The following is a 144,179-nucleotide window of genomic DNA, read 5'->3' on the forward strand; positions in this document are numbered from 1 at the left end:
AAAGATCGTTTTGCTATTTTACAGGACTTAAATGAAACAAGAAAAGACCTGAGCATTGTAAAGCTAAAACAGCAGCCAACAGCCACTGAAGAGAAACCACCTGTCCCAGCAAGGCCTGTCTGGATTCCAAAGATTGGGGATCTGGTCAGAGAGAAGATCGCGGTGAAGAAGGAATTTGGGCCTTCTTACAGGAAAGCAGTACCTGTCTTAGCTGGCAACGGAACAAGATCATTTGTACTACCGCCCCTTGCTGGTAAAAAGGAGAACCGAGTTGTATCCATCGACCTGGTAAAACCACAATCATGTGGCCGATAATAAGTAGTAGGCCCAGTGGACTCCCAAAAAATAGCAGAACACCAAAGTTTGCTAAAATACAAGAGGTTCAAACTGAGAGACTAATCACATTTGATAAACCTGCAGTGATTAAAAAAGGACTATGCAATAAAGCCATGGAACTTGTGCCTCTTGAAACCCAAATTGAAACAGTTCATCAAGAAACACCTGTCTACAACGATGTAGCCACAGACTATGCTAATGAAACAAAGAAAATTGCAAAAGCAAATAAAAATCCGGAAGCGATTCCAACAATTGACAGAACTGCATCTGGCTACTTAATCAATTTCGATGACTTTTCTGAAAATCCAAGCGAGCTTGAGGAACAGCCAACAACTAAATCTTTTAAAAACAAAGTAACAGAACTCTTTCATCAACTGAAAGAAACCTACCTGATTTCTCCATGGATTGAATTTTGGATTGTGTTAGGTGTACTTTTTCTCCTGCTTTGGCTCATCATGGTTCTTTGTTTGGGAAAATTCATTGAGGGAAAATATAGTACAATGGACACAGCAAGTCAGAACATCAACTTGGTCCTAAAGCCACACAATTCATCTCACATCGAGAAAAGAGAACTATCATCCGTGAATGTCACAGCCAATCCAATACCCGGCGGGGTAGCTTGGGACAAAACAGATTACGAGATCTATGGCCCGGTCGAGCTCTTGAAGTATCCACAACAGTTTAAGATTTCATTGAGTGACTTTGTAAAACCGAGCACATTCTCTGATGATTGGGACTTTGAAAGTATTAATGATATGATGTCAGATTTAGTAATGTCAGCAAAATTTACAGAACATGATTACTTGCAGGGTTCATCTAATTATGAAGAATTGTACTGCTACAACCACTTTGCACATCACTATTTGCATAAATCTGCTCAACCTAGAAATGTTTTAAATTATAATCAATGGGAACATTGTGCAACCCCACCAAAAGGCAGTTCTAAAACATTTTATGAGAAATTGCCATACTTCTCAGGGTTTAACACAAGTGAAGCAGAAGCCTTTTACTTCAAAATGTTAAATAAGACAGGAATGAAAACAATGCTGACAAACACTAAATTAATCTATTCAGAAGCATTTTATGAACAAATGACTACATTTGGTTTTGATTTTTGGAAAAACAATATTGAAACAAAAACCATCTGGGATACCAAAGATGGGCAGGTCCAAGGTATAGAATCATTATTTAGAGCCTGCATGATCCCAGAACAAATTATATTCTTGAATGATACCATTCAACAGACAACCTGTCTTGGCCTAGCCAAAATTAAAGACTTGAACAAACCGTCTATTCCAAAGCCAACACCTGACAGTAATAGCACTACAGATGTTGAGATAGACGTATCCCATATTTTTAAACAAAACAGAACACATCCTGATTGGAAAAAATGGTTGATCTGGCCCGCAGACACAAATAACTGTCAAGATAGATTCCTGAACAAAATACAGGGGTTCAAATTGACCAGGCCAGACCCTAGATACTCCCAGAGACAACATCCAGGGATAGTTACAACATACAGTGTAGGAAAACTCTGCCTCGAATGGCTACAGAAATCCACACTAGCAGAAATTAAGCAACACTTGACTTTACTTAAAGACGGTGCTGACTTGCGTGATTTCATAATGGGACCACGCAAACAGCGTCAAAAACGTTTCATAGCGGCCGGTATATATGCAGCTTACAACGAAGCTTGAAAAGAAACGCAAATTGAAACAGCAGAAAAAATACGGGAAATTGACCGTATTAATTTGGAAAAATCACTTTCTGTTGTAGACAATGGGTTAATGACTCTGTCTTCCAGAATATATTCACTGGACAGTATTGTATCATCTGCTATAGATATAATAGAGCAGGACTTGCTTATGTTACAACACGGTCAGTCCCAATTACGTTCTATTTGTACAGCTTGGCTGGACGTTACAAAATCTGCGTTCAGGTTACGTGCCTTGGCGTTTAATCAACACAACGTCATTATTCTCTATCTTTAACCTTACTGATACACAAATCAGCTTGGCACAGAAAGGAGCAGAATATACAATTCTGAGCATTGAAAAACTTGAGAGATTACCATTGACAATGTCAGAACGACCTATCATTGAATGGATAATACACGGAATAATAACTATTCCGATAACAACTTTCCAATTTAAATTCTGTCAAGAGTATATACCAGCAGGCCAGTATGAAAGGTTGGGTAAAGGGTACATTAAGTCATCATGGAAATTACCTCACACACACACGTTATAGTGAAAAGGAACTGAATGTATTTCTTAGTGGTAATAATTGTAAAAGGTCACTGAGTGGTATACTTCTGTGTCAAGGTATTAACCTGCATGGGGCCTGTGAGGGGACTTCAAATAACCTTTCATGTCACCAGCATGGCACACCTGCAACTCGGATAGAGCCATTCTTTAGACGGCTTTCTAACGGGAGCTATATTCTAATAGTCGACCACAGATGTTGTGGCATGGTGCCAGGAAAAGATTATCTCGTGAGCGTTAGTTCCATGGTCACTTGCTGTATGCAGGTATTGTTTCCAAACAGCACTCCAGACAGGGAGGCAAAAATTTGGCCATTTTTGAATATCCCTTCTATTCGAATTCATACTTTAAGTAGAATGAAGTCTGTTCTTTTACAGACAACTGTGCCCTTGACGTCATAAAAAAAAAACGTATGATCTGCAAGTCGCAAAGACAACGGCAGAGATACATAGCCTTTTATCAACAAATTGCCCCCTACATTTCGCAGAAATATTAAGCCAAATCCTAAATATGTCTGATACCAGCGGATTCCCACATGTATTTAAGACAATTTTTTCGGGACTGTTAACACCCTTCACAATAGTTCTGGGCATTTTTCCTAATTTTGTCCATTCTGTCTTTGGCGGCCTACCACTCCTGTTGGGACTCGTAGCAGTCATTTTATTTTTGATACTTCTGCTTCGTTATGGCAAGCCAAAACGCAGACAAAACTCCAGCCACGATGGAAGAAACGATCCTAGCTATACGCTATCGGGACCGCATAACTAAAGTCCTTGGATTAGCCCGGATAAGAGATCTGAATATGACTTGGTTTCTTTCATTCAGACCAATCTGGCAGAATTGTATCTTACCTGTGCTTCGATGTATGCTATGCGGAGAAGAATGCGTGTTGGACGTCTGTCTTACACTACAATCAGCAGTACCATTGGATACAGATACTTTGCTAAGTCCTGTAACTGCTCATGCATCGTGTTGTCCCCAGCGGTTACAAATCCTGATGACGGCATTCTTTGAGACTTCACCACTACGATTAAAGGGTAGTGAAGTACGAGATGAGAGCAACATCACCCAGGTACGACCTTCTGTGAGCATTGCTGATCCTGACATCGATGATAGCAATCATTCTCACGACTGCACAGTTGCAGCATTTTCCAACTTGGTCGAACTTTCACCTGAAGCGGTAAACCACTTTTTTGAAAGTCTGTCTGAAATGATGTTTTCCCCCGAACAAAAAGAATAACTTTTAAGCAAACCAGTACACAGCGTTCCCTGAACTCTGAATTCCGCCTTCGGCTTTGATAAACAAAAGCTACTGAACATATTTGGAACTATATTTTTTCTCTCTCCCCTGAAAGCGAAAATTTTTTTTTTCCCGATTCGAAAATATTTACCTTTTTCTGGCACATGTACTCTGCTTGAAGTAGAACTATTCTTAGAGAACAGAGCTTCTATTTTAGGAACTCTAAAGACAATATATCACGTCAGCCTCTAGCACATTTACAGCAACTGTATTTATATGTGATGGAATGGTCTCGACCCTTTTATCTGTATTAAGAGCCATTTCATGAGTAAATTTCGCAAATCATTCATGCTGATATATATATGCATCCTTTTTAATGAATGATTGCACTGCTTGAAAAGCGTACAGTACCTATAATAATTTTTCATGTATTTCGCATACACCATTTCAAATGCAAAAATGTATTTTGGGGTGGGTTGGTATGCACATGCACCTTTTATGTTTACTATTGCTTAAGTTTTAGTAATGATGGACATTAATTCGTGGAGTGGGTGTAGTGTTTTATCTAGGAACCTGAATCGATATTCCTATTTTATGCCCTTGTCCGGTTATAATGAATAATGTCCATACAACGGCATAATAATCATATCCATAATTCAGTCGTAGCACATGCTGTCACATTAAGCAAGGCTACTTCTCCGGCCCCCTAGTAAGCACACCGAGTTCTCTAAACAAAACCAAGCCTCCAGCAACCTGGGAAATCCCCCTTGCTTTTGTTTTGATTTCGTCCTAGAACTCCTGTAAAGCACTGTAAGAACGGCCAGTTCTTAGTGACATCTTTATTGACGTCTTATGTCCAACCTTACGTCAAACCCAGGCACCTTTCAGGTATAAATATACCAACGTTGCCTTAAGCAAACACACGGTGGTGATTCTGGAGCAGAGCAGGTATCTACTTGCCCGAGAGCCCAGCTGATGCGAGAGCCCACGGATGCTGCCCCTCCTCTTTGACGCACTGAGAGAGACGCTGTCTTTTCTCCAGCCGAGAAATCCAGCTCAGGTGTTTCCAGATACCTTCGCGGGTTACTGGGATATCGAGTCCTGAGAATGAGATACAAGACCTCCTGCTTTCTATTACCCAGGTACGGAACTGACTAAACCCTTACAGAGAATTCTTGAGTCAGAATCTTGGCAAAACAAACTTAACCTAAACTGCTACTTACTTACTCCTTCCCACGTATTAGGCTTAGGTCAGGTACACCGGGGTAGGCGTATTTAGAAGCACCAGTTGAGTACGATTAGTAAATGTATATATGTATGTATATATTCTATCTATTTTAAAGTATCATATGGCTAAGAAACCATATCAATGCTTTTACAGTATTATTTTATAATCCTCCTTTTACTGTACGCACTTTACTATAAGTATTGCAATTGTAGCAATTCATTTCTCTTGTATGAAGAAGAAGACTGCTCAACAAATAACACCTTTTATTGAAAACGCCCGTCTCTCTTTTCTCTGCATTCTGGTGAAACTAAGTACGCACATTTGACTGAGTGAAATGTAAATGTAGTATACTTGTAAAGCGCACAGCTGCCCCAGCAACGGGGGGTCCCGGCGCTGTATAACTCTGGGGAACCCGTCCTGGCTTTCCCTGTGGGATGGTCCCTTGCTGGGAGTCCCCAAGGTGGAGCCAGGCATCCCCGGAATTGGTGGGGCCGTTGTGGAGATTAGGCAAGCTAATGCCCAGAGTTGCCGAGTGGAACCCCTGATTAGAGTAAGCACCGAAGCGAGAATTATCGAGTCCGCTGACCAAGGTCCACGACCCTGCCGCGTCGGGAATTGAACCCTGGTCCCAGGCTGACTTCTGCTCTCAGGCCTGCCGCCTCTAACCAGTGAGCCACACCACTCCACTGTCTACTCTGCTGTCTATTGTTTTCACACGACTCTAGAGATACACTCTTATTCAGGGAGAGCAAAGTTGTCATGTTTTATGGTTGTCAGAAGCTAATCCCTTCTTGTCTATCCAGGGAGGTTAAACTCCTCCTCGTTTATTCGAGAAAGTTTCTAGTGACCTCTGAGCTAGCTGGCAAACCTTAAGTCTAATATAGTCAGTAGAGACCTAGATAACTTCAGTCCTACGTCTACACTGCTGAATATATTATTCCAATGCGCAGAGCCTATTGGGAATATAGGAACTACACTACACCGGCTGCAGGTCTTTTAGGTGGTTATTTTCCTTATAACCTTTTAAATAAGGTGCCTATTGATAAAATATGTATCTGATCCTAATGTTCTAAACAACCAGATGACGGGGTTCAATTGCTAAATAATATTTTTGACATTATAACACATTATTGGAGGCAGGTTACTGATATGCCCTCTCTTGAGTGAAGTGACTAAATCTATTTATTCCTTTTGGAATTCATACCAAATTTAATGTATTTATTGTTGCTACCAATATAAGATTTCGCACTTTTATTGCTAAATTTGTCAAGAAAGTTACAGCTTAAGAAAATAACTGCTAATTCTTGTGTTATGGGGCTCGACAATATCTCTTGCACTGTGCATGTTTATTTTGATTTATTATCAAATAAACTTCTTTAAACTGTATTTTTTCCTCCACGTATTCATAAAGTTAACTTTCTTTAGAATTCGGCTTTGGTGAGGCATATTAGTGACTGGTCAGTAATTTTCTGAGTTTTTAGCATTAGCCCGATGTTTCTTATAGACAGTGGTAGGTACAGCTTGTTTCATTGAGACAGATTATTGAATGTTGCGGCCACAAGCACCACATGGTGCTTGACTGAGCACTGCAGTCTGGTGTAATTAAATCACGGATGCTAGGGCCAAAGTGCCCAGAGTATAGGATCACTGATTGGTTGGTTGAAGCTCAATGTGCCTAGGTTGGCAGTAACATCCAAAGCTCGTTTTGATTCAGAGCAGTCTATAACCAGCTAAAAAGCGCTTATTAATAGCATTATTTAATAGTAAGTTTAATGCTTAGTCAATCAATCAACCAGGATTTTATATAGCGCAGCTACTCGCCCGTAAGGGTCTCAAGTTGCAAATCAAACATCTATAAAATGGCAATATTTTGTTTAGAATGGTCTGATTTGACTAAAATATTATTAGATTCATGGAAGATAGAGTGGCGTTATGAGTGTTGTTTGATAATGCAACTATTATACAAAACATTTAGAGGTTATTCATAGTTAGTCAAATATAAGTAGTACAAACATTCAGAACCCACCTCTAAAAAAATGGAAACCTCGAGTTATACCTTGTCCTTCGCAAGTAGTTCAAGTTTAATTTGTAACTTTTCTTTGTTATTGTTCAGCCTTTCCATTGCCAAAAGCGACTCAAACTTCTGAATGCACATAAACAGAACTGCATTGTGTGACCTTTTCCGACCTGAACATGCAGAAAATTAAAATCTCAAACTGCATTTTTATGTTGTAAATTGGAAATGGAGGAAGCTGGCTCTGTATATGGTATACCACTAGGTGGTTATACCTTGCACAGAGTCCAGAGATTCCCCCTGAATTGTGCAGGGCTCAATGAAAACCCATGATGCTCTATTAGTGGTAGTGTGGTTGAGAAAGGCTTGGACCTAGCACAGAGGAGTGTAAGACATTTATTGCACACACATGACCAGTAACTGACACACAACTCTAAAAGGAGATTCACACCAATTTGATAGAAATAAGATTTGTTTGTGTTTTAAGACCAAGATCTTCGCAATAAGGTAAATATGTTTTTAAATAAAAGTACTTTGCACTTTCAAAAGTCGACACAGTACAATTTCTGAGCAGTTCAACGTTACCCTACGGAGGAAAACAATAATGCGGTTATACAAATAAGTATGCAACTTATAGTTCCAGTCTTCAAGACCAAAATTCAGCAAGGGGCAAGGGTCAGATGAGTACCAAAACTGCACCACAAGCGGCACAGAGGCGGCCAGAGCAGAGGTCAAAATCAGAGTTCGGCCTAATGCTTTCAATGGGGACTGGGGGTGCTTTGGGGGTTAGCGCAAGCACAGGTGGGGCAACAAAGCAGTACCCAAAATAAACCACTAGAGGCACAGGGAAGGCCGGGTGCAGGGTGCAAATTCAGCGTTGGGCACCCAATACTTTTCATTGGAGAACTTGCTTCGCACAAACAGACAACAGGCATCGCACCGGAGGTTGCAGGAGGGAGATCAACAACAGCAGAGTTAAGTAGAGATGTAGGGGGTGATAGAGTCACCGTCCATTCAGCTCACCAAGGCCCAGGGTCTCCGGGTGCAGGGGTGCCTTTAGACATAGTCTTCTTACCGGAGCAGGTTGCAGCCTGGGGGAGCCTCTAGATTCAGACTGCAGGCATCGTGGTGAAGTCCAGGAGGGGTTAGCCAGCGCTGGATTTGAGGTCAGGATCACTGGGGAGCCTATTCTGGGTCAGTAGGCCACCTGGACACTGGGCGTACGTGTTGGGTGCAGAGTGGTCAGGACTCACGGTTCCAGCTGGCACTGGGGTCCTTGGTGTTGGGTTCTTGGGGACAGAACCGCTGTCCTCTGGAGTACTGGTATTAGTCAAAGTTCAGGTAGTCTTCCTTGGGTTTCTGGAAGTTTCTGGCTGCAGGACAGTCGTTGTCTTCTCGAAGGGTCTTTGAAGCTGAAGACAGGCCGGTAGGGCTGGGCTTCACTACACGGCGTCTTCTTCGTACTTATTCTTAGTTTGCAGGTAATTATGTTCAAGGTCTGAGGGAGCTCATAAATACTAGATTTATGGGAAGTTTTAAGGGAGTAGCAGGTAGGGCCAAAGGCCTCCTCCACTTGGGGTAACTACACCCTCTTTCATGCCACCCTCCTGTGGGAGGGGGCTTAGTCCTAGCCCTAATTGGAAGAGTCACCTCATCTTCAAGATGGAGGTGGCTGAAAAGTGTGCTGAACCTTGCTTCCTCCACCTGAGGGGTGGAGTTGGTAAATGTGGGCACACCTCACAGTCTTTCTAAGTTATCCCAACGGTTTTTCCACCGAACATGGGGTTAAAACCGGAGGCTGCCATCTACTGCTAGCAGTAGAGGCTGGGGGTTGCATTACAAAGGTGGCAGGCCTTTGAAGCTTCCCTTTCGAGCACTGTGCCCATACTGGGGAGGATGTGTGACACCTCCACCCAGGGTGTGCATTGTTTCTGGTCCTAGAGAGCAAAGGCTCTCCACCCAGGGGTCCAGAAACATCTGTGTGTGTGGCAGACTGCCTAAAGCCAGTCAGTGACGACACCAGGGTGGATACGTTTTCAGGGGGCACCTCTGAGGTGCCCTCCATGGTTCAATAAATCTCACACTGGCATCTGTGGAGATTTATCACAAATAGTCGTTTGGTCCCAAACACTCCGGGTTTCAGTGAAGCCATCATGGTGCTGGGGAACTTAAGTTATTGAATGTTCAGCCCATGTACTCTCTCTTTTTTTTTTTATTAAGTTTTTTTGGCATAAGCAGAGAGAGAGAAAAAAATAAGCATCCAGTCAACAAAAGGAACAATAGTATGATTCCAATCCATAATAGGCAGAGTTGCCGAAACTATAAATCAGTTACTATACACCATAAATCAAAAAGAGTACAAAATACAGAAGCAATGAAAAAACTTCTCAATTTCCTATCCAGTTAGTAACTGGAGACCATAGATTACGACCAAATGTCTTCTTTCTTATACCTTTCAGTTTGTATAATGCCGCTTCAAGATAATACATAGATAAAAGCTTATTTCGCCACAAAATAATATTTGGTGGTTCTTCATCAAGCCAGCCAGACGTTATACAAAAACGAAAAACAGACATGCATATGAACACAAATCCAATAACTGGATCTGAAATCGAATTAGTTGCATTTTCTTCACAGCCAAACAAAACTAAAGATGCGGTTAATTTAACTGGAATAAACAATTCGGTTGTAAGAAAATGCTCTACATCAGCAATAAATCTTGTCAATTTCGGACATTCAAAAAACATGTGTAGTGCATCAGCTCCATGTAGATTGCAGCGACTGCAGCTCGTCCCACGCCCTACACTCCATTTAGCTATCTTCCCTGGTGTATAATAAAGTCCGAATATAGACATATAATGCTGGCTGATGAGTGATCCATTCATTAAAGCATTTCTAGCGATTACTAAACTTCTCTCTATGTTTACACAAGAAATATTCAATTTATTCTGCCATTTAATCGCTACCGCGTCTAGATCATCCTCCCTCTTTTCCAGAATTAATTGAAACAAAGATCCAATTCTTTGTCGCTGTTTGATCGCTTCTAAAATTTCAATATTCCCCAAAAAAATTAAAGACTGTGACAACTTCTGCAGGCAAAAACTTCGTACCTGAAGATATTTATAGAAATCAGACCGAGGTATATGATAAGTGTGCATCAAATAGTCAAATGAAACAAAATCCTTCTCTGTAAATAGATCTCCTAATTTCTTGATGCCTAAATTATTCCACCTATACATTACCCCGTCCTGAAATATCGCCGGCAAAAAAGAACAATCCTGCAAAGATGTGTATTTCGTTAGATTTATACTAAGTCGAAATTTCCTTTTGACAGATCGCCAAATAAAATAGGCTGTATTAAATATCTTAAATTTAGTCTTTTTGTAATAGCTGGGCTCTATGATCCGATTTAGACATTGTTTCGCCTCTGTCCCCAGAAGCATTTCATAGATCGATGGGGTCAAAAAATCCTCCAAATAATCTTCCGGTAATAAAAGTACGCCCATATATTGCATTATTGCCATCCAATGATAAAGTTGAAAGTTTGGCATGCCCCACCCCCCTCTATCTCGAGATAATTCACAGCTTTTTAGCGCTCTCCTTGGCCGGCGATACCCCCATAGAAATCTGGAGCTCATTCTCTCTAACCGAACAAAATAGGCAGATGGTATTAGCAATGGTATGGCTCGAAAAATGTATAAGAATTTTGGAAAGATAAGCATTTTTATCAAATTACTGCGACCTAGAAGAGAAAGTTTCAAATTATTAACCCTTTCTAAAATACTATTTGAAGATGCTATTACTGGATCTAAATTAATAGGAATAATGTCCTCAATGTTAGCAGAAATTATAATTCCAAGATATATGGCCTCTTTGTCTATCTTCATATTCTCTGGACATCCAACCACAGAATGTATGAGCTGAGTTTTATCGATATTCAATTTATAGCCAGAGACACGGCCAAATTCCTCCGCTGACTTTATAATGTTGGGTAGTGCCGTGTTGAGTTCTGCCCATGTACTCTCTATGGCTTCCTTGGCACTTACAATATTTAAGACTTGACTTAAGTATTGTAGAGGCAAGTCTACTCATGCTGCTATGCCCTCCCTTGTGGTATAGTGCACCCCACCTTAGGGCTCTAAACCTGCTAGAGGGCTGACTTACCTATACCTTCAGGCAGTGTATGCTGGCGTGGCACGCATGCAGATGTCATGTCAACTTTGTTGTTTTTCTCCTCAGAGGGGCCATGCAGCTGCAATGGCAGTGGCATAGGCCTAGTGAGGGGGTCCCATAGGACCCTCTTCATCTTCCAGGCCCTAGGTGCGCAGGACACCACTTACTAGGGACTTGCAGAAGTACAAATTGTGGATATATTTTAGGGAAAGAGCATTGGTACTGTGAACCTCGACAGCAGGGACCCAGACCTCTACAGTCAGTGTTGCCTCAAAAGCCAGGCAAAAAGTGTGTGTGTGTGGGGGGGGGGGGCGGGGGTACTGCAACAGTACCCCATGTTCTCACTGGAAACATATATTTTTTCCCTCAAGACATTTTTATTCATTTTACAAGTGATCATCGTGCGGTAAAGCGACACCATGCCTTTTTAGGGAGTAATAAGCACTTCATATGGATGCATAGGCTTTAAGTGAGAAATAAAAACTTGGGGGGGGGGGGGTCTCTAAAAGGGGTGTGGCAAACTGCTAAAGGGGCAGGCCAAAATTGAACTGTGTGCTGTACATAAACCACTCGTGTTTATTTTAATAGCCTGTAATATTACTCTATGTGTAATAAATGAGGCCAACAATAGAGGGTACACTGATTTGGGTTCACTAATAAAATTGTCATCAGAGAGCGGTAAGAATGTTTGTCAGTGTGTGTTTAAAAACTCTTTTAATAAATTTCTCTCAATACAGTGATATAATGTGATGCACTAAAGTAAAACGCTACTCTGTGTTTAGAAAAACACACTTTTTTAATTTTTTGAAGACACTTTACATGATATTTGTTGCACAATTTACATTAACATTCTAATCCTGACCACATCAGGCACAGAGTACACATCGTGCCTGTAGGGCACAAATATATACAGGCACAAGGCAAGGGTGGTCCCAGTGGAAGCTTATCCAGCTGTAGTGCTTTAAATCATATTTGCTTAACATCTTGTGTATTTGCTATAAATAGCCAGGAGCAGCTGGTGACCTTTCAAGAGCGAAGTGCCCCACCACTTACATAAACACATTCTCCCTCTCTACAAAAGCCATAGTAAAAAATAAAAAAATAAAAACTCTTCCTCAAAGCCTAAATAAAGACAGCCACTCTCTCCGAAGTAAAACATTACACCTTATATTAATTAAAAATAAATTGTACTTACTCCGGGCTCAGCGTCCTGGCTGTCTTCCTGAAGCCTGTGGAAAGAAGAACCCCCTAACCAATCCAGTCGCTGTTCTTATGTTGCATGAGAGCAGCACCAGGATTGGATGGAGCAGGTTGGCCTAGAGCTCCTTCAGGCACTAGAAGCTTGTGCTTGGTCTTCAGCCGCTGGCCAAAGTGACATGGACACTTTGAAATGCGTGGCCACCACTACTCCAGTCCTCCTGCTGCCAATATACAGCAGAGGACAGTCAGGACACACCCTCCTGGCTCGGAGGCAGGATGGCGTATGCAGCGCACCTTGGTTAAAAATAAAATGGAAATGAAATCATTTCATTGCCGTTTTATTTTTAACACAAGTCTCGCAGCGGACGGTGACGGCGATGCTTCCTCAACCCCATAAAGAACTTGCTGCTGTAAATAGCACCGGTGCATCAGTGTGCTGTGTTGAAGGCAAGCCTCAATCTCATTGAATAGTGTGGGGTGCGGCACGTGACACACTCCAAGCTTACCTGTCCACCTTAGAGGAGTGGCAGAACCAGTCAATGAATGAACGAATGAACAGGACACACTGACAATGAATGCCTACAGGCATTTCTCACCTCAATGCCACATAAATTAATATATGACATAAGCTAAACTTACCGAATCCAGGCTCATGCCTTACAGAAGTTGTTTTCTTTAATATAAAACTGGCGCAGTTTGACATTCACATTAGCACGACTCTTGCGGGCCCTGCATCAGACTGGAGGCTAACCTGCTGCCACATTTATTTACTGACTTGTTTGACCCCGGAATTGATCTCATGCAGTACCTAGACAGATAAATGCATCCACCCCCAGCGTTGAATTGGTAGTGTGGGCACTCAGGCAATGCCCGTGGGGCCGGTACCGAGTTCCAAGTGTGGGCTGCTTTTTGGAACAGTCTGGGGGGCAGATTTGGGTGGTGTCGCTGCTGTTCGGATACAGCCAGCGGCCCAGTAGGTGTCTGAGTGGCCTTTCTGAAAGGCAGATGGGCGTTCATTACCTAACGTTTAGCAACAGGCAGAGGTGTCACTTTCTTTCTCTCGCAGGGCCGGTCCATTCATTAATGTACGCATACCTAGCAGGGCAGGAGGCCTGAGCAGAAGTGGCCTCACTTGTTTTTAGTCACCAGTGTAAATGAATATGTGCATTTTATTTTTTACCCCCCCCCCCCCCTTTTTTTTAAAATAAAATTTCGCCGAAGCAGTGGTTTGAGGAAAGGCATTATGCAACAGTGGACCACTTTTTTTTAGCGTGCCTGGGCGAATTTTTAATCCCAATCCAACCCTGTCCCAGAACCCTGCATCTGAACCTCTAAAGGTGATCCAGCTATATCAGGCGGCGAGGAGGACAAGGTGCAACAATACGGGAAAATGCCTGGTCTTGAAATTATTATTTAGAAATAAGTCTGTCCCCATCAAGTTCCACCCGTCACAGGGATGATTACTTTTTGCCAACACCTCATCCAGCAGCAAAGATAAGGTAGGTATGTAGCAAGGAACGTCGGATCCACAAGACATCGAGCTGAGCAGCTGAAGTAGGCTCCAAAGTGACTAGCCACATGGCTCCAATCGAGCAGAGAGGGGAGTGATGGCGAGCTCAAGGTGCCATTGTAAATGTAAATGTACATGTATTTATATAGCGCAAATCACCGACACGGTATCTAAGCGCTTGCTTAGGGAACCCGACCTGGTATTCCCCTGTGAGATAACCCCGGCAGGGTATCCACAAGGTGAAAGCCAGGCATCCCGCAGTGAGGGGCCGTAGTGGAGATTAAGCAAGCTATTGCCCAGAGTCGCAGAGTGTGAACCCGTGAGTCGAGTAGGCACCGGAGCGTGAATTATCGAGTCCGTGGAATTTTGAGTCCAAGACCCGCCGAGGCGGGGAATTGAACCCTGGTCCAGGACCGATCTCAGCTTCCGGGTCTGCTGCCTCTAACCCCTGAGCCACACATCCCGGGCACCCCTTTTCCAGTTGCATTTCATTTGCCCTTTTTGTGATGGGGTGGATGTGCGGCTGGCAGAAGTGTTACTACGTGTGACTCGCATAGCATGAGTCACGTTTGCTGATCTGCACACCAGTTGGCAATGCCAGGGCATAAAAAGGCAGGGCATAACAATCAGAGCCCGATGGGGGACCAATTTCAATGCCCCCTTTTTAGGTCTCGCCTAGCTATCGCGTAAGCGATGCTTTGCAAGATATTTAGTGGGGCTTCTGAAAGTGCTCCCAAAGTCTGCAGGCGGATCGGGTACAGTGCATGTGCTCCGGGCGCGCGCACCATTTGTCAGCCTGCGTGACCACTTTCGCGGCCGCTTTGATGTTCTCAGTGAGCCGCGCGGCCACTGAGAACATCAAAGCGGCCGCGAAAGTGATCACCATTTGCCATCCGAAGGATTAGCACAATTAATTGCCTTGTTGCATGCCAGGACTTAAATTCCTGGCTCTTCGATCACAGTAGAGGTGTTTATAATCTGCAATATTAATAGTGGCTTTACCGTCCCTCCTGCCAGCACTTGTTTTTTTTTAATACTAATTGCCACCTTAGTGGCTGCATTTTTCAGTGATAGAAAGCCTCGGCAACAACTGCCTGGAGAGAGTTTGATGTTCCATCTTTCCTCCTATTCAGTCAGCGACATCAATGTTAAAATCTTCCAACTGCAGTTGCATAATTTACTAGCTAAAACACTGCTCTCTCTTCACTTTCAGCACAATCGTACAATCTCAGCGTATGAATCTATATTTGGTTCCCTTACCATCCAATGTTTTTTCGAAAGATTTGACATCTCCAGCTGTACCTCCCTGAATGCAGTATACCCATAATACATGTGTCGCTTGTTTTTATTTCACATCATGCAACTCACTCTTAAGATCAATAAATAAGGTTGATGGACCGTGGCCTGCCAAAGTAGAGGTTCCGCAGGATGCCCGCGAGCTTCCAGGCTGCCAGTGAACATTCTATAGCATTCGAGCCGCAGAGCAGTCCCACTGCAACTTGAATCGAGCCCATCTGCCCCTTCCCACTCTGTTGGGGCTTGCTCCAGCGCCAATGGTCGTCTGCTGCTGATCAGCCATGACACTCTGCTCCCGTGGCATCCCACCTGGTGCTGGGCCGCAAGTCAGAGAGGTTGTATGGAGCAGGCCGCATAGGTCACTTCCGTGAGGGGGCCCATCACTGCTTTTCATGATAGATTAAGGCTAACTTCACGGGCAGCTTGTTTGGGTTGAACTGCTGTGTGGGCTCCTTACTAGAAAAGTGCGCGGAGCAATCACTGATAAACCACCCGGTCACCTCCCTCACTGATGTACGACCGCACAAGATGCAGTGTCTTGCAAGCCATGTGGTGCATTCTTCCCGCCATTCGTTGTGACGTTGTGCTGCGTGATGTTTGCCTTTCAGTGCTCACAGTATTTATGGAGGTTCTTACGTACCCCAGGGCCACCTCTGGACAACCGCTCCTGATTGCTTTGATGGATTACGTGTGGAGCTATAGCCATTTTTAAAAACTCTTGCTGATGCACTGAGAATCTTCATCGTGGCGGGCTGTGGTGCCGAAGAAGTTATCAGTAAATAAGTTCAGGAAGGAGGGCCTCAACGCGCAAGTGCGGGCTCGCTCCCAGGTACTTCTCTGTGGCCGTTCTGTGCCTTGCCACATGGCCACTGGCCCGGCCTCCAGGAGTGCCTCACTCTGAGGATCTCTGCGCATGCGCAGGCTTGCTCCCAGGTACTCCAGTGTGCCCATTCTGTGCCTTGCCACATGGTCACTGGCCGGGCTCTACGATTGTCTCAATACGAAGTGCTCTGCGCATGTGCAGGCATGCTCCCAGGTACTTCGGTGTGCCTTTTCTGTGACTTTCTGCACACTGGCTCAGCTTCCACTAGAACCCCACCCAAGAGTCTTCCTAGATATTCCAACATCCATCCATTCATTCATTATTTCCTGTGAGTCCTTGTTCAATATTTTGGACCCATGGGCTGTACTGGTGACAGGCGTGTTTTGCCAAATCAGAGTAACAGAAAGGCCCTTGTTACAGTACTTAATTTGCAAAAAACAAGGGCGGGAGCTGAAAGTTTTTCTTCGAGCCAAAGTGCTACTGAATGCAGTGCTTCTGTGGTTCTTGTCTCTTTATAAATCACCCCTTATCTGGTGCGTGATAAGCAGTGCATCCTTCAATAAAGAAATAATGTAATGACCCGTCCGTACCACTGACATTCTAGTTCGTGTAATATGGCCTTGTATTGCCTTCTCTGGGTTATGGTGACAGCAGAACTCTTAAATGGCAATACTGGACCATATTACACAGTTGCTCATTAAGTGTACTCTCCATTGATATTATTAAGCATTGTTCCAGCATGTAACACCAACGCCCAAGTTTTGATTTCCTGATTATGTTTCTTATGTAGAGCCAGGCTTGTAGGCCCTCACTGTCCTGCACTTCACATCTGTAGTTGTCACACTAAACACAAAGTATTTCCACATTATTCTTATTTATTGCGTTAATGTTGCCCGTTTATCTGCCAAGTTGCAGACAGAAGAGGTACATATAGAGCCCCACAACGCTCTAGTTGCTAAAGTGGGGGGGTTCACAATGTCAATGCAATAGATCTATGATCTGTGGCTCGGAAGTTGGGGCGTGGCCTTTGGGGATGCTGCCCACCGGTTATTCGCAGCTGTCGCTCCCTTCTCCTTGCAACCCTGCCCCTCCTTTCACCAGAGGCTCTCTCTTTCTAACCCGGTCACTTATTTCATCTCAGCCTTTCAGTCTATCCTTGTGGCACTCCCCACCACCACTCTAGGCTGCCTCTGCCCTCTCCTAGTCACCCTCCCCCTTCCGTCACTAGAATCTCTGCTTCTTACCGGTCTCCTCCATTCACTTCACCCCTTCAGTCTCTCCTAATTGCCCTCCCATGGGCTGTCTCTCCCTCTCCGAGTCACTACGTTCCTCCTTTCACCAGAAGCTCTTGGCTTCTTAGTGGGCCCCTCCTGCCACTGTCGTCTAGTGGTACTGCCCTCCTGTACTACACTGGCTATCTCTCCCCTCATCATTCTGTCCCTTCTTTCAGCAGAGGCTGTCCTTTTCTCAACAAGTCACTCATTTCATCTCAGTCTTTCAGTCTCTCATGGTGAGGATGGGGATGGAAGAAAGACTTGAGGGGACACCAGGGAGGAATAAAGTGATAACATGTGTGAACCTACATCATTCTAGTGCAGAGAAGCAAGGTGACTGGCCACCTTCACCAGCTGGCATCTCATTGTGCCAGTGCAACCAGGCAGGGTGACTGGCTGCTTTCATCAAATAGCATCTCAGTGTGGCAGTGCAGTGAAGCAGAGTGACTAGCTGCCTTCAGCAGCTGGTGCAGGGTGGCTGGCTGCCTCACACACACAACCACAAGCAAGCACACACATAACCACACACACACACATCCAACCACACACACACAACCACACTCACACCCAACCTCACCCACACCCAACCTCACACACAACCACACACACACACCACACATGACACAGAACCAAACACACACACCCAATCTCACACACACAACCACAAACACAACCACACACAAACAACCAACCACACACATACACAACCACACATGACGCACACAACCACACCCAAAAAACCACACACAACCACAATCAGACACACAACCACATAACCAACCACACACACTCAACCACACCCAAGCGCACACACAACCACAACCAGACACACAACCACACATACAACCACACACACAACTACAACCACACATACAACCACACTGTCAGTGTACACTTTCACCAGGCACAGACACCATCAGTCGTCAGTGCACGCTTCCAACGGGCACAAACACCACCAGCAGTCAGTGCACGCTTTCACCGGGCACAAACACCACCAGCCGTTGGTGCTCGCTTCCACCAGGCACACACCACCAGACATCAGTGCACGCTTGCACCAAGCACACACACCACCAGCGCACGCTTTCACCAGGTACACACACACACACCACCAGCCGCCAGTGCACACTTTCACCAGGCACACACACACCACCAGCCATCAGTGCATGCTTTCACCAGGCACACACCACCAGCCGTCAGTGCACGCTTTCACCAGGCACACACACCACCAGCCGGCAGTCCACACTTCCACCAGGCACACACACCACCAGCGCACAATTTCTACAGGCACACACACCACCAGCCATCAGTGCTCACATTAATAGTTAACGCATCCACAATTAACTATTTTAGCAATCACAGTATGGCGCACTTTACTTTTAAACATATTCATCTAAAGCGCAGCATGCCACCATTGCTAAAAAAAAAAAAAGACATTTTTTTGGCCTACAATTTATAGACTTTTGTTGCAATTGGTGTTGCAATATTTAGCAATGCCAATAGCTCAAACGTAATTAATGCGAGACCTATTGCATTGCAAATGCTTGTTAAAACTGCCAGTGCTGGGAGATTCGTTAATCAGTGTCATCATCTCTGCGATACCCACCAGGAACTCTTCCTCACCACCCCGATGGGAAATACATTTAGTTTCCAACTTCCAGACATCTACGTATTAAAATATTTTTGAAGGGTGGCGGTGCTGCCTTCATCCGCATCCCAATATCCCAGTATTGTTGTGGCTCGGTGACGTACAACTCAATATAGCATTTTCTTAAGGGGTGTAATCGGGTTAGGTGCTTCAGGCTACCTACCTGGATCAGTGAACAAGCAAGTAACTGAAAAGCCAACAAGAAACATATTTCTTAGAGGCTAAATTTACAGCAGAAGATAAAGTATTTTAAGCTCGTCCAACTCAAACAGTACGTTTACGGCGACATAGTGAGGTCGACACGACCCGCTGGCCTCGGCTCGCGCTGCACTCGAATCATCATCATAGGTCGGGCAAGGGTGAGATTTAACGACAGTCGTTACCTCTCGTTTTCCGGCAGTGTGGCAGTTTACAGCATTCGTCCGACTCTGCCTGTCTTCCGGCAGCGTGACAGTCCAGGCAGGCTCAGCTGACGCACTGGAGGTTTCAGTGTCCCGGTGGCCTGAAACCATACTCTTTTCAGTTCCAGAGGGGCGCTGCTTTCACCATGAGTGTCTATGACCTGTTTAGGGGCTTCTTCGGATTTCCGGGTAGGAGGTAAGAGGCTATACACCCCCCATGCAACACTACTAATGGCGAGTGACCCCAACGCTCCTGCTTTTAACGTTCACACCTGACCTTCCCACTTACAAAAGGGTGTGTGGACCGGTTAACTTGTAACCAACTACATACACCTTTGGAAGGAACACTGCTGGCCACACCAGAGCCACATGTAAGGGGTTCCACCCCCAAACACACCAACAATAGAGGCAGCAACAGCCCACGCACAGACTGCATCGTCTCACAGGTGTGAACGTGCAAAGGGTGTCTTCCGAAGTGAGGGGTAACTGCTCCACCCGAGGGTGGGACAAGCCAGTGTTCACCCACCTACACTTGCTGGAACGACCTCCTCTTCTCGCATAGAGGGGGTCGTTAACTGCCACTCTACAAGTAGTTGTGCTGGGGGCGGTGGTAACTGATAGAAGGTCCGACTTCCCTGCACCTCGACTAAAGGTGACTATGATTTTTCTCAAACTACAAACGTATATGTTTTTAGACAACACATATTTTTAAAATCAAGTCACATTTGGTTGTTGGTTTAAATCATACTGTATAAAAAGTCAGCATATTGTAAATGTATTTATATGGCGCCTACCCTGACGAGACGTTGACGCGCTTTTCGGTGGGTAGCAGGAGACTCCGGAACCCAAAGTAATAGTGGTGGATTAGTATAGGAAAATATAAGATGTTATTTTTAGACGGTGGACATGTGAGTCTGTTAGGTTGAATAAGATAGATGAGGGAAGAGTTTAGATCAGAGATACTCCGCCTGACCTTTAATTTTGACCCTCTGGTAAACAGCAGCACTGGGCTGCTGTTCACTTGACAGAGCAGGATCATCCAGAAAGCTGTGAAATGGGCATATATTATTTACAACGGTGAAGAAGCAACTAAGGTGTCCTAGGCACCTTAACGTTAGGAATACCTTTAGTTTTAAAGACATCTTGCACTAAGCATGTTAAAACATGATAAACTCTTTGCAAACTTTAAAAAAAGTGTTATATTAACCTGCATTAGCGTTTTACCTTAGTAGATCACATTAAATCAGTGCATTGAGAGACCTTCATTAGCAGTGATAGTTTTAAACATGATCTTGGGGACATTCATTCCACCCCCATTCTGAAAACATTACCATTAGTGAACCAAGAGGCAAGCCATTAGTCAGGTGCACCTTGTGTGTATCCTTTGAATAAAACACAAGAGACTGTTTCTATACAGCATACCTCCCGAACTCGTGTATTTCAAGGGGCTCTCATATGTGGTAATGAAGAAAAAGGATATAAAAAGTGAAATTAACAAATTGCATAGGATCACACAGTTTGGTCAAGTGGAGAAGCCAGGACTGATGCCAGGTTTTTTGGTTTCACGTTTTGCAAGACAGAAGTCCACAGCATACACCTGCTTCATGTCCCCCTGCGCCCTCCTTTCATCACTCTGACCCGTGCCTTGCTAGCATAGGTGCGGCCCTCAGGCATGCCACTGACAGTACTGTGTGACCCCCAAGGAAATGTTTGTGAGTACCAATGGTCTATATAGTGTTATTTGGGAGATCGTATTAGTTAGATGAGGTTTGGGATGAGTCAAATGAGGGATAGAGGAGAGAAGAATCTAGAAAGGGTTATTAGAAAGATCATAATAGTAAAATAAAGTTTGGGGCGAGTCAAGGAGGAATACAGAAGGGAAGAGTCAAGAAAGGATCTTTGGGAGATCATAGTAGTAAAATGAGGTTTGGGATGAGTTTGAGAGTGGAGATAGAGGCTATATTGAGAGAGGTATAGGATGAGACATAGAGTAGTGCATTGAAGGGAGCTGGACGTTCCTTCTTTTTTAGGAGTAAATTAAAACAATATGTAGATACAGAACTTTATAGAAAGGGTATGCATTTATAAAGGAAAATAATAAAAAGATATAAGATTGTATTGAATAAATTCCATATGTGCAAGTATGAATAGTAAGTGAGAAATTCAGACTTTTAGGCATTCTACGCATGTCAATTAATATATATATATATATATATATATATATATATATATATATATATATATATTCCACAACAGTGATCTCGTAGTGACCACAAACAATGAGGTGCACACCAGGAATATCCTTGTTAGATTTTTATTGCCAACATGTTAAAAAACACAGGACAGACGCGTTTCTGCATGTACGCCTTTCTCAAACTTGGTGTGGCTCAATTTTATTATGCCATTTAAATTTTTGCCATTTAAAATAAACGAAACAGAAAAAGGAAGCTATTCATTGTCAGTGAAATCAACAAAGGGCAGAACTCACAATGGTATATTCTTGAGTCGGCCATCTTTGAATGCTTATTGTTTCTTCACAATATAACCTCATATTCAACTGCAGGTCCAACCGTCATAAATGTCAGTTAATAGTCCAACCGTCTCTTCATTGGGATCCCCAATTATAGCAATGATATAAATCAATTCATTGTTAAAACTAGCTTATTCATGCAAAAATAAAGTATATGTTCCTCAACATTTTTCTATTAAGCCCTGGATGGGCAATCATGATTTTATAAATGTAATTCATATTTATTTCTATGATTTGAATATATTTCCTCGGGGTACATGTCCATCGGTTGAATAGGACCATCCTTGATTATTGTTATCAAGCCCTAATGAGAAAGGGTATACATTTATAAAGGAAAATAATAACAAGATATAAGATTGTATTGAATAAAGTTCCATTTGTGCAAGTATAGGCAGTAATTTAGAAATTCAGACTTTCAGGCGTTGCACGTAAAAGCAAATTATATATATATATAATTTTGTTTTCCTCAATATATCAATAGTGAATCACTTACAGATACAGTTGTTAAAATCATAGTTACATTTAGTGATAGGTAAGTAAAAGATAGACACAAAACACTACAAGGGCGGGGGCGGGGGTGGGGGTGGGGGGGGGGAGCGCTTTAGAAAAAAGATAGGTCCAGTACCGTTGCTCCTAAGAACTCACTTGTAATCACTGGTTGGTAACTGTTCCTAAACAAAGAAGCATAACCAACTTGGTTACGTAGAAGAGAAAAAGAGAAGGAAAATGGTCTCTATATGTGGTTCCCAATTGCTGCAGGTGGGGGGAATTTCTCCTTTAGAAAATAGTTCCCTCACACACTCTTGCGAGTGTCCTGCTTCATCATCGGGAGTTGCTCCTCGTGGGGGTGGCGCTGCTGTCCTCCACGGGCCCCGTGAGAGAGCTCTTTGTCGGAAATCTTTTTAGGAGACGCCGCACTTGTGCATGTGGGTGTGTGGGCCTAAAAGGGGTTAGTGCAAGTGTATTAAAATTACCCCAACGGTACCCTGAGGTCAACTTTTATTCGTTAGTCCGGGAGGTAAGAGTAAAAGAATTATACAGAAGAGGTGGAGCACCTCATAACAAATATCGTAGAGGTCAGAGTATTACTCTGCTGCTCTCAGTTCCCATGTGTGTTTGTGAGTGTGAAAGTTTGTCAACATGTTTCGCTCTAGGATATAGGTCCCTAATGGATCCTTGTGCGCTTCGTCAGGACCATGCGGTGTGAAATCGTGAATAAAAATAGGAGCAGGGAAAAGACACCCTATCTTCCTATGATATCTCTATTAAGGTGCAAGTGCGTCATTGTGCTCATGGGAACATCTCAATCGTGTTCCTCTTATTACATGGTGAAGAAAAACAACAACAGGAATAGAATACAAAAATATAGAGACAAACATAAGTCATAGTGAATAAGAATCCACATTTAACTTAATTTCAGCAGCTGCGTTTGAACTATACCATGCATCTTGTTGCGGCAATTGTGGGGAAAAGTGTCCTTGACATTATCATACTGACACATGCGCGTTTGACAGCATCTTCTGTCTTTATGATTTTGTGGAGTTCTCATTCACTGGCCTCGTGTTGCCTGTGCACGTCGTGTTTTTAATGAGCGATTGATTCAAAACAGACTTGTTTGCATCGTGGTCACCTCCAGTGTTAATATATGCAAAGCGCACTCCACTGGTGTGACCGAAAAAGAGCATAGCTGCCACGGAGTTCTTGGCAAACTTTTACCGTTATAGACCATCATTGTTGCTTAGTGGTTTTTGGCACTATTTTTCATTAAAATGTAAAAAAATCATATCTCCATGTACCCATAAAGAATTTTTGTCATTTTGGTATGGTTTTGCTTATTGGACTTTTACTCTATTTTGTCTGATTAGGTTTGGGGTTGTTAATGCTTGGTGTTTTGACTTTATTACTGTTTTAATACGTCATGCATACTTTCCACTTTGCCCTGCGTTACGCCTGCCTACTCTCTACCGCAGCTACTAGGGGGTTTATCTCAGGTTAATTTAGTGACTGTACGTTTCTCACTGACAAGTTAGTTTTATTCTTCCTTGAGGTGGACAACCGCCCACCCCAAATAATCTCTTTCCTAACTGTATCCTTTCCCTCGTTTCTTGGAGGCGTAAATATAAACAGTCAAGATGAACGTTCTAGCATCTTCGTGGTCTTGGTTTGGCCCATTCTGCTGTGCTCTAGATATTTATTTCTAGTTAGTCAATTTCATGGACATTTTCTGGCTTGGGTTGTAGTCGTTGTAGTTGAAACCATTCTGACCTGCATTGGTAGGAGTAGTAGATTTTTTGCAGTATTAATGATAGCCAAGTCCAGTGTTGATTGCTTGGAGCTCTTTGATTGTACAGTAATGGGCTCCTGGACCAGGGCATGTATATTTTTGTAGTTCGGTGTGGTAGGGCCCACTGCTTTTTTAGGTCTCGCACCTGCCAAAGCAGCGCCAAGCGCTGTGGCCTGCGAGACCTATAGTCGTCGACTATGCTTTCAAGGGCGACAGGAGATGGGCACGCGCAGGATGCAGGTCGGACTGGATCGGTAAACGTACACTCACGCGCTGTGCCCATCTCCTGTCTCCCTTGCAAGCCTCGTGGAGTAACTTTCACTTTCCTTCCCCCTTCTGCCATGGGCTCCACGGCCCGTCACCGCGCACCGTACACGCGCCTCTAAGACCGGCTCCCCGGCACGACCAAGCCCCCCCCCCCCCCCAAGAGGAAACGTGCAAACTCACCCGGAGTGGCGCATCGTACACGCGTCTCTAACACCGGCTACCCGGCAGGACCAAGCCCCGCCCCCGCCAAGAGGAAACGTGCAAACTCACCCGATGTGGCGGCTGGCTGCGGCGCGGTACTGGAGCACTCCAGCTCCTACGAATATCTGCCAGCACAATGCGGGGCTTCCTCCTTAGACATGGGAGCTCCGCACTGCTATTTTCTGCTCTCCCGAACTTCAGCTCCCGCACTTCACTTCCTCTTTGGTGCCGGGGCGCCCTCTTCATCACGGTAGCCCCGGAAGGTGACAGGCGCTGCCTACACACCGGACGCACGCGCGAGCCTCAGGGCATGCGAAAGTAACCTGTAACGTGCATGCGTGGGCAGTGTGAAGTTTTGTACAAGTGCATCCCTCCTCCCCCACCTCGTCTAGTCTGTCGTTGAGGTTTAAAATGACAGCGCATCCCAACACAAGTAAGTGCATGTCTGAGATGGAGGCGACTCTTAGACTGGAGGTCAGGAGGGGGCGGATCAGGAGTAACAAAAAATATAATTTCTAGTATTTTCTAGTATTCCGTTGTTTGAGGCGACAGCCCAGCGAGCGCACCCTACAACGTGTGGTGCAGGCTGCATGTCAGTTACTGGCTCTGCAGTTCATGACGTAGACTGCACCCGCACTCTGCCAGACTACACCCCAGTGACTGCGTTGGGACTGTACTCCATCACTCTCTTGGCCTCTCTGCTGGGGGCTGCTGGTGAGGACGTGCCTCTCCGCCAGGGCCTCTCCCTGAAAAATGCGAGATATGCCAGGCACTGACTCCAGCCTCCAGTGGCGCCCGAGTGAAGCCAGGCCCGGGAAGATGAGGAATGAAGACTTTCCACTTCTGAAAGCCCCGGAGGTGCCCCGAGAGGCGACGGCCTCTGACGGCTTCCGTAAGAACAGTCTCGAAGCCGGCGACAGTCACTGTCTTCATGCTGGTGCAACAAAGAGGGAAGGGGCCTCTCAGCTGGGAGTAGTGATGGAAAGGGCTATGAGGCGTGCAGGGCCCACCGACGACTTAAAAAAAAGCTTTTGGAAGCTAGAAGTAGAGTTTATGGTCTCTTAGGTAGAGTTCAAACGGGAGGTGATGGAGGCCCTCAAAGGTACAAGTAGATTTGGAAATGGGGTCAGGGCGAGGCAGGGCCTCACATTGAAGCGGATTTGGAACAAGGGAGGGGAGGCAGGTAGGGTCTCTTAGCTGGAGGTAGAGCTTGAACTGGTGGTCACACGTGGTTGCTAGAGGTCGGGCAGGAGGCTACACATGGTCTCTCAGCTAGAGTTAAAGTTTATTTATTTATTTCATATTTTAATTTTCGCGTTTTTATTTAGCGCCAACTTGGTCCGTGACCATTAGAGAGCTCTGCATAAGCGCCAGATTACACAGAAGTGGACACGGACTTCAGCGCCTCGTCAGGGGCAGTAAGCACTGTCAAAATACAGTTATAATACTCGAAGCTAGAAGTAAAGTTCACACAGAGGTGAGGTGTGGGAATAGGACCGGAACATCGGTTGAAACATGGCGCCTCGGCTGGGAGTGCGTGGCATTCATTGCCTGTGCACTCAGTTGTGCTCACTGCTTGGGAGTCTATCCTTCAAGGCTCAGTGTCCGCATGGAAGGAAGGTTAAGGGGCGGGAGGTGTCTCCAATGGGCACCTGTCCCCCTCCGGGGCCTATAAACAGATCAAGGTCTTGCCTCACCCTGTGGGGTCCATAAACAATAACATTACAGAGGATAAGTTAGAGGAAAAAGACAGTTAGAGACATCAGTGCTCTGCCCCTCCATGCCCCCCACACGTCGAACAAAGCCAGGGCCAGGAGAACAAACATCTCAGGGTAAACCTTTTATATACCACGCGGTATACAACCTTTACAACGCAACTTTTACAACGACCTACCATTACCACGCATTTTTTACAACGTAGGATCCATTACAACGCATACCATTACCACGCATGTATTTACAACGCATGTACCTTTACAACGCATACAATTACAACGTAAGTATTGGTAAGTATATCATTTTATTAAAAATATTATAAGTTTGCGTTTTTGGGTAAAGGGGTATTTTTAGGGTTCAGGGTCAGTTTTGGGTTTTTGGGTAAAGGGGTATTTTTAGGGTTTAGGGTCAGTTTTCAGTTTTTGGGTAAAGGGGTATTTTTAGGGTTCAGGGTCAGTTTTGGGTTTTTGGGTAAAGGGGTATTTTTAGGGTTTAGGGTCAGTTTTCAGTTTTTGGGTAAAGGGGTATTTTTAGGGTTCAGGGTCAGTTTTCAGTTTTTGGGTAAAGGGGTATTTTTAGGGTTCAGGGTCAGTTTTCAGTTTTTGGGTAAAGGGGTATTTTTAGGGTTCAGGGTCAGTTTTGGGTTTTTGGGTAAAGGGGTATTTTTAGGGTTCAGGGTCAGTTTTGGGTTTTTGGGTAAAGGGGTATTTTTAGGGTTCAGGGTCAGTTTGGGGTTTTTGGGTTAAGGGGTATTTTTAGGGTTTAGGGTCAGTTTTCAGTTTTTGGGTAAAGGGGTATTTTTAGGGTTCAGGGTCAGTTTTCAGTTTTTGGGTAAAAGGGTATTTTTAGGGTTCAGGGTCAGTTTTCAGTTTTTGGGTAAAAGGGTATTTTTAGGGTTCAGGGTCAGTTTTCAGTTTTTGGGTAAAAGGGTATTTTTAGGGTTCAGGGTCAGTTTTGGGTTTTTGGGTAAAGGGGTATTTTTAGGGTTCAGGGTCAGTTTTGGGTTTTTGGGTAAAGGGGTATTTTTAGGGTTTAGGGTCAGTTTTCAGTTTTTGGGTAAAGGGGTATTTTTAGGGTTCAGGGTCAGTTTTGGGTTTTTGGGTAAAGGGGTATTTTTAGGGTTCAGGGTCAGTTTTGGGTTTTTGGGTAAAAGGGTACAGGGTAAAAATTAAATATAATTAAATTTAAATTACATTAAATTAAATTGATTAAATTAATTAAATTAAATTAATCAAATTAAATTAAATTAAATTACATTATATTAATTTTAATTAAATGACATTAAAAAAAATATTATATACTTACCAATACTTACGTTGTAATTGTATGCGTTGTAAAGGTATATGCGTTGTAAATACATGCGTGGTAATGGTACTTCGTTGTAATGGATCCTGCGTTGTAAAAATTGCGTGGTAATGGTAGGCGTGGTAAAAGTATGCGTTGTAACGTCATACATCCATACCACGCCAGCATCTTCTGTGCAGAGAGGCTTTGATCCGCCGCACCCATGTTGCTTGTTTTTCCTAAAAGCAGTTCACGACAATCTCCTATATCTGAACCCCCTGCGAGTCACCGGCAAGTGGAAGTCTGTAAGCACATTAGACGACAATGAACTGAAGAAAGGATGCCATTTTGGTAATGGACTTCTCTGAGGACTGGATGTCTCCTGAGTGTGGCTTTCTGCCCTGGAAGCCGCCTGCTTCAAGGAGAGTATCAGGTTTCAAGAACCAGGGATGGGAGGTATGAGGGTTGTCTTATCAATGTTACGCTGATCTACTCTCTAAAAGTGAGAACTGGGTTCAGACTTATTACAAATGTCACAAAAAGATGTTAATATTTCACTTCTGTTCTTGGATTTTCATCACAATAAAATACACTGAACATAATCTACACAAAAGTTATTTACAAAAGTTTAAGCTATTGCCATTATATATTGCAGTAACTTTTATTTAAGTATTAATTATTTAAAAAAATTAAAAGCCATTGTTATTTGTAATAGCAATACATCTAATTCACGTAAATACAACACATTTTGCATTACAAATGCTATAGGTGTCACGTTTGCGAAAGTTAAAACTATTGGCATTGTAAATGACAAAGCTATTAATTTCGCTATTTTCAAAACCAACACATAAATAAAAAATGTGTCATTTACAATACCAATATCTCAAACTTTCCTAATGCGAAACCTATTGCATTGCAAATGCTTGTTAAGAGCTTGGTGTCATTTTGTTCTGAATGCTTAGTGATGGAGACTGATTAGTTTTAGAAACTGAACTATTTGTTTCCATATCAATTTTGTGCCTAATTATATTTTGATAACTGACGAGGTGTCCCATTGTGGACTCTCGTGTGTTGTTAGTTTCTGAAAATAACTTGAAGATATTTGGGTTTTTAACCTTTCTTTATTGTTTCAATGAGTAAGCAACATTCACTTACAGGCATATACTGAATAAACAATACTGTACAACTTCTATTATTGTTTAATTAACTTTTTTCTACTTGTTTAAGGTCCTTCTTCCAGTTGCTTTACATGAAAGTAAAAAGGACATAATTTCAAAACTCCCAACTCCCCCTCCCATACATGCTTCCTCCATGCAAATTTCTCTTCCCGTATACTTTAGGTGTGCCGTTGATTATCACTGATTCGCACTTCCTGACTGTGAATATTCTCCAATTCCTGTTATTCCCCCTTAGGTGGGTCTTGCTGTCTGGGTGGGGTTTGATCTACTGCCTCTTGGATCATCATCCCCCATACCTGTAGCCCCTCCGGCAACCCCTCGTCCCTTCTAGTTTTCCTCATGTGGTCCTCTTGCGCCATTGCCCATTCCTTAAGGTCTGTCCTCCACTTATCTATAGTTGGGCCCTGCGGGGTTAACCAGTGTATAGCTATACGTCTCTTGGCTATCGCAAGTCCAAGTATCAGAAACCGTCTGCTAGTCTTTTGTTTGGGATTTCTAGGTATCAGGCTCTGATGACAGGTCCGTATTTCAAAGGCTACCTTCCATCCCTTCACCCTGTTAAGTTGATTTAGAATTAGGCCATACACTGGCTCAGACCCTTGGGCCTCCCTACAGCAAACCATACATCAGAGATCTGTAACAACGACGGTACGCTACTCACGACTCCCACAGATATCAGAGATGAAGTCTTATCCTACTACACTACGTTATACACATCGAGACACAGCTCTGACGAGTCCGCAAAAGAGTATTATCTCTCAGAAATTGCCTTAGTCTACCTAGAAAAAATTATGCAGGAATTCATGGCAGAGCCAATCACAGTGACTGAGGTGCGTGGGGCGATTAAAGTACTGCGTGGCTCCTCCGCCCCAGGACTAGATGAATTTACTGGAGAGTTCTATAAGGCCTTTTCTGATCTCTAGCACTGAAATTGATCGAGGTGTATGCTGAGGCCCTGGAAAAGCAAATTCTGCCACCTACGTTAAGCAAAGCAGTTATTATTCTTTTGCCGAAGCCCGGTAAAGACCCCTCCCTTTGCGGATCATATAGGCCCCTCTCGCTCTTAAATATGGAAGATAAAATATTAGCTAAAATTGTAGCCAACAGGCTGTCGCAATTAATGGAGTTCATTATCTCCCCAGCGCAATCAGGCTTCGTCCCAAATCGTTTGACCGCATTAAATTTGCGGACCTTGTTCGCAGTATTGCATAGGATTAATCCCGAAACTCATAATGCGTGGTATGGGTATGCCAGTGGGTTTCATATCTACTGTAGGCTTACTTTATGGTCGGCCTACTGCAAGGTTTCACATAAACTGCACTATTTCTGGCCCATTCACACTATCTCGAGGTACGCGTCAGGGACGTCCTCTGTCACCCCTTCTGTTCATTCTTTCCATGGACCCTCTGATACGGCATTTTCAGGAACGTCCTCTTCATAATGGACTACAATTTCGAACGGGCCCTCTTTTGGCTTCATTATACGCTGATGATACTATTCTTTATGTTAGAGAACCACAACTGAACCTAGCCCCCCCTGATCTGGGAAATCCTTAACTTTGGGCAACATTCTGGGTTGGGTATTATTTCGCACAAATCGACTAGCAGTACGATCCCTTGGGAATGCGAATTCCCATTGGGATGGTGCTCGGATTCTGTCAAATATCTGGGTATTCATGTACACTTGGATCAGGACCAGATTATGCACCTTAATTACGGTGCAGCGTTGTGAAACTGGAGACTCAGGTGGAGAAATGGTTATGACTCCCTTTGTCCATGGCAGGCATTATTGCCATAATTGAGATGATGGTCCTACCCAAATTTTCATATCTTTTAAAAAATATCCCTGTACCCCTCACACACAGTTTCTTCAGAACACTGCGATCTCACCTTATCTGACTGGTATGGGGAGGCGGGAGACCACGCGTACGATGGAAGATACTCACCGTACCGTATGATAGAGGAGGATTTGGAGTGCCGGCCTTTTGTTTATACTATCTAGTGGCGCAATGCAGACATGCCTTTGCCTGGTACCACCCATATGCAAGGATCCTATTTCTGCGCCCAGAGGCTGACTTCGTCCTCCCTGAGAGATTAGCTGCCGTTTTGCCCAGGGTCAAACCTAGGAGACCAGTAGACCTACAAACGGTTTTGACCACCAGCTGGGCTTGGAACAGGCTTATCCGCTACACTGGCACTGCAGTTTTATATTCCTCTGCCCTTCCGCTGCCGAATGCCCGTTGGCTTCCCATAACAGGAGAGAGACTGGTGCAACGCACGCTAACTAAATTTGACATTAGCACGGTAGGTGATTTGTGCCCGGGCGGGCACGTCTTCTTGGCTACTAAGGCAGCTCGCTTCCAGGAGGCCACGGTCATGGACAAATTTGTTCTTAAGAGACTATATTCTGTATTAAGAGCCACAATCATTGGCTTCCTCCTGGAGCCCATCTCCTTCAAACCACTGTCTCTCCTGATTGAGAATAAGAGTGGAACACACATAATTTCCAAACTATATAAGTTATGCATAGCACAGGTCCCTATCGTGGATGATAAACTCAGAGCGGATTGGGACACCAATTTGGGGCGTCCGATTTTAGACGACCAGTGGCCTGACTCCTGCAAAGTCACAAAGTATGTCTCATTAAATAGTCATCCTAAATGATTACACTTTAAATTTCTCCGAAAAATCTACATGACACCGGCCAAATTTCATAAAATTGACACCGATAGGCCACACACATACCAGAAATGTGGCGCCCAGTACGCAGATTTTGCTCACCTAATCTGGACATGCCCACACATACACTCCTATTAGGTACAGGTGCACAAAACACTGGGGGACATTCATGGGCTCACACTTGTTCTTATACCGGAACTGGCTCTGATGGGTTACACGATTAATTTTTCTGAAACAGTCAAAGTTTGGTTCACTTGGCCATCTCTTAGCAAAACAGGTGATAGCGTTAAACTGTGGCAGCAAAGTTTCTCCCACGTTGCAAGGCTGGTTGTATAGCCTAGCACATTGTAGTATACATAGCGAAATCTACTCTAGCCTATTGCCCAGCACTGCCAGCCCCAAGAATATCTGGGGCCCATATAAGGCATATTTTGATAATTTGCGCAACTCCTCTGCCTCCCAGTCTAGTTCGGGGATAGTACCCGCGAGTATAGGATAGATTATATGGAATACACCTTGATAAGCAAGAGGAGGATTTATATAACACTGCTGGTTTTCGCTCCGTCGTATTCTTATCATAACAGCACTTTCTGTTGTGGGAGGTTGTAGATGATTGCAAATAGCAGACCAGACTCGGGATGTATTCAAATACGAGAGTGGCATTTAAACACGGGACAAGTTGGTTGACGAGCATATGTCATATACCGTATTGTATTTTATATCCATTGCTGACATTTCGAGGTAACTGTATACTTTACAATGTGAACTATACAAGATAAAACAATATCTATGATGTACTTACTAAAGATAACTATATTGGATCGTACATGTGCTTTTGTTTTATGATCGATGAAAATAAAGTTTAAAAAAAAGTTGATCTAGAATTTCAGTCCAATATTCTTGTATTTTGGGGCAGTGCCAAACCAGGTGCACAAAATCGACCTGCATGTGCTGACACATGGGACATTGCGGGTCTAGCGTTGTATTTATGGTGTATAGTCGCTTAGGTGAAAGATGCGTCATGTGAACAATATTATATTGTATATGTGTAAACCTGGCATATATTGATACTCTACTGACTCCATCATGTATTTGTTTCCAATTTGTCGGCATCAGCGGTTGGTCGCTGGCCTCATCCCACCTCTCCTCAATCTTAAGGTTCTTGCCCCGATTATCTTACCTCAATGCTCTATAAAGGTGGGTTACAAACCTCTGCCCTCCCGCCATTGTGATCATGGTAATCAATGTTTGTGAATGATCTGGGGCTTCAGGAAATGTCGGCCATAGCTGTCGGCCGTGGCTGCCATCTTTAGGAATTGTCCATCTCCCAATTTAAATGTTTCTACCGCATCCTGGTATGTTATGAACCTGCTCTCTGGATATAGATCTGAGAGCATCAGGCAGCCCTCCTCCTTCCACTTCTCAACTGTCATTGCCTGCGCTATCTGGGCGAACTGTGGTATGAGCCAGATGTCTGCGTCTGATGCATAGGGCCCTCTTTTAATAATCGTTTTTACTGCCCTATCCCATATTCTGCCCATTAATCTTATCACAGGACGATATGTTCCCTGTATTCCCCTTCCTTTCAGGAGTAGGGCTCCTAGTTGCTGTCTGCCATAGGAACCTGTGCGCAGGGTCATCTCCCAAGAGGGGTCTGTATCTAGCCATGATATTGCATGTTGTAGATATGAGGCCAGATAGTATAGTTCCAAGTCTGGGATTTCCAACCGTCTTCTTTCCCACTGTCTTTTTATTCCCTCCAGTCCTACCCTGCACCGTTTCCCATTCCACAACAGCTGTGTTAGTAGAACATCCAGTTCCTTGAATACTTTATGCAGAATTTCATAGAAGGACCACTGCATAACATAGAGGCACCTAGGCAATACCACCATTTTAATCAGTGCAGCCTTTCCCATCAGTGACAATTTCAGTGTATTCCAAAAGTGTACACTACCTTGCAATCCCTTGAATATCCTTCCCATATTTTGTTCGTAGAAACGGGCTTTCTCTCTGCCGATGTCTATACCTAGGTATCGAACAGATTCTAATTCTCAGGGGAGCTCCAACCACGCTGAGACACTTCTCCATCCTGCACTCTCCCTATTGGGTATAGCTGCAACTTATATTTATTAATTCGCAGGCCAGAGACTTCCGCACATTTTTCTAGGGCCTGAATTAAAATTGAGGTGGAATGCGTCGGGTGGCTCAGACACACTTATGTATCGTCTGCATATAATGACACTATGTTCTGTCTGTCCAATTGTTATGCCATGTCCCTTCAGTACTGATCTCTGATGGCATGCTAGAGGTTCCATTGCTATGGAAAATATTAATGGTGAGAGTAGCCAATCTTGCCGCGTCCCGCTGTGTAACCTTATACTGTCACACATAACGTCCCGTACGGAACCTTGCCATTGGTTTTGTGTACAGTAGTTTAACCCAGTGGATGAATCGAGGGCCCAGGCTCATTTTGTGAAGAATTTACCAACTATATCGGATAGTGTTCAAGTTTTGTGGTGGATACAGGAATTTCCCATTCAGCTAATAAATGCCAGTTTTTTTATTTAAAGTGCATTGAATAATAAAAGGGTGCTATAAGAATGTAAATTTAAAGATGCTAGAATTTCCAAACTCTAAAAACAGGCAAATAAGTGCCTATAGACTAATATGCATTGAAGCTTTTCTTGTTTACATACCATTAACTTGCTAGTTTGAGTACTTTCATGTACCTTGCTGGGCTATGGCTTTAAAAAGGCCATGTTAATTATTGATGAGTTGGAAAAGGTATGATGTTGGGATAGTGCTTTTATAATTTAAAAATAGTAGCTAGATGTAAAAAAAATCATGTTCTTTGGGTATTTATTTGGATGTTAGTCCTACAATAGGATGGGTATGCCCTACGTTTGCTAGTTCCACTAGTCGGCCACATGACTGTCTGAAATTTGGAGAGTTATTAATTACCTTTTTTCAGTCGTAAAATTGTTAGAAGAGCTTTGCTTTGCCTTACCTTGCAGACTTGAGGCCTGATTACGATCTTGGTGGATGAGTACTCTGCCACAAACGTGATGGATATCCCGTCCGCTGTATTGCAATTCCATTATATCCTATGGAACGTGTATTATGGCGGACGGGACATCCTTCACGCCAAGATCGAAATCTGGTCCTTGGTTCTTGTGTGCCATGTTCTTATACTTCTTCTAGGGGTTCAGTGTTTTAGTGGCTGAGGCTTAGAATGATTTATTTTTCGCAGCTTGTTAGTTAACCTACCGAGCTATATGAACTTCGAGTCTTACTTATCAGTATAGTTTGTAAGTTGGAAAACTGGATCCTGGGGGTGCTGTGGTAAGTGTCTTGAGCTGTGCCATTAAATCATACTGTAACACAAAAAGATGATGGACGGAATGTTGAACATTGTCAAACATTCTCCCCCAGTCACAGATCTTTTTTTTAATCCATTATTATTTTGCTCACCACGCCACCCCAGTTCAGACATGGCCATATGCAAATCAGTCTTGACCCTGTGCCTCATGGGAACAGTCCAGCCCGAACTGCCAAGCCATGTCTTCCCTGGACCTGAATCAAGCATCCCAGGACCGGTTTCTGGCTATCAGCCGTCATCAGCCAGGATAGCTTGACTCCAGTGGTGTAGTGAGCACGGGACCCACGTCTGGGCATACCCTTCCCACATAGGGCGAACAGCAAAACACACAAGATGATGGACGGAATGTTTGTATATGGCTGGGTTCAAACCGGAATGGCATGGTGAGCAAAAAAACGATGGATTTAGGCCCAGATCTCTGTACTGGGTTGAATGTATGACATTGTTCTGCATTCAGTCCATCAATTGTTGTTTTTGTATTCGTCACCCCGAGTGGCACGGGTATGCTCAGACGTGAGTCCCGTGCTCTCCATGCCACTGGAATCAAGCAATCCTGGCTGATTAGGGCTGAAAGCCCGAAACCGGTCATAGGATGCTTGTTTCCAGTCCAGAGAGAACCTGGCTTGGCAGTTCGGGTTGGACTGTTCCCATGGGGCACAGGGTCAGGACTGATTTGCATATGGCTGGGTTCAAACTGGAATGGCATGGTGAACAAAAAAACTATGGATTTAGGCCTAGATCTATTGCATTAGGGTAATGGTATGACATATTGCCTAGATGTGTTTATGCTCTGTGTTATACGCAATTGTGTGGTTAAAGATGGTGGAGACATTCAAAGGGTGTGAGGCTGCCTGTTGTCCAGTAGTGGATTTGTAGAAGCTGTGTGAGATGGATGTGTGCCAGTGGAGCTGTATGGTGTGAAATAGGGAGCTTACTTAACTTTTCACAGACTCAACACCTCCTGTATAACAGACTCTTTATTAAAGAAGACAATATTATCCACCAACAGTAGTCCATGCATGAATTATTACCTAGGGACTTAACACTTACTGCTAAGATACCTTGTTAATTTAAAAACAAAGATCAGCCTGGATCAGGTGGATGATCTTTCGGTCAAGATGGGAAAGGTTGATTTATAGACCTGATATATCAAAGTCTTTTACCCATTCTGCTTCTGTGATTGATTGGTTGATGCACAAGGGCCTAGGTCACTTGACTTACTGTACCTGAACTGAGCTCAGCGCCAGGAACGCTGGAATGCTGGTTCTCCTCCACCCACCGCTACCCTGCCACGCCCCTCCTTGCTCTCCAGCACAGTTGTCGCTTACTGCATGGCCGCCACACCTCACCACATAATACGGATGAGTGTTCACATGCTCCTCCTGCAAGTGCATGTCACTAACAGCACCCACTCGCTCACGCATGCCAGCCACCTGCTCACTCAGACCAAACACCACCCACACAACTCGCCACACTTTCATGCATGCTGTTCAACACCCCCTCGCTCAACAAAACTGCTAGGGCCTCCGCAGTGTCTAAGTCTCCCCTTGGCACCCTCAAGATGAAGTGTCTGGCAGCCCCTTGGGTCACTGAGTTGCACAACAAGAAGGGAGTAAAGGAGGGTGGGGGGATGAAAAGGAGGAATAAGGTCAGGTGTATTCTCATCTTTTCAAAGCCACTTGAGGGCCAGTCGATCCCGCAGTGTTCTCTGTAATGCGTTCATTTCTGTTCCGGTTAATTTATTAAATAGTCCCCCTTACCGTGGGATTTCCCAATGCACTGGAAATGGTAAATGTTAAACATCACTGTGCCACAGCTAAAAAAAAGCAAAAATAGCTCAATCGCTTATGATTCTTTGCACCGTTCTCTGGAGTTTTCCAATGTCAGGTAAGCGAGGATTCAGTTCGGTGTGCTGATCTTGAATTAGGCACCCAGTCCTTTTCTTTGTACACTTTTGTGCTGTATAGTAGTTGGTGATGGGGCGGAATAATTAAAAACATCTACGAGATTGCCTTCCTGTGCTCGAGAAGAGAACTCTGCTTGGCAGACAGTGAGTGGGGTGGAGATGTATATATATCCTTTGCTGATCAGACTTAAAAGATTGCTTGAAAGCATCAGTGCCTGCTGTTGCGGTTTGCCACTATAGAAACCCTCTCTCTCTTGGCTGTTTAACACAGAGATCCCTTCTTCGGGGGCATCGCTCATGATGAGGATGAAGAAGAGGAGGATGGTGACGAAGGCCGTGCTTACCCTTTTGGTGGTAGAGCGCCCGAAGGTTTCGGATTCAGCTTTGGCCCCGGAGGGTCCTTTTTTCACGGCAGTTTCGGCTTTGAGGAAGTTTTCCAGGATTTCAACAAACTCTTTACCGATATCGACAAATGGGCAGCCAGCCCAATAGGTATGTTGTCACAGCACCCATCAAGCTCTTCTTCAGTGTAGATGCTATTCTGTTAAAAATAGGGTATACCCTATCACGATTTCAAACCTGTTGAGTGTTCATCATGAGGTCTTTTCTAGAGAACACACTGTGCCACAGTGCGAAGACCTGTGTATGTAACCAGGTGGGACTGGCATTGGGGCAATAGAACAAAACTAAGTGGTAATCATATATTGGATGAAGTACCATCTACCATACACTATGGCAAGTCTTTAAGATGTGCCATGACCACACAGAAGAGCGATAATGAGGGCAAAGTTCCTTTTATAACGTCACAGAACTCAAAGATGTCTTACAATATCCTTGTAATGTACAGCAGATTGTATTTTATTAATTGTCACTAATGGTCACACCCCAACCCTTTCCGGAAAAAACATCAAATCATGGTCTCCTGATCTTTCACAGGACACAGTTGGTATGGTTCCAAAACTTGCAGCCATAGATGTCTCCTTTCGGCTAGCCACTGTTTAATTTCTGGGGAAATTGTTCAGAAGGAATAAAACCCGATTTTTCTCTTTCATAGTTTAAATAGTAGGCGCAATCCGGCTTTTCGCCCTGCGTTTTACAACGCTGCTTGTTCTGACAGGCATTGTGACCTCGCAACTCACCTGTAGTAAGTTTTTACGGTATAGTAGCTACGCCACTTTCTTATTACAGATGACTAGTGATATCACTAGACTTTAAAAAAATTTGAGGCAGATATTTATGCAAATATAGAGCAGTATAACATTACATAAGAACAAACATGAAAACTCAAACGTAAATCTCAGTAAAACAGAGGTCTGTATCGCCTGAGTGAGGCAGAGTGTTTTTGTAGCCCAGAACATTTCCCTTAAGAATCTAGAAGAAAGGCCACATAAACTACTGGCTCTAGTAACACCCAGTAAAGCAAAGCACACACGTCTAGGGCCCGTTGAGTACACTAATCTAACCAACTACAGAAAAGGACTTCAAGATACGTTTTTCTGTGATTTACTTTTTCAGAACTGTGTTTTCATGTTTGTTTGTACTTGGGTGATGTGTATATCTTGACAGTCAGTTAAATAACAGCTTTTTTTATTTTTTTATTTATATTTGTTGTTTATGACTTTCAATATGTGCGCCATATAACTTGCTTTTAGTATGTTTTTGAAATAAGTTCATGTTTAAGGTTTTATGTGGAGCTCTTATAACCATTTAATCCTTAAACAATATTCAAAGATATACATGTATGAACATTGATTCAATGCCTTGTATGTGTTAATTGTGTATAGTGTCTTCTGTGACTAGTGGAGGTCCTGTTTCTTTTCCATTTTAGCAGTCAGTTATGCTCATTAGACCCATCTTTATATGGTGGTACTACTATGGGATTCTTTTATAAAAAAGAGTAATTGGCTCGAGGTATCTATTGAGCGGACAAGTTAGATTTGATCATGTACTTGACAATGAATACCCTTGTTTGCACTACTTATTGTGCTTTCACACTTCTTATTTGTGTTATTTTTGTCTTTAAGTTATGTGTATCTAAATTCATTCCATTGAATGTTAGTTTTATTTTCTCTGTTGTGTGGGCAAATAAGGCAGAAGTGATGTCAGAGGTTAAAACGCTCCTTATAGAGCTGATCCGTTTCTTTGGCAGTGACATCTACTCCTCGGGCAAAACTGCTCTTGATGCCGCCTAACATATGTCTTACAATATTGTAAAATCATCACAATCTAGTGGGATGTCATTTATAGGACAGCGGGCATTGTGACCTCACAACTCATCTGTAGTAAGTTTTTACGGTATAGCAGCTACGTCCCACCAAATTGCTATAAAAATGAGGTGCGATAATTCTGACCACTACTACCCCAGTATTTTCGATCCAGTGTGATCCTTGGAGTGTTAAAAAATGAATGATTTGTTAGTGGATAAAGTACACATCCATAAAATGTTACTGGTACAGTAAATAACTTGTTAACTTCTTCATCCTTGTCAAAAGTAAGCAACAATGTGAGAGAGAAGAGTATCTGGTTTTAGTTTTACTTGTTCATCCAACTCTGCTTCCCTTCTTTATTTCTCCGACTGTCGGAGCTGTCTCATTGTTTGATGCTGTTATCACACGCAGAGCTTCCTAGTGCTGGTGAGTACCCTGTGGACCGAGGAAGGGGCCGGTCTCTGCGAGACTCCATGCTGAAGGAACCAGACAGTGACCCCCCTAAGAACAGCAAAGGCTCCCTACGTCCAGAAGCAAGGGACATACCTGGTTTCCGAACACCTGAGAGAAGAACTCCTTGGAGGCCTTTTGGCAGGGTATGTGGGGGCTGTGCACAGAAGGACCACTAAAGTTTATTGGAGCTGTGTAGGATCCAGTGAAGAAAGGGGGACATCTGGGTGCAGTAGGGTTAGAATCCCATGAGCATGCAAGGTATGGTGTAGAGAGTAAAGGGATGTCAAGTCAAGTCAAGTCAAGTCAAAAGATTTATATAGCGCGCTACATACCCAGAGGGTCTCAAGGCGCTTGAAGGAGGGTGGGGAATTACTTGTCGAATATCCATGTTTTAAGTTGCTTTCTGAATGTTAGGTGGTTCTGAGTAAGGCGAAGGTGAGTGGGAAGTGAGTTCCAGGTTTTAGCTGCCAGGTAGGAGAAGGATCTGCCTCCCATGGTGGTTTTGTTGATGCGAGGTACAGTGGCAAGGGCTTGGTTGGAGGATCGTAGCTGGCGGGAGGGGGTGTAGAAGGACAGTCGTGTGTTGAGGCATTCGGGTCCAATTTCGTAAAGTGCTTTGTGTGCGTGGGTTAGGAGGCGGAAAGTAATTCTCTTATTGACGGGGAGCCAGTGGAGGTTTTTCAGGTGACCAGAGATGTGTTCTTTACGCGGGATGTCTAATATGAGCCTGGCTGAAGCGTTCTGGATGCGTTGGAGTTTTTTCTGGAGTTTTGCGGTGGTACCGGCGTATAGGGTGTTTCCGTAGTCCAGGCGGCTCGTGACCAGTGCGTGGGTGACCGTTTTTCTAGTTTCAGTGGGGATCCAGCGAAATGTTTTTTTGAGCATGCGAAGAATGTTGAAGCAAGATGAAGAAACGGCGTTGACTTGTCTGTTCATCGAGAGTGAGGAATCCAGGATGACGCCCAGGTTCCGTGCGTGGTCCGTCGGGATGGGTGCTTTTCCAAGGGCCTCTGGCCACCAAGAGTCATCCCAGGCGGAGGGGGAGGTGCCTAGGATGAGGACTTCTGTTTTGTCGGAGTTCAGTTTCAGACGGCTGTGCTTCATCCATACGGCTACTTCTTTCATTCCTTCATGCAGGTTGGTTTTGGCGGTGTTTGGGTCTTTGGTGAGTGAGAGGATCAGTTGAGTGTCATCAGCGTAGGAGATGATGTTGAGGTTGTGTTGGCGTGCGATGGTCGCGAGGGGGCTCATATATACGTTGAAGAGGGTGGGGCTGAGTGAGGATCCTTGTGGTACGCCGCAGATGACTTCAGTGGCCTCTGACTTGAATGGTGGGAGGCGGACTCTCTGGGTTCTTCCGGTGAGGAACGAGGTGATCCATTCCAGTGCTTTTCCTTGGATTCTGACGTTTCTGAGGCGCTGTAAAAGGGTGCTGTGACAGACTGTGTCGAAGGCTGCGGAGAGGTCGAGGAGGATGAGGGCGACTGTGTCTCCATTGTCCAGTAGAGTTCGAATGTCGTCTGTTGCTGCGATGAGGGCGGTTTCAGTGCTGTGTTTGGCTCGGAAGCCGGACTGTGAGGAGTCGAGGGATTTGTTGGTTTCGAGGAAGGCGGCGAGCTGGTTGTTGACCGCTTTCTCGATGACTTTGGCCGGGAATGGAAGGAGCGAGATGGGGCGGTAGTTTTTGAGTTCGGTGGGGTCAGCTGTGGGTTTTTTCAGAAGGGCGCTGAGTTCTGCGTGTTTCCAACTTTCCGGGAAGGTTGCGGAGTTGAGGGAGCAGTTGATGACGTCTCGGAGGTGCGGTGCTATAATGGAGTCTGCTTTGTTAAAGATGTGGTGAGGGCATGGGTCTGTGGGGGATCCTGAGTGGATAGAGTTCATCAGACGGATGGTGTCCTCAGTGGAGATTGGGTTCCAGTCATTGAGGATGTTCAAGGGGGGTGGGGGTCCTGCAGAGGGTTGGGTGGGTTGGTCTTCGGGTCGGTTGTCGAAGCTGTTGTGGATGTCTGCAATTTTGTTGTGGAAGAATGAGGCTAGGGAGTCGCAGAGGGCTTGAGAGGGGGTGATGTCGTTGGAGTTGGCTGAGGGGTTGGTGAATTCCTTGACGATGTTGAATAGTTCCTTGCTGTTGTGGGCTTTGCTATCTAGTCGGTCCTTAAAAGCGGCTTTCTTGGCATTCCGGATCAGTTGGTGGTGTATGCGGGTGGCGTTTTTGAAGGCGTCCTTGGTGCTGGTGTTTGGGTCTTTTTTCCAGGCCTTCTCAAGGGAGCGACATAGTTTCTTGGATTTCTTAAGATCGTTGTTGAACCAGGAGGCCTTCTTGCTGCCTAGTTTGATATGTCGTTTTTTCAGTGGTGCTAGGATGTCGGCGCTGTTGGATAACCATTGGGTGAGGTTAGTGGCTGCTTGGTCGGAGTTTGAGGAGTGGGCGGGGGGGTTTTGAAGAAGCGATGAGGAGATCTGGTCGATGGTGATTTTGTTCCAGTTTCTTCGCAGAGTGGGTTGGGGGTTGTTGTTGGAAGTGGACTTGTTGTAGGTAAAGTGAACGCAGCTGTGGTCAGTCCAAAGGAGGGCTGTGGTGTGGCTGAAGGAGACATGTTTGCTGGAGGTGAAGATAGGGTCGAGTGTGTGACCTGCGATGTGGGTGGGGGTAGTGACAAGTTGTTTAAGTCCAAGGTTGGCGAGGTTGTCCAAAAGGGTGGTGGTGTTGCGGTCGTTGTTCTTTTCAAGGTGAAAGTTGAGGTCTCCCAAAAGGATGTAATCCTCGGAGGGGAGCGCGTGTGGAGTGATGAAGTCCGTGATGTCTTCACTAAATTGTGCGCGGGGTCCTGGTGGCCTGTAGAGGAGGGTGCCTCTGAGTGTGGTCTTGGGGTCGATGTGGATCTGGAAGTGAAGGTGTTCAGTGTTGGCGAGATTGACGTCTGAACTGGTTGAGATGCGGATGGATTTCTTATGGACGATAGCGATGCCTCCTCCTGTGTGGCCGGTACGGTCCTTGCGAATGATCTTATAGCCTTCCGGGATGGCAATGGTGATGTCTGGGGCTGATGAGGCGTTCATCCATGTTTCTGTTAGGAAGGCGACGTCTGGAGAGATGGTGTCTAGTAGATTCCAGAGGTCGATGGCGTGCCTGTGGACCGAGCGGGTGTTGAGCTGGATGCATTGTAGGTGGTTGGGGTCGGATATCTGTTGTGTGTTCGTAGATGAGGAGTTGTTCTTGGTGCCGTCGAACTTGCAGGAGTAGCAGGAAAAGGGTCCGTGGATGTGTCCAGGAGCGGCTTGGACGCAGTTGGGGGGACGGCCGGGGTCAAGGGCTAGGAGGGTGGTGGCATCGTACGTAATGCGGGAGGGGAGGGAGGTACGGGGGCCAGGGGGTCTGGCGCTGGGCGCGGTCCAGGCGCGGACGGGCGTAGACGGGCTTACCTTTGGCGCACCTTCGGCGCGGATTGGGCGCGGTCGCTGCGCGCAAGAGCAACTGTCATATGTGGATGGTGGAAGGGGAGGGGCGAAGGAGGGTCAGCTGGGAGGCGGGGCGGGCTGTGGAGGAGGTGCTACGAGGCAACAACAACAATGAAGATGGCGGCCCTCGCGTAAACTCGAGGTAGGCAGGGTCACCAAATGCACAATAATGGCTGCAGACTAATAAGGAAATGCGGCGTGCAGTACAGTATACAGTATGCAAACAGACACACTCAATGCAATTAATAGACAAATAATGCGGGCTTCAGGCACAGCGCAGCGGTAATACTATTAAAAGCGATGCAAAATGGTGTAATAGCGATCTAGAGGCACTCGCGCTATAGCGCTAATAAATTATGAGGCGCTATGCAGCTTTTGGCAAAGTTAGAGTAGGAGGCAGGGAGCGCAGTACGATACCAGGCAGGAGCTCTTGTGGGGGAGCGACCACTTCTGAAAGCGCCAGAGGGGTAGATGTATTAGGCCCAAGAGTGAGCTACATTTTGTTGGGATATTGTTGTGTAGATGGCATCAGTGACGTGTATATGGAAGAAACTACAGGGTTTCAGATAGTGATATTTGGTAAGTTGGAGTTAAGAGTACTCTAATGTTCATTCTTTTGGGTCTTTACCTTCCCAAGTGAGAGATTTTAGGTGAGAGGGTGGACACTGTGAGTACTCGAGGTATATTCTTTAATTGTACAGAGAGGGGGCTTTTGGTATCCTTGGATTTAAGGAATGCTACACCATCATAGGTCTGCACCGAAAGTGATTTAATTGCTTTGGTTAGGAGTAACACAGTGAATAAGTAAAGATGGGATTTTAGGATACTCTTGGAACGAGACCCAGGAATAGACTTACTCAGGGGTTCAAAGGGACCAAGCCTGCTGAAGCCTGTGGCTTTGCAGAGCACGGGGTGGTGTTGTTTACATGTATACTGCAGTTAGCAGGAATATACCGAGTAATCAGGAGACCATTTGAAGTCCTTTGCCTGTGAAGGCTGGCAAGGCCCCTGTGGTCAATGGGGGTGTTGAGAAAAGGGTGATCTTACCAGATAAGTGCTTTAGTAATCATGTACTTCAACAGGTGTACAATGGAGGTAATGTGTGTGTTGTATGGAATATTCTGTGATTGCTCTTTACCAGTGGTGATGCTCTTAGTGCCTTCTTTGTTGTTTAGATTGATGATTTCTGGAAGGTTCCACCACATACAGGAAAGGATGCTGCTCTAGAAGATAAAGGTCAGTACATTTTACTCTTTTTGCTAGAGTGGCATTAGGCATGAGATTTTCCGTCTGTTGATTAAGCTCCTTGGGTGTATCATCACAGTTGAAAATGAAGCTGGATGAGGTAAAGTGGTGAGACTTGTTGAAGAGCGACAGTACCTTGCTTCGATGGGAGAGCAGGGCATAGCAGAAAGGAGTGACTGAAACGAAATTAGCAAGGTACATGGTTGTATCATCTTTATTCAAGCAGTGATAACGTGGAAGTAGGATACAGAGACTATCCACTAGTGTGTGACAAAATGTTGTGAGTCCGACAAATAAAACAATTAGAGCCACAGCCTAATCCATTGGGTGTCCACAAGGAGAGGAACGATTGTCATTTGAAAAGCTTTAAATGCAGGTAAAAGAACATCTAGTTGAACCTTAGAAATAGAGTTGTATAGCATTCCGTGGAGATGGTTCCGTTTTAGTGCCTTCTCTTCAGGAGGGTGTAAAGTGTAGAAGTCTGTGTATGGAGGAGTGGTTGTAGAATCTGTGTCGAGGTAGGCATGCTGTACTTTATGGCCGGAGGCGAGTTGTAGAGCTCACTCTATTAAGCAAGCTACTTGACATTGGATGGGATCCGAGATGCATAGCTCTCTAGGGATAAATGAGCAGTACAACCTAGTAGTGGCGGGCAAGTACGAGAATGTCAACCTATCAGGGTCAACCTATCAGAGTCAACCTATCAGAGTGGTAGGTTGCATAACTCTCAGCACATACTTTGTAGGTAAAGACTATTTGTAGAGCCCTATTTTAGGAGTGACCCAACCCCCACTTTCTTTTTGCCTGTCAACTGATGTGATTTTGACTGGAAAGTGCACAGAGTTCCTGCTAACCAGGTCCCCAGTTCCAGATCTCTTTCCCAAAACTGTATAATTGTTTCCCCCAATTGGCAAAACCTTTAGCGCCCTATGTAAGTCCATAGTAAATCGTAACCCTGGTACCTAGAGCGTGAGGTACTAAAGAAGGTCCCTTAGGGCTCTAGCACTAATTGTGACACCCTAGGGGGAACCCTAACCAGGCACATGCTAGGCTGCCATTGCAGGCTGCGTGTCTTAGTGCAGACACAAGTGAAAACACAACATGTCACACATCCCTGCGTGAATATCTCCTAACACTGAATGTAATATTTTTAAGTCTCCCCTAGAGCAGGCCTAGCAGCCCTAAGTCAAAGTAAAGAATATTACATGTTAGGGCATACCTGCATGAGCTGGTATGCCCCTGTACTGGCCAGTCCTAATACTGCCAGTACAAGTGACCAGGGAAGCCATGTTAAAACATGTGCTGGACAGTGTTTTAAAACAAGATCCCAAGCTACATGATGGCTTCACTGTAGATAGGAATGTTTAGTATCAAACATCTTGTATTGATAAACCCACACTATTTACAGAGTTGGATTTACCAATACATGCACACAGAGGGGACCTTAGAGGTTCCCCCTTGTTAACCTACTAGCCTCTGGTGTGCACACCGACTGGTTTCTGCCAGCCTGCCACCCAAGACACTGTTCTGACCTCCTAGGGTGATAGCCTTTGCTCTCAGGAGACCCAGAACAAAAGCCTGTCCAGAAAGAGGGTGCCACCCCCTCCCACAAAATGGCCTGCTGATGAGCCTTTCTAGGCTGGCAGGCATCAAGGAGTTACCGCCTTTGAAATGCGAATCTGGCTCCCCTCAAAGGATAGGAAGGAGACTCCCTTTGTCCAAGCCCTCTTGGCACCTGGACACGTGGGAAAATTAAACTAGTCAGGTAGGCGTGCCACCCCCCAAGCTAGTACCACCCCTTAAGTGTGCTCAACTTAGGTTGACACAACTTTTCAGAAGTAGCCATCTTTGTGATGGCATACTTGGGAATTCTGGGACATGGTTATATCCCCTTCCCACAGGAAGTGGCCATATAGGGGGCATAGTGACCCCAAGGGTCAGTATTGGCTACCACCCTTCAATACCCTAAATTCAGTATTTAGGGGAGCGCCTTGTACCAGAAGAGTAGATCCTGATGACCTACGAAGTAGGACGCTGAAGAGCCACAAAATCAGAAGATTGAAGAGACCAGCTGACTTGGCCCAGCTCTGCCATCCTGTCTGCTGCTCCTTGTCAAAACTGTGCCAAAGACGTCCCGTCCTGCAGCGCCTCCAAAATCTGGGAGCACTGCCTACCTTCATTAAAGATCTAAGAACCCCCCTGGAACAGCTTAACTGTCCCCTGCATCATGCAGAAACTCCAAAGAAAGGACTCTGAGGACTCTGGAACGCCTGAAGCCACCACTGCACCCGTCGCTCTCAGCAGGAGGTGAAGTGGGCCAATGGTGCCCTCGAGGCCTACCAGCCCTCCAGAGCACAAGTACTTTGCTGTTTCACCCCTCGTGGACCCTCTGATGTCACCTGCAGCCTCTGCATGCAGGTCCCCTGTACTTCGACTGCTCCCGGTAAGAAAACCTGATGCCTAAAAACAGCTCTGCCCCCATCATCCCTGGGCCATAGAGATGAGGACCAAAGTTGCCCCTACGTCCCTGAGCACCGTGAGACTTAAGCCCCACTGGTGGTTCAGCAGACTGGCCACCCAGTGAAAGCCTGCAGCCTTGTTTCACCTTGACCGTTCTCGATAGAATAACATTTGTCACCAGATACTGTTTTGCATCTCTTCACCTAACCACCCTAGTGCCGCTGGTGGACTTCTGCTGGTGCTGCCTTGGACCTTGCCCACCACTCACCATAACTCCTGGAGAAGGGTCCCGTAAGTCACTTACTATACCTGAATGCTGCATCAACTTTTCCTTCCATAGGATAACATTGAAGTATCCAGACATTGCAAGTGTTGACATTTTGAACAAAAAATTATTTATTTTTTAAAAATGTACTCACCTGAATGATTTTCTTCTGATGCCTAAACATATATAAAGATACCTGCTATTTTTTATAAATTGGTGTGGAGCTCCTTCTTGAGTCGTGTCTCATTTACTGGCCATTGTGTGTATTTTCATGTGCCTTGCACTCCTCTGTGATAAGCCTAAGGCTGCCCGATCACACTACCCCTTAGCAGAGCACATTGGGATTGCCTAAACAAGCCCCTGTCCACTCATAAGGGAACACCTGGCTTTTTTAAACAAGATAACTCATTTTGATGTATCCTATAAAGAGCCAACTTCCTACACCTATGTATTGAGAGTTTGAGTTTCATGTAATGGCAAGTTGTAGAGGTCTGATAGGTCTGTAGGAACGGGATATTTGTGGATTTTTAATGTAGGGGGAAGTTCAAAGGGCTCTCTGCACGGAGAGTGTGAGCTTTAGGGTTCTCAGTGTGGAGTTGAAAATTATTAGAGATCACTAGGAAGAGAATGAGATGTATTTTTCTGTGGCAAGAGTGTTGTGCAGCTCTGTGAAGAGGAGGTGATTTCCACTACTCTCTTTAGGGATCATGGAATTCTTGGAGCTATGGTGGGTGAATGTGGTGTGTTGTGTTCGGAACATAGGTGTGAGATGGAGCTGCTGTTAAGAGCAGATAATCTCATGTGTACGCAGGATATAGAATCAAACAATGGACCATTTTGTAAGTTAGTGGAGAAGATAATGCTGTATTGAGCATGTTGATGCTTGTACAACTTCTTGTTTTATTTTGTAGATCTAGATTCTCAAGTATCGTCTGAGGGTCTTGACACAGTTCTAAGACCATCAAAACCAGAAACAAAATCCTATTTTAAGAGTGTGTCAGTCACCAAAGTAATGGGACCAGACGGGGTATGTATTATTCTTGAGCAGTATGCATGCACGTTTGACTGAACAAGAGTGACATCTTGCAATGCTTAGATTTCCTGTCTCAATCAATAAAAAAACTGATTTGCTTTTACGATTGCAGCATCTATCAGGGCTGGCTCCTCTAGAAAATATTTACTATAAATATAATAGTAAGATGGATATATTTCATGATAAGTATGAAACCCTTTTGGATCACTATAAAACAAAAATTTTAAATAAATCCTGTTCCTCCTTCACTCGTGATAATCTCCTAAATAATCCAAGTTTGGGATTGTTGGTCACCTGCTTTCCATGATTATTTCTCATTTTGACATGTTATATTTCTTCCTTAGACCATTGAAGAACATCGCACTGTCAAAGACAGCCATGGAACAGTAGAGACCACTGTAACCCGAAGGAAAGGTGACCAGGTGTTTGAAAGAACCGCGATCACCGATGAGAAAGGAGAAGAGAAAGTCTCAGAGAAGATGATCAATATGGACGATCGTGAGTGTCTCTCTAGAATAGGAACTAACATAGATTTCCAATTTTTATATACATATTGAGATGAATGCCTAGTTGGTCTCAAGTATATTATGTTGCTGTTGTTCAATTGCAAGAATATTGCAGTTTTCCTAAAGCAGTGGTCAAAAGAGCAGAGTGATTGAGTTAGACTGGCCTCAAATTCCAACAATCTAAGAACCCAACATTTAGCAGTGATGTACTCCTTAGTATTTGCCAATGGAAACCATGAAGTAGTCAGTCAATTACTTTATTCGATTCTTATAAGATCACTAGCAGCCCGTCCCGACGTTGTACGGGTATGAATTGCTGCCGACCAGTAGTATATTGTTTTGTAGGATTTCGTTTTGATAGCATTTCTTATCTGTGACAGGCCTGTGAAACGCTCCGATTCACAGTGCACTGCTGATGCACTTAAGAGTGCGCGTTCAGTAGTGTGTGAACTCGAGTTTCCCTACTTTATTTTTCCTTGCAATATTATATAGCGCAAACTCGACAACATGGCATGAGCACAATTTACATGGAGTGGCTTGAGCGCCGAGGGAGATGGCGGCGTGAGCCCGGAGCTCCGTGCCTCTTTCCCCACAATACTCCTGAAAACGGGGCCGGAGAACCCGCAAGTGCCCCGGAGCCGGTAGCGGACCTGAGGGAGACTGGCTGGGCGAGGTCTGAGCTGCTGGCGGCACTGCAGCGCCGAGATCGGCCGCCGATCGTAGCGGCCGCCTGAGTGAAGGGAGAGACGGCGGCGAGCAAGATGGCGGCCGCGACGGAGCCTTGACTGATCGAGGGCTACGCAGCGGTCCACACACCCGAAGCACACGGTGGGGGCGTGGCCGCCGTCTCGGACGGTCCCGACGGCGATACCCCCCGCAGCGGGAGGAGCTCCTTGACCCTCGGCTGCGGTGCGCGGCGACCGCGACCGCTAGGAGAAAGGGCCGCCAGGTACGTCACTGCCAGCGGAGCTCCCAGGCGGCTTCATTAACCGGGAGAGCGGAGAGACGATCTACGACCCAGCCCTGGGCACCGAACTTGATGGCGGGTGAGCGGGGGCAGCCCTGAGAGGTGGGCCACGAGGATCGGGAACTGCTGTAGTACGGCCCGGGGCCCCCCCCGCCCCCCGCCTCCTTTTTCTCGTCGCCCCCCCGCCGCGAAAGAGCGAATGGTGGTTGGAGACATAGCGGAGACGCCCTGCGGCCAGCGGAGGTCCCCCCGACAGCGCCAAACTCCCGATGGCGCGCCACACTTGAGCCGCTAGCCCAGAAGAGGGAAGACGGTATACCATAGTCCCCCAGGGGGAGGGCTGCACGGCAGGCGCTGCTTCTGGAGTGCGGCAACAGAGCAGTGGGATCCCGTGGCGCACAGGAGCCGGCCACGTGGCTGAGGCCCGAGGGAAGAAAGAACGAACGTCTACAGCCCCCGGGGGCCGGGGACCACGACAGGCGCCACTGCTGGGGTGTGACATCTGCGAAAGCGCGACCCCATAGCGCACAGGGACAGGTCGCGAGGCCGTGGCCCGGGGGGGTCTCAGCCAACCGGGCAGGCCGAGCAGGACGAAGTCAACCACGATGGGGAAGCCGAGGACCAAGGCGGAGGAGGCAGAGCCATCTGATGCGGCGGAGGGGGGCCCCGCCGGGCAGACGGACCTGCAGCGGTTACAGGACCGGATACTGGAAGCCATAACGGCCACTCGAGACGCGCTCCACAACGATATTGCGCAAGTGGCGTCGGGACTGGGCTTGCTCCGGGCGGACCACGATAAATTGAAAGACAGGGTCAAGGACGCTGAAACGGTGATCAAGGACCTGGCGCCGGCTCACAAGGTGATGGAAGGGAAGCTAACGGAAGCCCTGGACCGCATACGCACCCTGGAAAGGCGGGCAGAGGACGCGGAAAATAGAAGCCGGCGCAGCAATGTGCGGATCGTAGGCGTACCGGAGACGGAGGGGGCGAAGGACATGGTTGCCTACATGGAGGAATGGCTGAAAACAGTGGTGGCGCCGGAAGGGCTCTCATCATTCTTCACACTGGAGCGTGCACATAGAGTCCCCTCAGGGCCTCCCAGGCCCGGGCTCCCACCCAGACCGATCATAGCCAAGTTGCTCCATCACAAGGATAGGGACTTGCTCCTGCGGAGAGCTCGGGAGGATGGCCCCTTCCAGATTGCGAACAGCAGGGTCACGCTTTTCCCGGATTTCACCTTCGAGACACAGAAGCAGCGGGCCTCCTTCCTTACAATCAAGAAGGAACTGCGGAATGAGGGGGATAGCCTACTCGTTGCTTTTCCCAGCCAGGCTCCGAGTGGTGGTGGACGACAAGGCGAGCTTCTTTAACACGTCAGCAGAGGCCTGGGACTGGTGGGAGACATACAAAGCTGGGACGGACGGCGCCAGAGCACAGGAGGAGCGGGAGAAGGAGCGGGGGCGTTCGCCACAGCGGCCGCGGAGGTCGAGGAGGCTGAGGAAACGAGGGCAGGGGAAGATGGGACCAACGGCCTCCCAGACCGAGGCAGAACGGCAGGCCGCACTACTGGAAGTGGGAAAGCTGAGTCGAGCAGAGGGCCCCGGTTCTGGGGGGGCGATGGACTCGGACGCTCTTATATCGGCCTCTGGCTCAGAATCGGACATTTCTGGGATTCATCGGACTGGAGAGCCGCTGGTGACGCCGCAGACGGCGGACGAGATCCTGAATGTCTGAACTGCTGGCAGAAGACTATGGGTAATGTTTGGGAAGCTGGGAGGGAGACCCATGCCTAAGTATATAGCGGGCTCCGGGGCACACCGGGGCACCCGTAGCAGGGAGGACATGGAGAATTGGGGAGGGAGCGAGGAGCTGGGCGGCGCAGCCCCCCTCTGGACGAGGCCGCACTCCGTAGGCCCGTAAGGCACCCACGGCTACGGCTGTGTAGTTAAGACCTGGGTTGATCAGGTGTGGGAGTTTGGATGGGGACTGATATCTTGGTATTGGGGCCTGTTCTGGGGGAGGGGGGGGGGTTCCACAGTTGGGGATTGTTTACCCTTTTTGAAGTTATTGACCCGGGGTACACCACGGGTAGGACTGCTGAGATGTTTTGTTTTGTTAAGGGGGGGCACCACCACCATTGCAGGGCGGGAACTGGAGGGAATGTGTCGACCAGATCGTTGGGACAATGGCTAATGTGAATAACTTGAACTGTATTACCTGGAATGTGCGGGGCCTACACACCATGCAGCGCAGACACAAGGTACATGCATATTTAGTGCGGAGGGGAGTGCACATCGCCATGCTGCAGGAGACGCATCTTACACGGCGGGAGGGGGCAGCGCTGCAGAGAAGGTGGCGGGGACAGGTTTTTCATACCAGCTACTCTGCATATGCTAGGGGGGTACTAATTTGGATTAGGGCAGGCATACCTTTCCAACTCACGCGCCAATGGGTGGACCAGGAATGGAGGTATGTGGTGGCGGAGGGGAAGCTGGAAGGTAGAGATGTGGTCTTAGCTAGCATTTATGCCCTGAATTCGGACCAGCTGGCTTTCCTCACGACACTATCAGGAACGCTGGCTCACTCCCTGGCGGGCCCGGTCCTGCTGGGGGGTGACTTCAACTCCATCACGGACCCTTTGTTGGATAGGTCCCATCCCCCCCTACATGATTCCCCGGTACACAGGCTGGCTAGAGGTAGAAGGGAGTGGCAAGAGAGTTGGGAACTGACGGATGTCTGGAGAGGGCAACACCCGGCTGACCGGGATTACTCATTCTTCTCCGGACTGCACGACTTGCATGTCCGATTGGACACGATACTCTGCTCCCGGGGGGTGCTGCCATACGTCACTGGATCGGAGTACCTGTCGAGAACGATCTCTGACCATAATCCACTCCTGATCCGGCTGGCTTGGGTGGCGGGGACACCCAGGATCCCGATCTGGAAACTACGGCCTGAGACCTTGGAAGACCCCCTATTCGAGGCGGCCCTGGCGGAGGGGGTGGCCTCATATTTCGCGGAAAATGAAGGGACGGCGTCCTCCAGGGCGATGGAATGGAACGCCTTTAAGGTAGTGGTGAGGGGTATCTGCATCAAAGACTATGTAGGTGTGCGAAAAGTGTTGCTGGGCGATCTAGCTAAGGCGGATACCAGGTTGAGAGAAGCGGAGAGGGAGCGGCCCGGACACCCTGAACTCCAGGAGACACTCTGTGCGGCTAGGGAGGCGGTAGCAGTTGAGGTGGAGAGGCTTCGAGCTTTTGACTTTAAGAGGTATGTGCTGCGCTCCCATGTGGACGGAGACAAGGCGGGCACCCTTCTGGCGTGGCTTTCGAACCCCACTAGACGGTGCACTCCCATACTCCACCTGAGGGATACGTCGGGTGTAGTGCAGCACACTCAGTTGGGCATAGTTGACGGCTTCCGGGAGTATTACGAGGGCCTATATAAGAGTGCCCCAGGAGACCGGCCGGGTCTGGCAGAACCCTTCTTGACGGGCCCACCTCTACGACGGCTAGAGGCAGAGCAGGCGAAAGACCTGGGCTCGGACATTGAGTTAGGGGAGATCAGGTCGGCGGTGCGACGCATGGCACGACACAAGTCGCCGGGAATAGACGGGCTCCCCATAGAATTCTATGGCAAATATCTAGATATCCTGGCCCCAAGACTGTTGACCGTCTATAAAGAGGCCAAGGCGGCGGGCCAACTACCGCAGTCAATGCGGGAGGCATTGGTGGTCCCACTGCTGAAGCCCGGTAGAGAGAGTAGTGACCCGGCGTCCTATCGACCACTCTCTATGCTCACCGCGGACTACAAGATCCTGAGCTCCATACTGGCAGCGAGGCTCCTGCCACACATGACGGACCTCGTGCACGAAGACCAGAATGGTTTCATCCCAACGCGCAACACCACGATCAACATCAGAAGGCTTGTCCGCCTCATGGACGGGCTGAACAGCGGAGATGGGACGGAACTGGTCCTTTCGGTTGACATCGAAAAAGCCTTCGACAGTCTAGAGTGGGACTACCTCTATGCAGTAATGGAACGGTTCGGGCTGGGGACCGGCTATATTCATTGGACGAAGGTCCTTTATGCGGAGGCGATAGCGAGAGTGAGGGTGGGATCAACGGTGTCCCTCCGATACCCGGTTGAACGGGGCACTGGGCAGGGTTGCTCTCTCTCGCCGTTGCTATTTGCACTGGCTATAGAACCGCTGGCGGCTCAGGCTCGGACTGGGCGGCACTTCCGTGGAGTGCGGGCCAGAGACGGGCAACATTTCATATCGCTGTATGCCGATGATCTACTGCTGTTCCTCCATGATGGCGTTGAGGACTTGCAGGGAGCGGAGGCGCTGCTAGAGAGCTTCGGAAAGATGTCGGGCCTGAAAGTTAACTGGCCCAAGACGAGCTTGTTCCCGCTGCGGGAGGGCGCTGCCCAGCCGCACCACCGATCGGAAGTAGCTTGGGAGCCTGCCTGTATTAAGTACCTGGGGGTCCAAATTTACCATAAGGCGGAAGACTTGCTAGAGGGCAACCTGGGGCGATGTGTGCGTGGATTGAGGGGCTGCATGACCTTCTGGGCCACATTGCCGCTATCGGTGGCTGGCCGGATCTCCTTGCTGAAGATGGTCGCGCTGCCAAGATTATTATATTACTTCCGGACGCTCCCGATCTGGCTACCTGGCTCCTTCTTTAGACTACTTAAATCTCTGATCACGACATTCATTTGGGGAGCGGGACGGTGTAGAGTGGCGCTGGCCACGCTCTCTCGCCCGAAAGATGAGGGGGGATTAGCGGTCCCGGACTTCGAGCTTTATTACCTAGCGGCCCAACTGCAGGTCTTCACGCAGGAGGTGGCAAGGGAGTTTCGGGGTCCGGAGGGTGACATCTTGCGGGGAACGCCCAGGCCCGTCCTGGCTTATATTACTCTCCAACAGCGGCTGGACAATAGGGATTTATCGCTGGAGCAGCGCACATACCGCCAATGCTGGAACCGGGCACAGAGGAGAGCCGGAATTCGGCGCCCGTACGCACCGGAGATCCCTCTGGGCATGTTAACAGCCCTACCGCATGGCGGGGACTGGTCACATCTGCAAGGATGGGAAGAAGCGGGAGTGCAAGTGGTGGGAGACCTGTACGAAAATGGCGCGCTGCTCCCGTTTCAGGAGTTAATGGAGCGCTTTGACATCCCAAGAGGGGGATTTTTGCTACACGCGGCGGTGACCAGGGCAATGCAGGCCCACTGGGGCACGGGGCTTGAGGAGCCCGAGACGGCAGCAGCGTGTCAGTACACTATGATGGCGGCGGGAACACTCAAGGCAGTCACATGCCTTTACAATCGGATGATAAGAGAGCACATTCCTCCTCTTGCATCTCTGAAAGCCAAGTGGGAGGCGGACCTGGGTAAGGACATGTCGGACACGGCTTGGGCACAGCTGGTCCGAAGGGCCCGCAACAGCACAAGAAACGCTAGATTCCAACTAATCCACTACTACATATTACATAGGGCATACATGACCCCGGGTAGGATCAGGCGATATTTTGGTGCAGAAACAGCGTCCTGTCCCCGATGCCTAGCTGAGGGGGCCGAATTGGTGCTCATGCTGTGGGCGTGTCCGGCCCTGCGGGGATATTGGCAAGAAATAGGGGTGGTGCTGAACGAGGTGACTGAAAGGACCGTAGACTATGGCCCGGCGGAGTGCATTCTGCACTGGTTTCCCCATACCCCCAAAAACAAACTCACGAGCAAGTTCATTGATATGGGACTGATGGTGGCTAAGAGGGAGATCACCAGGAACTGGAAGGCGAGGATGGGGCCAACTCCGCGGAGGTGGCGGCGGGAATTCTTGAAGTGGGCGGCGGCTGACAGCTCCTATAGATACCAGATTGCGCGCAGGTCCCCTAGCCAGACAGCGGCAGATGCGGCGACCTCTTGGGAAGTAATGGTACAGGCACTCCGGGACAACGAGGCAGATGAGGAGGAAGAGGCCCCCGAGGCAGGAAGGGAGACAGAGACTAGCTGAGGCCCCGAGAGCATCAGATACACAGGAGGACAGGCACTAGTACTCCAGGAACGAACGCTATAAGTGCATTAGATGGGTGGTGGTGAATGGGGTGGGACAAGGGGGGGAGTTCTAGGTTTTTGCGCAGGGGGTGGGAGTTGGGGGTTAGCGCATAGGTTAAGTAGGACTGTAAAAGTAGTCATGCACACGATCCGGACACCGATTACTCCTTTGATCTGGACGTCGGGCATGTGAGCGCAGAGATATCATCGCCGCCCGACCCCCGGGTTGTGGGCATAACGGCTGTGTACTGACCACCAATTACTATTGTATATCTGCTCATTGTTATGAAACAACTTGCGCATGTATGGGCCTGTACAGGCATGACTGCAATAAAAATTATTTAAAAAAAAAAAATGAGCACAATTTACATTACAGAAGAACACATTCATTTGTGGTAGGCACGGGGAGACAAAGCGATTTGCCTGGAATCACAGGATGTTGAGCTGATGCCGAGATTCAAACGTAGCTCCCCAGCTCTAAAGTTCGCAATTCTAGAACTTGTGGCGGGAGGTGTGTCTAAAAGTGTATGTCGATGCTGGCCATCAATGAGAGAGACCTGTGCATTTTTCAAATCGGTGGTGAAAAAATATGAGTATGTTGTTGGAGATGTGGGCCGCCGTGCCAACAATGTACTTACCGGGGGAGGGTAAACACCCATTATTCTGCAACTTTCTTTCCGCTTACTTTCATTACGAAAGTACCATGACTCCGCAATGCCATTATAACGCATGGCATTACATTTTATATGCTTTTACCATGCATACTTTTACAACGAAATTCGTTGTAAATGCATGAATGGTAAAACATTTTTTTTTTTTAATGTTTGGATAATTTAAGTGTGAGAAGTTGGCCTGGTATATGATGTCCACAGTTCTGTGGGCACCTTGTATCAGTCCAAGCAATCCCTTATGGTGGTGGTTGTAAGTCAACCTTAAAGACAAGCTATCCTAGAGGTAGCATGGACTAAGCAGCCTAAAGGCTTAACTCAAGAGGACATGTGAAGCCATCTGTTTTACCATATGCAATCCTGTAATATCAGATGAAAGGACACCACACAAGTTATATATTATCAAAATATATGTATTTATTCTTAGAATAATCCCCACTACTCTTTATGAGCAATGAAGCACAAGCGTTTAAATAAAAGCACAGTATAACATACACAAGTTGCACAGTTATGGATGAGGCCTGTGGCCACTCAAACCATATATCAAAAAAGTGGTATAACAATCACTAATCGATCGGGGGTAAGGCCTAGGGCCTTGGGAATCGCTGGGACTACACTGGACCAACAGCAGTTAGGACGGGAGTAGCCCGCGGGATTCGGGCGCAGTGCAGAAAGCACACGCATGCACCAATGCAAAGTCAATGGTGCGTAAAAGTTATCGAGTTACAGTTTTAAGAGTCTTCCGACTGGACTAGAAGGACAAAACTTTAGACTTAGACACTAGAGGTGTAAACCACTACAGGAGCACCGGTGTTCAAGAGTTACCTCACCCACAGGAAGCGGGTGCACAGGTGCAAAGATGTGTCGGGTTTCGTCACGAAGATCTAGGGTGCCTGGAGATGAAGATGCTGCAGGCGTGCAGAAGGGAAGTGTCCGGTGCAATCCAAGGGTGGATCGAAGTTGTAGAGTACCTGAAAGCAGAGGGGACAGAGTCTGGGTCACTAGCCAGTGACCAGGAAGGAACCAGGAAGGAACCAGGCAATGTCGGGTGCAATCGGGTCGATGTCGTGAAGCTTGTCTCCGCTGCCACGTGGTCTCTGGGGCACCGAGGATGTCCTGGAGTGAATCACGAGCTGTCCCACGAAGGCTCTCGCTGTCGGCGGTGTCGGCTTCAAGATCGGAGTCAACAGGCCTTGGCAAATGCAACCCACGCAGGATTCGAAGATGTCTTCTTACTCGGACCAGCAAGGTCTGAGCGGGTGCTTCTTTTCAGGAGAGTGAGGGCCAGTCTGGAGCAACCAGACTAGCAGAGCAAATTCAAAGGTTCGTCGGTACTAGGGCCACTAGCCAACGGGCAAGCGAGCGGACCAACGCGTCGAGCAGGAAAATGCAAAAGGGCCCCACGCAGCACTCGTCGAGTGTGGAGGGGTGAGCTTCGGTGCAAAGGCTGCTCGGGGCTGGAGCTTCTCAGACTCCAATGCACAGCTTCGAGGGAGCCTCGGATGCTGCACGGTCAGCGCTTCGTAGTTTTTCCAAGATGGCCGACCCCACGCTTCAGGTCACCTCCACGGGTCTCAGCTCTGCAGGGACTGTGGATCGGGCTGTTAGAAGGCAGGCACGCTGGTTCTTGTCGATCTCTGTCGCTCGAGTTCCGGCGGGAACTGCAACAAAGCAAACGTCGAGGTGCTGGATGATGCCTGTTTGCACAGGGTGGTCACTCCTTGACCACAAGGGAGATTCTGCAGTCTTCTACGTCGAGTAGGATGTCGAAGGGTCCAGAGTTTCGTTTCATAAGTTTCAGTCAGGATAATCTGATGTGCATTGGCACTGCTCCCACCTATATTCCAAATCTGGGGGCTGGATTACCTGCTAGGTCCCTCCTATGGGTGGGACCTGGGAAGGGGGTGGTTACACCCCTTTCCCTTTGTCCAGTTTCACGCCAGGACTGGGGCAGGATGGCCCCAGAACCGGTTTGACTGGAATCTGCCCAGGGACACCTTGTGCGCCCCAGGCAGTGTCTAGTTTCTTTCAACCCTCCCTGCTACAATCCACTATCTCCTATCTGGGGTGGTGTGACACCTCCCTGTGACAGGAAACCCTTTGTCCAGGCGTTCTCTGCCAAGTTTCGGTCAGCAGCACGAGGCCAGACATGTGTCTGTGGCAGCAGCATCCATTTTGTGATGCTGGGGCCCTGGTTAGGATTAACCGCGTTTTCAGTAAAGTAACATGTCTTCTCCCTCTAGAAGGGTGGAATGCTACCCCCGTCGCCAGAACTGGCGAGTGGGTAGTATTCCAAAGTGTATGACACCAAACACGACATGTTTTGATAAAGCCAAACCAAAGTTAGCATTAACCGTGAGGATTATAATGCACTTAAGAGTATATGGTATGGCAGTATCACTGGAACAGCTGCACGGAAATGGTTCCGACCTCTGCAGACAGGCTCAGCTCATGCTAGAGCACCATCTCACATAAAACCAATCACTCTGCCTCCAGGATTGTTAAGGCCTGCCATAGGAGTGACTTATAGGTATATATGTGTCCAGATATAGGTTTAGATATAGGTATACTATATCTAAGCAAGGGGTGATTACACCACCTTGCCCCAGCTGAGGGATCAGCCAGTTGTGTCGATTTAAGTACCAGCCAGGGGTGGCAAAAGATATGCTGCAGCCCCTGGTAGGCCTTGGATGCACCTATGCCCTGAGCACCTATAGTGCATGGTACAGGGGCTGACAAGGTGTCCAGTACCAAATTGGTGATGTACCTATAGTACATGGAATCCATTTAAAGAGAGAGCAGATAGCCTGGGGCCCTGATTAGCAGGATCCCAGGCCAACTAAGTCGAAAACCAGCTAAACACAAGGCAAAAAATCTGGGGTAACCATAGTTGGGTATCCACCTTCCTACAGTAAGTATGGGTATAGGGGTATATGTTTTGGGGTACTGAGGTATATGTTTTGGGGTGTTTGGGTATTTTAAGGGTTCAGATATAGTTTTGGGTTATGGGGTACAGGGGTAGTTTTAGGGTTTAGGGATAGGTATGGGTTTTGGGGTACAGGGGTATTTTTAGGGTTCAGGGCTAGGTTTGGGTTTTGGGGTATAGGGGAATTTTTAGGGTTCAGGGGTAGGTTTGGGGTACAGGGGTATTAAGGGTTCAGGGCTAGGTTTGGGTTTTGGGGTACAGGGGTATTTTAGGGTCTAGGGGAAGGTTTGGGTTTGGGGGTACAGGGTTATTTTTATGGTTCAGGGCAAGGTTTGGGTTTTGGGGTACAGGGGTATTTTTAGGGTTCAGGGGTAGGTTTGGGTTTTGGGGTACAGGGGTATTTTTAGGGTTCAGGGGTAGGTTTGGGTTTTGGGGTACAGGGGTATTTTAAGGATTCAGGGCTTGGTTTGGGTTTTGGGGTACAGGGGTATTTTAGGGTTCAGTGGTAGGTTTGGGTTTTGGGGTACAGGGGTATTTTTAGTGTTCAGGGGTAGGTTTGGGTTTTGAGGTACAGGGGTAATTATAGGGTTCAGGGCTAGGTTTGGGTTTTGGGGTACAGGGGTATTTTTAGGGTTTAGGGATAGGTTTGGGTTTTGGGGTACAGGGTATATTTATAGGGTTAAGATGGGTTAGTGTTTAAGGGTGTTGGGGTATTTTAAGGAGTAAGGGTGGGTTATGATTATGGGGTGCAGGGGTATTTAAAGGGAGCAGGGTGGACACCCGGAGCTGGAATGTACAGAACCTGGGAAGAAAAAACAATTAAATATTGGGCACAACACTCGCTTTTTTTCCCCGTAATCCCGCGCCCTGCACACGCCCACGCCCCCAGCACACGCCCACAGCACACGATATGAGACATCGCATGAAGGGCGGAACGAACCACACGCCCCCCAGCACACGCCCAAAGGACAACGCAGACACGCCCACAAGGGACTACTTTGCTGGCACGGTTCTTTTACCTTTTAAATGTATATGGTGGGCGTCTGCATAGCTTATGTCCTTCTGCTGCAACTGCCCTTTCCAACGCTGCATTGGGTGTTGTGATTGGTGCTGTGGTTCTTGAGATTACCCGCCTCAAAGGTTTGGGCTCTCTCTTTATTATATTAGTATAGATAAAAGTGCAGATGAATACAATTTAAAAACAACAAAATACAGATAAATACACATTAAAAATCATCAATCAGTACAAAAAGAGAATGCTATACATATCAGTATGGCAGTAGAAGTTACAAAGTGAAAGCAATGATAATTAGGAACTATTTAAAAATATATTCAGTGGTGTTGTGCTGCTGCCTGATCTTCCACGATTGAGTTAAAAAAGACGCCACTGACAAGCAAACCAAGGGCTTAGGCAGGGATTGTATAAAGAACATTGCTACACGACATTGTTTGAAACGAAATTTGCACATCAGGGGGAGAATACATCTTTTAAAGGGGTCCCTATAACATTTGCAGAAGAAAAAAATATGTAAATTTGATTGTGCAGAAGAACTGTCACAGGCACAGAAGGGTAAGTCATATATTCTTTTTTTTTACTGGTATTTGAAAAATAACCTGGACTTTGAAATATGCAAATGAATTGTTCAAAAAGAATTAATTGTTTTATTGTTTCCAGCTCGTTGAGAAGATTTACATTTTTTATCCCCTATGACCCATTCTCCAATAATTTGTTGTTTAGGATATCCCTTCATCAGGGGTCAGAGTAATCAAACATAATGTTTCTTATATTTGTTTTAGTTCCTATATAACATATCTAAACAGATTTCAATATCATGAATGGATTAGATGCACACTTACCTTCTCATGCTACACTTCTATTAGTGCAGCTTCTTTTTCTTGCACCTCTGCAACAGGTGCAATGCTTCTCCAATTCAAAGGTCTGTCCCAGACTTTGAAGAAATACAGCAGTAGGAGTGTGCCCCGTCTATCTGTGCCGAGTGCAGGCATTCCTCTCTAGGAAGTCCAGACTAATACCAAACCGTTGACTCTGAGGGCCATTGATTTTGGACCTTAGGTTGTACTGATGGGAAAGCTAATAGGTCTCGCCTTCTGGCCTGCTTGGCTTTGTAAATGGTTTTAGACATGCAGTACAGTGTCCCTGATGCTGTGCCGCATAGCTAAACAAAAAAAATAAAGCTTTTGATGTGTCTGATCACGTCTGTTTGTAGAAATCGCACCACTCATGTGTATGCCTAGAAAGTGATGCTGCACTTTTTATTTTTTTTAATTTACCAATCCAAGTTGGATTGGTAGCTAAAAAGAGGAAACAAACCATGGAAACGTTTTAAAATGTTTTTTTTAAATGTTTTTATTTTTTTTAAGTTGATGGTAGGAAGCAACACTGTAGTCGAAGCAGAAGCAAAACTAGGGAGTGAGAGGAGTGATGTGATTTTAAAGTGCAACACCGGGTGAGAAAGTAACCCAGGTGTGTGAAAGCAACCCAGGGAGCAGACGGGACAGAAGTAATACTGTGGATGAGGGACGGAAGCCAAACATGGGCCCAGGTGGGCATCAAACGAGTGAAAAAGAGGAACATGGAGCTAGTGGGGACAGACCTCACCGGCGAGAAGGCAAAGCATAAGGACTGGGGGAGAATCTCAGTGGCTAGAGAGAGGAACACAGAAGTGCGGGGGGAGAGCAATACATGAACAAGACAGCGGGAAATCACATGCACTCATAAAACGCTTAAACAAAAAGAAAAAAGTAGCGCCTTAGAAAGTGTTCAGGGGAAGTACATAATAATGCTCCCTTGCTTCAGGGGCTGGACAAACACTTGAAGTGGAGGGGAATCACACAGTTAACAAGAAGCAAGCAAATTAGAGTGCCAATAAAGCCACCTAATGGTAAGCAATGGCGGACACTAATCACATTGTAGGATAACAATGTGTCTTGCAACAGATGTGCTATTTAAGACGAGACCTTAAAATCGGCTTTCTCTAAATTTGGAGATGTCCTTCAATAAGGAGGAATATATTCACTGGTTTCTTTCCTGGCTTTTAAAGCATACAGGTAGAGGTGGGGCAGGCTGGTCAAAACCGGCCACATTTTCTGTTCTGTGCCATGTGTCGCTGAATTCTAGACAATAGCTTGCTAAACATAAGAAATTGGGGTGGTAGTCAGTGTAGCGGAGGTAAAATTTGCTTGACAGTGCCTATATGGTGATTCTCCAATTGACTTCAGACAGCTACAGTATGGGGTTGTATGCCAAGGGAATAAAGGGTATGAAGTTCACACATCCACAGTGGAGGAATGCAGCCTACACCAACACCCATGTTTTGCAGACTCGCAGCTAGTCTTTGTTGATCACCACTCATTCTGCAAATAGCTTTCTGGTTCTACAGCCACTGAGCCTCTGTGGCTTCATACTTTACATTCGAATATGAAGAAGGCAAGAACCCAATTATGGGGCCATATGGGAGATTTTACAGGTAAGAGATTAGTTTGTCATCTTCCCTCCAGGGGGAGATGACAACCTTTTACATGTGCTCCTGATTTGTTTGTATTTTGTATTGCCCGTTGCCCATATTTTGGAATGAGGTGTCAGTAGTCATCCATGACTATATGTGCACTTTTGATGCACCCCCTAAGCACTCGAGCCTTGTTTCTGTTGCGATGGATTTGCCTCATGGTTCCTGTGGGGGGAATAACAGGGCAGGTCTGAACAGCCAAAAAAGACAGAGGGTTACTTTTCCATGTCATGTTAGGACTTGTGCTTTTACAATCTTGCAGAGAAATCTACATGCAGCAAGACTGCAGGCTTTGCGCAAAAGTGGGCAGTCTCAGAAATGCACACTCTGCCTTCAAATATATCATTGATTATCAAAAAAATGTATTGCACTTATTTGCTTTCAGGGATATATGAACACACCACTGAAGAGCTTTAAAAAATGGTTCCATTAGGAGATGTCCCCAGTAATGCCATCCTGCTCTGTAATATTTACTGAACATCACTGTCCTCCAGTGAGCTTAACAGCCCTGGTAGTCCACGGTTGGAGTAATTTTGTCTTCATAAAAGCAGAGCTTTAAAAACAAAAGGGTGGGACGCTCAAAGTGTAACCCTTTCTGAACGAGGATTGACATTTCCTCCTGAACCCTTTATATGCAATGACTGGCTTTGGTGCAAGCATGATTCTAATCCAGTGACATGGGTCTTTTTAACGTTATCCCAGTGGGTAGCCTGCCTGCCAGGTCTCATGGGTTAAAGATTTGTTCTCAGAAGTTCCTTGTATTCGTCATGTCTGGGAATTGTATAAAGTATGAATGTTTGTATGCCTTGGTGAGATGTGTGGTTCATATGTAGCCTGTTGAATGCTGTGCGTCGATTTAGAACCCATGCGTTTGCTGTACACAATTCATCAGTGATGGTTAAGTCCCTCTCGGACATCTCAGCCTGCATAAACAAATCCCCAGTTACTTCCCTGACACCTATGTGTGTGCTGGATGTCTCCAGGCCGTTCCCCTTTGTCCAGATTAGGTTCCCATTTCATGGGTCAAACTTGCCCATCCCCTTTTGTCCTATTGTGAGCCAATTTTCAATTGGCTCACAATAGGACAAAGGCCTTGACAAAGGGCTATATTGAAGCCTCATACTCAAAACGTATAGGGCCAGTAAGAACCAATCCAGAGAAATCTAGCCATTAGTACACCGTGAACCTTTAGGAGTTGAGGATCATAGGGACTTTTCCAGGACCACATTCCAGCCTTAGTTACCAAGTGAAGTACAAGCACTAGAATCCTCTGGCATTAATGAGCTCGTTATTTCTCACTGACTGGTTGGACCAGTGATTATTACTATTATTGAGTACATGTCCATCAAGGCAACTTGATGCTAGAAATGAAGGAAAGACTGCTGAAAACCATTTAAAAAAACTATCCGATCTGGCGTTGGCTTTATCAGTGCTTGTTTTGTCGTGGTTTTTAAAAAACCTTATTGTTGTGGAAGCTTCCAGTCCCACAGGATGCACACACGAACAACTGGAAGTGTTGTAAGATGCACAGTTCAGTAGACGCTGTAATCACTGTTTTACCGTATTATTCAGAGTAACCTTCATCTATCAACATTATATTTAAAATGAAGTAAACTATTTTAAATGCATGTCTAGTGCGTACAAGTTCATTTCATACCCCAACGCATTTCAGAATGTCCTTCATCGACTGGCCTACATCCAGATCATTCAATTGAGACTGAGAACAGTGTACATCCATGGCAAATGTAGCCTACTGGACCTAGACATTAAGAAGCTGCCTATAATCTGATGAAAAGAGAGTAGACCTTGAGAATGATTTCCACTGTGCAGCCAAGAGCTACAAGCACAAAGTGTAAACCTGCCATGATCTATAGCCACTGATATTCAATTGTGCCAACGAAATGTAAAAGAGTGCTGTTAGAGGTGTGTGACAGTTAAGTGATACGAAAGACAATGCCTAAGTGTACCCGAGTGCAGCATAAGAATCATGCAAGATTACCAAACAGAAGAAAGCTGCTCGGTCAGAAGAGATGCTTAAAAAGTCTGCACACAGAGAAGTTCCAGCAAATGGTGTTTGATGAAAAGAAAGTACATGTAAACCAAACAGTGCACAAGTCCTCACCGAACGGATCTCAGTTGGATTGGAAAATAATGCAGTGCCTCTGTACATGCACTGACGCTAACACCAGAAGCAGGGTAAAAGTGGCACAGCGTGCGAGTGCTTACCTGGACTCATGGCTAGTAAGTAGAAAGCAATGAAAGAACCGCAGAGACCAAAATGGAATAAACCCAGGGCAGGAATGCTTTAAAAAGGCAACTGGTGAAAAGAAACCTAGAACTTTCAGCTATTATGGATGCTATCTTAGAAGAATAGGAAGTGGGGTGAAAAGGGCATAGATCAAGAGCTATAATTGAAAAACAAAGAATGAGACCGAACAAAAAGGGGTTTAAACCTGCTGCTAATTTTGAGGGCTGAACAAACGAGCAGTGATTTTTTTTTTCTGATGCTTACATATATAAGGATAATACTATTCAAATGAAATAAATGTCTGTAGTTCCTAACTCAACAAATGTAGGATCGAGATGAAGAACAAATAAACTGTAATTTTCATTAAAATGTGAACAAATTACCTGTGCATTATTGTATGATAAAGAATTGAACAAAACTCGCTCAACTTTACATCATAAGAGCTTAAAATAGTAAAGTAAATGACAGTAATAAGGAATATATTTACAAAAATTATGACATTTTGAGTCTGTCATTAAATCCCGAGGCAGAAAACGGTTACTTCAGGTAATCAAAAAGTAACCAGGCGCACTTGCATCTAAAAAAACAAATGGCTAAAAGCAAAACTGGTCTGGTTTTAGTCTCAAAAAGCTCACATTACCATAGTCACTGAGACCTAACGGAACTACTTTTCATGTAGATGCACCCCTTTAGAAAATGAAGACTGTTGTCACTCACAATGTAGTTCACCGATGGCTGAAGTGGGCTGATTCACTGACCCATGCTGTACGTCGTAGACGAACAATGTACACCGTAGTAAATTTCTTTATTTAGATATAAAACATATCTTTAAAAGATTCTTCCAACACGTTAATACAATCTTACAGCTTAAAAGAGATTAAAAAATAAAGAACATAAAAACAAATAAAATGTGACTTTCTTATCAGTGCTTACTACAACATATCAATTTAAAAATAGCACTCCCGGACAATGCAGATGGGGTTAGGTACACATTATGCTACACAGCAGTCCAATTTTTCTAGAAGCCTGTAGGCATACTGAACGAATTTGGCCAATTTTATGTTTAAGGCAGTGTTTTCTAAGGACAGAGCAGCAGTAATGGCGTGTCTGCAAGTCCGAACTCCCAGCCTGTTCCATTCCGGCCTGAGTAGGCGTCTGCGTTGGGAAATGAAGAAGGGGCATATACAAAGCACATGCAGAAAAGTTTCGCTTACAGACCCACACCCTCTACACGTTTGATCAGCCCTTTTTTGCCGCCATACAGGGAGATTTTGTAGGAAGCGCCAGTCTCCCAGTCTTAGGGCGATCAGACATCGCTTTAGATGGTAGGAGAATGTGATCGAAAGATAATTTGCCGGGTAAAGTCGTTTATAGGAGTTGGCTACTGCCCAAGCATGGCTGCGTTTTGCAAGGAGAGCTTTGTCCATAGTCAGGGATTTCAGTCTTATAACTTTTTTGATTGTGTTTTTGAAGGCAGTCTGACTTGGGTTGAGGGCCCAGAGATCCACAGCAGACGTTTGTTGGATGTAGTTATTTAGGAGGCGGCCGTATGTTCCTCCCGGATTGCTCATACTAATTTCGTTCCAGACCAGGAGTTCCAAGGTGCCAGCTTCTGCCTTCCTTAGTTTGTGGATCAGATTAAGATATGAGCCAACATTGGAGGATTCATAGTTAGTTAAGCCCAGCTCTAGTCTGACCTGTGCTGGCGAGGAGGAACTCGGCAGGTGAAGCAATTTCTTATAGAGTTTGGTTGTCAGTTTGTTTAGGGATTTGTTCATTTTTCCCTTAAATATCTCTATGCCATACGAAAGTGTGGGCCCGATCTTTGCTCTAAGCACTTCCAGTAAGGGCAGAACCGTGGGGCCTGAGAGTCTCCTCGATAGCTTGGCCAGGGATATCATTAGCGCTGTTGCCTTGGCTGCAATCACAGTGCTCTGTTTGGTGAAGTTGCCCCTGGCGTCCAAATGGACCCCTAGGTATTTGTACGACTGGCCAGTTGAAATGCTTTCTTTGTTTATTGTCCAACCTCCACCGTTGTAGCGTTTTTTGCCGAACGGAACAACCATTGTTTTTTTCATGTTGATTTCTAACTGGTTGTTGGCCGTGTATTGCATCCAGGCGTCCAGAAGTCTCTGTAACCCCACTCTGGTGAGACTGAACAGTGCCAAGTCGTCGGCATATAAAAGATTGCATAATGCCGTGCCTCCTACTTTTGGTGGATGACTGATTACTTCCTCTAGAATGTTTGATAGGTCCGCTATGAATAGATTGAAGAGAAGGGGAGCCAGCACGCATCCCTGTTTGACTCCACGCGAGGTCCAGATTTTCCGGGAGAGATGCGCGCCAGACCCTAACTTCACTCGAACCCATGTGTTGGAGTACAGCAGAATAATAGGATTCAAGATCTTATCTGGGATTCCCCACTGCTTTAGCTTTTGCCACAGCACTGCCCTGGGCACCCTGTCGAATGCTGCTTTGAAGTCGACAAAGCAGCAAAAGACCGACCTGGAATTTGTGAGGGCTTTATCAATGATGGTGGAGGTTGCCAATAAGTTTGTCATTGTTCCTGATTTGGCAACAAACCCTGTCTGATTAAAGGGGATCAGATTTTTAACCTTGGCCCATTGTCTAAGATCCTCCAAAATGAGGCCTGCAAAATGTTTTGCCTCTATGTCCAACAAGGCAATTAATCTGTAGTTGTTCGGGATGCCTCGTGGTCCGGCTTTGTAGATGGGATGGATAATAGAACCTCTCCAGGAATCCGGGATGGTTTGGTAGGTCAGGGTGTAATTAAAAAGATTTAATAGCACTTTGGACCAGAAAGGGACGTCGGACTTGAATAGTCTCTGTGGCAGGCCATTCGGGCCTGGTGCTCCGTCCTGTCTCCCTTTAGTCAGTGCTTTGACTACTCTTTCTTCCGACAGTTCCGCGAATGAAGAAGGCCCCTGCATTTGATCAAATGGAGAATTCGATGTTGTACTCGTGCCAGTGTCAGAGATCCGTGTTAATCCAGGGCAGTCAGGGTTATCTTGTGCCTGGAAATGCTCTGTTAGGTATGAGATCCAGTCTGCTTCCTGGATATTCGCTGATCCGAAGGATGTTGTATTTCGATCGATATTGTTGATAAGAGACCAGAATGTCTTTGAGTTTGTTGTTTGCTTTCCCATACTAGTTTAACCCAAAATCGAGATTCCTGGTCCTTTCTCTCTTGGGTAACTGCCCTCCTAAGTGCCTTTTGGGTGTGACGATATGTGTCGAGGAGGCTGCTGTTCTCTGGAGATTTTAAAAGCAACCTCAGTGCGTTATTTCTCATTCTTTTTAATGTTTTTATCATGGGGAGTGCTGTTGCTCCTGCTGGTGGTGTGCGGTTTGGGTCCTGCCTTGTGGCTGGATACATTCTGATCAAATGTGTGCATAACTGCGACCATGTTGCTGTTGGGGAGGCCATTTGGTCTAGAGCACACATGATAAAATCCTTGCTGGTTTTTAGGATGCACTGTCCGTTAGCCTCACTCCATTTCAGGCGTTTTAGGTTGTCGGAATATGTTCCTTTGTATGTAGATGGTGCCTTTTTATGGAGAACTAAATTTGTAGCAAAGGAAACGACCAGTGGCCTGTGGTCGCTCTCAAGTCTTGGCAGGACGGAAAAACTGGCCAGATTGGTCAGGAGTTCCGAGTTACAGATAGCGAAATCCAGGTAGGATTTTGTTCTTCCATTTGACCAGGTCCAATTTGGGGGGGAATCGCTTGTTGATCTTCCATTCACCACCAGATACCCTGCGTTGTAGAGCCTCAACACGGTGACCTCACCTAGTGTATTGGATATTTGCTTGGGGGGTCTAGATTGGGGGACATCCTCAATAATGCTGGTCAAATTGGGTCCTTCTGTGTCTGCTATATTCCCCTGGAAAAGGTTTGTATTGAAATCCCCAGTGATGATGCGGTCCGAGCTGGGGTATTCTATGGCTATATCGTTCATTGTTTCGCAGAATCTGGCCAGGTGGTCTTTTTTTGTGCGGGTGTTGGGATTGATATACACATTTATAAGTAGGAGCAATCGCTGCCTGTTCCGTAGTTTGATTTTGACCCCCAATAGCCAGTCTTCCTTCAGGTTAAGTTGGCTCAGTTCACCTTTTAGATTGTTGGATACGTATATGGAGAGCCCGCCTTTGGGGTGGCCGAAGCGGCTGTCCCTCAGTGCCTGCCTTCGATATTCAATGAATCCTTCAATGGGGCAACCCTCAAGCTCCCAGGTTTCCTGCAGGGCAACTGCCACATGCTCCCCCAGGAAAGACATAGTGTCTTCATTTAGGATTTTATGGTGTAGCCCACATATGTTCCATGAGCACATTGAGAAAAGTGGCTCCCCCTTGCCACTGGCCACACTGTGCTGTTGTATCCCTGACGGAGGGAGTGGTTTTATTAAATTGTATGTTTTTGCTGGTGGGCCTGTGGCAGATGGTCAGTTTCTGCTTTTTGTGGCCAGTGCTACTGGCAGCCATCTCCAAGCATGGTCTGGTTCATTGTCTCTCACCTCTGTTTCAGGGCATTTAAGTTCTGTGTCCGGCCCTGAGGCGTTTTTTAAAACAGAGAACGGCCTCCCATACTCTGTATTTTTGATGAAGGCTGGCTTGTTGGATGTAGTTGCTCCTGATAGCAGCGTGATTGAATACCCTGGCGTTGAGTAAGGGTGCACTCTGATCCCCCAATTTCGCAGTGTGGCCTTGTGTTCGAGAAAGGCCCCTGCCCAGCCTGCCTACGTGAAAGTTACGACAGTGACCTCAGAGGGTTGATTTCCTCGTGGGGGAAGAAATTCAATGGATTCGATGTTATTCGTATCCAGACCCACTAGCCCCGGTATGCCTTCCGCTATTTTCAGCAGATTTGATCTGTTGAGAATATCGTGCCGCCCCTTAGATTTATATTCGGGGGCTAAAAAAATCCGATGACACGATTGGTTGTCGCTTCGCGGCTCTGGTGCAGTTGTGGGTCTGTTTTTCGATTGTTACAACGGATCTGTTTTTATGTGGCTTCTGTGGTGGTTGGAGGGGAGCCTGTTTTGGTTGTGGAGTATGTCTGATCCGAACAGCTATGTCATTGCAGATGGTTTTAGTAAGACTCAGTTTTGACAATGTTATTTCATTTCCAAAAAGGGGGGAATCAATTAAAGGCTGAAATTTTCCTGCCGTTGTCACTTGGTCAGAGTTACTTGACGTAGCTGGACTCGCCCTTATGCTTGTTGCAGGATCGATGCCCTCTGTTTTCATTGCCGAAGCGATTGTTGATGTACTTAAACTCTGGGGGCTCCTCGCCAGTTCTTGAATGGGTAAGTCCACAGTTGGTCCGTATGAAGTTGTTGTTAGGTTTGTTGTCGGTACCACTGTGCTGGGCTCTGAAGAGGATTTTTTATTTTCGGCTTTCGAGAAGATGGGGAAAAGGTTCTGATGGGCCAGATTGGAGTTAGTTCTGAGTTTATTCCTCGCTTTTCGTTGACGTTTGCGCTCTCTTTTGCTGCAAGGGGGAATAGGCCTAGGAGAGACCGGGACTGATGGAGCGGGCGGAGAATCAAGGCTGTTGATTCGTCCGTCCACAGGTTTGACATACTGGTTTGTAGGCCCGGTTGATGATGGAAGAATGCAGTTTTCAACTGTCTGTGTTGGATTTATTAGAGCGCTATGAGGGTGGTCGTTCATCGATGGGAGGCGGTTAGTGGATCCTTTGATATCCGCTTCTTCTTCCTTTGTTTTTGTGTTTTTATTTCCACAGTCCTTCAATGGTTTGTCCTGTTCTTGATGTTTAATGGATTGCGGTATGACTGCCACGTTACCCCCCCTCAGCTGCTTTACTTCCCTGATAACTGTGGAAAGGCAATCTGGGAGCAGGGAGAGGGAGTCAATAATTGGAGAGCAGCAGCACGTTGGTTGTACAAAGTTTGCAGATGCTTGCGCTCTTAAAATTAGTGAATTCAATTGATCTAATTTGCCATCAATCCCTGACGTAAAGAGTGCCAGGGTGTTTAGTAGATCCACTTGGACCTCTAATTTGATTGAGTGATAGTTAAGTGCGGTCACAATTTGTTGGAGGGTCTGCAATAGTTGGGGCCAAGCGCTGGTCGTAGTATCCTCTTCTGTATTAGGATTGTCATCCAGAGTAGGACTCTGGTTTAGGGAATTTGAGGTGGTTTTAAAGAAAAGTGACAAATTCGGCATGGATTGATCATTTGCTGCCATCTGCGCCGATTGACTTTGACATAGACTTCTTATTTGGCCAAAAGGTGGAGATGGCTTATGTGGTGGACTTAGGTCTGTTGGTTCTGTTAGTGTTTTTGTTATTGGTGAAGTTAGCGAATTTAGAGATTGGCAACTACCATTAAGTAGCGGAGGCCCGACTGGCCCGTGAATTTGGGCCGTCGTTGTTTGTTGTTGGGAGCCCTTGAGTTGGTTAATCGGAAAGTGTGGAAGTTGTAGCAGCAAGGGAGAGGCTTCTATTGAACACATGATGTCTTCCAGCTGAGTTTGCAGTGGAGGGGCAGTCCCGTTATCGTCTGCCCGAGGGGTGGAAGGCTTCTCCGATTTGAGAGAATCTGTTTGGCTGTTTTCCCTGTTTTGGTTGGTGCAGGTAGACCCAAAGAGATAGACCTCTGACGGCTCTTTTGCTGGCATTGTGTTAAAAACCCAATTTTTCGGTGATGCTTTAAGGTCAAACCCTTGGTGGTCAGAGGTTGTAAAGGTGGTTGCCTCCAAGGCTTGCGAGTATTGCTCTAGTTGTTGTATTGGTTCTGTAGTTTTTAATGGGGTCTTTCTAAAATAATCCCGTAGAGTTAGGCTCTTGAGTTTCTGAGGTTTTGCGGTGTGCTTGACGAGGCCCTGGACCCCAGCTGCGTCTAGTTGCTTGGACTTCCTTCGCTTAGGAGCAGTGTACTTTCTTTCTTTTCTGGATCTCATAGCTCCAGGAAGGTCTTGACTTGAACTCTTTTTCACCACTGCATGTGAATCAAGAGAATAAGTGCTGTTTCCCAATAGAGGTTATTTATTTAGAGTGTTTGATAGGTGAATGACAGTAGGTGTGGGCCACTTCAAATTGTAATTTCATTAATTTCATTAAAAATGATGTAATCGGTTAGATGTTTGTAAGCACCATGCAGTTAATTGGCAGTGTTCTTTATCAGTTTCGTGGAGGGCAGGGATAGCTTTGTCGTGTAACCACGTACCTGGGTCAGCTGGTATGTTCTTCGTGTCCCAGGTGCTCTTGCAGGCAGCTGGTCGATTCAGGGCAATCCTCTGCCTCCCGTGAGTCTCACTGTGTCACTATGTATCACTGTGTGGCAGATTGCGGCTCTCCGCCACGCTGTGGGGCGACTCGCGGCTCACCACTGCTCTCTGCCACGCTCAGACGTGCCCAGGGGTTTTTGCCACGTTGCAAGTATTTTGCGGCTCCTTTGAAAGGGGTTGTGAAGCCCGGCCCGACGCTGGGCGCATGGAGCTCAGAGGAGAGCACCCCGCCTCCAGCAGCAGGGGCGCCGGCTTCAGGCGTTCTAAGCCGTGGGAGTAGTGTTGTTTGGAGGTATGCAGTGGAGGTGGGGGTGGGTATCCCGGCAGCTGATGCCAGCACTCGCAGTCCGGGCAATCACTCACAACCCCCCCCTCACCGCTCCCCGCGACGGGGCTGCTCTCTCCTCGCGACTCCTTACAGACGGCAGCTCCCTCCGCTGGCTCCTCGCGGGTAGCGGCTCGTGGCTCGACCCGGTGTCGCCGCTGCCGGCGCCGCTTGGCTGCGTCTTCACGAGGGAGGGGGGGAGGAGAAGGGGATAAAACGCCAACAGTGTCTGCCGCGGCCCCCGCAATTCGTGGCTTCGTGGTGCCTCAGTGGCGGCGAACACTCCTCTCCTCTCGTCTCTCTCCACAGACCTCGGACCTCGGCTCAGACTCGCCTCAGCGAACAATGTGAATGAGACAATAACAGATAGTTGATGAATAGTTTATAAGGGAGTATATTCTCCAGAAATTATTAGTAAAATCAAAAGGTATTGACTAATGCCAGACCTTAAAACAGGAAAATAGTTCATTCAAAAACAGCCCCCCATATCAGTGGGTAGCCCAAGCAGCTCAGCTAAGAAATATTGACCAAGAGTCACCAACCACCAATGCCACTGCACTATTGGTCACCTATACCCTTGCACTCCATTTTGATAACCAAGTTACTTGCTTTTACGCAGAGGTCTTCAAAGTCAAACTGTGTAGTGAGAAATTCAGTTAAAGCACCAGGCAATGACTGATGCTCCATAAACCCATTGTACAGTCAGTGCTGAATTATTAAGAATAAATGACTTTTATTTATAGGTAAGCTAAAGAACAGTTACATAAGAAGACCCAGAATAGCAGACAGCGCTGTAGCATTCTGAGGCCAAAATATGACCTCAAAGGTTTTTACAGTGTTTACTTGTAAGACACTAAATTTTCTATACTATTAGGCTTATGACTGGTATTATGCTACGGTGAAGTGCTTGGATCATTCTGGGGCATCCAAATTCGTCTGATCTTATCAGGTGTTTACAAACGGTCTTGGGACATCCAGTTAATGGGTCCAACGTGCCAGATAAAATGATACGAGGTAGGAATCTTGCTCTTTGTCTGGCCCTCTGTATGGCTACTGACTCAGTGTGCAGCTGGAAAACCAATTGGGCAGAAGCCTCGTTTGTTGATATTACATTTGTGAACATACAAACATCAATTATTTTTCTAAAACGCCAAAAACCGGCTACTCAATCAAGGACCCCATCAAGATGAAAATAATGGCGTCAAGATGCGAGCTTTCTTCATGTCCATCTCCTTTGGGAAATGGGTCTAGTAACCAAGATTCAACCACCAACAGTATTGGACAAAGCCAGCAAACGACCTAACCTGTTTTCAAAAGGTAATTGTTGTAGTGGATTTCAACCCACATTGGCATGCTCTAGGATATTTTCTGATAGGCCCCGTTCTGCAACCAACAGACCACATTTGAAATATCAATGTATGGGGAAAAAAAACATGGGACTGGGGACACTCATTCGACCCCAAGGCTTCAGCAGTTACCACTAGGAACTGAAATTTAGGATTTGAAACAACCCACAACATATTGACTATATGTACAAACCTGGAACGGTTCGAAAGATAATTTAACCACTTTCATAAGTGGATCTATTGTCTTCAGTGAGACCGAACTCTATTCCAAGGGGAGTGAAGAGTCTGAGCTTTCACATCTCTCTAGGATCAGAATTAGTACAGGCAAGTAGAAGTATGCTAAAGATAAAGGGCTCTATGGGGATGAGTCTTGCAGTCTCTGATGTCTAGGGAAGCTCTATGGAGCGTCCCTCCGAAGCAGTAGTTTGTGTTTTTGTCTATTCTTCATTCAGGCAAGCTAAGCTGAAACACTATTGCGTTTTCTGGGCAGTTTCTTTTCCTTGAATTGCAATCCACTCAGATCTTCAGTCATGTGGTTGTTGTGTAGGCCTTTAAACATTCACGCAGCTCCTCTCCTCACAGGGCAGGGCAAGCCAGTCCACCTGCCTCCTCCCCAGCTTACAGCACAAGGGGTTCCATGAACCAAGGATAGGCAGGCCTCTGGCCGAGTCAGAGCAACTATGCGCAAAGGTTTAACCTCCGCTAGTGTGGTTGCTCAGTAGTGTTAATTGGAGTCAGAAAAAGAGAATGTTAGTGACTTGGAGCAGTATATTCTTGCCAGAACTAGCATAAGACTGGAACAACCAAATGATCTGCTTTTTTCAAATATTTTCCCCCCTTGAATGGCAAAGAAGTGCATCCTGGTCTTGATTCTGGTATTGACCAAATTCCTGACACCAGTAGATTGATTGGGGTGGTTGAACTTGCCAAGGGTAATGCATGTATTCTACCCAAATAGCATTGAACCACAGAGCCACATTTTCTGCGTAGGTCCCAGAATTGTTCTTGCTCCAATTTTTGGGTGGGACATTGCAAATTAGATGTTGGTGGTAGTTGTATTGCTTGTAACTGACCAACAAGGGACCTGCTCATAGTTGGCTCAGTCCAAAGTCTCTGCCTTAAAAACCCTTACAGATTCCATAGGGACATTAAGGGCCAACACTTGCAGGTCTTATTTACTTCCTCCTTGTTAATTGCTTGTTTGTGCTGTAAAGTGCTTTGGGGACAGAATCGGTGCTGTTTGATGTGAAACACATTGACGTGATCTCATTTCTTCATAATGGACAGTGGTACAAAATCAAAGTGGCGTTTAAGAGGTAAAATCGGTGTTTCTTTTTAGGAACCTGACAATCTTTGTTTCTGATAGCTCATTAATTGAAGAATCGCACATTTTGCATGAGATGAAGGCTTAAATTGATTGGTCTTTGGTGTCGATAATGTCAATTTATTTATGTCCAGTGGAAACAAAAGCTTTTTTCACTTCTGTTTCCAGGAGACCTTGAACAATTCACTGATATCCTGAAGAACAACGATCAAGTGGGCACGGATTTGAAGGATTCGTCATCTATTCTTGGCATGTTTTTCCGAGGATGGTTTACCAATCGATAGACTTCACCATCCACCGAGTAGATCCCTTGCAATTTATTTTATTTAGGGGTGCATGTGTTTTTAGAAACTTATTGAGCATGGATAGTGCTTATTACAAACACAACTCTGGCAATTTGCTACAAATTCCCTGGAAGCATGGATCAAGCCATGTATGCAAACCGGAAATCATAGTTTAAACAAGACTGCCAGCTCAGCAAGGACCCGATACTGAAACCGTCCTATGTTTTGTCTTTCTGCTGGGGGTTAGTAAACATTTGCCATCCAATTTAAAGAAATGTTGTTTGGTTTTTTTCTGCATCTTGATCTCTAATGTTGCATCTCTTCCAGTAGAACTGCATATCTTCTAAGCACCAGTTCTTCTCTGTTTGATATGTGGCTCTACTCAGTTCATATTGTTTGATTTTTGTTTCCCTACAGCATCCTATTTGCTGATGCTTTTCTTAGACCCAGTAGCTAATGTTCAAAATGCCTTTGACCTGTCGGCAAGAGTGTTTAGGGTGGTGCCCCACCCCTTTGTACCAAGCCTATATATTGCCTCCTAAACCAGACTTCGATCCCTGAATCAATTTTAGAATCCTAAGTGTACCCAATTTAGAAGAGCTTGTATGTGACGAGGAACAAGCATCCTTCCAGCCCCCCACTCCTTCACCTGACAAGACATGGCTGAATTACATCCACCATTGTTCAGACCAAAGACAACTATTTTCAGTTATTCTTACTGATTATATGTGAATCATTTACCTCCCTTTCTTCATAAAAAAGACTTTACCTCTGTGATACAACAGGCATAAACTTTTGCAAAGTACTTATTTATTAAGTCTAGGGCATTGGCTCTGTGAAGAGAAGCTATCTCTTGTGCCCAGCAGCATAACTATGATGTTTTGAATGAATGACAGACTTCAGTTGGTCATGTTTTCATTAAAGCCTTAATCACAGTTGTGTCTGGTCCTATGTCCCTTGTTTGTTGGTTTAACTTTCACAGCCTGAACACTTGAGTGATTGTGTGTTTCATTAGCCTCATTGAAATGTTTTCCCATCTCTTTAAAGATGAATACGCTGTAATTTATTTAGCAGACATTTGTGCTGTATGTTCAGTTCCAGCATACTCAAGTGTCTTTCATAAATAAAAAATATCATAAACAAACCAGTAGTACATAAACAAAAGGAATGTTGCAATCATTGGGATGTTTTCTTTGTGTTGAAATATAACAAACAACTGTATTGTTTATACTATTACTAGCACACTCTATATGTTATACTGTTTTATTACTCAGTGATTCCTGAAAAGGGCAGTCATACGAAATATGTCTGCTATAGTTATTTTGGGATTGGGTTTTCAGAATGGCTGATAAATCTACGAATATCCTCCTGTGAAGTTCAAAAACTGTAAGTTTGTTCAATGATAATCATTGTGGATAGCCTTAAAACCACGGGTGGGCAACGTTTTTTCCCCTCGGAATCTTGTATGGAAAACATTGCACCTTAACAAGGTTGTAAAGTCATACACTGTGTCAAAATTGCCTGAAAACAGCAGCATTTGCATTATTTTATGTTGCAAAAGTTAACCGTGCAGACAAAATTCTGTTTACATTTACCATTGTTTGACTAGAATGAAATATTAACTAATCTGCAGAAAAACTTTCTATATTTGAGTGTTAACTTTGACCAGGAATCTTCTCAACAAAAAGAAATAGTAGAACTTTAGAATTTAGCAAAACGGATTAACGTGAAAATAAAAGCAGCACACTAAAAGCCATAGGGATAAGGTGTGCTGGCTGCATACTCGAAGTCTGTCCCAAGTGTGTTTTGGCAATGACACAACATTGCAAAGCTCTCTATGTTTATTGGATAGGGGCTAACAAGCGAGTGGAAGTTGTACATATGAAACGTTGGGAAGAGTTGCAGTGACTGAAATAATTGCAGTCCAATGTGAGTAACGTGAAGGGGAGATATAATAGAGATGTAAACACTGCCAGAGCATTGACCTGTGACTCCTCAAAATGTGTTATTCTAAATTCTTTGAAGTATAGCACAGGACCCTCAACACAGGTGTGCTTCCCTGGAGGGTCCCAATTGAGCGTCTTCGATTGTCTTACCAGTTCAATAATTTTAAGCAAGACTTTTAGGTGTAGAAGAACCTTGTAATGGGTAGAGATTGAGGTCTCTAGTAAGTTAGGAAGAGAGGTAAGAAATAGGGGTGTAGCACAAAAGTGAAGTAAGTTTTCCTCAGAAAGAAGAAAAGATCCAGGTCTGTGTCAAGAAGAGATGGAACGGTTCAGACCAAGAGCCAGAGATTCGCTAAATATCATCTGAGCACTTAATTTGTGTATGGCAGAGCTTCATCCCCAGGTGTGGTACTGCTCAGCTCCACGACTTATGGTCATGTGTTCAAAGACATAAAATTACTGGGCCTTAAAAAAATAGGACCTGGATTACTAGGTATGACCCAGTATCCGGTTGGAGAGGTGCAGGGGCTAAGAGCAGAGAGGCACAGCATGCACTCGTCTCCCCACCCCCCCTCTTCCCCCACCTCAACCCGCTGGCAAATAAGACAGGACTCTTTTGCAAGGGTGTCCCCTACCCCTTCAACCGCATCTGCTCGGCTGCAGGCATTTACCACCAGATAGGAGTGGGTGTTAAATGTTAGGCAAATAGAAAAGTTTCAAAATCAGGGGAAAACATGCAGATGTTCACCAGGTATTCTCTAATCCACGCAGTTCTTCCCTGTTCCGAGGCCTTTAATTCATTCTGGCCATATTTAGGCCCTGGGATATCAGAGAGAATTGGAGATTGCATGCCTCTGATATAACCCTGCACTGTAATCCAGTCAAACTCATAATGACAACCTCAATCATTAATGCCAGTTTGCCTTTTCTGTACAAGGTAGGGACCAAGAGGAGGAGTCACAAGTGGAATCCAAGGAGGGTTGGTGACTGAAGGATTGAAGAAAAGGAAGGGAGAGAGAATATACAGATGACCTTTGGTCGTCTTAGATGTGTGTGTCTTTTCTTTGAGTACTCTGTAATCTTGCAAAGATACAAGGGCTGCCAAAACCACTTCTGCCTGCTAGGTATCGCCAGCACAAAGCATCATTGAGTAATAATGGAGCAAAAATGTGGTCCAAAAAAACGTGTAAGGTAGGAACAGAAACTAGAGTTAAGGTGAGTCCTAGGGACAGTATCTCAAGTGGTTATTGAAGGTGCTGGGACAAAGACTCCATGACTGATGGGAAGAGTCTTGAGTTGGCTCAGGAATGGAGAGAGGGCTGAGAGTTCTGATGGCATTAGTCTGTGTGTGTGTGTGTGTGTGTGTGTGTGTGTGTGTGTGTGTACCAATAGCCATTACAAAGGCTCCATACAGAAGAGTAGGGTAGCATAATCTGTAGGATGTATGGTTTTAAGAGATGTGAGGTAAGACTGGAATGGGCAGTGGTTCAGAAGTAATGTATTTAGCTGCTTGTTTAAGAAAAGCAGCAAATGTTTGAATGCTGTCAGGAGTGGAGGGAGTCAGTAATTCAGCCCTTGCTGAACATTAGAGTAAACACTTTGAGAGTACAGTGAGGGCCAGAACTGAAGTAGAGTTTACTGATGTCCTAGCAATGGAGATAAGAGGAGTGTAGCAATCCTTAACTATAGTCAGTGTCTGTCTACATGATCTTGTGGAAATCTTTGCTGTAAAGATAGCCAGTTACTGTGGTTTGATGCATATGTCTCCATGCAGATTCTTCATATAGCATTATTTTCTGGCCATCAGTCTGGATTGGTAAATGTTTGTATGCAGATCCTCCAGCCCCCATGGATCTGCAGGTTCGTGGCTCTCAGGAAGTGGAGTTTCATTTTCAGAAATGCAACTTCATGCCTGTGGTATCAGTTCCAGGTAAACCGTGATGCATTCCTTATCAGCCTTGGTCACTGCTTTCATATTGTTGGTTTTTTCATATGTTTTTCCAGGTCTGGCCTAAAAACTGCTTTATCTGTTTCTCCAGTTTCATGGTTTCTAAAAATGTCATAAAAGAAATACAAACATAAATACATACAGAACTTTTGGTCAGCCCTCTTCATCCACAGGTCTCGTCAAGTGAACTTAACCAAAAGATTGCAACTGGTACAAAACCAGGCAGCCAGACTGATCTACCAATAGCCAAGAAGGCGCCACATCACTCCCCTGATGAGGAAACTGCACTGGCTACCAGTGAAGCAGCGCACTGCATTTAAGATCAGGTGTTTCATCTTCAAATCCCTTCACGGCACCTGCCCTGAATTCATCTATACACTCACTCACAGGTATATCCCTGATCTGAACCTGAGGTCCTCATACCGCGACCTCCTGCTCATCCCCCCTTTTAAAAAGAAGAGGCTAGGTGTAGCCAGATTCTCTGTTCTGGACCCTCATTTTTGGAATTCACTCCCTTCGAACATCAGATCATCCCAGTGCTATCTTAGATTCAGACAACTTTCGAAAACAGGGCTGTTCTCCCAAGCATATGAATATTAACTGCATGCTCTTCCCTGTATACAGCGCCAAGAAACCACATTGTGTATGTGCGCTCTCTAAATAATTTTAACATAACTTTCACAATTTGCATTCGTCTACCACATCCTACAACATGGAATAGTGGTTCAGGCCATGCTATTCAGTGACTGCATTTTGACTGATCAAATGTGCCCAACCGCCTGAAAAGAGGTGCACTTCAGTGCCAAGGCTGGTTTGTCTGGGCCGCCCATTATTTTATATATATATATATATATATATATATATATATATATATATATATATAAAATCATTCCTAATTGAGTGGGCGTTGGGTGCATATATATATATTTGGATTTGGTAAACTCTCTTTCTCAATAAAATCTGCCGAGAATACATTGGGATTTGCGTGGTCTTTCCTATTCCTGCCTGTTGGGTGGCGACGTGGTGAGAGACTGCTGTTTTTATATATATATATATATATATATTGCGCTCTTCGCCATCCCAGGGTCCCGGGAAAGAAATGACAGCACTCGAGGGTATCTTGCTCACACAGTATTTTATTAACTACAAGTACGCCACAGACGCGTTTCAGCACTAGGCCTTCGTCAGTGTATTTACACATGAAAAACCGGTACACTTAATATAGGTAATTTCGTACAAGGGTTACACCTCTCAGTCGACATCGACAGAGGACTGCAATCCTCCCAGTGCACGCCATCTTGTAATGGTAAATATATACATATATATACATGTCTATACACATATTCACAACACCACATATAACATGTTCTCAACATCTTACTACCTGTGGATAGGTAGATGCACGTGTTAAGGGAGAAGATTTATGTATTATAAAATAGATCTTCAGTATGATGTTTGATATAGCCGTGGATCGGCAATGGTCCTCTTAAACTAGTGAGAGGTGGCCTGCTATACACAACCTATGTACATAATATTTACACTATAATTTCTCAGATGTACCCATGTTCACGCAATTAGCAGAAAGCGCGAGGTGCCAAAAAGCTGTGTGGATATGCCACTAAAAACTATCCAGTTAATGTCAATCTAGCATATCACATTTGAATCAAAGAGCCCCTTGATCCATAGAATTGCCACTTGTTTTAACACGAGGGGTTTTCACAATTCATCTTGATTATCTCCTCATATAGATATATAACCACATATGCTTTATATACACACCCCTATAACCAAGTGACAATATATACAGTGCTATACATACAGAATTAATCTCATAATCCAGAACAGATCCATCAGAACAGAGTACATATAGGCTTGAAGGTAATATGATTACGGTTTGCCTAGATGGAAGACCATTTCTTCCCCGCTGTTCATCCCTTTCGGCCACTTAGTAGAGAGGTCAATAATGTAGCGTGACTCCAGCCTACGGAGACGTCGCAATTGGTCACCCCCTCTAGCATTGGTTTTGATGGTATCAAGCCCAAAATACTGAAGCTGGCTGCGATCCCTGTTATGTTTTTCGGCAAAGTGCCGGGCGACAGGATATGCCTGATCGGCCTTATCAATGGCCCTTAGGTGTTCCAGGATCCGCAACTTGAGCATGTTGATGGTGCTCCCTATGTAGCGGAGGCCACAAGGGCAAACCAAACAATACACTGCTAGGGGAGTGCTACAAGTTATAAACTGTTTTATTTGCAGTTTCTTGCCTGTCTCTACGTTCTCTACTGCAAGAACTCTCCTGCTTCCAGCACATGCTTTACATTTTCCGCAGGGAAAGAATCCACTCATCGATTTTAAGGTGTTACTTTTCGGGAGTGGTTTTTCTAAGTGGCTGGTCACTAGATAATCTCAAAGGGATCTGGTTTTGTTGAATGTTATAAGCGGGTGGGTCGGTAAATCATCTTTGATGATGCTGTCAGTAGTGAGAATGTGCCAATTTTTACGCATCATTGACCTAAGGTCCTGTGCTCCAGCCGAGAAGGGAGTTATGAGTCTAAATTTCCCTTTCTCATCTTCCCTTTCCTTGATCGCATGTTTCGAGGTGATTAGGGAGTCTCTAGGGATGGCCCTTACTCTCTTTAAGGTGTTACTCAGAATGGACTTCCCATACCCTCTCACTTCAAATCTTTTCACACAGTCCTGTGCTGCCTTGTCAAAGTCCTCCAATCTTGAGCAATTCCTACGGAGCCGGAGTAGCTCCCCGTAAGGAATGCTCTTGATTAGTTGAGGGGGGTGGCTACTGCTGGCAAAAAGGGTGGAATTGCCTGCAGTTGATTTTCTATGTAGAGCCGTGTGGATCTTATGGTCTTCTGCAAACACTTGCAGGTCTAGATATTCTGCAGATGAATTACTTATAGTCCCTGAAAAGTGTAAATTGTAAGTATTCTCATTCAGTTGATTAATGAAGGCTTGTGCTGTTTCTAAGGAGCCCCGCCACACAATAAACAGATCATCTATATATCTGTACCAACCTTCTGTTTTACCCTCCACTCCATCCACCGTGCAGCTCCTGGGTACCTGCTCCTCCCACCAGCCAACGAAAAGATTCGCGTAGCTGGGAGCGAAGCAAGTACCCATCGCCGTCCCAGACACCTGTCTAAACAGTTGGTCCTCGAATAAAAATATATTATTGTTCAAACAGAACTCGATGAACTCGATGATCATATCATTGTGGGTTGTAAACCTCAGTTGTCTCAAGTTCAGAAAGTGTTGAACAGCTTCGAGGCCCTGTCAGTGATCAATGACGGTGTATAGACTTGTAATGTCAAGTACAATTAGTAGACAGTCCTTGTCCCAATTGACATTCCTAATAGAATTCAGGAAGTCCTTGGTGTCCCGTACATAGGAGGGCAATGTCAGAACTAAGGGAAACAAAAATTTGTTGATCAGTCGGGACATGCTTTCAGTAAGGCTGCCAATCGATGACACGATAGGACGGCCTGGAGGATGTAAGCTGTCCTTATGTAGTTTTGGCAGATGGTAGAAGGTAGGTGTGAGGGGTTGAGATGTCCGGAGGTAGAGAAATTCATCTTTACTCAGCATATTTTGGTTATGCCATTTCCCTATCAGTTTATCATAATTCCGGATACTCTCCAAGTATACCTCATTGGTACACTTTACGTAGAACTTGGTGTCAGATAGTTGGCGCAATGCTTCAAGTCTATAGTACTCCCTAGTGAGAATTACGACATTGCCCCCCTTGTCTGAAGGTTTAATGATGATATTTTCATCCTTCATAAGACTTTGTAGGGCCATTTTTTGTTGCTCAGTGATGTTATGCTGTGTAGGATGATTACCTTTCCTGTACCGCATCAGATCTTGGGTCATGGCTTCAGAAAAGGCGTCTATGGAGTCCCAAGGCATCTGTGGAATGAATATAGATTGGGGTTTATACCCACTCTCTTCACGGTCTTGTTGAATACCCAATGCGAGTGCTCTTTGTCCTCTATCCGAGGACTCAGATGTATCCTGCACATTCCCCTCTTCACACAGATGTTCTAGAGCCTCTAAAGCTTCCATTTCTCTGCCCACGAGGGCATCTGTTGCCGTTATTCTGGTCCCAATTCCGCTTCTTTCTTTCAGGTGGGGCCGCAGCTTAAAATATTTGTGTAGCTTTAGCTTGCGTGTGAATCTGAATAGGTCTATCCTCGTTTGGGTATATTCGAGTGGAGTGCTTGGGCAGAAAGTGAGGCCGAGGCTCAACAAGTTGATTTCAGTGTCAGTTAAGATTTTTTCTGTCAGGTTCACCACCGTGAGATTTTGCCTGGTGGTCTCTGCTATCTGACTTACTTCTTGTTGCCTCGTGTCCGATTGCTCCAATTGTTGGGCTTGGTTCTGCCCCTCCCTTTTCCCCCACCGTCTGCCGCCACCTCCTCTCCTTGTCCGCCTCTTTTTTTGGTTGGTTTTTGTAATTTCTCCGCCATGTCCGGTGGTTTTGTTTTGCCGCCTCTTAGCCAAGCACCCTTGATGACGTCGTATTCTTGGTGAAAAGGTGTCTTCCCACTACCACTTGGTTCGATTGAGCGCGATTTCTGTCGCGCTATCAGCGGCCTAGTGGCTTGTTGCTCATCCCCTGATTGGGATGCTCCACTTCAATCTTGTTGGGTGTCCACTGTTAGCATGTAGGATGCTATTGCATGCTGTTGGTTTTCTGTGGATTTTTGAACAAAGTCTATTATTCTTGACAAAGATTTCCACATCGAGGAATATTAAAGAATGGGAGCTGATTGTAGATGTAAAGTTTAGACTGAATCGATTGTGGTTTAGGGATTCAGTAAGAGCTTTCAATGAGTTCTCATCCCCGTCCCAAATGACGAACAAGTCGTCTATAAAACGACACCAAAGTTTGATTTTTGGCCCATCCGGATTTTCATGGTCTCTCTTAAGCACCTCACTTTCCCATGCGCCCATCAAAATGTTTGCATAAGTGGGTGCAAATGATGTCCCCATTGCTGTCCCCTGCTTCTGGAGATACGTCTCCCCCAGAAACAGAAATGCATTGTGGGTCAGGAAGTATTTGAGCATATCCAATAACATTTGTGAGTGTTCTAGAAAATTTACAGATCGTGCCCTGAGGGCTTCTTTTACAGCCTCAATACCATCCTCATGGCGTATTGAGGTGTAAAGAGAAGTGACATCGATTGTTGCCATTTGATAGGTTGACTTCCATTCACATGTGGATATTCTCTGCAGAAAATCCATTGTATCCCTTAAGAAAGAGGGTAAGTTGGTCACATAGTTCATCAGAAATATATCTATGAATCTAGAGGTGGATTCCAAAAGGGACCCTATTGAGCTCACAATGGGTCTCCCTGGTGGATGGTCTAGTGACTTATGGATTTTTGGTAGGAAATATATGGTTGCCATGATCGGGTTGTTGGTTTTTAGGTAGTTATACTCATCAAAATCCAATAGACCCCTATCCTTCCAGGTTAACAACATTGAATGATATTCAAATGTGCCCAACGGCCTGAAAAGAGGTGCACTTCAGTGCCAAGGCTGGTTTGACTGGGCCGCCCATTATTTTTCATATATATATATATATATATATATATATATATATAAAATCATTCCTAATTGAGTAAGGCGTTGGGTGCATATATATATATATTTGGATTTGGTAAACTCTCTTTCTCAATAAAATCTGCAGAGAATACATTGGGATTTGCGTGGTCTTTCCTATTCCTGCCTGTTGGGTGGCGACGTGGTGAGAGACTGCTGTTTTTATATATATATATATATATTTTTTTTTTTTGCTAATTTGTTTTTGCATAATTTATATGTTGGCAAAAAATTAATTCATTATCATGCTTGCCACAACTAGACCTATTGACCTTGCTAGGACTTTTGTTTTGACTGCCTTGAATCCTACTCCTCATGTAACCTAAATCCTCTGGATTTATGTCTCCAGATGGCAGGAGGCAATTGATTCACCCATTTGTGTCATGCAAGGCTATGATGCAGGGCCTAGTGATATCTGTGACCAGACATGGTCGAAGCCATCAAGGAATTGGTGGCTAAAATATGCAGTGCACACTGGCAGAAGAAGTGGTCGAAACCTGAAAGACATCAGTGCTGCCATCAATCCCTGAGTCTCGTTATTCATCTTCGTCAGTTCTGATCCATCTGAAACTTTTACAAAAGTAGGGTTTGCATGTTAGTGTACTTTACAGTTTCTCTATGGTAACTTCTTGTGATGATTTAATGTTTCATTCTTGATCCACATAGGTCTTTGTTTCATCTTGTCATTAGTAGGTGGCATGCATGGCTTTGTGGTGTCTGGTGTGCCTCTATCTTCCTAACTCCAGTATGCATTGCCAATTGTTTGATGAAGGCTTGCATGGTGGTGGGCTTCGGTGTGTGTGGTTTTTGTGGTTGGTTTGAATGCATTATTTTGTGCTTGTTGTCATAATGTCTTAAGTTGTCATTGTTGTGGTTTGGCTTCAAATGCGCTTGTATGAACTTTCATTTGAAAAAAAGGTGTGTTGTGCCTTGGTACTATGAATCATATAGGATCAAATCCAGTCCTTAATTGACCTTCAGAAAAGCCTTGCTCGAAGTTTTCAATATTACCTCCTATAAATGGACTTCTCATGCCTACAGAAACCACTGCCATCCTTTCCAGTTCAGAAGAACCACCTTCCTTCTTTGTAACCATACCTGTTTTCTTAGATTTCTGAATTACACTTTTTGTCATACTTTACACCATCACGACATTTGTGCATTGACCGGGGATTTAATGGTCTCATGTCAAGACTCGTTTGATTTTGGCGCTTTGTAGGATCCTACTGTTGTATTGCTACTACAAGTAACACTGCTGGTGGTGAGGATCTGAATGGTGAATACAGTGGCTACAGAGCTGAGCCAAAAGGAGTGCTGCTACAGCTTTTGTCTTGTTTTTGTTTCAGAAGGTGCACCTATGAAGAAAAGTGCATAGTGCACTGTGCTTGCCCATTTTAGGCTTAAATATTTTAATTAACTTAATGTCACCATTTGGAGCAATAATATAATAGGTGCTAGGTCATCAATTGCAAGTCAGTATATGTTGCAATACATCATTTTATTGGTTTAACTTCGAAGTGTAGTTTGTTCATTCGAGCTATCGGATTTATAAAATGTTAGGGTGGGGTTAAGAGGGAAGCAAGAGGAAATGAATACCAGCTTTCTCCTAAATGTTCTCACCTCAGGTTCATTAGAAGTAGATCATACCAGAACTGGGTCCCCATAGGTGGTGTTATCAAACAGCCAACCAATTTGAGATTTCCACGAAGCACTGGGGTTGCATGTTAGTAATTCCCCAACTTTGAGATATCCCTTGCTGTCTCGGGATCAGTAAATGAGAAAGTCTTACAATTCTACCTTGTAGGTTTGTGGAAAGCCAGAGTTGCTGTCATAGTTCTTCCTTTCAAAACTTTTTTTAGGATAGTCTACAGGCCCGGCATGTTCTACAGGATTGTAATGCTGAGTTTTGGGAATATATGTATTTTAATTTTGCAGCCCATTGTAAACCCTTATTTACCACAGCCTTTGAAACCCATTCAGATTACCCAAAGTCTGCCAACTCAACAAGAATTGTACTTGTATGTGTTGGGTGTTTGCAACCGGGTCCTGTGCCCATCTATTTGAGACTTATGTTTCACATGTGTACTTTTATGGGTGCATAGAGGAAGTGTCTTTTTGGAGCATGTATGACGCAGATGGCTGTAGCTATCTAGTAATCTATCTTGCATTTGAAACATTGAAGTAATACCAAAGACGAAAGGTTAAAGATGGCCTAGACAACAGATCTGAATTCCAGATCTCTTATCCAAACCATTCCAGGAATCCTTTGTTGTGGGTCTGTAAAAGGAGCATTAAGGAGAAGACACAGAAGTTCCCTTTGAAGTTAGGAAGATTCCACTTGTCTTTTCCTCGTCACTGTTCTGTGGAAGGCCTACCCACTACAAGTTCCCAAGTAGTTGAAAGTGGAGCAGCGTCCCTTGCTTTTGTGTCCTGGTTTAAGTTTCTGGCAGTAGACTCAGAGGTCCACCCCAACTTCCTGCTCACATGCTGTGAGAAAGAGCTTGGCTGACCAAGTTTGAGTGGAATGAGCAAAAGAGTTTAGAACATCCCAGAACCAGCCTCCGAATTGACTATTAGAATGCACAGTTACTGTTCACAAGAATAGCCTAAAGAGGGGGCAGATACTTTCTGCGAGCTTGCCAAGATTTCTCTACAGAATTCCAGGGTTTCCACACGAGTGTTGAGGAGAAATTTTCTGTGCTTGAGGTATATGCCGTCAACCGCCCTTACCAAGTTTAGGATCAGAAACTTAAGACTGTTTCTTTAAACTACCAGGAAATGCTACATGGACTCTATGAGCAGCAGAGCTGACCAACTGCTAAAGAGTGACATTAAAGTTGTTCTTGCATCGGCTGAAAGATTTTCTACAGTCTCACCTACAATTCAAGAAGTACCTAAACCCCCCTGATTCCACTTTTACTTGTATATGTTTTGTTACCTAACGATGACTGTCCTGAACCATATTTTCCTGCTTTTTTATGATGCTTGCAGTCAGACATTTATATATTTTTATCTCATATGTCCTTAAGTTCACCTTTTTTCTCCTTCTCTCTTATTTCTAAATTGATTGATGTTGCTCTTCTCTTCTTAATTTTCCAATGTCATATCCATATGTATTTCAATTAATGTATCTCCTTTCTGTTTTCAATAAACTTCTCGTTAAACTTAACAAAAAAAAGTTGTTTTTGCATGAGGGAGATGTCCTCAGAGGAAATAGGACTGTGGCGAAGCAGAGTTAGGGATGTATCGGGATGTTTGCTGTGCAGTGGCAAAGTATCTGCATCACTCTGCAAGGATGAGGCCTAGGAGTCCCAGATGTGCTGCCACAGCGTGGACAGTCTACCTTGAAGGACAAAGGTTGCATGGGAACTTCAGCCTTTCTGAGTTCGCTTGCAACATACGAGCCCTGAACAGCCACGAGGTGCTAGAAGAAATTGAACTGCAGTCCATTCCCCAAGTAAAAGAGAAGCCAAAGAAATGGAGGAGAGATGTGTTTACTGAGTTCCTAATGCGAGGAGCAAAGTATTTACTGGGATCGACACCTGGCTATTTGGATGATGGGTTTTGTGTCTGGGCCAAAGGAAGATTTTCTTGCTTCAAGATTTACCAAAGCATGAGCCATGTTACTCAACAGCCACCTCTGTGATGGGGGCTGGTTTTGAACTTAATATTCTACGATCTGTGCTGGTTCTATGATTGCTGACTTTACACCAGCTAGATGTGAAGTTCTCCTGTGTGCTCTGTGCACCCCCAGTTTTTTAGGTCTCGCCTGACCCAGCGTATGCGCTGGTCTGGCGAGACTTTTAGTAAGGGCTTCAATAAATGCTGCCATGGCTGGCCTAGCGCTTGCGTGAGCGTGCGCGCAGCCGCCATCTGTCTCTCACGGGTCATTAAGCATGTGGACGCTGCATCTGCTTTCACTTTTGCAGCCGCGCGCCCACTCGCTCCGCTCTGTCTGTGTCCATGTCTTTACTTTTGCTGTAATCGTGGCACCTGCGCTTTACTTTTAAAATTAAAAGTAAAGCACAAATGCCGCGATTGTAGCAAAAGTAAAGAAATAGATGTTTTTTTTCTCTTTCTTTACTTTTGTTATAATCGCGGCACCGGCGCTTTACTTTTAACATTGAAAGTAAAGCGCGGGTGCTGCGATTATAGCAAAAGTAAAGAAATAGAAAAAAACATCTAGTGCCGCAATTATAGCAAAAGTAAAGAAATAGAAAAAAAAATCTATTTCTTTACATTTGCTATAATTGCGGCACCCGCGCTTTACATTAAAAGTAAAACGCGGGTGCCGCGATTATAGCAAAAGTAAAGAAATAGATGTTTTTTTCTGTTTCTTTACTTTTGCTATAATCGCGGGACCGGTGCTTTACTTTTTAATGTTAAAGGTTAGGTTGTGGGAGGCCCACCGGAGACGCATGCAGTGTCTAAACACAGCCGCGGGTTACCATTGACTTTCTATGGGAAACAAACAAGTTACAAATTTACAATTTAAGGACACTTCTGAGTGAACTACGATGGAACCCTTTTAGACTAGGACACTTCGAGAGTCAAGACCCACGGGAGCACCGGAGTACTCGTGTTACCTCACCCAGGGAAGCGGGGTGCGTAGGTGCCTTTTGGTGTCTGGTTTCGTCGTTGATTCCAATGGAGAGCTGCGAAGAAGTGCTGCAGGCGACCAGATGAAAAGTGTCCGGGTGGATCGGAGATGTGAAGAACCTTATTGCAGAGGAGATAGAGTCTGGGCCACTAGCCAGTGACCAGGGCGGCGATAGAAAGATGCCACCAGATGTCGGGTTATTTCAGGTGAAAAAGGTGAAGCTTGTCTCTTCGCCGCAGGATTTGTATATTAGGCACTCCCAGCTCAAAACTCATCGCGAGTGGTTAGTCTGTGCCTGCCCTTTCACCAGCTTGATAGGACTACGCTGATTATCGACAGTCACCCCATTACTCTCCAGGCGTCACGAGTTATTTCAGTCGGTCTGCCTGACTCTATTCATCTTAAGGACCTCTACTCTTTCAGCCCACGAACCTCCATGTTAGGAAAACGATTGGTACCCCGTTTACTGATATTGAGTTTGAGCCCCGCTTAGTGGTATCGCATATTATATTCAAATTTCTATTGAGGAAAACCGTACCTGGAAAGCATTGCATCTACTGCGCCCTGACGAAGGAAATTGGGCCCTTGTCCTACTCCGAAACGCGCGTCGGCGCTTTTTCTTCTGTTATTGTTTTTGGTGTTTGTATAATTTGTATTTTCTGTGATTATTGTGATGTTTTATGTATTTTAGTTCGATATACTTTGGTTGTGTATGGTTTGATTGATGCGTCTGGGTATGTGTGGAACCACTAGGGCATGAATGACCCTCATATATATACTCTTGTTTGGGGCCTTATGTAAATATTTAGGATGTATAGAGAGGAAATTTGTAAATGTTATAAATAGTGTGATGAAAACTATCATATAATAAAAGGAAACTATGTTTATATCATTCTGGTTTGGGACAATATTGATGTTTATTTAATGAATGAGGTAACACCTATGTATCAAATTGCTGCCAGGTAGAGGTATTGTTCTTATGTACTTTTTGTTCCCCTGCCTCCTCTCTCAGTATTCTAGTATTCAGGGACCCTCTTGTGTTCATTTAGAAGCTTGTCTCTTCAGCCACGAGGACCAGGAGGCGTCGACTGCGACCAGGAGCTGGATTTTAGCTGTCCCACAAAGGACCTAGTTGACTGTGGTGTCGGTATCCGGATTGGATCCAACAAGCCTTGGCAAACTCAATCCACACAGGATGTCGAGATTGGCTTCGTTGCAGACCAACAAGGTCTGAGGAACTTCTCTTTTGGGGAGAAGCTGGAGCAAGCTTGAAGCAACCAGGAAAGCAAATTAAATCAAGGATTGGTCTTCTTGGGGGCTCACTAGCCAACGGACTAGGAACCGCGAAGACGCGTTGAGCTGAAATGCACAAAGCGGGCCCACTGGACACTCGTGGAGTGTGGGCCTCTGAGCTTCGGTGCAAAAGGTGCTCGGGCTGGGGCTTCAAGCACCCCAATGCACAACTTCAGGATACCTCGGGAAGTCGGTGCAGGTAGCAAAATGCAGGATGTCCAGGAGTTCCGGTCCCACGTCTCGTATCCGCCACAGGTCTCAGCTTTGCTGGGAGCGCAGGTCAGCGTCGGAGATGTCTGGAAGTCCGTGTCCTGTGTTGCAGATTCTTCGGGATCCGGCGGGAGCTTCGAAAATGCAGACTGGCAAAGATGCTGTTAGTGCCTGTTTGAACAGGGTGGTCACTCCTTGACCACAAGGGAGATTTCTTCCGCCTTCCAGTCGATATGGAATGTTGAAGGTCCAAGATATATGTTGCAGAGTTTCATCCAGGGTAATCTAAAGTCCTAGGGACTGGGGTTCTATACTTATAGTAGGTTTAGGGGTTGGACTAACTCTAAGGTCCCTCCTATGGGTGGACCTGGGGAGGGGGTGGTTACAACCCTTCCCCTTTGTCCAGTTTCGCGCCAGAGCGGGGCTGAGTAACCCAGCAACCGGTTTAAACTGGGAAATGCATGGAGCACCTTGCGTGCCACAGGCAGTGCCTGGAAAGCATTCCCTGAATGCAACCCTCCCTGCCCCAATACACTAAAGCCTGACTGGGGAGGTGCCAGCACCTCCCTGGACAGGAAACCTATTGTCCAGGCCTCCCCTGCCGGAATTTTGTCCAGCACAAGGAGGGCAGACTCGTGTCTGTGGCAGCAGCATCCATTTTGTGATGCTGGGGCTCTGTTTAACTTTAACCAGGTTTAACAGTAACTACATGTCTTCTCCCTCTAGAAGGGTGGAATGCTACCCCCACCGCCAGGACTGGCGGGGCGGGGGGGGGGGGTAGTATTCCAAAGTGTTTGACACCTTACACAACATGTTTTGATAAAGCCAAACCAAAGTTAGCAATAACCGCGAGGATTATAATGCACCTAAGAGTATATGGTATGGCTATATCATAGAACAGCTATAAGGAGATGGTTACGAAAGCTGCAAAGGGGCTCAGCTCATGCTAGGGCACCCTCTCACCTAAAACCAAGCACTCTGCCTCCAGGATTGTCAAGGCCTGCCATAGGAGTGACTTATAGGTTACTATGTGTCTATATATAAGGTAGATATAGGTCTACTATATCTAAGGGGTGATTACACCATCTTACCCAGGCTGTAAGAACAGACCTGTGGTGTCAGCTTGGAAGGCTAACCAGGGGTGGCACAATACATGCTGTAGCCCCTGGTAGGCCTAGGGTGCACCTATGCCCTGGGTACCTAGGGTACACTATACAGGGGCTCACAAGGGTGACCCAATAACCAATCTGGTATGTGCCTAAAGTACACGGAGTCCATTTTATAGAAAATGCAGATAGACTGGGGCCCTGAATAGCAGGGTCCCAGTCCAACTACGTCGAAAACCAGCAAAACACTAGGCAAAAAGTGTGGGTAACCATATAGTCAGATATCCACCTTCCTACACTGGAGAAACTATCCGCGCTGGTCTTAAAAAAACTTCCCTTGGACCCTCCACTCCAGGTTTTGTATTTTTGGCCTCTAGTATCTTGTCTGGTCCTCCATCCCCGTACAATATCATGGGCACCTCTCCCAAGATACCTTGTTTCTATCCACTAATACAGCTACAAATTACAACCCCTCTACCATCTCAAAGAGCCACCTCTAATATCGCCCTACAAATACCAAAGCCAAAACATACAAGTACACCTTGACAGCAAATACGTGTAGTTGACGCCCAGTTTTCAGGACAACTAGAAGTGTACTTTACTCTGCATTTAGACCCAACCTCTTCCCAGAAGGATAAAAGCAAAGAGCAAAGCTCAGGAGATGGTGATGACCAGTCACATGTAGCATCAGCAACGTTGCATTTATTGCAGAGAAGGGACAACACAGGTAGGGTAGTAGAGAGCGAGTTGTAGGGAGCGAGTTTCTCCCTCACAGCGAAGGGATGCAGATGATGCAAGATGGAGTGACTATGGATAGGGCTGTAGGTATGGCATGGAGGCCAGTATATCAAGGAAGAGATGAGGAACTTAAAATGACTGGAGACAGTGTACCACCTTGGTAAAATGAAAAAGAGAACCTATTAGTTTCCCCAGAAAGTGTTTAAGAATGGCTATCGCAAAGTGAGAGTATGTGAGATGGCAGTGAACTGAGGAGAGAGATATCGCAATGGGTTTCAGGGTGAGTTCAAGGAGGTTTTTGGAGAATAACAGAAAGGATAGATCTGATACTAGAGAAGGAGAGCAGGAGGTGCTTCATGTAGGTAGGAAAACTGGAGCAACAGAAATCGAGCGATTGAACTTTCAGTGGGCACATGGACAGCCAGGCCACAGAATAGGATCATGTGAGGCTGTGTGAGGATTGACACTGCAGGATACACCAGTGCACCAAATGAGTGTTCAATCAATTTGCACAGATCTCACTCTTAGTGAGATAGTTGCTGAAGGATACAATACTGGAACAATGTTGTGCCATATGTAAACGATTTGGTAGACTGGACTGAGCAGTTAGCTCCCCAAATTAGTCCATAGCCACAAGAAGGGTCCTTTGATCCACATGATATGGTGACTACTGAGGCTTGTCTGCTGTATAGTGAGGAAGACAGACTGGGATTACCCTTACATGCAGGAATTTTTGCGTGTTTGGCAGTAATATGCTAGACAGTACAATACCCAGCATTCAAGCACTCCCTTACACCAAATGCCCCTGATGCACACGGGACCTGGGGCACTTCTAAGATACTAGTGGGCATGTAGAGTTCAGCAGCTTCTGTCCTCAGTCTATGGCCTGTAGAGACCCAGCTATCATTTTTATAGCAGCAGCAGTGGAATTGGACTCCAGAGCTGTTTTTTTTTTAGCACCCAATAATAGCTTCTTTTCATTACCCAATCGTGGTCCGGGGGGTTTTCCTTGCTTGTATTAGGACCTATTGTATTCTTGCAACACCACTCATGGCCTGATCATTGGAGGAATGTAGTGAGTTTGGGGGTATTAGAGATGTAGAAGGAAAGTATAGACAAGATACAAAGTAAACTTGCATCAAACCAGTACCTTGACACCAAAGGTGCAATGACACCAAGCAAGATCTCTATTAGCGCCTAGAGAGCCCTAATGTCTTTACGGGTCATCCTTCTTGCCCTCTCTGCACAGAAGTCATCACTGTATCCTGTGCTTATAGTTCACCAGTATTGAGGTGTCTGTCACTTTTGCAACTTAAGAGACAAAGCCACAAAACAATCTGATCCCACAGCTTTGGATTTGTTCAGCAAAGAGTTGGCTACCTCCTATTCCACCACAACTCCCATGCCACCCGACCCCCAAAACAGGCAGCAGTCATTAGGCTGCCTGGCAGCCTCTCTGACCAATCTTGGAGCACTAAAGTATAGGCATCAATCCCAGATTATTCAGGAGAAAGTCATTTGTTCTGGAAATGCTGCGTGGTTCTGTCTATGCAGTAAGACGTGAAAGCAAAAGGCTCCTGCCTTTTACAAGTTAATGTAAAAGGCAGGAGCAAGTGCAACAGTGATGATGAAGCTTGTACATAGAACTTATTCCCCCTAGTAAATCTACTTTATTCTCTGATTTGAAGATTCACTTTCAACTATGGCCAGCAACAATAACTCACATTCTCTCAAATACTAAGTACCTTTGGAGAGACCAGTTAAAATATTTGTATGGGGATTGTTTCAAGCTTCTAAGTTACAGTTTTGTTTGTGTGTTACATACTGTAGCAGAGGGTTATCAAATGGCGATGCCAACCTCCAGGTCATTCATGAACACCCCCTCTGTTCTCTTCTAATTGCGATTGGATTAAAGGAGATGTTCTTGACCAAAACCTACAGATGATCAAGTGAAAGGACTGCAGCCCCAGGCGACATTGAAGAAGGAGACTGATTCTTTACAATTTTTCTACCTCACCTGTAGATCTTAGTCCTACATATAGATCTGTCTTTCTTGGTCAGCGACTCTCAAGATCAGATTATTTCATTAAAATGAAGTAGAAGAAAAGGAAAGCAAGGCTTCATCTACGACAGCCTAATGCTACTATTGTACCTAAAAAGACACAAAGACTTCTTAAGTTTGCAGTTATTTAGTAATGCTCTCAGAAGCCTAGTCTGGGACATAATCCAAAGATATATCTTATACAATGATGCATTTAGCATTCAATGGGCAATGAGAGTTTCGAAAACACATAGTTTGAGGCTGAGTCAGATTTAGCAGACCGTTCAAAAATGGAACATACCTTATATGTGGCAGGCGTGTTAGTTCAGGGTACAATACAGAAGAAGGTGGTCATGAAATGTAGAATACGTTCAGTACACTAACTATGGCTACAACTCCATCTCTGCATTCTTACAGCTTGAACCAAAAATCTTGCTGTTTCAACCAAAAATCTTATGATAGTTACTGCATTTGGGTGGACAGCTCCGGACGCTGCAGGCAGGGGGGAGGTGTAGCGCAGCAGCCCGTGCAACTGACGCTGGGGATCACGGTTCGATCCCCTGCTCCGGCGGCAGTGGGCTGCCTAGCACCATGCAACTCTGGGCAATAGCTCGCTTAATCTTCCCAACGGCACCCATCGCAGAGATACCCCTTCAGGTGTGATTTGTGCACTTTACAAGTACTGGATTTCGGGGCGTGGCTTAGGCACCGAGCGAGATGGCCGCCTAGAACGGCAACTCCGCCGCATCGGGACGTCTTCTCAAGCTGCGGACTGTTTTTTGTTGACCTTCTTGCCTGCAATATACCGTGCCATGCATCGGAAGTTATACAGCCCCCTGTGAGACCTTTCTGACATTTAAGCGAGTCGCGCTTACTGAAATACGACCTATTTTGCCGCCGCCTTGCATTTCTCAATGCGGCCGCCATTTTGAAAGTGCACACTTTCTATTAGTGGATCTCACGTCCCGTGCAATGTTTTCTGAAGGATTTTCTCTTCTTTGTTTTTAAAAGGATCTTCTTTTGCCACAATATCCACATCAACTGACTCAGGAGATTAATTGCTGGCCTCATAACGTTATGTGTTCTCCTGCCTGGCTGGTCCGACTTCTCTCCTTAGGTAGTCCGCCATTTTAGATAGGACTTCCCTCATGTTTTTCACAGGATGATGAGTTTCATATCTACACTGCTCTTGTTTTGACCATTTTTTTTGTTCAATAGTAATACAATTACCAAAGTTTGTTTTTGTTCCCTCCAACAATATCTCTTCAGCAACGTCTTCCTTGTCTTCAGCGTCAGGCTCTTCGTCTCATATAGACCAAATGGCGGGTGTTGCCTCTAATAGCTCCTCTTCGACACAATCCAACTCAAATAAAACATCTCCACCTGCTACGTCTTCCAAACGTTTAACACATGATCCTTCATCTCCTGATAAATCATCATCGCCTATATCTATGGAACTGATTTTAGAGATTTGTGCTTTGCGCCCTTTTGTAGAAGAAACGAACACCAGAATGCAATTTCTTGAGGAGAAGTGGTCTATTATGGATAACAGAGTATCGTCTATGGAGCAACAAGTTTCAGAAATACAAGATAATTCACGACACATCACTGCTTTGGAGAAGTCGGTTCTTGCTCTTCAACAACACACTGAGGACTTAGAAAATAGGAATAGGAGGAACAATCTACGTATTTACGGATTACCGGAATCTCTGGAAGGTGATGATCCTGTAGCATTCTTCACCTCCTTTTTTCCAAAACTCCTGGACATGCCAGCAATGACCTCTCTTACCATCCAGAGAGCTCATAGGCTTGGTCCTTGGTCATCTACCTCTTCTTCATCTAAGCCATGAGGTGTCATCATTGTCTTCTCGAAATTCACAGATCTTCTCTCAGTTCTATCTGCAGCTAAATCTACACGTAAAGTTTCCTGGTTAGGTAAGAGGGTATTTCTCTCTCAAGATGTATCCAACGCCACCACCGCTAGATGAAAGGAATTCTTGAACCTTCGCGCCGCTTCACGAACTCTGGGTGCTAGATTTGGTTTCATCCCTGCATCTTCAAAGTCACTCATCAAAATCAAAGATGGACCTTTCAAGATCCAGCAGAGCTCAAAAACGTTATTCACATTCAAACTAATAACAGCATGCATACTTCTACTTCTGCTAATGGATGATTATTTAACCTTCTTAATCCCCACAGGATTTCTGCTGTTGCTCCATATTTGCTTGGTTTAATGCTGTTTTGGTTCTTGTTGCTTCTTAACTAGTTATGTTAAACTTTTCTTAGAGGCTATGCGTTTTTCAAGTCATTCGATGTTGATATTGTTATATTTCTGCTCTCTCCACGTTGTCACATAGACTGTTGTTCTGTTGTATGTGTCCTAACGTATTTTCCTGTTAAGCATTTTTATTATATATCTTTCCTTTTTCTCTATAGATTCATTATTGTGCAGCCTCTCAGTTCATATGGTCACTCTTCTTTGTCCCCTGTCCTGATGCGGTTTGGACTCCCGTTGTCGGGAGGTTCGTCTTGTTGAGTGTCACCATTCCCCCATAGTCTTCTTTTATGTTTCCTTCAGGTATGTTATTTTCAGTGGTCTTTTTGGATATGTACTGTCTCTTCTTATACTTTCTTTCTTTCTTCCTTTACCTTTTTCCCTTCTTTTTCCTTCTTCTTCACTGATTATGTACATATTTCTACTGCCTTTACTCTTCTTTTACGTCTATCTCTGTACAAACTTCCTTTCCTTTGTTTTACCTCATTTCAGCACATTTTCTGATGTTCTCTATTTTCCTCATTTTTTTTCTTTCTTTATTTGTCGGCAATGTTTCATTTTTATATGCTAATGTGGTTTGTACTTCTATTGAATTTATACTATTTGAAAATTCAAAGTTATCTCCTGGAATTTAAAAGGTTTTATTAGTCCTATTACACGGCAGAGAGTCCTTTCCCATTTAGCCTCTTATAACCCTGATATAACTCTTTTACAAGAGACCCATCTTACAGAGGCCGAATCCCTGAAATTAAAGAAAAGTTGGGTGGGTACATTTTTGTTTTCACCTTCCTCTAATAAAAAGAATGGGGTTATTTTATGTCACAAGAAATTAAAATGTAAAGTTTTGTCTCAGTAAAATGATTCTGACGGTAGATGGATATTAGCCAAATTATTAGTCAATTCTATACCTTTAACTGTTTTTAATGTCTATGGCCCTACACAACCTGATTGCTCTTTCTGGCCTTTAATCACGGAAAAATATATTCAACATAAAGATGATCAGTTTATTTTGGGTGGAGATTGTAACCAGATTCTTGATCCGTTACTTGATCATAAATCCACAGTTCGCTTCCTACCTTTCAAGACACACAAACAATTTCTTGACACTATCTCGTAATCACATCTTATTGACTCTTGGCGACTCTCTCATCCTGATACTCTGGACAACTCCTTTTTCTCTCCTCCCCACATGTCCTTTTCTCGTCTCTATTAATTTTTTCTCTCTCATTCTTTATCTCCACACTTATTAGCTTCTTCTATTGAGCCCATAGTGATCTCGGACCATGCTCCTATTGTAACCGAGCTTGATTTACTTTCGCTACAACCCAAGTCTTCTCGCTAGTGCTTTATTATTTCCATTCTTACTGATCCCAACTTCTCTTCCTCTTTTCGCTCCTTTACTGATGATTTTTTCTTACTTAATTCCGACCCTCATATCCCTCCTCATATCCTTTGGGACTCTTTTAAAGCCACTGCAAGAGGTTTCATAATGGATTTTGTATCTAAGAAGAAAAAGCAATATCTCCAGAAGCGGAAAGTCTCTTTGGCTCATATAAAATCTTTGGAACATAAATGTTATACCTCTTCAGATAAATCTATATCTTCAGAACTTTTACGGACACAATTGGAGTTCAATAAATCTACTACGGATAACGCATCTTCTATAATTCTTCGTAGTAGTGCTAGTTATTATGGTGGTCGTAATAAGTCAGGGAAGCTTCTAGCTAATTATCTTAAATCACGTTAAGAGCGTACCCTCATATAATCTATTTACTCTCCTGATAATACCCTCCTTCATAAAGATAAGGACATATTTAATCAATTCCAATTATTTTACCAACAGCTTTATACCCCGGAATCTCCTCCTACTCCTTCTCTCATTCAAACCTATTTTGAGAGGCTTCCTAAACCCTCTAATTCCCATCTTAATTTTCCGGACCTTGACCTAGATATTTCACTACATTAACTTTCTGCAGCTTTGACATCCCTCACTAAAGGTGAAACACCTGGTCCTGATGGATTCCCAGTTGAGTTTTATTTACACTTTTCTGATCTCTTACTTCCTAGGCTTTTAACACTTGTTCAGTCATTTTGCTCATCTGGTAAGGCGGAGGGCACCTTTCAAGATGCTACCATCTGTCTTATTCCTAAAGATGGTCGGGACCCCCTATTTTGTAAAAATTATCGTTCGATTTCTTTGGTCAATGTGGACTATAAACTATTTGCTAAATTACTTGCGTTGCGTTTAGACCCCTTCATGCCCCATCTCATTGGTAAAGAGCAATGTGGCTTTGTTAAAGGCAGACTCACTTCAGACAATTCTCGCCTCTTTCTTAATGTGCTGAATAAAGCCTCATCTCTCTCAATCCCTTTAGCTGCTATCTCTGTTAATGCAGAAAAAGCTGTTGAGAGGGTTGATTGGTCTTTCTTGTTTGCTTCATTGCGATGGCATGGCCCCAAATTCATATCCCTTATCTCCTCCGCTGCTTTTTGTCCTAGCACTTGAACCCTTTTTGTCCTCCATTCGTAACAATCACTCCATTTTTGGCTTTCCTTATGGTGGTAATCAACTGAAACTCTCTGCATATACAGATGATATTCTCTTATTTATTTCTGATCCAGAAAGATCTATTCCCCTTTTATTATCTGAATTAGATTTACTTTCGCGGGTTTCGGGATATAAGATTAACTCAGATAAGACTGAAATTCTCCCTTTAACTAAAACTTGTCTTCCTCATTTTTCTCCTCTACTGGCTTTATGTGGAATAGTTCAAAGATTAAATATCTGGGTGTTTGGTTTTCTAATTCCATTCCATCTTCGATTAAGCCAAATGTGTCTGCCGTTTTGTCCCACATTGATAAATCATTCTTCGCTTGGAATCCTCTTTTTCTTTCCTGGTGGGGTCGACTAAACTCAATTAAGGTGATGATAGCTCCTATTCTAATATACATCTTTTCTATGTTACCTGTTCATGTTCCTGCAATCCATTTTAAACATATTGACTCATCTCTCTCGAAGTTTCTTTGGAAAAACAAAAAAAATGGAGAATTTCTCTTGCAGCTCTTTGAAAATCTAAATCTAATGGTGGAGTCAATTTTCTAGATTTCCGCCTTTACCATAAATCTTTTTCATTACGCCAAGCATCGAGATGGCTTTCATCAGAACCTTCCCCTTTTACCCCCCTTCGGCTCATCATTGAGCAAACACGACTGCTACCCTTTTCCTTTGATGAAGTTATTTACTTCTCTGCCAAATCTCCTCATACTTCCCTCCCCTTATTCAAACACACTTCTTCTCTTTTAAAACCTCTGGTTTCTCCTACCTTTATCACATGTGAATCCTTTTTAAATTCCTCCATTTGGTATAATTCACTGATCCTTTTAAATAATAGACCCATTTTTTGGAATGCTTGGAGAATAAGGGGCGTCATGTGGGTTAACCAACTCTTTGATGGAGTTTTACTTTGTTCCTTTCTTCAATTTCAACTCTTATTCCATTGTCCGTGTTACTTTTTACAGAAATTTACCACTCTCATGGCAGTAATTCTTGACCTTTATTACTCTCTACCATCCTCCTCAACACCTATATCTAGCTCTCCTCTCCTTAAAATTCTCACTACCCTTCCTAAAGCATCCCTTATTTATAAATGTTTTACTTCTCCTAATCCAGGCTGTACTAAAACCAAATTGGAACTTTCCTGGACTTTGACTGTACTTGGTCTGTTGCTCTTTGGGATAAACTGTGGTCCAGATTCCTAAAAATTTCTCGCTCTGCTTCTCTCACCCAATCTTTATTATATCTATAGCATCGACTTTATTTTTCTCTCCTTACTTTGTCGCGTTTTTCAACCTCTTCTGACTCTAAATGTTGGACATGTGGTACTCTTAATGCTGATCTTTTTCACAGTTTCTTTCTCTGTCCTGTTGTTTCTAAATTCTAGGAAAAATTGTGGTCATATCTTACACATCTTTTCACTTACTGTTCCTTACTCCAAGTCTCTTCTCTTTTTGGGTAGTCTTTCTGATTCTTTGGACCTTCCTACACATTCACATGGTCTTTTTGATCTCATGCTTGCTCTTGCATTTCAACACATTTCATCTAATTGGAAATCCCTTACAGATATTTCCATACAAGGCTGGTGGAATACTTTGTCATTTTAACAGACTGGATGTTGCCTTTGCCTCCTCCTGTAAACCAATCCGTAACACTGATCTCTTCTGGTTACCTTTTACCTCATATTTGGATCGTCTGGCCTTAAAGAAGCCTGTACATATCAACTCGGAAAACTTTAAACCTCCTTGAAGGATTTGACTCTCTCCCTTCTTGTCATCTTTTACAGGCTTATCTTGTTACATTATTTTTATACTGAACATTATGCCTTGAATGTTTATATCATTTATATATAAGCCGTACTTAATACTTTTTAGTACTTAATATTTACTGTTTTTTATATATTGCTAACTTTATTTCTTTTCCCCTTCCCTCCTCACTCATTTTTCTCCATTCCATTCCCCTTCTCTTTATCTTTTAAAACTTCACAAAAAGCTGTTTGTTTCTTAATTTTTATATCAGCGTTACTTTTATTTTATATTTATGCTGTGTGCATGTTCTGTACTTTCTGCTGATGTCTTTGCATGTTAACAATTTCATCAATAAAGCTTTTTCAAACACAAGTACTGGATTTACATTTTTACATTTAGCAGTGTTGGGGCGGTGGAGTCAGGTGAGGAAGGATTTTGAGAGACTACCACAAGGGAATTTTCCCTCGTGGTCGTCTATCAAAATCCCCCCTCACCTGGCCCCACCGCCCCAAAACACTTACCTGTAGCGGCCACTGCTGAGAGTGGATAACTCCCTGATCAAGAAAACTTGGTGTCAAATGTATCAAAACAAAAAAGTGTGCATATGAAACTTGAAAACTATGCAACGGAAAGATGTATGGAAACATTTGATAATACAATTTTTCTTCACTGCAAATAGGGTCTAAAGAGCAAAAAAGTATTTGCATAACTGAAAATTGTTAGATTTTAAAGTTATTTTTCTTGAATTGTGAAAGTATCGCAACAAGTCACCAAATCACTTTACACTGTATTCTGGAAAACTTAGATGTGAAAATCTTGAACATATCTTTGACAAAGTGGCAGAAGATATTAAATTAAAAAAACAAGCAAACTAAAATGATGTAATGGGAACAGGCGTACCAAAAAGCACCATGTTCATGGAGTAAGAGCATTAGATCCGAGTAGTGACAGGCAGTTCCATGCAGGGAGGTCTCAGTTTGAAGGAAATTTCGTTCGACTGAGCTATTCATCTAACTATTAACTTACCTGAACTAATGCATAATGACACCAAAGATACTTACTGACAGTGAGGAGAAAGCATTGGTTTCCTGTGTGAACTGTTTCCCTGACAAGGAGACTCCTAGTAGCCCTGTCCAACCTGCACGGGAGGATAATGGCTTCCATGCATTTGCTTATGTCAGATTCGTTTCAGTCTACAGTTTCTAGAGCAAGTTAAGTAAACAAAAGCAACACGATTCAGCTCCCCAATGCTGTTTTAAGTGCAGTGGTTGGTACCTCGCACACTTACCCTGCACTATAAACAACATCCAGTGGGGGGAAAACAGCAGTTCAAAGAGACTGCCTCTCTTGAATGTGAGTCATACTACATGTAGACCAAATAGAAAACCCTAACAACTGCTGGTATGTGCAAGTACAATAACAATACCTTAGAGTTAGTTACTCAGTGTTGCCATTACTCAACAGGTCCTTTACCCAAATCAATTGGATTCAAATTATGGACCTCAGCATTTTAAGTCAACTTCGCTAATATTCTTTGGTGGGAAAATATCTCATATGTCATTTAGCTAGCATTTAATAAAAAAATAAAATCAGAGCATGTATAGAATTCATTGTATTCAGCACTAGCTTACCCGTCGCGCGTTGCTGCGATCTCAGTGCGTAATTGATCGGTTTCCAATCTTGATTCTCGTTGCTCTCCTATTTCATTCGAGCGGGCTTGAGCAGTGCATAATCAAACTGTTGCCAATCTTGATTCTCGTTGTTCGTTTGAGAAGAACGGGCTTGAGCAGTTTGTATTCGAACAGCTTCTAATCTTGCTTCCCGTTGCTTGTCTGTTTCTGAAGCTCATAATGCCTTTTTCTTTCGTGCTTCAGATGTAGATCGATCAATCAATTTCCGTTTGGGGGACATAACTGTCGAGGATGCTCGCAAATTCGCTGACAATTTCAGTATTCGAAAGATTATGAGGGCCCTGGGGGGCCGATATTTAAAATAAATTTATGCCAGAAACCTTCGCGGGAGTGTACTCAATAACTTCCCAAAGTTTCATGGCGATCGGATGAATGGTGTGGTAATGCATTAAGGACAAATAGACAGACAGACAGACATACATTTGTTTTTATATATATAGATTAGCAATCCAGAAACGTGTGTCTAGTGTCTCGCTTCATCTTGGTGGTGAAATATACAGCCTGCTAGCAGGCTTTCAGGGAGAAAGATTCTTGGGGTTCCAGGTAAACTTATAACATTGAAATCCAGCCTTATATCCATACCAGAGAACTGCAGGTGTTTGCAGAATCATAAAAAAGGCAATATGTAAAACAATGAAAACATTTTGTTTTTTAAATGGAGTGTGTCTGCCAATCTACTACCTTTGAATAAAATAACCTCCTTGTCACTTCATGGTTATATCATTGTGTGAAACCTAACTGATGTGAAAAAGAGCCTTAAGTCGAACATCAAAAGCACCCTGAACTAGAGACAATAGATAAAGTGTTCACAACTACCAATATTTAAGTGCCACGTTCCTTACTTGTGCCACTCGATAACTAACAAAACCCCTTCACAATAGAGAGCCTGGCACAGCATCATTAGACTAGGGAAGTCTTACACGAAAGCAGGAAAACAGAAACAGATTATGAAATGGCAAACAACATACTATAGGACAGCGGGTAACTGACCCTAATAAAACAAGCATTGGCAAATCCAATAGGTCTCACAAATGCAACAACTATTGGCTTTGCCAATGTGTTTTATCCCTATTGTACACCAACGTGGCTACTGTTCAGCATGGCTGAAAGTTAGTGGCATAGAGGAGAGTGGCAGGGGTTGTCATAGAGTTGAGTGGGGAAGAGTGGATTAGAGTGGAGTGGCATGTACTGGAGTGGCATAGAGTGTCATGTATTGGAGTAGCAGTGAGTGGTGTTGAGTGGTGTTGTGTTGTGTTGAGTGGTACACAGTGTAGTATCGTAGAGTAGAGTTGAATTGTTGATGTAGAGTGAATTGGCGTAGAGTGATGCAGAGCATAGAATACAGCGGCGTACAATGCAACGTCATAGAATGCAATGGCATAGATTAGAGTGCTTGGTAGTGACAAAAACTCCTAGGCAATGTCAATAAAGCAAATATACACAGTATCTATAACATTAAGAAAACCAAGGAAGACAGAAAAAATATATTCAAAGTTGTTACCATTTTAATAATTTCTTCTCATATTATCTAAACAAATGATATTTATACAAAACATTTAAAAATTGAAACACAATATGTAACACACATCACATTTAATCAATATGTATAAATAAAGGGTTAAAAAGTGGCAATGTCTTTATTAACTCTAGTTAAAATGTGATAAAAGAATTGCATTAACTGTTTTTTCTAAGCTTGCTACAGTTATTCTTAATATTACACAAGCTACTTTTATCTTGCCTGAAATGTTTTTGTCTAAATGTACTTGCCATGTGTTTGTGTAGGATGCAGAACTGTTTCACACTATATTGATGTGCTCTTATTTGTGTTTTTTTACTTTATTGATTCATTAAATTGAATGGCCGGCTGGACGTTCTCAATATAGCACTGATTCTAGTATATATTTATCCTATCCACTTTGCTTTGTTTAAGGACCATTGTTCTAATATAAGACTGACACCCAAGGTCCTTATCTACCTTGTGGGTTCCCTTGCTCTTTTGACAATCTATGTGTAAAGTAGAGTGGCATAGTGATTAGTGGCATTGAGTACATGAAGTCCTTACTGGCCCTGACTAATCAATTTCACTCATATGTTCTAACTATGCAGATGACCCAAATACTCCTTAAGCTGGAAAGCCCCCCAAAATATGAAAACTCATACATTTTAGGTTGCCTCTGAGCCGTGGATCAGTGGATGACATGGAGCCATCTCAAATTGAATGCTTCTAAAACGGAAATACTAACATGTGGCGATTGGTTAAATTATGACCCACTCGCCGCATGGCCTGACGATCTGGGAACTCCACCTAAAGTATCAAATGAAGTAAGAAACCTCGGAATTACTATGGTGTCCAAGCTATTGATGAGTGTCCAAGTGGACAAACTAGCAATATAAGCTTTGTTACTGTAAAAACTCTGTGACACATCTTCCTCCACTTGGAATTTCCACACAAGGTCCAGGCTACTACCTCTCTTGATCTGTGCAAACTTGATTACGCCAATAGCCTCTGCCACGGATCATCTTTAACAACTATGAAAAGGCTACAACGGATTAAGAACTCTGCTGCTTGACTGCTCATACATATAAAGCCACAAGCCCACATCTCCCCTGCCTTGAAGTCCCTACATTGGCTACCTATTGTCAGATGGTTCATATTTCAGCTGCTTTGCATCACCCACAAAGTGATACATCAATCATAAGAATTTGTATAGCGTGCTACTCACCCGTAAGGGTCTCAAGGCGCTGAGGGGGGGGGGGGGGGGGGGTCGCTACTGCTCGAACAGCCAGGTCTTGAGTAATTTCCTGAAGGAGAGGTGATCCTGGGTCAGCCGTAGGTGAGTGGGGAGGGAGTTCCATGTCTTGGCTGCCAGGTAGAAGAAGGAACATGGAACAGGACCACTCTTCATCAAGAATAAAATCACCAAATACATTCAGCAAAGAAACCTCCGCTCTAGTTCGGCACCTCACCTCAAAATCTCACCATACATGAAAGAAACCATAGATGGCACATCCTTCTGTGTTAAAGCAGCCAAACTATGGAACTCTTTACCCCCAAACATAACATCTACAGATAACTACCTTATCTTCAGCAGACTACTCAAGAGTTGGCTCTTCCTCACATACCCACCATACTGAAACGTAAAATACAAAGCATATCCCTGTGAATATTAGCATTTTTGGGTCTATATAAGTGTATCTGGATATGTGTATTGCTTTGTATAAACATGCATAATAATTATGTTTATGAATATATAGGTATTCATTACTTCTGCTAAACAAATATACATATTACTTATGCTTATATTGTTCTGTGTCTAACATGTTTTTAGGGGATTTCATGAATAAGTAAATCACTATCACAACTATTTATCTACAATCGCTTCACTATTGAATGACAAAAACAAATTATAAAAACAAATAAATTAACTTTAAGTACAGCAACACTTGAAAGTATGAATTTATTAAATACAATTTAAATCTACATATATTACCTTGCTTATACAGATATACCTTCCATGTACTTATGTATTGTTAGAATTCGGGGTCTCTAGTTGGCAGAGGTAGGTACCTTTGACCAAATAGCGACCCTTGCTTCTAAGTCAGGGAAATGGGATTACACTACTGGATAACCCCTGCTCACCCCCTTGATAGCTTGGCACGAGCAGACAGGCGTATCTCAGAGGCAGTGTGTTAAGCATTTGTGAACACATACAGTAATACAGTGAAAACACTACAGATGGACACCACACAGGTTTTATAAGTACTCTTTATATAGACTTATCACAAGACCATAAAAGACAAAAATCCACAATACTGTAATCAATGATAATTCTTCAGGATGGTAGAAATGGTTCAAAAATAGGATATTTACTTATAGTATTTAGCAACAAATAACCTCAACTGGAGTTATCATGACGTCAAGGTCGAAGAAATCCCAAAGTACAGCGTCTACCGCGAAGTGCGCGGCATCGTGCCCGGAGTCAAACAGACCCACAAAAAACAGTACCTTGGAAAAGTGAAAACAAAGACAGCTCACGGCATTGGGGAGATGCGGCATCGTTGGCGTGTTGCGGCGTCGGTACCTTACTTTGGGGGAGATGATGCGTCTGGACCTGGATGCTTGCGCAGGCAGGGGAGGCATTGGTTCCTGACCGGAGAGGAGGTGACGTCACGATGGCGCCGAAACCACGGTTCCGTACGATGTCGATGGATTCTTGACCACCCACGTCGACGATCGGCTCCACGATGATGTCGGCTTCGGAGTCGATGCAGCACAGCAGCAGGCATCGCAAGTCGGAGCAGTGCTCATGGCTATGGCAGGCTTATGATGTTGCTCGCTGGCGTCGATGTGGCAAGGCGGCCGGTGTTGGGTCTACGTTGCAAGTTGGAGCAGCGCTCACGACTTCGTTGCAGATTACGGCGTCGCTCGCTGGCATTAGTATTGCCGATTCCTTCTGTAGCACTAGAACAGCAAGTTCCAGATGCAGGCAAACAGAAGGGGGTGAAGTCTGGTATCCCTGAGACTTCGGTCAGGAGGCAAGCTCAAATCAAGCCCTTGGAATAATATTCTGCAAGATGATGAAAGTTCTTTTAAAGTTCCTTCTCCTCTCTTTGGCAATGAAGATATCACTGCAGGCCAACCCAGCAACACAGCACACTGGCAGGGGGCAGTCCAACTCCTACAGCTTCCTTGGTTCTTCTCCTTGGCAGAGGTTTGTCTTGTTCCTCCCGTGTTGGAGAGTGTTCTTTGATGGCAGAAAGGACCTTTTGGTGATAAATGCTGGATCTGAGAAAAGGAGCCGTGTCCGGATGTGATCCTTCTGCCTGCAAGCCTGGAGCGCAGTGACGCCTAAACGGGCTCCATAGTTATATTCCCAACACGGGAGTTCGTGCAATATAACACAGACCGTCTATTCACTACGATTCAGATGGCCAAACCTTGATGAATTACGTACGTCATCAACAATCTTTTGCCCTGAAGAAGCCCATAATTTGGGCGAAATGCGTTGGCTGATTCTGTTCTGTGCATACCAAAACACGACTGAAAATAAAAGAAGAATACCAACACAAGACTCATTTCGTCAATCTGACTGTACAGTTTTTTTTTTTTCACAACCAATTTTATTGAGCAAATGAGCACCAAGAATGTGGCGTCTCCACACCCGAAGATCACCACAACAATATCAATATAGCAGTTCCATAAGCAGCAAAATGATAAAACAGGCTCAGAATATGCTCAGCATACGAACTCCCCAGCAACCCACCCTAGCCCACAACTCTGCCCCCCCTCCCCACTCCAGATACCCCCCCCAACCCCCCCTACCACACGTGTATAGCCGCAACTGAAAAAGAAAGTAGGTGTAATGCCTCCAGGGCCTCGCCGCTTCGGGCCAGAAATGTCACTGCGATCAAGTGTCCTCCTCCTGCTCTGCCGGGGGGTCCAAGAACAGGCCACGATAGTCAGCCCAACGCCTCCAAATTTTGTAGTGCTTGCGTGGGCAGCCCCTCGCCTCAAAGATCGGCCTCTCCAGACCCATAAAATAATCCAACCCAGCCCTCCAAGCAGACAGGGGGGGAGCCCTCACCGACTTCCATGCCCGGGCCAGGTCCCGCTTGGCCACAACCAACCCCAAGAGCAACAAATGACGTTTGTAGACGTTGCCCCCAATCCCTTCCATAATATGTAGCAGACCCAGCCGATGGGTACGTGGAAGGTCCCAGCCCAGGACCTCAGCCAGGCAACTCCACACACCCCTCCAGAACCCAGTCAGCCGGCCACACGACCATACCGTATGCAACAAGGAGCCAGGCACCGCCCCACAGCGCAGGCACTCCGGTGAAGCAATCAAGCCAGCCTTCCACAACCGTTCACGCGTATAGTAAGCGCGGTGCAAGTATTTAAATTGAATCAGCCGCAGCCGGACAGCTATAGCGGTTCCGCGCGGGGATTCCAGCGCCTCCCTCCAGTCGTCCTCATCAAGGGGGCCTACATCTACTTCCCACGCCTCCCGAAGGGAGTGTAGGGTGGAGGAGCAATGAATCACAAGTGTCTGGTAGATCCTAGAGACCTTCTTGTCCCCCAGGTCTCCCATAAATACTTTAGCCTCGACAGGGCTGAACTCCGGCAAAGAGTCGAGGCCAGCGATGCTCGGGGCGAGGGCATGCCGTAGCTGGAGGTAACGGAAGAACTGGGACTGAGGCATGAGGAACTCCGCGCGGAGCTCCTCGAAGGACTTAAGAGCGGTGCCGGACATGACCTGGCCCAGCTGCGTGATCCCAATGTTCTCCCAACCCTCAAATCCGGTCAGGGTCGCCAGTTCCGGGAGGAGACCATTATGCCAGAGCGGCGTCTCAGCCGTCAGTCTGCCCCACCATCCCATTCGGCGCAATGACTGCCTCCATACCGCAAAGACCACTCTTGTGACTGATGGCAACCCACGGCGTAGGCGGGCCGAATAAAGGATGGTGTGGAGCGTGCGATCGCCCATAAGCAATCGTTCTAGGGCATAAGCCGGATCACTCCTATCACAATACCACCATTCATTGAGGATAAGTAATTGTGAAGCTTGGTAATAGGAGAGGAGGTCCGAGGTGGCCAAGCCACCACAGTAGGTGGATAAAAAGCACGTCTTCAGAGCCACTCTGGCCGCACCACCATCCCACAGGAAGCGGCCCAATGCTGAATTAACCTGGCGGAACCACTCCAGGCCAATGGGATGAGGGAAATTCTGGAGTTGGTACAGGAGCCGCGGCAGCGCTACCATCTTAAAGATGGCCGATCTCCCGAAAATAGTGAGCGGCATTCTAGACCAGGTCTTAACATCAGCCTGTACCCTCTCCCACACCGGCAATACGCCACGCGCCCAGGCCACGGCCCGCGACTCTGAGAGAAAAACGCCCAGATATTTCAGGCCATCCGTCGCCACTCGCAAGTCAGCCGCCCAAGGGTCAGCAACCACTCCGCCACCCAGCACCCACAGGGTTGATTTATTCACGTTAAGATGGAGACCCGAGACCTCACCGAACGCCCGCATGAGCTCCAGAACCCGGGGACCCGACCGCCGCAGATCAGTCAAGAAGAGGAGGACGTCATCAGCATACAGCGCAATCCTATCCGCCAGGTCTGCATTCCAAACAAAGCCACGCAACCGGGTATCTACTCGCACTCTCGACGCCAGAGGTTCCATGGCGAGGGCGAACAGGTACGGGGACAGGGGGCAACCCTGCCGGGTACCGCGACCTATATGGAAGCGCCCAGAGGTAGCTCCGGCCACGCGGACCGAGGCCGTCACGTTGGTGTATAGGAGGCGAACGTACGACAAGAAGACCGGCCCCAGGTTGAGGCGAGCCAACAGTGCGAACAAATACGCCCAACTCACCGAGTCAAAGGCTCGGTCCATATCCGCCAGGAAGAGTGCCGCCTGCTCATCCCTAGCACCCATGGCATCCACCGCGGCCTGTGCCCGTCGGATATTATGCCGGGTGGCCCTGCGAGGCATGAATCCGGCCTGGTCGGGGTGGACCAGGTCAGTAACGTGGGGCAAGAGGCGGTTAGCCAGGGCCTTAGCCAGAATTTTGGCCTCGACGTTAAGTAGAGAGATCGGCCTGTACGAATCGTGTCTATCCGGCGCCCTGCCCGGCTTCAAGAAGACCACAATCTCGGCATGACGCCAGTCCGGCGGCAGTTCTCCCCGATCCCTTGCCGCCTCTAGGGCGCGGCGATAGTGGGGTCCCAGCTGGACGTGAAATTTTTTAAAGAATTCGCTTGGGTAGCCACTCGGGCCGGGCGCCTTACCAGCATTCAACTGACCAAGGGCTTCCCCCAGTTCCTCAGCCGTGAGCGGGACGTCCAGGGCGGTCCTGGTCGCATCCGAGACGGCCCGTGGCATGAGATCGTCAAGATATGCAGATATCACGTCCGTCTCCAAAGGATCACGAGGGGCGTATTGCGCCTCGTAATAACTGGCAAAGCTAGCCGCCAGCAAGTCCGGATCGGTCATGATCGACCCGTCTCCCGCCGCAAGACCCGGCAACGCCAGGGGCTGAAAGGTCGCCTGGCACAACCTATGCAGCATGGTACAGGACTTGTCGCCCCACTGATACACTCTGCTGCGCGTGGCGAGCCACGCCTGCCGGGCTTCCTCATAAAGGACGGAGGCGTACAACTGTTGGGCCTGCAGGAGCTGCCTCACCACGCCATCGTCACCCCCAAGCCGGCCACGCTGCTCCAGTTCCTCCACGCGGGCCGCGGCAGCCACAATAGCCTCCCGATGTTGTCGCCGAGCAGCCACGCACCAAGCTATGTCAATGCCCCGAATGGTGGGCTTCAGCGCCTCCCACACCACCATAGCGTCCGCACCCCCCACGAGATTCTCGCGCCAGAAATGATCAATCGCCCCACGCAGATGATGCACATAGTCGGGTCGCTGCAGCTGCCAGGACGACATCCGCCAACGAAACGGCTGCCTCTTGGAAGGGAGGGTCAGGGTAGCTAGGACAGGGGAGTGATCGGACAGGCCCCGAGGGAGTATCGCAGCATCACTGACTCGACTCAGACAGGCACCCGGCACAAACAGATAGTCAAGTCTCGAAAAGGACCCATGCACCGCCGACACATACGTAAATTCACGCACAGCGGGATGAAGGTGGCGCCACACATCGACCCAGCCCAGGCTACTCACAGTCGCACAGAGTCTGGTGGAAGCAACAGCAGGGGGGGGATCCGGTGTAACAGGCACTCGCCTTCGGCGATCCAAGCCCACATCCATAACCTCGTTCCAATCGCCTCCCACCATAGTCAGCACCTCCGGAATCTCATCCCACAGCGCAAACAGCCGCTCAGATAAGGCCCACTGCAGAGGGGGGGGGGCATACACACTACCAAACACCACTGGCTCCGTACCTAACATACCCTTAACGAAAATGTAACGGCCCTGGGGATCAAGCCATTGCTTCTCATGTACATAAGCCACCCTGCGGTGCACCAGAATAGCCACCCCCCGGGAGCCTCTCGTAAAGCCTGCATGGTACACTTGCTGAAAGCCGAACCTCTGGAGGCTCAGGGCCTTGGAACCCAGCATATGAGTCTCCTGGAGCAGCAGAACATCCACCAACTCCCGTTTCCCCCAACGCAGCACAGCCCCACGTTTGATTTTATCCAGCATACCCCTTACATTCCATGTCACAACGCGCAGGGTCTTTTGAGGAGACACAGTCGTATTATTAGCCATCATCATCACAGCGTCCTGTATCCAGCCCGCCGTCCCACCCCGGCGCATTACACAAAGCGACAAAGGCAAAAGCTACACACACGTGCGGTCCCACCCACCCAGCCCAAACACTCAGCAACCCCCCCCAGACCCAAACCCCCCAAAGCATCAGCAAGAAAAGAACTTCCCCCCCCACCCCACTCCCCCCACCCCAATACCTCAGAGAACATTGAAGTATCTGTCGCGGCATGGAGAGACCCGGGCCCAGAACCGAGAACCCAGGGCCCGCCATACCAATGGATCCCAACATCCCAACCAATACACACTCACCACCCCCCTCCCCACACACTCAACCGTTGACTGTACAGTTTTAACTTGATCAAATTTATGTTGCCTCTCATCCACAAAAAAAAAAAAATTCAAAATCAGCTTTATTCGGTGCAAATAAAAAGAGAACACCATAAAAGCATACTAATACACATATTCTAAAACATTCCTACATTACATCATGGTTAGTTTAAAAAGGAATAAAAAATTGCAGAGCTTCAGGACAAGCAGTAGAAGAATTTATGCAAATTTCTGATATAGGTAAATGCAAATAAGCCTATTATACAAAATACTGTTAAAAAATGGACCTAGAAAGTCATAGTTGGATCAAATTTTACACATTGAGCTATACGGAGACATAGTATCCAATAATAAAGTGCTAGTGCATTAAGGTGCCATAAGTACTTATGGTACAAGCTGCCACAGATTATACGATAAAGTGCTGGTGCATTATAAGTGCATAACAGTACATAAAGTGCACAATGCCACAAGTTATCAAGATAAAGGTTAAAAATAAAAACTATAAATAATCATCCTAATTTTCTTATAACAATGCCTTCAGGTGTGCGTAGTCCTTTCTTTTCTTACAATTGGGGGTGGGGTCGCACACTACTCACACACCAGCGGTATCGCCCCTAAGGACTATGGTAAATGTAGTTACGTGTTCCGCGATGCATCTTCTTTCGATTCTCTGCTATCTTCGCTGTCTTCGCCATCCCTGGACACGTGTTTCGGGGTATCGCCCCTCGTCAGCAGGGATAGGCCGTGTTCTGGGGTTGCCGGTGGCTGCCAAATATCTGCCAGGTTTAGTACCACTCAGGCGCGTAGGTGCGGGGTCCCAGGCTCGTCAGACAACTGCTCAAGGGAGCTTTAACATTACAATTGGGGGCGGGGTCGCACACTACTCACACACCAGCAGTATCGCCCCTAAGGACTATGGTAAATGTAGTTACGTGTTCCGCGATGCATCTTCTTTCGATTCTCTGCTGTCTTCGCCATCCCTGGACACGTGTTTCGGGGTATCACCCCTCGTCAGCAGGGATAGGCCGTGTTCTGGGGTTGCCGGTGGCTGCCAAATATCTGCCAGGTTTAGTACCACTCAGGCGCGTAGGTGCGGGGTCCCAGGCTTGTCAGCCAACTACTCAAGGGAGCTTTAACATTACAATTGGGGGTGGGGTCGCACACTACTCGCACACCAGCGGTATCGCCCCTAAAGACTATGGTAAATGTAGTTACGTGTTCCGCGATGCATCTTCTTTCGATTCTCTGCTATCTTCGCTGTCTTCGCCATCCCTGGACACGTCTTTCTTTTCTTAATTGAAAGTTGTGCAAATCGGATAACAGTATTTATGATTTTCACATTTTCCAGGCTTCCAGGCTACACACAAAATTAAACGCATATGTATAGTTAAAAAGCATGTTTGTCAAAAAAATGGGTTTTAAAACTGATTTCCGGATATCCCTATAAAAGCTACAAAAAAGGATAAAAGTAACGTTGATTGTGGGGTTTTACTATCGCACGGACATGTTGGTAATTTATAACACCACTTTTTTGTTCTTGGGAATGCGACTGAATAATGTAAAGTGCCCATCCTTAACCTAGTTAAGTAAAATCTATCCTGAATGTTCCTTACCAGGGTCAAATATAGCTGAATTCCCCTCATGAGCGGGCGTTCACAAAAAGGGACCACGCTCTGTTTTTGGGTGTCAGCCCTTTCCCTTTCGTATTCCATGGCAGTTATATATCTCAATTTCAGGTCACTATTACTATTACTATTACTATATTCCTAAGTAAGGTGTCCTTTGTATCAATGTTTTCTTTACATCATGTTAGAAGATTAAAAATGTACTCCAACCATGGTATTTTCGAACCTCGGTCAAGAACTAGGCAATCCATAATTAAATATTTTGTAAATTTTGTTTCTTCTTTTGCCCATAGCCCTTGCCAAAAGGTAATGCCTGCCATAATTATTGTATTGCTTAAGTATGGTACAGACAATTCTTTATGTACTATAGTGTTCGCTGTTGCTCTTGGAACAGCCAGCAATCGTTATTTTCATTGGTTTGTAAGGCGGCCGTATTTGCTCTCCCCATATCGCGGCCCCGTAACAGGCCCTTGAGACACACTTACTCCGGTACAAAGTTAAAATTTCTCGTCTGGGTTTGTTTCCCAATTTTGCAGAGAATCTAAAAATACCCTCGGTGATTCTTAAACATTTCATATTACATGATACAATATGTGTGTTCCATGTGCCTGTCTTTTTAAGTAACATACCCAAATATGAAAATGATGGCACTCTATTAATAGCAACCCCGCCCACATGATGCTGTCTGTTCTTAGGCCAATTGCACCCGCATGACATGACAAAGGTTTTCTTTAAGTTTAACTGTAAGTCTTTGTCAGTCATGCACAAGGCGAAGTTTTCTATTAGGAGTTGGAGTCCATTTGCTGTCCTTGATATTAGCACGAGCAGTCCATTCCATACTGCAAGAGATAAATGTCCATACCAATTTTGTAAAAGAGATAATGTGCTTAGAGCTATAATAAATGTGTCATCAAACACCTTAAGACACATGTAAATCACTGTGGAGGGGTTGGTTGCATGTGTAGGATCTACTGGTAGCAGCACCTACTTGTTCGAAATACATATATAATATAATCATTTTGTCACTAGTTACTTTCTATGTTTTGCCGCATTGCCCCTGGCTAAAGTTTGCAATGTGAACAAATTGTTTTTATAATTTCACCTTAGTTGCAGGTAGACTAGATTGTATATCTTAGTCTGATCCCTACCAAAGTTACTTTTTAGAGCGGTGCCTCCTGTCCTGAGCTGTTGCCAGGTGAGGCTTCTTACTTGTAAACCACGGGTAAGTTTACTTAAAAAAATTCAGAATTTTCACTAGACATATGAAGATACATTTAGAGATGAGTGAAAGTGACTCACCAGTTATAATCTTACTAGACACAAGCATTTGATCTCTCTTTCTGTTTTTCCCCCACGGGTACCACCAGTACATCGTATCCCTCCAAAAGTGAGACCACTGGTGTTGTAGGTTGTATCTGTTTCACATCCATAGTTTTCATGTTACACCTATTTTTTCCACTTCATTACGCAGCAGCATAGAAGATGAAGGTCCTGAGGAAGGCCAAGACACTTTTCAGGTCAATATGGCCGAAACATGTAGACCTGTTTACTGGACAGATGCACTAGGCGTTGCAGCCAAGAGGAGAAATCCCAAATGATGAAGCATGCCATCTCAGTGGGTGATGGGATTCCGTCCTTATTTAAGGATTTCCCCAAAGCATGATTGAGAGTTTATTTGCTGGTGTTCTAGCTCTTTAAGGTTTGGTGAAGCCAGTTAGACCCGTGGATAACTAGGTGTTCTATAAAAGGTACTAGAGGCACCATCTTTTGAGGAGTTTTTAGATTGATAGCAAAACAGTTGCTGTAATGCTAAAATAGCTACTCTCTTTAGTAATTTGGTCCCTGCATATTTACTCCTGAGATATGTAGTGATATGCTTGAGTGTTGTGTCATTGAAATACCCTCTTTTGTCCAGGGATATGTATGTTTTTGGGTGGCTTAAAATCCCTCTAAATTATCTCGTTGTAATTTTCTCTTATCATGTGGGAAAGTCTTTTGCATATACGTTAAGGGAGTCTCCATGATCATTCGTGTTTCTAGCGCTATTCACAACTTAATTTTTTATCAACTGGACTAATGTGATTGCTCTTTTTAAATGACTTGAACAAGTATCTAAAAAAAGCACAAACAGGGAAATTAAAATGTATGCGATGCACATTTAGAACATCCAGTTTTCTCTTACCCAGTATGCAATGTTCATTAAAACATCAGTTTTGTCTTACCAAGTACATGATTCTCATTAAAATCTCAGTTTTGTCCTATCAATTTCTTGATCCACAGTAAAACATCAGCTTTGTCTTAGCAATTATGCAATGCAAAAAAGGCAACTCTTAGTCTTAGCGCTTATGTGGTGCACAACTCAACATCCAATTCTGTCTCTGGACATTTTAAATTACATTTCACAATTGTCAATTATGTTTTAGCAATTATGCTATGCAAAAAAAACAAAAAACTTGTGACTCTTTCATGCTGATTACAATCTCGCCTGGAAAGCATTCTTACAGAATTGGTTCTGGAATGCTTTCCGGACGACTCAGATCGGGTGAGTCCAACAGAGCGGATTGGATGTATCCAGATCCTTCCGGATAGGATTTGGTAGGACTCCCATTGACTTTAATGGGAGCCTGTGTTCCGAACGAGAACATAGGCTCACATTGACAAAAGGGGTGGCCGGGGAAAATCATGTACCCTTTGGCGGGACCCTTGTGCCATCCACACTGTGCATGGTTGAAAAGGGGGGTCCCTTGGGTACCCCCACAGGACCGATGCTAGAGCCCGGGTGAAGAGGGGCCTGCTACGGGCCTCCAAGGAACGGCTGTCCGAATCGGTCATCGTAATCGCTTGGACACTGAGTCCATAGATCTGTACGATTCAGCTCCGAAAGACTGTCTTAATACCTTTTAGGACCGATTTGGACAGCCCTAATGGTTTAAAGGCATCATAATCGGTCATTGTGAAGTGTTTACAATTCGGTCGGAAACAAGGGTTCTGAATCGGATTCGGTAAACCCGAATCCGATTTAGAGCCCTTCCGAACGGCATCATAATCAACCTCTTAGTCTTACCGCTTATGTGGTGCACATTACAAAACCCAATTCTGTCTCTGTCAATTATGTGATGCACATTAAAATGTCCAATTATGTCTTAGTAATTATGTGATGTAAATACATTTGGCTCTTAGTCTTACCACTAATGTGGTGTACGTCACAACATCCAATTCTATCTCTGCCAATTGTGCGATACGCATAAAATATCCACTTATATCTTAGCAATTATGTGATGCAATAAAAAAACTTCCTCTCTGTCTTACTGCTTATACGGTGCACATCACAACATCCAATTCTGTCTCTGCCAATTATGTGATGCATATTAAAATGTAATATTTTAGTCTCTTTCAGTGATGTGAATATACTATATTACACAAAAAAACCTCATACTGTGGCCATGTTTCAGTTATACAAGCAAACACTCACCATTGACATGAGAAATATGAAAACTTCTACTTGTTCAAAGCAATAAACAGCATCTTTATTACACTTTTAATAAATGCAACTGGACCCCCCTAGCCAAAGGAGATTCCTTTCAAACCATGTGTCTTTGAGACCATGAAGTGACTTTCCTGGCATTATGCCCAGTTCAGAAATTTCAGTGTTCAGATCGTATCTGAAGGTAAAGTTTAGTGCCACCTGCTTTTCAGCTGTCCCTCTGTGTCAAGCATTGGAACACAAATTGGCACCTTCAAATTTCATATAGCCCAAACTGACCACTTCCAGCATTAAATTGGGGATATTGGCGTGGCTTCAAGCGGCAAGATGGCGGTCGTACTCTAAGAGTGCTCCGGCCTCCTCCGTCATCTGCTCCCATCCCTACATTCTTCCAAGAGTAGCACTCCCTCCAAACATCGTGCAATGATTATCGTTGGAAATGCCAGTGGATCTTACCTGATGAGTGTGTCCACTGGTGCCATGAAGGCTAAAAGCAGCAGCCCTGACGGTGTCAGTGAGCAGACAATATGGCGGCGGCCCGCTGGGGGGGTCTGTGGGGCCTGCTGATTACCAGCTACCAGGTGCTGATCTGCCTCACTGAGAGAAGATCTGGGAAAAAAACCCTGCTGTTCGAGTGGTACCCCCTCTACACTGCGCCAAGACTAAGGTACTGCCTGAACAGAGGGCGGTACATTAAAGCTGACGTAAGGTACCCCTCTACACCGCCCCAAGCTGAAGGGAGAAGTGCAGTAGACAGTCAGCCTGCAGATCGACAGGAACATGCCTGGTGCCCGCTTACCGGTGGATCCCCATAAGAAAGACGGAGTTGCAGTGTGGGACCACCGAACACCTGGGCCGCACACATACTCCTCCCTATCTTCTTGTAGTGTAGTTCCTATAGTCCCAATAGGCTCTGCGCATTGGAATAATATATTCAGCAGTGTAGACGTAGGACTGAGGTTAACTAGGTCTCTACTGACTATATTAGACTTAAGTTTTTGCCAGCTTGCTCAGAGGTCACTAGAAACTTTCTCGAATAAGCGAGGAGGTGTTTAACCTCTCACTGAATAAGAGTATGTCTCTAGAGTCGTGTGAAAACAATAGACAGCTATTTCACTCAGTCAAAGGTGCGTACTTAGTTTCACCAGAATGCAGAGAAAAGAGAGACGGGCGTTTTCAATAAAAGGTGTTATTTATTGAGCAGTCTTCTTCCTCATACAAGAGAAATGAATTGCTACAATTGCAATACTTATAGTAAAGTAAAGTGCGTACAGTAAAAGCAGGATTATAAAATAATACTGTAAAAGCATTGATATGGTTTCTTAGCCATATGATAATTTAAAATAGATAAAATATATACATACATATATACATTGGCTAATCGTGCTCAACTGGTGCTTCTAAATACGCCTACCCCGGTGTACCTGACCTAAGCCTAATACGTGGGAGGGAGTAAGTAACAGTTTAAGTTAAGTTTGTTTTGCCAAGAATCTGACTCAAGAATTCTCTGTAAGGGTTTAGTCAGTTCCGTACCTGGGTAATAGAAAGCAGGAGGTCTGGTATCTCTCTCTCAGGACTCGATATCCCAGCAACCCGCAAGGGTAGGCTGGAAACGCCGGAGCTGGATTTCTTGGCAAGAGAAAAGACAGCGTCTTTCTCAGCGCGACAAACGGGAGGGGCAGCGTCCGTGGGCTCTCGCATCAGCTGGGCTCTCGGAAGTAGATAGCTGCTCTGCTCCAGATTCACCACCGTGTGTTTGCTTAAGGCAGCGTTGGTATATTTATACCTGAAAGGTGCCGGGTTTTGACGTAAGGTTGGACATAAGACGTCAATAAAGATGTTATTAAGAACTGGCCGTTCTTACAGTGCTTTACAGGAGTTCTAGGACGAAATCAAAACAATAGCAAGGGGGATTTCCCAGGTTGCTGGAGGCTTGGTTTTGTTTAGAGAACTCGGTGTGCTTACTAGGGGGCCGGAGAAGTAGCCTTGCTTAATGTGACAGCATGTGCTACGACTGAATTATGGATATGATTATTATTCCGTTGTATGGATATTATTGATTATAGCTGGACAAGGGCATGAAATAGGAATATCAATTCAGGTTTCCTAGATAACACACTACACCCACTCCACGAATTAATGTCCATCATTACTAAAACTAAGCAATAGTAAACAAAAAGGTGCACATGTATCTCAACCCACCCCAAAATACATTTTTGCATTTGAAATGGTGTATGCGAAATACATGAAAATGATTATCGGTACTGTACGCATTTCAAGCAGTGTAATCATTCATTAAAAAAGGATGCATATATATATCAGCATGAATGATTTGCGAAATTTACACATGAAATGGCTCTTAATACAGAAAAAAGGTGCGAGACCATTCCATCACATATAAATACAGTTGCTGTAAATGTGCTATAGGCTGACGTGATATATTGTCTTTAGAGTTCCTAAAATAGAAGCTCTGTTCTCTAAGAATAGTTCTACTTTAAGCAGAGTACAAGTGCCATAAAAAAAGTAAATATTTTGGAATCTGGAAAAAAAAACAATTTTGTTTTCAGGGGAGAGAGAAAAAAATATAGTTCCAAATATTTTCAGTAGCTTTTGTTTTTCAAAGCTGAAGGCCGAATTCAGAGTTCAGGGAACGCTGTGTGCTTGTTTGCTTTAAAGTTATTCTTTCTGTTCATGGGAGAACATCATTTCAGACAGACTTTCAAAAAAGCAGTTTACCGCTTCAGGTGAAAGTTCGACCAAGTTGGAAAATGCCGCAACTGTTCAGTCGTGAGAATGAGTGCTATCATCGATGTATTGATCAGCATTACTCACAGAAGGTCGTACCTGGTTGATGCTGCTCTCATCTTGCACTTCACTACCCTTTAATCGCAGTGGTGAAGTTTCCACGAATGCCGTCATCAGGATAGGTAACCGCTGGGGACAACACGATGCATGAGCCGTTACAGGACTTAGCAAAGTATCTGTATCCAATGGTACTTCTGATTGTAGTGTAAGACAGACGTCCAACACGCATTCTTCTCCGCACAGCATACATCGAAGCACAGATAAGATACAATTCTGCCAGATGGGTCGGAATGAAAGAAACCAGGTCATATTCAGATCTCTTAGCCGGGCTAATCCAAGGACTTTAGTTATGCGGTCCCGATAGCGTATAGCTAGGATCGTTTCTTCCATTGTTGCAGGAGTCTTGTCTGTGTTTTGACTTGCCATAACGAAGCAGGAGAATCAAAAATAAAATGCCTGCTACGAGTCCCAACAGGAGTGGTAGGCCACCAAAGACAGAATGGACAAAATTAGGAAAAATGCCCAGAACTGTTGTGAAGGGTGTTAACAGTCCCAAAAAAAATTTCTTAAATACATGCGGGATACCGCCAGTATCAGACATATTTAGGATTTGGCTTAACATTTCTGCGAAATGTAGGGGGCAATTTGCTGATAAAAGGCTATGTATCTCTGCCGTTGTCCTTGCAACTTGCAGATCATACGTTTCTTTTGATGACGTCAAGGGCACAGTCGTCTGTAGAAGAACAGACTTCATTCTGCTTAAAGTATCAATTCGAATAGAAGAGATATTCAAAATGGGCCAAATTTTTCCCTCCCTGTCTGGAGTGTTGTTCGGATACAATACTTGCATACAACAAGTGACCATGGAAGTAATGCTTACTAGATAAGCTTTTCCTGGCACCAAGCCACAACATCTGTGGTCCACTATTAGAATGTAGCTCCCGTTAGAAAGCCGTCTAAAAAATGGCTCTATTCGAGTTGCAGGTGTGCCATGCTGGTGGCATGAAAGGTTATTTGAAGTCCCCTCACAGGCCCAACGTTGGGCGCCATGTAGTGTAGTTCCTATAGTCCCAATAGGCTCTGCGCATTGGAATAATATATTCAGCAGTGTAGACGTAGGACTGAGGTTAACTAGGGCTCTGCTGACTATATTAGACTTAAATTTTTGCCAGCTAGCTCAGAGGTCACTAGAAACTTTCTCGAATAAGCGAGGAGGAGTTTAACCTCCCTGGATAGACAAGAAGGGATTTAGTTTCTGACAACCATAAAACATGACAACTTTGCTCTCCCTGAATAAGAGTATGTCTCTAGAGTCGTGTGAAAACAATAGACAGCTATTTCACTCAGTCAAAGGTGCATACTTAGTTTCACCAGAATGCAGAGAAAAGAGAGACGGGCGTTTTCAATAAAAGGTGTTATTTGTTGAGCAGTCTTCTTCCTCATACAAGAGAAATGAATTGCTACAATTGCAATACTTATAGTAAAGTAAAGTGCGTACAGTAAAAGCAGGATTGTAAAATAATACTGTAAAAGCATTGATATGGTTTCTTAGCCATATGATACTTTAAAATAGATAAAATATATACATGCATATATACATTGGCTAATCGTACTCAACTGGTGCTTCTAAATACGCCTACCCCGGTGTACCTGACCTAAGCCTAATACGTGGGAGGGAGTAAGTAACAGTTTAAGTTAAGTTTGTTTTGCCAAGAATCTGACTCAAGAATTCTCTGTAAGGGTTTAGTCAGTTCCGTACCTGGGTAATAGAAAGCAGGAGGTCTGGTATCTCTCTCTCAGGACTCGATATCCCAGCAACCCGCAAGGGTAGGCTGGAAACGCCGGAGCTGGATTTCTCGGCAAGAGAAAAGACAGCGTCTTTCTCAGCGCGTCAAACGGGAGGGGCAGCGTCCGTGGGCTCTCGCATCAGCTGGGCTCTCGGAAGTAGATAGCTGCTCTGCTCCAGATTCACCACCGTGTGTTTGATTAAGGCAGCGTTGGTATATTTATACCTGAAAGGTGCCGGGTTTTGACGTAAGGTTGGACATAAGACGTCAATAAAGATGGCACTAAGAACTGGCCGTTCTTACAGTGCTTTACAGGAGTTCTAGGACGAAATCAAAACAATAGCAAGGGGGATTTCCCAGGTTGCTGGAGGCTTGGTTTTGTTTAGAGAACTCGGTGTGCTTACTAGGGGGCTGGAGAAGTAGCCTTGCTTAATGTGACAGCATGTGCTACGACTGAATTATGGATATGATTATTATTCCGTTGTATGGATATTATTGATTATAGCTGGACAAGGGCATGAAATAGGAATATCGATTCAGGTTTCCTAGATAACACACTACAGATGCGGGGCTGAGATCAGCCTGCGATCAGCAGGACACTGAGTCGAAGGTCGGCCCTCAGCACAAGGAGCCTTGGGGGTGTGAAGCAGTGAGTCACAAATCCCGGGTAGACCTGAGCCCACGGAACAACCTAAACATTCCGGCGCCTGGAAGCCAGGACTTGTTGGTGCTGACTGGGCCCTTTCCCTTCCCACGCTGCATTTGGCCTGCTGCACTGCCAGAGGAGGATGCGGCTGATTCCTGACTGTGGATAGGCGGGGATGTGCCTTGGGCCTGATAGTGGGTGGGTGCGCTCCGGGGCGAAGCCTGTGAGGGGAAGACACCATGTGGGCTGCTGAGCAGTTATGCCTATCGGCACCGTGCCCACAACATTCCCTCTGCCTCCCAATTTCTTGCGGTGAAGTGGAGTGGCTGGGATTGGCCTGCAGTCGGCAGGACACCACCAACACCAAGACAGAGACAAATTCTTCAGGGACTTGGGGCAGTGAACCATGACGCTGGGCCCTGAGTGATTCCGAGCCAGTGAAAGAAACCAAAGATGTGGTGCTTGAGGACAGCGCTCTATTGGGGACCGTTCAGGCCCCTTCCCCCGCTGTTGCCCAAATGGCATACCCGGCATACTGCACTATAAAGAAAGAAGTGCAGCACATACTCGACCTGCGGACCTGGTTGCCGGTGAGCTCTCCTGTAAGAGACACCTGCAAGGCAAGCATCTCCACATAGGAACTGCCGGCTGACTGGGCCTATTGACACTGTGCCCGTAATCTTCCTTCTCTCCCCTATCCTCTGGTTGAGTGGCGCAGTGGTGAGAATCGCCCCAAGTTGGGCTGGACGATGAGCTGGGCTGGCGCCTGTCTCCCCCAGCGACGCGATGAGCCTTGGGGGTGGGGGGAGAGTGTGTCAAGGAGCCTGGGCCCAAGCACATCCTGGTCTGTAAAGGAGACTGAAACCAGAGGCACCTGGAAAAGGGCACTCGAGCGGACTTCTGGAGCACGGCTGGTCGACCCCCCCCTGGAGATTGAGCCTGCCTACACTGAAAAGCCTCTGAGAGGGCTGGAAAGATTGCCTGAAGGAGCCAGATGTAAGGTACAGAGATCACACATTGCAGGGTATGTGAGATCGAGAGGGGGGACAAACCCACAGAGGGGCGACAGATCCTTCAGACACTGCACAAGTGGAGGTGGCATCCACCTTTCCATATGCTGCTCCAGGCCTACCCGAAGTGCTGAAAACAGCCCTCTAATCTCTGGCCCGGCACCCCCTTAAGCTTGAGACCACCTCCTCCACGCCGGGACTGGTGCCCCTTCTCCCTAACCCCCCTCTTTTGGCATCGCGGGGAGGACGCGGCAGCCTGGCAGCTCAGCAGGACAATCATTGATAACCAGTGAGGGACAAGACGGTTGGTAATCGGCATAACTTGTGTCGGCTACTGGAGGAGAGGACCTCAAACCCTGCCAAGAGCATGCTAACGGCCTCCGAGACTCTGAGACAGGGCCTAGCTCCTCTGGTGAATCCTCTGTTCAGGCCCTGGTTACCACACGAAACTCAGGGTGATCCGGGGAGATAGACCCCCCAAACTAGATCACAAAGAGAACTTTTGATGGTCAGAAACTGCTCAGAGTCCCCTGGGCTGACTCAGTTCCTGTGGAACGAGGCCCTTGGTGGGGGGTCTAGAGAAAGGAAGCAGGCCCTCACTGAACATCCTGAGAACTTTGCAAGGGAGAGAAGTAATTGAACCTCCCACGGGCACCGTGAGGTCAAGATGGATGATTTCCTGGATCACACTCCATGAGGCAGATCTAATCACAAATAACAGAGTCTCAATGCTGCGGAGCTCAACTCAGCCGCTCTAGGTGGAGCCCTAAAGGTGATTGTGCTAGAACAGCACCACCCCCCTCACTGCAAAACCACCATGGGGAAAGATGAAGGGGCAAAGCCACGCCTTCCAAACTCACATGGAACAATATACCACAAGTGGTCCCAACCACACTGAGGTTGCACCGACTTAGACCCCTCACCCAGACAGGGAACTCCCATGATCCTGCAGGCCATAAAATCTTCCCAGGACTCAGTAGAAACGAAAATAGGGGAGGTGTAAGTAGACATGGCCCTCATCCGTCAAGATCTGTGTAAGGCCACTGGGTAACAGAAGCCAAATCTCAATCGTCCGAAGTGGAGGACAACGTATCTCATCTGAAAGAGTAGATCAAGCAGCTACTGTCAAGGAGCTACTGTCCCACACGAGCGAACTCCATAAGCAAGTAGAAGATGCCGAAAATTGATCACGTCAGAACAATCTCCGCTTGGTGGGCATTCCTGAAGGGGTGGAACCAAAGCAAGTGGCCACCTTTATCGAGGACTGGCTCAAATCCTGGATGCCTCCGGATGCACACTCCTTGTGGTTTGTTGTGGAATGCACTCACCATGCCCTCACACCTAAGCCACCACCAGGAGCCCCACACCAACCAATCATTGCCAAGATCCCAAATTTCAAAGATAGGGATGCTATCCTGCAAGAAGCTTGCACCTACTCAACCCTGTACTATCAAGACTCCAAAGTAAGGATTTTTACTGATTACACTAGGGAGGTACAGGTGCAAAGGAGATCATACTACTCGGTAAAGCAGAAACTATGAGCCCTTAATCTCCCATACAGGCTTCTCTTTCTGGCCTGCCTCAGTGTAGTCTTTCAGAACAAAACCCTTTTCTTTGAGAATCTGGAGATGGCATTGACTTGGATAACTGAGGAATGTCCGCTCCGCCCTAAAGTGACCGCTCCTCCCCCGGCCCTTTAGACATCGTCACATTCAGCCAAACCCATGGGCTCCCACAGACGCCATACTCGATTTTACTGAGGTCATAATGCGCATAGTGCATTGTCAGCCTCGCCTGCCGCCATGCCTCGGGGGACACAGAGGTCACCCACGCCGAAGGGGTCATTGAGCCATCCACGGAACATTAATGGCCTGAAAAGGCCACCGGAGAGACACACCCTGGGTCCCCAACATTGGGATCAGAGGACACAGACCTATCGAGCAGCCCCCTCATTAAACAAGCATTTGCAATGCAATAGGTCTCGCATTTGTGAGAGTTTGAGCTATTGCCACTGTAAATGACAATGCCTTTTATTTATGTGTTTTGAAATGCTGCCAGCGGTGCATAAACACGCAAATTTCTTACTTATAGTCCTGTAAGTACAAACTTTTTGATCTACAACACATCTAAAATGTGGTCTCTAATAAGTTTTAATGCATGCGCGGCTCTATACGAGACCTAAACATGAAGATCCGCCCCTTCCAGATACAGCTGGTGCATGCAATCAATAGTGCATTCATGCTTGGTTGAGAGGCTTAATGGTACATGCTACACGTATGAATTAATGACAGACATTAATGATGTAGGATGGCCTCGTGAGTGACATCATCAGGCTGAGGCTGCCGGAGAGGCTTGTGCAGACAGTGCCGTTTACTCCCAGTGGTTGGCATCGGAAGGGCTGTTAGAGACAAATATTATGTAGAAGCCCTCCACGCGTAAACTCAACCCGTAGGTATCAGAGCGCTTTAGGTGAGCACCAGTTACATTACAGACAGACACATTAATTTTTAGGCACGGGGAAAATAAGTGATTTGTCCAGAATCAGAAGATGTTTGAGTCTCCCGCCGGGATCGAACCCGGTTCCCCATCTTCAAAGTCGTCCGCTCTAGCTGTTGAGCCACATCCTGATCAAGTGAGCCTCGGACCCTGCATGGATGTCGCAGTCAGCTTGCTGGGATCATCATGTCAGGCGGCCTCTGCAGACAGATACAGTGGGGTGTCTGATAGAAAGCACGACAGCCAGACATCCATCCAATCTATTTTGAGGCTGTAGGTATGTGTCACACAGTTAATGAGAAGGACACCCGACGCATGCGCAATAGAGGCGTTCCTGCATTTCAGACCCAGCGGCAAGTTGGACCACGTCGCAAAGAAATAAAAGCCTGTATGTTTGAATGTTTATATATTTTTTATTTGGATGACCTAATGCACGTCTTCACAGTGATGTGCGGCCCCTGCATCTATTTATTATTAAAGTGGATGTGTGTATACAGACGGACACATTCATTTTTAGGCACGGGGAAAATAAGTGATTTGTCCAGAATCACAAGATGTTTGATCTTCCCTCCGGGATCAAACCCGGTTCCCCATCTTCAAGGTCGTACGCTCTAGCCGTTGAGCCACATCCTGATCAAGTAAACCTCTGACCCTGCATGGATGTCGCAGTCAGCTTGAGCGGGTTCATCATGTCAGGTGGCCTCTGCAGGCAGATACAGTAGGGTGTCTGATAGAAAGCACGACAGCCAGACATCCATCCATCCTACTTTGTGGCTGTAGGTATGTGTCACACGGTTAATGAGAAGGCCACCCGACGCATGCGCAAAAGAGGAGTTCCTGCATCTCAGACCCAGCGGCAAGTTGGACCACGAAGCGAAGAAATAAAAGCCTGTATGTTTGAATGTTTGTATATTTTTGATTCAGATGACCTAATGCACGTCTTCACAATGATGTGCGGACCCTGCATCTATTTATTATTAAAGTGGATGTGTGTATAATCTAACTTTGGCCTGGTCGGTAGGCCTATCCGACGACATGCAATGTCTGTGTGCATGGATATTGGATTGTTACAGCAAAGGCCTTCATTTCAGTAATTACAGAGCAGTGGGCCAGGAATAAGTTTTATGCTGCCATCTGCTGTGTTGTCAATGCCACTGTGTCGACAGAGAGGGGCTTTGAAGGACGGAGAGGCAACAGGCAGATCAAAGGATGGGTGGGAGGGGAAAACAAGCATTGGAAATGCAATAGGTCTCGCACCATTAGAGTTAGTGCTTTTAGAATTGTTTATGGGTTTTTTTTGTAAATGTTTAGCATTTTTGTTTCCTGTAGCCAATGCTAAAGAATTACAAATAAAAAAAGCCATAAACATTTCTTAAAGCTGTAACTGAAATGGTCTGAGACCTATTGCACTGTGTGAGGGTGAGGGGTTGAGGGTGGGTGAGGGTGAGGGTGGGTGAGGGAGGGTGAGGGGTTGAGGGTGAGTGAGGGTGAGTGAGGGTGAGGGGTTGAGGGTGAGTGAGAGTGAGGGTGAGTGAGGGTGAGTGAGGGTGAGTGAGGGTGAGGGGTTGAGGGTGAGTGAGTGAGGGTGAGGGTGAGTGAGGGTGAGGGTGAGTGAGGGTGAGGGTGAGTGAGGGGTTGAGGTTGAGGGTGAGGGGTTGAGGGTGAGTGAGGGTGAGGGTGAGTGAGGTGTTGAGGGTGAGTGAGTGTGAGGGTGATTTAGGGTGAGGGGTTGAGGGTGAGTGAGAGTAGTTGAGGCTGAGTGAGGGTGAGTGAGAGTGAGGGTGAGTGAGGGGTTGAGGGTGAAGGTTTGAGGGTGAGGGTGAGGGGTTGAGGGTGAGTGGGGGTGAGGGGTTGAGGGAGGGTGAGTGTGGGTGAGTGTGGGTGAGTGAGGGTGAGTGAGGGTGAGGAGTTGAGGGTGAGTGAGGGTGAGGGTGAGTGAGTGTGAGGGGTTGAGGGTGAGTGAGGGTGAGTGAGGGTGAGGCTGAGGTGTTGAGGGTGAGTGAGGGTGAGTGAGAGGTTGAGGGCGAAGGGTTGAGGGTGTGAGGGTGAGGGGTTGAGGGTGAGTGAGGGTGGAGGGTGAGGGGGTGAGGGTGAGGGGGTGAGGGTTAGGGGGTGATTGTTAGGGGGTGTGAGCGTTCGGGGTGTGAGCGTTAGGCGGTGTGCGGGTTAGGGGGTGTGAGGGTGAGTGTGAGTGTGAGTGAGGGGGTGTGAGGCTTCGGGTGTGTGACGTTGCTTGAGTGTGTGTGAGGGTGAGTGAGGGTGTGAGAAATAATAATAATAATAATAATAATAATAATAATAATAATAATATGTATTGCTATGGAGGGCACATTTGGAGATGCTTTCTGTTTACAGAGTGTCCTTTGCAGATAAGAAATGCACCAAACAGAAAAAAATACAATGTATGTGTATATCTGATATTTTGGAAGGAGGGCAGCTAAGTGCCTTGCATTTTAGTACAGGTGTGATTTGAATTGCCAAGCTCTTTCAAGACAATTGGACATTATTGCAATCCGAGAAGCCAACCACACCCTTCAAGTGCAAACACTTGTTCTGCCTCCAGGAATTTCCAAAGACTGCTGAATAACCATTTCATATTTTAGTTAATGGCGGGGGCAGTGGGAAGTGTTTTCATATATTGTCCGAAATCACATTCTCACCCCCCCCCCCTCAGTCCCAGCTAAATAAAAAAAAGGTAACAAAGTAACGATCCCATGTATGTTTCTGTTCTTAAAATATTAAAAAAAACAACCTGGCCATATTAAAATGTTGCACTAAAAGCGTCGAAAAGCATTGGTGTGAGACCCATTTGTGCCTCGAAGCCTCGAAAAGTTGTAAGATAGGCGCTTGGGCTCCTCTGTAGGATGGAAGAGAGAATATGTGTCTAGGGTCCTCTTTTAAATTTAACATTTAACCCCTGATGTGCTTTTGAGAAGCTTTACCGCGTGTTATGTCATAGGTCACGTGTAGAGCGCCTGCGCCGCCTCAATGCGCTGCTGTACAAAAAACACTTCAAAGAGAGGGGCAGGCATGCTTCCCAATGAGGCTGCCAGCTTACCCTGGATGCTATAAACAAAGAGGGCGTTCGATTAAACCGCTGCTCCAGCACGATTAATCTACATTTTTTCAGCGCCATTAAATCTGATTTTCCAGCACTAATCGTGAAACCCCTGATACAGTGGAGGCGGATTTAATAAAAAACAAGTAAAAAAAATCAGGAAACCACACTAGAGGATTAAGAAGTTCTTCACAAAATATATATTTTATTGTATGTGGCTGGAGAAAAATGTAAATAATTAAAGGGTATGGTCTTTTGAGTAAAATTATGCAAGTACAAATGCTACAGGACAGTTTCCTCTGCTCCCGGCTCCCTTTCTAGTGTCGCCTTTATCGCTCAAACTCATTTGGCGCTGCGTAGGCATTTGAATTTGGTGAAACCCGCATTTACCAAAAATAATATGCATTTGCTTATGCATACGATAAGTAAGGATCGTGTGTAATCGCCTATCCTTTAATTATTAATAATGACCTGGCGATAATAAAGTGTCACAATAAAAGTGGTGAAAAGCATTACTGTGAGACCCTTTGTGCCTCGAAACGTTATTCGATAGGCGCTGGAATGCCTATGCTTACTTGGCAAAACAAAAACAAAACAAAGATGGAAAAGGGGCTTATATTTAAAAACACGTTATCAATTGCGTTCTGATATAATACAGGGAGCGATTTGATTAAGCACAGGGTGGCTTGGTGTGATAAATAGAATATCAATTCTGGATGTCATTTCACAATTGGAACACACGTATATTACTGAAATGAGCCTAGTCGCAATGCACGTGTCATAAGTCTATGTACTGAAATATTTTCCAAGTACTAATTCAAGAGCTTATTTTATTGCATGAGCTTAAAATAGTATAGAGTGCATTGCATGCGTGTTACTTCAATGAGACGGCCAAACAAAATGTGTACATGCTATAATGCCTCTTATAACACACTTTACCTTCACCCCTTCCATTCAACTGTGAAAAGTCTCTTCCGCGTTTTCCACAGGAAATGACGCACCTCCCTATCTTCAAATGATCCCTACGAACAATTGTCACGCTCTCCCACTAAAGCACTCCCATTTGTATGCAAGTTAAATATTTATTATATAAGAAATCTCATTTTCTATGGCTGTTCAAACGTAAAGCGCACTAACAACCATTAGATGGGCGGAGAAGCACAAGATACAATAAAGAAATCATAAGCATGAGCGTGAAAAAAAAGCGAAAGAGAAAGCAGGGTAACCTGACCCAGGAGGGGGGAGGAGGGAGGAGAAATGCGTCTCGGCCGGAGCAGGGGGCGGAGCAGGGAGAGCGGGCTTTGAAATGTACTTCACACGGCCGGCCGGTCGTGAAACTGAAAGCATGGCCGGCCGGCCGTGAAAGCCTTTGATGCCGCAGGGGGTGGAGCGGCACCAGCTGGGAGAGTAGGCAAGGCAGGCGGCTGGGGGCATGTGCACGCGCTTTTAAGCTCAATGCGCATGCGCATTGAGCTTAAATTTCTCGTGCACTGCAAGGAATCGCCACGATTCCTTGCAAGTTGGATAAAGAGTGGATAAGCCACCATAGTCTCGCTTGCTCGATGCGCATGCGCATCGACAGGCGAGACCTAAAAACGCATTAGCGAGTGAGAAAAGCCAGAAACACCAATGGGGGCGGGGAAGCAGATTGCCTTCAAGCTTTCAAGCGAGTGGGAGGGATTCTGTGAGATTAGCTTCTGAACTCCTGTAACAAATGACTAATAAGCAGTGGCTAGAAAATGGTGCAGACACTTTGGGGAAAATGGCTTCTTCCATGTACATGGGCAATGTTAGGTTTTTATCCTTTGTGGCCAAATCCATATAGATGTCAAGATTATTTATATTGATAAACGGAGAAGCTACCCTTGCCTCATGCCACTTGTGTGTTTCAATACATCTATCAATTCATCATTGTTCCCATTTCTAATTAAAGTTGCAGGTCAGTGTGTGCTCTGATACAAATACGTTGTAACAATGGTAACATTCGTATTGCATCATTTTCAGGCTAGAGCAGCTCACACTTTAACCCGGTTTACTCAATCAAATCCAGACCCGAGGTTCACGCGCCCTGGATGCATTGTCCACTTGCTATTCCGAGTATGTTTGTTAGGTCTCGCCTGTCGATGCGCATGCGCATCGAGCAAGCGAGACTATAGGGGCTCATCCAGACTTTATCTAACTTGCAAGGAATCGTGGCGATTCCTTGCAGTGCCCGTGACTTTTAAGCTCAATGCGCATGTGCATTGAGCTTAAAAGCGCGTGCACATGCACCCAGCCGCCTACTCTCTCTCTCAGCCTTCCCACAACTCCGCCCCCTCACTACTTGATTGCACGGCCGCTAGGCCGTGCCTCCCCTACTCTCCTCCCCCCTCCTCCTCTCCTCCCATGCCTGCCTGCCTCAACTCTCCGCCTCCCGCCCCCTCCCCCTGCACGGCCGCTAGGCCGTGCCTCCCCTACTCTCCTCCCCCCTCCTCCTCTCCTCCCATGCCTGCCTGCCTCAACTCTCCGCCTCCCGCCCCCTCCCCCTGCACGGCCGCTAGGCCGTGCCTCCCCTACTCTCCTCCCCCCTCCTCCTCTCCTCCCATGCCTGCCTGCCTCAACTCTCCGCCTCCCGCCCCCTCCCCCTAGTTGAGCCTTGTGACGCTTACTCACATCGGAGTCGAATGTCCAGTAAAAACGAAGGAAAGACTGATTGAGGAAGCGATGAAGAAATACTGGGTGAAAAAATCAGGCACCCGAAGCTTTGTCCTTTTATAATGACAGGTCTAATATGTGCTGAAATTGGAAAAAAAGCCATAAGATGTGATTTGTGTTCGATCGGCAGTATAACTAATCAAAGTTAAATCGCACGGAGGCACACTTGCTAACGAGAAAAATTCATTAACAAATACGTATGAGTAAGCATTGCATAGCAAATAAACAATTACTCAGGCATAATCAAGAGCAGGCGTTTTCCCCCAAAGAACTGAAACACCAGAAATCGATATCTTGCCGTTCAGGGACTTCGAGAGATAAATTGTGGTGGTTCCAATATGGCCGCTCGGCTGTAGCAATCGGAGACTTGAGTAACACAGTCCACTCTCTATGTTTACTAGAGGCGCCAATTTCAGTTTTTTTTAAAACCGTACTGGAACCTCTGCAGCTGTTATATTAAGGGAGCAGAAAACGTCTATTCAGGTAACATGGGGAGAGGTGTGCAGCCGATGGGTTGGGTTGAGTTGACACCAGGGAATGCAGGCACAGGAGTCGCCTCGATCGTACTGCAAACATACACGAATTTAGGGATTCTTAGTCATCCAGTGGTATAAAGCTGTCATTTGCCAATAACAGTTTTGTCAGTGGCAACTTCGTTTTTGCAATCGCTTGGACATAGAAAACCGGCCCCATGTCACAACGGTTTCCGGTAGTTCTACGGTGACCAGATGTTCGCAACTAAATCATCGGCAATGTTAATCGTTTTGGCTTGAGTTGTACATGAAAATACAAACTTGCTCTATTGCCTCTGACTGTTCGTGTCTCTATTCTGGGCTGCTACTGTCGCGTGATTTAGGGAGACCTGCCAGACCAACTTGCATTCATTCCTACCGATCCCTCTTAGGTCTTTGCTAGAGACCTGGTATTTGAGAGATGCCGAGTGCGTCAGTAGTATGTGAATGCTACTCAGTGTGGGATTGTTGTCTGCTAGTATGTGATGAGCGTAAGAATCGTTTCAGTGTGAGAGCTAGTCAGTAAGGCGGCTGAGAGTGCTTGTATTTACTAAGTTTTACTTTTACACCTTAAAGGCTTCAACGTTCACATCATGTTTTCATTAAGGCAATGGCTAAAGAGACAGTGTGTACTAATTTAACAATGGGTGGCTCTTACTCATGAGTTAACACTGCATAAATCATTCATAAGAGTTTTTTCATCTGCTACTGATCCACGAGATTACCTTTCCAGAGGCTGTTCAAAGAAAGGGGACATTAATGACCCCTCCTATCCATTTATTTACTTTCAAGAACTAATGACCACTGACCCGCCAACCCCCAATTTGTATCACTGATTCATACCTCATCTATGCAACTGATTGTATTAATTGCTGTAGCCACTCATCCACGCAACGCCACTCATCCACGCAACGCCACTCATCCACGCAACGCCACTCACCCACGCAACGCCACACACCCACGCAACGCCACTCACCCACGCAACGCCACTCACCCACGCAACGCCACTCACCCACGCAACGCCAAGTAACCAAAAACATTTCCATGACAAAAAGGAGTCTCTGGCCCTTAATCCACCCACCATATGCAAGCGTTTTCATCAGCATAGCATATAGCATATCTACTAGTGATTTTTAGTTAAAGCTTTTACAAATGTTTATTGCTTTTTTGATTTGTAATTCTTTAGCATTGGCTACAAAAAATAAAAATGCAAAAGATTTACAACAAAAAACCCATAAACAATTCTAAATGCACTAACTCTAACGCTGCGAGACCTATTGCATTTCCAATGCTTGTTTATTCATTTGAAGCTCTCTAAGCCCAGGACACACCAGGAGGAGGACAGCGCCCTTTAAAGTTTGACAGGGTGAACGGAGCTATTGTGTGCTATCAACGATGCTACTGTGCGCACTGCATGTATTCCTATCCTATTATTAACACATGCATGCAATGTGAAATATAGTTGATACCTCTTCTACACTAAGGTCAAATCATTTGCAGTGTTATATAAATTGCATAACAACGTAGAACATGAGTTAGCTTTAAAAAGATAGTAAAATAAACTACTTTTTCAAACCCTTTCACCTAGGCAGCATCATTTAAAGTTATCCATAAGAACTGATGGATTTGCAAAGGGTCTTGCAGAGCTCCAGACATGGTCAAACCTCATCTGAAGTTTTAGGAGTGGCTGAATCTGTCAGTTAATGTGCTTTTTGTTCAAGCGCCTCATGGCAGGGCAGGCCTTATGCAATGTAGTTTCTTATATTTCTTATATAATCTAATATTTTCACTCCCTTAACCTGCATGGGATGGCAAACTCCAACAAGGGAGTTTTCACTTTATTTTCCCAAAGGTAGCGCTGAGAAGTCATTGCTCATAAGTTCCTATAATATAGTCACTCACCTTTTGATATATCACTAGTTAAACTGGACGCAACGTAATGAAACGAGCTTGTAGTCAGATAAAATGTGTATACCGACATGAACACTTGTGCAAGTATACACTGCGAATTTCGAATATATAATAAACAGTCTTTGCTGTCACCTACGAAGGGATAGAAGAGAATGAAAGACCACGATAGTGAATCCACAGATGCAACAGAAGAAAACAAGCCGGGGTGCCAACCTTCGTGTAGCGATGTGAGGAGGAGGGAGGGGGGAGAGAGTGCGCTGTGCATACCAATGGCGAGGTTAGCAGCGAAGGGGCCTGAAGCGCATCAGCAGGCGAGCTCTAAAGAGAGCCAAAATGGATCAAGGGAGCAGCAGGGCAGGGGGAGAAAGGAGGGGTGATTTTTCGAGGCTTCTGGCGGGGGGAGAAAGGAGGGGCAGCGGAATGCGTGCGAGGGGAGGAGAAGTGTGGCAGGCAGATGTGCGGCCTGGTGAGGGGGCGGGAATGCGAGCCTGGTGGGGGCAGGCGGATTAGGGAGATGCTCGTGCTTGTGTGGTCACCTGACCCGCTTTGTGGCCACGTGACCTCACATGCATGTAAATTGAAAGAGCTTGCAGACAGTGGGCGGAAGCCATTTTAGGCAGCGTGCTGCATTTACGCCCTTTTAATATTTTGTAAACAGTGTTTTAAGTTGAGCAGAAATATTTAGCATATATAGAGGCGATCAAATGTCTTAGATGGGGTACAATAAAAGACAATCTAAATAAACGACATGAGGAGGGGAGGGAGGGGCTAAAGGCAACACGGACACCGGTTGAATGAAAAGTGAGATGCGGGCGGTGTTCGAAGCTATGAACAGTAGCATGGAACTACACGCTGAAACTGTGATACGCACATAAACACAATCCAAACAAACGGCATGAGGAGGGAAGGGAGGAGCTAAAGACAACACAGATACTGGCGAGCCCAAAGTGATTGCGGCACCATAATAAATAAATAAAGGCGCACGCCGTGTCGGGAGAGAAAGGAAAGCCAGCCATCAGCTGAGCGGGAGCGCTGGTCAGGCATGGAGCTCACTCATGCGTGCATGAAAGGAAGAGGAGGCACCAAGGCGAGTGCACGGGGGCCATCGCACGCATACGGACAAAACAAGTTGTATTTTGTAATACCTACAGACACAGACTCCCGCTCCGAGGCTTGTAAATGTAAATTGAAAGAGCTTGCAGGCAGTGGGCGGAAGCCATTTTAGGCAGCGTGCTGCATTTACGCCCTTTTAATATTTTGTAAAAAGTGTTTTAAGTTGAGCAGAAATATTTAGCATATATAGAGGCGATCAAATGTCTTAGATGGGGTACAATAAAAGACAATCTAAATAAACGACATGAGGAGGGGAGGGAGGGGCTAAAGCCAACACGGGCACCGGTTGAATGAAAAGTGAGATGCGGGCGGTGTTCGAAGCTATGAACAGTAGCATGGAACTACACGCTGAAACTGTGATACGCACATAAACACAATCCAAACAAACGGCATGAGGAGGGAAGGGAGGAGCTAAAGACAACACAGATACTGGCGAGCCCAAAGTGATTGCGGCACCATAATAAATAAATAAAGGCGCACGCCGTGTCGGGAGAGAAAGGAAAGCCAGCCATCAGCTGAGCGGGAGCGCTGGTCAGGCACGGAGCTCACTCATGCGTGCATGAAAGGAAGAGGAGGCACCAAGGCGAGTGCACGGGGGCCATCGCACGCATACGGACAAAACAAGTTGTATTTTGTAATACCTACAGACACAGACTCCCGCTCCGAGGCTTGTAAATGTAAATTGAAAGAGCTTGCAGGCAGTGGGCGGAAGCCATTTTAGGCAGCGTGCTGCATTTACGCCCTTTTAATATTTTGTAAACAGTGTTTTAAGTTGAGCAGAAATATTTAGCATATATAGAGGCGATCAAATGTCTTAGATGGGGTACAATAAAAGACAATCTAAATAAACGACATGAGGAGGGGAGGGAGGGGCTAAAGGCAACACGGACACCGGTTGAATGAAAAGTGAGATGCGGGCGGTGTTCGAAGCTTTGAGCAGTAGCATGGAACTACACGCTGAAACTGTGATACGCACATAAACACAATCCAAACAAACGGCATGAGGAGGGAAGGGAGGAGCTAAAGACAACACAGATACTGGCGAGCCCAAAGTGATTGCGGCACCATAATAAATAAATAAAGGCGCACGCCGTGTCGGGAGAGAAAGGAAAGCCAAGATCAAGGGAGCAGCAGGGCAGGGGGAGAAAGGAGGGGTGATTTTGCGAGGCTTCTGGCGGGGGGAGAAAGGAGGGGCAGCGGAATGCGTGCGAGGGGAGGAGAAGTGTGGCAGGCAGATGTGCGGCCTGGTGAGGGGGCGGGAATGCGAGCCTGGTGGGGGCAGGCGGATTAGGGAGATGCTCGTGCTTGTGTGGTCACGTGACCCGCTTTGTGGCCACGTGACCTCACATGCACTGTGAAGAAACGCCAGTGGTTTCACTAGCCGATCAAGCACTATAATTCTCCCCCATTTCCCATTGCTTCGCAATGGAAAAGGACGAGACCTAAAAACTTAAGAATAACAAATGATGCACTATGACCACTATTCATACTCCGGAAGACTAGAAATCCTAACACATGGAGGGGTCCACAATCTGCTCCCAGAAACACATCTTCTGGGCAACCTTTGTCCCTTTTTGGCACACCATGCGTTTTATAGGGTTTGGCATTCGGGTTTCTGCCGGGATCCCGAGGAGTGGTGATTCTTCTGTGCCAGTCCCTTCCCTTCACACCGGTCCACATAATTAAAGACCTTTAGGGCCGTTTTGTGGCCGGCCCTTACGGGGACACTAGAAAAGGCCACCATTAACCTGGTATCACTTTATGTGACCCTTGAAGACACCCTCCGTACCACAATAGAGATAACATCTTCCCTTCGACAAGGTCTGACGATGATTGGAGGGGTCTTTACTGCAGTTGTAGACCCGGCTAGAGAAGCCACGGGGATACCTTCCTCTCACAGAAAGTTAGGTGCTAGACGGCTTATAGACTGGGCATCTAAATTGGGCATCTGTGATTTCTGACGCGTTTAGAACCCTAGAGAGCGCCAATACACCCACGCCTCCGCTGCGCATCACACCCACCACCATATTGTTCTAGTCTTTATGCCTGCCCCTGACTGTCGCTCGGTCACGAGTGTCCAAATCCTAGCACGAGGTATATCGGATCACTCTCCTCTCCTCCTTCAAGTGGCGGGCCCTACGGGTGCCTTACAGCCCCTCTGGAGCCTCAATGCCTGGTCCCGCTATGGTCCGGAGTACAAACAACTGATTGGGGAGGAACTCAAACACTATTTCCAATCCAATGAGGGCACAGTACAATCCCAGGGCAACCTATGGGCCCCGGGTAAGGCCGCAATCCGAGGTTGCATAAAAGGGCATCTCAAGCACAAGCGTTGGGTGCAGGAACTGGGCCTTTCCCAAATAGAGGCCCAAGCCCTTCGTCTCTAGCAGTGCACCGCTACAGCGAATAGCGAGGATGAGCCCCGGCAACTTCATCTACTGAGGGAAGAAATTAGACACATATCACTTTAATCCGCCAAATCTATGTGGAGGTCCTCCACTGCCTGCGTTTATGGATGGGGTGATAAAAATGGCAAGCTGCTTCGCTGGCTCGCATCCCATCCCCTGGCCAACCTAATAGTATCAGAAATGAAGGATAATCAAGGGCATATGTCTTGCAATCCAGTAGCAATTTTACAGGCCTTTGCAGATGGGAACATCCTTTACAACGCAACTATTACACGCACTACCATTACAACAAAACTTTTACAACGCAGGGTCCATTACAACGCATGCCATTACAAAGCATGCCATTACAACCTAAGTATGGGTAAGTATTACATTTAATTTTAACCCCTACACTATCCAACACATTCCCTACTGTTACGCCCCCCTGGAGTAAGAATAGTAAATTAAACCCCTACACTATCCAACACTTGGATGCATGCGTTGCATTGCGTGCATGTGTTTATAATGGCATGCGTTGTAATTGATCGTGCGTTGTAAAAGTTTTGTTGTAATGGTATGCTTGGTAAAAGTATGCGTTGTAAAGTCATACATCCATTCTAACATAAGGAATTGTGTGCTTAGAAGGATCCATCAGAAGTACAAGCTACTTACTTTTGATAACACTCTTTCTATTGGACACTTTACATGACTACAGATTCCTCAGTGCTCTCCCACCAGTGCTGTTCTGTGGAGAGGCTTACTTTTTAACATCTGAAAAGTTCCCAGATTATAATTCAGCCCACTTGCACCTACAGTTGGTGATGCACCACATCTAAGGGTATGGAAAGTAAAAAATAAGAAACTGATATCAGCACAAAGAGGAGGTGCTTATGTGTGGCTCCTCTCTATCCCTTCCAGGGTGGTATGGAGCCAACAATGAACCACATGGCCACATTTCTGCAAGTGTGAATCAGGTTTTGACTTCATTATTTTGCTCTATCACAAAAAGGAGCTCAGAGGGAAAAGAAAGAACAGGGTTGCCCTCCACTCAGAAAACATCAACAACCAATAAACCCTGTCCTTTGGGCATAAATAACGTCAGTATATCTTGCAACAGATCAGTCTCATGTACATAATCTCTGTTGCGCTCCCCTATCCACTATCATTTCATCGGGGGTATTTACTGCAATACGTCTGGTATTTTTAGAGAGTTAAAAAAGGAACATATTGACCAACAACTCTTGACAGTCGCATAGAACAACAACACAGGATGTCTGAAACCTTAATCTATACAGTACATCCACCACATGAAATTGAGAGCAGAAAGATCTCTTCAAAAAAATGTGTGGAGAACAGAATGACACCTCACGGGAACACCACCCTCGGGGTAACTGGCAAGTACTCACCAGACTGGGCCCCTTTTCTCATCACTGGTCGTCATTCAGTTCAAAAAGAAGAGACAAATGTGTCCAAACAAAAAACCAAGAAGTGAAACGAACGTGGTGCTGAGGTACTGGGTTTTTAAGAACCGGCGCAGAACCGGTAACCCAGCGGTGTCAGGGTACACCCAGAGACCTCGAGTTCTTCCTGATTTAGACCACAGAAACTCAGAGTCTTCTAGGTGAAGTCAAGGATCGATTTTATTGGCTGCAACCAAGGTAACAAGTGTCCTAGAAGTACAACACACGGGGAAGTATATTCTCAGGAGACTGCTCGAATTTACAAAGTCAGGCTTCTCTCTTTATACAGAATATTCAGCTTCAGGCAAACATTCTTCGAATTCGTAGTATGTCATTTACAGTTATTGGTTACAAAGAAAAAGCAGAGTCATGATGACATGTACATATTTCACGTCGTGCTGCCCATAACAAATCACCCGGCAAGGCCCAACATTTCATCAGATATCGGTGGACCCCCAATAAAACAGGCACCTCCCCACCATAAAGCAAGTGAAGCAAAAGAGTAGAGACAGATGTGAGCAAGATACGGCAGGTGTGCGCGCTGAAATGGTTTTATGGCTTGTTGAGCCTTGATGCTATCTTACTCGGCCACTGGGAGGGGAACTGACCTAACGAGTTCGGCCTGGGGCAATGGTTCCAACTTGCACAGGTCATAGAAAAGTCGATTAAGGAGTATCTGTCCTTGTGGAATTGAATTCAGCTGGATTAAGGCCTATGTAAAGGGCAACACATAAATGGGAGCCAAGGGTTCAGAACGAAAATGACGATTTCGAGGTGAAATCGTCACTCGAATATGCTGAAAATATATGTACATGATGTGCTCGTCATTCTCGGTCCTTTGATACCAAATTCATCATGTTTCGACGAAGTTTTTATTCTCGAGTCCAGAACGATTACCCGAATCCAGAATTTTCAGAACCACAAACCCTCCTTTTGCCCTTACATAGGCAATTAATCTATCCTCATGTTAGTCTGAGTCCAGATCTATATTCCTAAAGTCATTGAGATGTTGCTGTAACATCATTCTAGTACTTAGTTCATCTCTTGACACAGGCTTCCTTACACATGATGTAACACAGAGGCCACATATTGCAGGAGCACACTGTATGCATAGACAGAACAGGAAAAGAATGGCTAAGACCATCCCAATGACCATTAGAATTTTCCATCCCCAGGCGGATATCAGTTCCCAGAACCATCCCATTAGCGACCAATCTCCTTTATCCACATGAATAGATCCGGAAATCTTATGTAGTTTGGAGATGGCCTGGTACACTGTTGGAGCGTTATCAGGGATGAAGATACAGCACTAGATTGGATCAATCTGCATACCCCACCTCGGTCTGCAAGTATGACATCTAAAGCGGCCCTGTTCTGAAGGGTCATAAGCCGATCCGACTAGAGCTCAGCAGTCAAGTAACTAAGGGCACCAGCAGTTTCAATCACGGTGGACTCAACTACCCTTGTCAATTGCCTTATGTTCCTGCTGTTAGCCATGGATCCCAGAACGGCAGAAAACCCTTTGCAAAGTCTCCAAATTCTTGACCTGCAGTGTCCTCTTCACTCAAGACACCTCTAACTATCCTTGTCCTGTGGTAGTCTGCCGCTGCTGTGTAGGTGGGAGGCAACAGGAAGGAAACAAAACAGGAGGCTGAAAAGTCAGGGGGCAACCATGTATAGGCTCTATCATGGCAAATGAAATAGGTACCCTTAGCTGCTAAAAACGCAGGGGAAGTCTGAGATCCAAACATATACGTTTCAGTACAGACACTCTTCCCTAACTGAGCCCTGGGATTCGTGCCATTACTTTGCAGACACAGATGACCCTGAAGGGGTACAATCCAAATCGGGGACGATCTCTTAGCTTGCTGTTTCTCACTCAGAGTAGCTCCATATCCAGTCATGTTCCATCCCATGTAGACTAGTGTCTCATCTCTAGGGATAGTCTCATAAGAAATACCTTCCTTAATCATGTCGACTATACCCTTGACTAGAGCACTTTTCCTAGGATTGTCTGTTACAGAACGTAGGGGGTAGATTTCGTGTGCATATATGAACATTGTCCTGTATGCCCATACAGAACCATTGTGACTAAATGGCAGGACCAGATAAGGGATACCTTTATCCGTTGTGTGAGGCATAAGACCGCACACCCAACAGTTAGTCGTGTTCATTACAAGTTGGTGTTGGTGTAATAACTGAACAAAGGAGTTATTAACGAACTCCAATCTCCTATTTGATTCGTGGTCAGGCAGAGGGTGGAAAGAATGAGAGGAAACAGTAGGAGGAGGTATGGGTGATGCAGTGGGTGCAAATGTTACACGAAAAGAGAATAAAACATAACTTATCAAAAATATCATTACGCTGAATAGCATAAAAATACACAATATTATAAAACTTTTCTTTGTCATCATGTTACACAATCTGTGCTTTAAGTTCGTTTGTTTGGCAGGTCTCTCCACATCGGGAAACTCCATCCTCTCTAAAGTGCTGCCCGCGGTGGTAGGTTGCCTCTGCTAAGGGATGCTTCCGTCAGTCTAGGGCAACTCCCTTGGACCAACCAGAACTACCGACCTAACGTCGTCAGCTGCACCCCAAAGACTTTTATCAACCGCGGCCCTAGCAGCGGAACCCGGATGGCGGTTCGAAAAACAAAAAATGAGCACGTTTCTTTAGATGGGAGAGCTGCACTTTCAAAAATAGTACTTGGGAGGAAAAAGAAATATCTTTTTATTGGTCCATGGATCTTAGTCTCAAATTGCAAAAGAAATTATTTTATTAATTCGTTTTTCTCGGTCTCAAATTATATCGTTGTTTTCCAGGTATTGTCTGATCCTGGAACAAAAGGTCAGGCTCTGTAGTGTTTACTCGCTTGGATGGTGGCACAGCCTTGTGCAAAATGTTTTCGTTTTCTTGTTCAGAGTCAGTTCCTTTTACATGCAAATCATTAAAAGGGATGGCATGTGGCACGGCATCAGGTGCTAGGTTAGCGACACCCTTCTGGACCCACTGGTCATAAGGCAGAGGAAAAGGGATTTTCTTACAATGGATCCCGTGGACCCAGTTGGCCTTCCCCTCCACCCGAACGGCTGATCTTGTAGAAAGAAGGACGAGGTGAGGCCCGGTCCACCTGGGCTGGTCGTTCTTTGTCCTTTGGAAGTATCTGACAAGGATCCAGGAACCAGGGTCAATGGCGTGACCCGGAGTCTCAGAGACCGGAGGCAGGGTGTTGTGGACCTGTTCATGCAAAACACGCAATTTAGCCGTCAATTCATACAGATAATTAAGCAAAATAGGGTGTTCAAGTTCGCTGAACTTAGTGGGTCTAGGCACTCCCCATATGTTAGCTGGCCGGCCAAAAACTATCTCATATGGACTCAGTTTCACTCGTGAATGCACAGTCATTCTGGTGGACAGGAGTGCTAAGGGTAGAGTGTCAGGCCATTTAAGACCTGTGCTCGCTTGGATTTTGGCCAGTTTAAGTTTTAAAGTGCCGTTGTAGCATTCTACTAATCCAGCTGATTGGGGGTGATTTGCAGCGTGAAACTTCTGCCATATACCTAGCCCTTCACACACTCTCTTCATCACACGACCCACAAATTCAATTCCGTTATCAGACCAGACCATTTTAGGCATTCCAAACCTGGGGAAGTACTCTTTCACAAGGGCTTTTGCTGTGGACAAGGCAGTATTGTCTTTTAGGGGATAGGCTTCTACCCATCTTGAGAAAGCACAAACAACAACGAGTACGTATTTTAAGTTGTTGCACCTCTCCATGTGGATGAAATCTAGCTGCAAAACCTCGAACGGATACGTAGGAGGTGCAAAATGACCAGCTGGAGTTTGGGGTTCCCCTACCAGGGTTGTGCTTCAGACATACCATGCAATTCTTGACAACATTCTCTGCACACTTGGGAATCCCTGAATTCTTCCACACTGGGGCCAACAACTCGCAAATCCCTTTCACGCTGATATGAGCCATTCCATGAGCCATTGTAACCACTGCAAGCACATATGCATCGGGTAACAACCATCTCTGATGCTCTGTCAATTCAATCCAACAACCATTTGCATCCATTCTACCTGTACTTTCTCTCCACGTGCTCAACTCTTTCTCTGTGGCCTAGGCTTGGATGTACTTCACACTCTCTACCGTGTCCTCACATATTCCAACATCACCAGTCCATCTTGCAGGGCCTGCAACATACATTCGGCTCATTACATTCTTTGCCGTCTCTTTCGCGATCCCATCAGCAAATGCATTTCCACGACCAATATCATCAGTCACCTTCTTGTGAGCACTGCATTTCACAATCGCCATTTGCAGAGGCAAGGTCAGTGATTCAAGAAGCTCATTCACCAACTGACCATGCTGAATCTTAGCTCCATGCGAAGTCAGGAACCCACGTTCTCTCCACAATCGTCCAAAACTGTGAGCCACTCCGAACGCATACTGACTATCAG

General features: G+C 45.4%; 1 protein-coding gene across 1 annotated transcript; it reads left to right on the forward strand.

The window, feature by feature from the left end:
- Nucleotides 1-19,401: 19,401 nt before the first annotated feature.
- HAX1 (HCLS1 associated protein X-1) lies at nucleotides 19,402-76,336 on the forward strand. Its single transcript, XM_078671143.1, has 7 exons — nucleotides 19,402-19,600; nucleotides 37,099-37,319; nucleotides 39,446-39,630; nucleotides 44,122-44,182; nucleotides 47,828-47,943; nucleotides 48,294-48,447; nucleotides 75,286-76,336. The coding sequence occupies exons 1-7, from the start codon at nucleotides 19,551-19,553 to the stop codon at nucleotides 75,399-75,401; spliced, it is 903 nt and encodes a 300-aa protein (XP_078527269.1). The 5' UTR covers nucleotides 19,402-19,550; the 3' UTR covers nucleotides 75,402-76,336.
- The last annotated feature ends 67,843 nt before the right edge of the window (nucleotides 76,337-144,179 follow it).

The sequence above is a fragment of the Lissotriton helveticus genome, chromosome 12, assembly GCF_964261635.1.
Source record: "Lissotriton helveticus chromosome 12, aLisHel1.1, whole genome shotgun sequence".
In the NCBI taxonomy this organism is placed as follows: Eukaryota; Metazoa; Chordata; class Amphibia; order Caudata; family Salamandridae; genus Lissotriton; species Lissotriton helveticus.

What these genes read in the sequence shown, in the direction of transcription:
- HAX1 (XM_078671143.1), top strand. Translation starts at nt 19,551, where the DNA reads ATGAGTGTCTATGACCTGTTTAGGGGCTTCTTCGGATTTCCGGGTAGG. An exon ending in TTCGGATTTCCGGGTAGGAG is followed by an intron (nt 19,601 to 37,098) that starts GTAAGAGGCTAT and finishes TGTTTAACACAG; the next exon opens with AGATCCCTTCTTCGGGGGCA. An exon ending in CTTGGAGGCCTTTTGGCAGG is followed by an intron (nt 39,631 to 44,121) that starts GTATGTGGGGGC and finishes TTTGTTGTTTAG; the next exon opens with ATTGATGATTTCTGGAAGGT.